The sequence below is a fragment of the Calypte anna genome, chromosome 2 (assembly GCF_003957555.1).
Source record: "Calypte anna isolate BGI_N300 chromosome 2, bCalAnn1_v1.p, whole genome shotgun sequence".
In the NCBI taxonomy this organism is placed as follows: Eukaryota; Metazoa; Chordata; class Aves; order Apodiformes; family Trochilidae; genus Calypte; species Calypte anna.
This window is the reverse complement of record NC_044245.1, coordinates 127,405,080-127,541,435: the sequence shown is the minus strand read 5'-3', so window position 1 is coordinate 127,541,435 and position 136,356 is coordinate 127,405,080. Positions and strand designations below refer to the sequence as shown.

General features: G+C 39.7%; 3 protein-coding genes across 3 annotated transcripts; 1 reads left to right on the top strand and 2 right to left on the bottom strand.

The window, feature by feature from the left end:
* Positions 1-23,354: 23,354 nt before the first annotated feature.
* On the bottom strand, positions 23,355-51,635 carry TMEM67 (transmembrane protein 67). The gene is made up of 28 exons (XM_030444708.1): positions 51,488-51,635; positions 49,658-49,746; positions 48,271-48,364; positions 46,740-46,839; positions 46,235-46,304; positions 46,052-46,126; positions 44,739-44,801; positions 42,204-42,358; positions 41,975-42,083; positions 40,349-40,435; positions 38,701-38,766; positions 37,767-37,923; positions 37,259-37,382; positions 37,044-37,149; positions 36,280-36,336; positions 36,092-36,190; positions 35,501-35,599; positions 35,064-35,150; positions 34,219-34,318; positions 33,978-34,117; positions 29,714-29,854; positions 29,166-29,246; positions 28,065-28,181; positions 27,317-27,433; positions 27,130-27,234; positions 26,672-26,774; positions 24,006-24,148; positions 23,355-23,568 (listed from the first exon to the last, which is right to left on the bottom strand). Exons 1-28 carry the CDS (start codon positions 51,633-51,635, stop codon positions 23,488-23,490), a joined length of 2,913 nt encoding a protein of 970 aa, XP_030300568.1. The 3' UTR covers positions 23,355-23,487.
* Positions 51,636-52,525: 890 nt separating this feature from the next.
* RBM12B (RNA binding motif protein 12B) lies at positions 52,526-58,937 on the top strand. The gene is made up of 3 exons (XM_008502436.2): positions 52,526-52,628; positions 55,540-55,585; positions 56,255-58,937. Exon 3 carries the CDS (start codon positions 56,283-56,285, stop codon positions 58,356-58,358), a length of 2,076 nt encoding a protein of 691 aa, XP_008500658.1. The 5' UTR covers positions 52,526-52,628; positions 55,540-55,585; positions 56,255-56,282; the 3' UTR covers positions 58,359-58,937.
* Positions 58,938-62,849: 3,912 nt separating this feature from the next.
* On the bottom strand, positions 62,850-85,709 carry FAM92A (family with sequence similarity 92 member A). The gene is made up of 9 exons (XM_030444707.1): positions 85,637-85,709; positions 83,179-83,413; positions 80,188-80,256; positions 74,470-74,571; positions 72,650-72,655; positions 70,880-70,984; positions 69,608-69,721; positions 67,843-67,962; positions 62,850-63,633 (listed from the first exon to the last, which is right to left on the bottom strand). Exons 1-9 carry the CDS (start codon positions 85,666-85,668, stop codon positions 63,526-63,528), a joined length of 891 nt encoding a protein of 296 aa, XP_030300567.1. The 5' UTR covers positions 85,669-85,709; the 3' UTR covers positions 62,850-63,525.
* Between the last annotated feature and the right edge of the window lie 50,647 nt (positions 85,710-136,356).

Sequence of the window (136,356 nt, the reverse complement as noted above, 5' to 3'; positions counted from 1 at the left end):
CTGCAATGAGGAAGAGCAACCAGTGCCAACAACAGGAAGTACTGGTATTGTCCTTAGCATGAGGGTGTACTTTGGAGTGGAAAGTAGTTATGGAAGATAACATTAGAAACTTAGATTTAGAATCAAGAGTAGACTCTGAACCAGTTTTTTTTATTTCTCAGGGCCCGGGGTTAGATCAGGTCCCATTTGTACTTTTAAAAAGGGAGTTTAGAAAGAATACCAGACAAAAGGGATCTCTCACCACTCCTATTTACTTTCCTACAGTTTACTATTGCCTAAATGCTGGGAAAATAAAACACAGCTTTGGGGTTTGAAAATTGTATTTGATGAATAAATATAAGCATTTGGCGGGGGGAGGTTCTGTAGAAGAAAGGTGAGTTAGGTTACTGTTTTCCTTGGGTAATAAATAGAGTTATTATCTGAAGTGAACTTACCTACATAAATATTAACTGTTTACTGTATACTCTATGTTTAGTTTATTTTTTAAACAACAAACTTCTTCTATCCTCCTACCTTTGTTCTGGTTTGCCTGCCTGTCACTTGACAGTACACTTCTCAAAACAAGGAAAATACTTTTTTAGTGGCTTGGAAAAGAGTTAACTTTGGTCTAGCCACAGGCAAATAACTGAAAATGTTATAGTCTAACAAATATATAACTAATTTAATAATTTTAAATGATCTTAAGTGTTGGGGCTAGAGCCGGTGAACTGCTCTGTTCTTCCAGGTAGGTGCCCTAAGCAGAAGGTTGCACAGTCCCAGCTGCTGCCTCTGAGCCAAGGAGTGATGGATTCCTACGTGAGTTGAGGAGCAGTCTTCACTGCAGGGTGAAGGATTGCAGGATTGCCCTCACTTTGGCTGACCTACAGCTGGACAGTAACTACTCGCCTGGAAATCCAGGCAATGTGGACTGAAGGTGAAAATGATACCAGTGCTTTCTAGTTACAGGGAATAAGCTTTAGCCACTAGGCTATTACAGGGCATGGCAAAAACAGCAGAAGCAGCAATGCTATGTCTTGCAAGAGAGGTTGGAGTTTTGTTTGTGATGTTCAGGAACTGGGGGTAGACACCTTGCTCTGAGAGATGCTGTCCATCTCAGCAGAACAAAGCCGTGCTCCTGAGCGTGGCTTTTGATTAAAAAGGGAAAGCTGACTGACCATTTCCAGCAGGCCTGCTTTCTTGTCCTGGGGAGATTTTTAGAAGGTCATTTAGGAATCCCAAGCTCTAGTTTTACCCTGGTTTGGCACCTGAATGCTCACCTTGGCTCTGGATTACAGCCCAGGGCAGGATCTAGTTTGCAAGTTCCAATAACCTGCATATTCAGTTACACAGATCAATGCCCTGGTGGCACAGGGCAGTGAGGTAGTAAAAGATTACAGATTTCCCAACAGATGGGCTGTGCCTCTGAGGAACCTTCAGAAAGATTTGGGAGGATCATGAAGACACTCAGGAAGTGAAAGGGGATTGCTGCTCTTCTTGTCAGGAGTTCACAGTGGATGTTTCTGGTGGATGATCTTGGGCTTGCAAGTTAGCAGTCCAGGCACCTACCTTACTCTTTCCTCAGGGTCACATTACTCAGCGTGCTTCAAATGTCTTGGATCACATCCATATTACAAGGTAAGTGTTTTAGAGTAGCATTTTGAGAGGAAGGAGTAGGATTTTATTTCTTCTACCAATGCTGATACTAAACATAGGGGCTGAACACCTGCCACATCAGACTTTCTTTAGAACTTTGAACTTTGGATGTATCTCTGCAGCCAACAGCCTTGTATAACTGCCGAGTTTTGTTCAATTTGGCTGGATATTATATAATCAGTCATTTATTTTCCTTTTGCTTGTGCTTATGTTATGTAGGCTGCCTTCTTAAATTTCAGCAACCCTAAGGCAGCCTGAGTCATGTGTATGGAGCTCTTTTTTGCACTGTTGTGTAAGGTAGTGAGTTTCAAAGGTCATGGGAATGAGTTATTTTAAAACTGAAACATGCTGGGCTCTATCCAGCTAGAATAGATGATCTCAGAAAGTCATTTACGTTTTAAATTACAGCTTTGGTTATCAAGGACTGGTTGACTTCAAGTCAGTATTTCTGTTTCCTTAGCAAACTGCAGTAGCTCACAATACTCCTGTTTCTGTTATATGTGTTGCTGATGTAACCATGCATTCACAGACCAGACAATGGGAAAAATATTTACTTTCAGTCCTTAGAAAACAAATGCACTCACAAATATTGTCATCATGGCCACAGTGTTCATGCACATCCGTTTTCAGTGCTCACAGCAGTTTATCTCCCTTAAGGTTTGTTCTCAATGAGAAACATCAGATTCTCAGTTGGAGTGCATACTCGAGTGCTTTGTCTCACCCAGTGGACAACTGGGTTGTGATGTGTCACTATGCTCTTGTCAAACCAACGCCATTCAGGTAAAAGGCACAAGAACAGATGCCTGTGGAAGTCCCAAGGAGAGGTTTGAATCTTTCTGATCACTCCATTGCCTGTCTGGCTTAAGCTGTTCAGCTGTATCCTCCTTTATAGGAAGCTCTTTCTTGCTTCCTCCTTCATGTCCCCTCCCAAGCCCTCTAAGTCACCACCCATGCAAGAGTGTGTCCAGCCAATCTTTAAAGTGGAAGTGCTCTGAACTACCCCAAAAGCACTTCTGAGGTTGGATGGTGTCCTGCAGCAGTTCAGGGCACAGCTCAGCAGGCAGAGCAGGGCAGGCAGCTGTCACTGGCAAAAGGGAAGGACATTGCAGCAGGGCTGGGGGGCCAGGAGGGAATAAAGAGCCACATGCCAGGGATGCTGCTTCTTCACTCCGTCAGCCTGTGCAGCTATCCTAACATCATTTTGTCTGTTTGCAAAATTCCACATGTGCAGCTGTAATTTGCAAATTGCAATCAGCCTGTGATCGCATCAACTCTTGTTGAAAATAAGGAAGAGAAAGTTTTGGGGTAAGAAAGAATACATTAAGTTGGTTTGTCATGATGAAGCAGTTAAATTACTCTGTTTACCAAAAGACAAAACGGTATCTCCCAAAATATGACACAAAATTAATTTTTGAATCACTAAATTAAGTAGTAGCATGTCCCATAAAGGCTGGTAATAAAGTGTGCAGGTAAGTGATACAGTCAGAAAGCAAAGCCATGTGTTGTGGAGTCACACACATGCATGTAAGAAATAAAGTATGAAGGCTAGAAATGCAAAGGGCACACTAAAATGAGTTCAGGGACATGACATGGAAAGGAAAGAGAACACTGGGGCAAAAGGCTTCTTGGAGAAGGCTTGAATGTAAGCACAGGTGGGCCCTAGCTGTTTGCCTGCCTCCTTTTTGCTGAATTCAGAATAACAAGAACTTGGTACATGTCTTTTTAAATAAAGAAATTGTATGAAGAATAACACTTGAGTCTATTGCCGTATACCCAGTACCAGCATCATGATTCACGGTGATTGCTAGGATCAAACAGGAACAGCTATAAAATGAGGGCTGGAATAAGGGAGAGCAGGGGCTATGAAGTTATAAACAGTTAATGATGTTAGCAAAAAAAAAAAACCAAAAACACAACAACTTCCTGTAATTTTCCCAGATTCAAATCTTTCCAGTTTGTATCTACCTGTATCACTGGGTAAAATATGTAAGATTTAAAGATTTGTTTCTTTCTTGCACATTAATACTGAAGGGATGCCTTACTGGAGTCAAAAAGCAAAAACTTATGTTAATCTGGAAACCACTGCTTGAATCTGCCATCACCAACAAACTGGCAACAAGCTTCATTCCCTCCAGAAGAGAGCTATAAAAACTAGCAAGAGAAATCTGCAGAGAGAAAGTCTTTTTGCATCTTTGACACTGCTTTTATCCTCTTCAGCTACCTCAGGTTGAGCAACTGGAAGATGGCAGGATCTGTGGGCAGACTGCTCCTGCCAGGCAGGCAGTACAGCTGCAAGTGTGACACTTTGGTGCCAAGCATGAATCTGTAGTGTCTACTACTCTCCAATTGTCTGCTTTTTGAGGATACCATTTATTCATTTCCTGGGAAGAGAAAGGGTGCCCATTAGAGCTGATGATACTTCCCTTGCACGTGTGTTGCCATGTGGGAGGTTGTTATAACACGCACTTGCACCAATGATGCAAAAGGATAGCAATGATGATGCAGGAATGTGCTGCCAGGCAATTCTCAGTCCCTGCACCCTTTTTCAAACAAGGAGGGGTTTTCTTCTGACTTGCTTTTCTCAGCCATCTAAATAGGAGACCAAATGCGCCTCAGGAGAAATGAGTAGTGTATTAGTTTTCATTAATTTTTAATTTGAAGCCTGCATAGCTGAATGAAACCACTGTAGCAATGTGGAAAGAGTATCTGAAAGCACTTCTCAATCAGAGATAATTCCTCCCCTCTTGAAAAGTACATATAAAAAAGGTGCTTTGTTCATAGTGCTGGCAAAGAGTCTTCAACTTGAGCAGTGGGAACAGATCTAGAAAGTCATTTCAAGCTGCTTGAACACTCCCAGGGCTGTAGTAAAGGTCAGTGTGTTGTGTCCTTCAGCCATGTGGAGTTTTGATTCGCAAATCTGCATCGTCGTCAACTCTGAACCACTTCCAGACAGAGATATATGAGGGCTCCCAAGTGCAGAAGAAATACTCTCCCTCTGCCCAGCTTGTGCTCAAAGGCACAGGTCTTGCTGCACAGCATTTAGGCTGTAGTGCTTACTGCAGCAGGGCTCACACCCTAACATTCCATTCGTGTCAGGAAAGTTTTAAAATGTTGTTTTGCTGCCAGGTCTTCCTCAAAAAAAAAAAAAAAAAAAAAAAAAGAGTTTCAAACACTTAAGGTTGACCTATGAGAACAGACAAACCTCTAGGTCTCAAATGCCTCCCTGGCGCTTGTAACCAGTAATGCCAACCCTCCTGTGAACAGAAGTTTTGTATATGAAACAAGGAAAAATTCTCCAAAGGAAAAATGTGCATAGCATGACTGAGTGTCTCCCCACACTGTACCTTTTTCCAGGGCCATTCCTTAAGGTTATCTTTAGCGAACTCACAGTGCAGACCCTTGTGCTTTCAGCATACCTGCAACAATTGTAATTCTGCCAGCACCTTGCCACCTCTACCTTGGGTTTTCTGACCATGTCCAAGCCTGCTTGACTTTGCTCCCAAGGCCAAATCATCAGGTATAGTTTGGTGTTGGGAAGCCACATATCCCCAACCCCGTTAGAGCTTCAGCTATAGGAGTCCTGACAGAAATCTCCCCATCCCTATGAACTACAAAATTCTTTCTCACATCCAATTGTCAGTCATTGATTTTGTGTGGCTAAAGGTTAGGTACAGGGCTTGTCAAGCATAGCTACACTGCCATTGCTTCCATCCTCGGTATTGTGGATGTAGAAGTAAACACAGGATTTGGAGCATTCTTCTTTTTTTTCAACAAATAGCAAGCGAAAGCAAGTGAAATGCCCCTATATTGGTCTATTATGTTTTGGTTTGTTTTCTCATAATACCACACCAGTCCTTTATTTGACCCCACCTATGGGGAGCACTGTGACAATATATAAAGCCAAGACTGCTGTTGCCACTGAAGGCAGAAGGGAAAAACATCCATTTATGAGACAGAAGAATTTGGCCCAGTATCACCCTTCACTTTTGTACAATCAAGAAAACCCCAATTACTGTTGCTAACAGTGCCAGCTTTTAACACTAACTACACAATTATATGATATTGCATTAGAATTTACATTAATTTTGGAGTTCACCTCCTTTTTTTGCTTTTGCCTCAATGCCTGGCCATTCTGGAAAGATGTGTCCCTGCAGTCAACATGAGCAGGGAATGAAGAGGTAATGTCAAATTATTTCTGCAAATGGGAACTTCTTAGAGAGTTTAATTTTTTAAAAAAATTCATAGCTTTAAAACATATGCCAGTCAATGACATAGATAATTTATTCAGGTTTCTTTGATGCACTATTTTTTCTATACTCTCACTTAAATACTGTGAATGAAGGTTGCCATAGTTACAGCTGAGTTCAGAAATGAACTGTTTTGCACTGCAATTCAAGTTTCTTATCTCGCTTCTCTTGCTCTGATACAATGAAAGAAAAGTTTCCATCTCTAATTATCCGTGATGGGGAAGATCTTGCTCATCCACCTAAAAGTGCTTCAGCAAATGTGTTTTCATCAAAACCAGTGTGTGACATGGTACTTCCTGCACCCAGGATGCATACCTTCAGCTTGAAATTTAGTTTGACATTGTAATTCATTGCAATAATATACACCAGAAAGTAAACAGACACACCCATTCCTTCCTTTTATAAAGGATATTATTGCATGTAAAGACATGCATTTATTTCTACAAAAAAAAAATATTCTGAAAGTGACTGGAGTCAGCAGGTCTTAACATTAACTTCTGTGTGGTTTGGATCAGGTCTTGAGATGGTGTCTGGTAAGCAGAAATAGTCAAGGAGTTCATGTAATGTCTGCTTAAAGATGAATGCCTTCTCCTGTAGATGAGGCACAACAAGGTGTCTGTATTACTGTCAGAACAACTTGTCCCCACAAGCTGTTTTGCTAAGACATCAGAATGACAGATGAATAATTGGAAATGGTTCAGGAGTTTTACTCATGCTGCTGGGTCATTACAAGACAGGTTGTGAGCTGGGTCGAACCACCCTGCAGGAGAGGACCTGGCACACCTGGGTCTGCTCTATGCTCTCTGGTGGGAGGAAAACCTCCTCCAGGCTGTCACATCAGGGAATGGGGCAGTAGCTCAGCAACCTGGCTGCAAAAATAAATCCTCACCACCCTCCTCCCTTTGGCTGCCTGCACCTCTCACCTGCAGCATTCATCCCTGTGCTGGCCAACATGTTCTGTGGGCTGTTTCTGGGGCAGTGCATCTCCCAGAGCTGGGAATAGAGAACTATTAATTTTTTTTTTCTCACTGCTTTAGGTACTGCTTGTTCAGTGAGTTGAATCCTCCAGAGTGGAGCAGAGGGCTCCAGGGCCAGAACAAGGAGAGCCATTGAGCCTTTCAGAGAGGCAAGGGGGAGTGAAGGAAGCAGGTCTGCCTCTCTTCTTGGCTCCATTCTATCACCAAGCTGTGCCTTTTGACCTTAAAGGTCTGTGCTACCATGTGATCTATTAAAAAAATCAATCTCTCTTCCTTAATTCGGTAGTGAGAATTATGCTTCTGAGATAGTGGGTGGGAGGGCATATCTGCAGTGCCAAAGGGGAGCAGGGCCAACTTTCATCCTGTGAATATTTTCCTGTGATTTTTTTTTCCCCAGACAGGAATAAGGCATTTATGTACCTTACAGAAGGGACACATCGGCCATTTGGAACATAAACTGACAAGAACAGGGCTTTGTTTTGAACATGATATTTGATGCAACATTGGTAGAACACTGAGGAAAACCAGCATTTAATATTAAAATGTTAAAATCAAGCCCTTGGAGAGCATATGCACATCACATTTACATAGTGGACTTAATGAAAAATGCGTTTCATACCCATAGTGAAATAAATCTTTAGTTTACCTGCAGTCTGTGAACTGGATGGCATATGCTTGACTGAACATTCCTGCTGATGGATGGACATGCAAGGATGCCTTACGCTGAGGGCTGAGCTGCTTGGTGAGTCACTGGAGTAGAATGCATGGTAGAAAAGCTCATTTCCTCAGTTACTCAGAGGTAAAATATTTTTGGATCCATGCCTGGTTTGTGCTAGGGATATTAAGGATGTTTCTGTTTTTCTGATAAGGTTCTCTTAGGAGACAGAGAGATCATTGCTGCAGTTTGCAGTGAATCCTCTCAGCCTACAGCTGAGTTTTCCTTTCCATACCAGTTTGCACAGCTCTGTCTGAAACACGCCTTGAAACAGTGCATTCAGCTTCTGCATCAAATGCTGAGGGGCTTCTTCATTGCTTTATACTTAATCCCCCACAGCAAACTAGCATTGAGCCTTTAGCTGAAACATGAACTGTAGGAAATCTGTAATTTTTCAAGCCTTGATGGAATCATTAGAAGATGAAAAGCCACGTCATAAAAAAAGCATTTCAAGGAAACAAATGCTTATTTAGCTCAGTTAAGCTATCCAAGTTCCAAAATAATGAATGGAATTGAAACCATATTTTTATTAAAAACTAAGCACTGGAAGGAGTGCCCAAATTGTTCTGTAGTGAAACTCTGACGAGGCTAAGACTGAATTAAATGGAGACCAGCCCATAAAGTGGGGCATGTTGTGTGCTCAGGTCTCTGTGCATGGAGCAGATCGGCTCTCCTGACATCTGGATGGGAGCAGATGAGCACAGAACTTGCTCTGCCAGCAGCAAACATGGAAAATAAGCAGACAACCAAAGAGAAAGGGGTGAAATACTCACCAATTTTGTGTTTCCAAGTTCAGTAAACCCAGTCCATCAGAGTCCAAGAAGGATGACCCGTTTTCTGAATCAAAGTGTTCGTCTCTCCCATCACTGAATGCTGATCTTATCTAAACATTTTCTTTTTTGCATCAATTCTGTTTCTGAGGGGATGACTGCCTGGTTACGGAATGCAGCAGGATTGTCTCAGCTGCACACAGTTCTGATGGGCTAAAAAAGGCATCATGCTAAACACAGGGAAGATTTTTGGCTGTTCCTGCTGGAGACACAATGCTACAGCTGTGTTGGCAGATGCTTTTAATGCACTAGAGAAACAAGGCCTGGTAATCAAGTAGTGGTAAGGAAAACAAGGTGATACATTCAACCAGGATGTATCTGGTGTCTGAAGGCACCTCATAACGCCTGCTCTAAGCACCAAACCTCAGTGGTGACAGCAGGAAACCTCCCTGTAAGCCTCTCATTTTCCTCACGTTTTCTTTCATGTCTGATGTTCCCCATGTAACTCACTCCTTTTACTTTCCTCAGATGAAAGAAATGAGATGCATTTACCTCAAATTCTCTGGGGCTTTGGGGTAGCTTCTCTGCTTTCATTTCTGAGTCTGCCACCCTTTGCATCTGGTGCTCCTCTGCTCACACCTGGACCCCAGCTGATGCTAAACCAGAGCTCTGGAGGAAGGTGTGGGTGACTGATATGGTTATTAATGAGGAATTCAAGCTTATAAGCAATCATACTCATAACCACAGGTAATCAACTAGAAACAGCAATAGAAGCACTTCAGAGGGAGGTTATAAGTGTGTGCCTTTTTCCATTGAGGGCTGTGTGTCAGAGTTAGGTATCTGCAGCTCTGCAAAATGCCCCTGAATGTCACCTGTAACCTGAGCCTCGGGGGGAGGGTTTCTCCAAGCTGTGGGTGCTCAGTGCTATTAAGGCAAGCAAACAACATGGGTAAGGAAATGAGGGCTGTGGGGTTGTCATCTTATGGTAAATGCCCTTGGACTGTGCAGAGAAGCCTTCGCTCCCTCCAGCAGTTTTAGGAGACTTGCCCAATTGTACATCTACTCTTGCCCTAAGTGGTGGAAGGAAACATCTACCCAGAAGAAGAGATTATTTTAGCTGCAGCCAAAGCTGGATGCATGCTGTTCTGCCCTATCTTTGAATCTAATACAGACAATTTCACTCTGGCATACATCTGTTATTATGACACCTTGGAAATCATCAGCAAACAGCTCTTACAAACATCAAACACATGAGAGATAAGAACCTGGATAAAAGGATGAATTGTGTGCCCACAATACAGTGAAGCCACTGCCAAGAGAAATGCATTTTCCCATAAGAAATCTGCAGGTAAACCTTCATTTCCTGCAACAAATGAGAGGAAGGATGAAGAGTTACAAGCCCCAAGTACTCACCCAGTGGTGGGAGGATGGATGGTGGGTTTGTTCCCTGCAGACCACAAAGCAAATATCCAATTTAAAAAATGAATTTTGGATAAGTGTGTTGATATGCATGAGACCTGAATGGAAATCCTGGGGTTTAGATCGTTTGCTTAGGGTTTGGTACTCCTGTAAACCTCCTTCTTTTTTCCATGAATTTTCTTTTGTGTTTTCCAACTCCTTTTCAATGCACCCAGGCTCTTTTTTCTCTGGGCACGGCATGGTAACCCTAATATCCTTGGTGTCAGATGGTATCCTCCAGGATGCCAGGCTCTGCCCTGCTCTATAGGGAGTTAAGCCCTGTCCCTGCTGTCTGGTCCCAGGCTTCCCAGCCCTGGAAAATAGAAAGTCTGAAAGATTAAGAGCCACCCAGAGCCATGGATATAGGAGTCCTGGGAAACTGTACAGATCAAGAAACCAGCAATAAAGAAGGGCCTGAAAAAATGCTTTGCTGCTTTTTTTTTTTTTTTTCTTCACAAGAAACTACTCTGATTCAGAGCCTGCTGGTTTTGATGAGCTGGCATTTTCTTATAAAAACCCATTGTTTTGATGGAAAAAATTCCTGCCAGCTGTAGGATGTACGCAGATGTAGCAGAGCTGCAATGACCAATGTCCACCAGAGCATCAATCTCAGAGCTCCCATGCCTTGGTCCACACCCAGCCAGGTGACCTGGGAGCAGACCAGGCCAGGAGAGGCGCAGGGCTACAGGCAGAAGCTCCGTAGCAACTCCTGGAGCAGGCTGCTTGAAGAGCCTGGCCCTCCCCTTCTTTGCTGAAACAGGGCTTGTGGGGATTGTGTGTCTTCAGAGCAGCTTCTCATTTGTTTACCGGCAATGCCAAAAGCCCATTTTCACTTCTGTCAGCAGAGGGAATGTGTCTGTGAGCAAGCAGGCTGCTCTGCAATGCCTCCTGCACTATCAGCAAAATTGCCATCTAAGCACCAACTCTCAGGGCCTTTTGCAGCTGATGCTCAGCAATGATGTTTGGAGCAGAGCAGCAAAACAAGTTACCTGTTTACATTTTGCTATGCTGGGGGTGAGGAAAACATGATTTTTAACCTCTGAATTGACAGAGTATATAAACAGGGAATGCACATGTAAGCAGGTGGGTATATGGCCCCAGCACATGATTTCATGGAAGCATATTTCTGGTCATAATTAATCTAAAATAACAGGGGGTTTGATAGTGTCTAGTTATTTTGCCTCAGTTCATACATTCTGGGTAACTCTCATAAGATGTTGATGGCAGTAATAGGATGATGATGGCTCTCGAGTGATTTGCATGTTGTTCCATACAACAATACCTACATATAACATATAAAAATACAATATAGCAACATATACAAAATACAATATAGCAGCTTTAAGTCAGATCATTGCAGGCATAAAATTACAAAACCATCATTTACCTGAGATAATTGCAGGGAGATGGGGCTTAATTAGGACCATACTTTCTCCATCAGAAACACCATTTCTGCTCTATTGTCCCTTTAGCCTCCTCACTTGGCATGGAGAGCAGGGACAGTGAGGGGTGGAGTTACAGATGGCATACAGCAACAGAAAAATAAGACAGATCAAATGTCAGACATGCCACAGACACAGCACGGAGCTGGATGAAGCAAATAAACATAAATGACAACAAATAAAATAGTGACTTTTCCAGGTCACTCCCTGGCAAGGGAAAATTTTATAACCTGATATTTTGCAATGTTTAATATATCTTTTTAATCTGTTGTTCTCTGGCCACACAGATATATATTGATGTAGTCTTTCATGTTTACCACTGTCCTTTTAATATCAGATCCTGTTCCATGCATTTTTTTTTAAGTTCTTTTAAGACACAGTTCATGCTTTTGTAGGACACTTAAAAACACGACTGAAATTCAGTACAGGTGTCACAAGCAGAAGTGGAAGGCTCTTCTTTTGGGTTCTGCCTCAAAATCATCCTCTGGGCAGGGTAGTCAGAAGAGTTTGCAGTTTTATTTGCTTTGAAGAAGCCTCAGCATTGACACGAAGCTGGCAGTGCTGGGGTCACTGCAGAGAAGGCAGCCTCTGGGCCAGAGCTTGTCTCTGTGCATGAGCAGGCTGCATGGAGCAGGCTTGGACCAGGGGTTTCCAAGTGCTCAGCAGAGATTTGATGGCCAAGGGGTGATACAACATTTTGGAAAGTATTTTGGGAGCTTGGAGTGTTTCAACAGCCATTCTTAGCAGGCATACCCAACTCTCTGTACTGCCGTGGCATCATGTGAGTTAAATTGCCACACATATGCTTTCAGCTCAGGTATTTTTTGAAAGCAACAGCAAACTTCATCAAGTTTGCACTTCCAGATGTTTCTACCTTCCTTATTCCAGCTCTTCCTATCCCAGAAATCAAAATGGAAACCTGTTTCGGTCCTGGATGCAGAATTTCTCTGGGACAGACGTGGTCCTGTAGCTCCTTTCTGTTAAAGAAAAAAAAAAAATCTGGATTTTTTTGACCTGAATTCTGTCAGGAGCTGAGCACAGGGGTAGCCACATAGGATGGCTGTACCTTGCAGAACCTGTTCCTTGTGCCAGCCCTGTCCCTGTGGAGAGGGCAGGGGGACACCTGGTGTCTTGCAGTATGGTTGTAGGTAAGAATGTAATGTTTGGGGTAGGGTGAGGGAATGTCCTTAGAGAGGATGAAGGAGTGTACTTGTGGTCTTAGGAGGGAAGAGGGGTTTGGGGCAACAGCCAGGCAACTCCCAGAAACATGTCCAAGAGTGGTGTGAGACCTCCTTGTCCCTCTGGTGCTAGGCTGGCATGGCAGAGCCTCTCCAGGTCCTCCTCCTGCAGCAGTGTGGAGGAGTTTTCTGCTGAGCAGAGTCTGGCCTGACAGCAGAGCTGCTGCAGTGCTACAGGCTTGATCCCAGCGTGCTGCCTCCATGCCAGAAGGGATGTTTTGGAGGTGGGTAGGTGGTGCAGGGGTGTGGGAGACCTGCTGAGGCTGCGCTGGGAGCAGCAGCTGGAGAGAGGATGGACAGGCTGCAGGAAACACCCTTCCTCCCTCAGCCTTCGTAGCTCACAGAGCTGTGTCTTTTGTTCTGCTTTTTTACACTCTCCCACAGTGAAGTCACCCCTGCCAGTTCTCTGCTGCATTTTGTACAGCCCCCTCACCCAGGAGCCAGCCCAAGCCCAGCAGGGCTCCGAGTGCTGGCTCAGCCCTGGCAAGAGCTTTCCAGAATCACTTCTCTGGAGCTGTAACTCATTTAAAATTGCCTGCTCAGGCGCAAGCAAAAGAGGAATTACCAGCTGTGTTGCTTCGTGCTTTTCCAGAGCCCTCCCCTTTTGCTTGTGACAGGACAGAGCAGCAGCATGAATGCTCACAGCTGGCTGCCAGGGGAGTGAGTGGGGCTGCCACCAGCCAGGCACAAACTCCTGACACTGCCAGGAAAGGGCTTCATGGAGAGGCCATCGTTTCTCTTCAGGCTGTGAAAGAAATTTAAAGTTTTCAAACACGTCACCAGCAAGACAATGTTCTTAAGTCTCTTGTTCTTGAGCCTTGCATCTGTGTAGGAACAGCTCCAAGCACCAGTAGAGGTTGGGGACTGAGGTGTTGGAGAGCAGCATAGGTGAAAGGGACCTGAAGGTGCTGGTGGATGGAAGGATGACCATGAACCAACAATGTGTCCCTGTGGCCAAGAAGGCAAATGGCATCCTGAGGTACATTAGAAGGGGGTGGTCAGTAGGTCAAGAAAGGTTCCTCCTCCCCTCTAATCTGCCTTGGTGAGGCCTCATCTGGAATATTGTGTCCAGTTCTGGGCCCCTCAGTTCCAGTAGGACTGGGAACTGCTTGGAAGAGTCCAGCACAGAGTGACCAAGATGATGAAGGGAGTGGAACATCTCCGTTATGAGGAAAGGCTGAGGGAGCTGGGGCTCTTCAGCTTGGAGGAGAGAGGCGACCTCATTAATGTCTATAAATGCATAAAGGAAAAGAGCCAGGAGGATGGTGCCAGCCTCTTCTCAGTTATGCCCAGTGACAGGGCAAGAGGCAATGGTAAGCTTGAGCATAGGAGGTTCCATATAAACACGAGGAGAAATTTTTTTACTGTGATGGTGACAGAGCACTGGAACAGGCTGCCAAGGGCCTCTTTCTTTGGAGATATTCAAAGCCCACCTGGACATGTTCCTATGTGGCCTCCTGTAGGTGACTGCTCTGGCAGAGGGGTTGGATTTGATGATCTTTTAAGGTCCCTTCTAATCCCCAACTTTCTGTGATTAAGTCAATACTGACTGAGCAAACTAGGGGGAGGTTGCATAAAACATTTCTGTTCCAGCTTTGGCTGGAGTACAGACTTCAAAAATCACATGTTAACCGAGAGAAAAATTATATTAGATTATCAGCATTGTTCATTGGGAGAATGTGTGCCTTCCCCCACTCTGACATTAACCTAAAAATAAGTATTTTGGGAGCAAACCATGCAAGAGCCTGTGCTATGGGGTAGCAGGGGGAAACAGGCCACCAGTGGGGTTTCTGCAAGTGCTTGGTTGTTTTATTTGAGAAAAGCATTTGCAGGCACCAGCATCACCAGTCAAAGCAAACAGTTTCCTCTTTCTTTTAGCTAAAATCAGTCCTTGGCAGCAGGGGGGAGAGAGCTGCAGCACCATCAGACTTTGGAAGGGATGTGAGCTTTGGGGCAGTTTTATGATAGCTTACAACCTTCCTTTAGACTCTTCAGCAATTCCTTGGGGCCAGGAGACTAACTGGACCCTGATGGCTCTTGGGCTAATGGTTACAACCACAAAGGGAAGGGAGGACTTCACTTTGTAAGCTGCCAACATGGCCACTCTGCTGGGAACAATCAGATTTGTGTTTAGAAGTGGTTTTGGGGAGGAAAGTGCACTTTGGGAATACTGGTCCCACTGTTGGGAGTCCTGCAGAAAGGTGATCTCTACTTCCCCTCTGCCCCTGAGAGAGCTTTATTTGCACCTACCAGTGGCTCCCAGTGCCCTTTCTGGTTCTGGCTTCCTCCCAGCAGGACCTGGCAGAGAAACAGAGGAGGCGGCAGCTCCCAGGAAATCACAGACAGAGAAAATAATATTTCTTCTCCCAGCAGGAAGCTGTCTTGAGGGATTAGGCTTTGTCCACAGCTATCCCCAGGCTGTCTAACACTTCTCCTTGGAAAGTTGTGCAGCAGCCAGACAGGCTGAGCAAGGGCCTGGCTTGACCAGAGGCTGCAGAGGCATCTTCTGGGGGGCTGCCTCCAGTCCTGAGGGGAGACCTGGGCCGAAACCATGAGCCTGGGATGGAAGAGACAAGTATCTGGGACTTGTCTCTGACCCATCAGAGGTGGGTTTTAGTCTTTGTGTTGACAAACCTACCCAGCAGTTGGGTAATGTTGTGCTCTTTAGAGATATATACCCTCTACTGGCTTCTGTTCTTAAATTGACATCTCCTAATAAATATGCGTTTAACTCTGCACATTAGAGTGATGGTAAAATTTGGTCTGTTATGATGTCCTGTGGAGAGGTGGCTGAATTTCCCTGTTTCTTAGCAGGAGCTCCAGATGTTTTCACTGTTTATCAGGAAGGATCATGGATACAGCATCTTCCCTTCAACCTGACACACACACACACACACACACACACACACACTCTTTCTTTTGCTATTTACTGCATCACAGGAGGCTTTTCACTCTGTGTGTGTGCAATTGCTGCTGCTTTCAATCTGAGTGAAGAATTCAGCCTAAATTGCTGTTGAAGCAGATGCTCTCTAATGTAACTGGCATCCATCAGAAGAGCAGCTTGGCAGGAGCAACTTGTTCAGAAAAGTTTTTTTGCTCTTGCAGGAGTAAAACCAGGTGTAGGCTCACAAGTCAGAGTCCAGAGTGTGAGACACTGAACAGGTTTCCCAGAGAAGCCCCATCACTGGAACTCTTCATGGTCAGGTTGGATGGGGCTTTGAGAAACCCAGTCTAGTGGAAGGTATCCCTGGCTGTGCAGGTGGGTTGCACATGACAATCTTTGAAGGTCCTTCCAGCTCAAACCATTCCATGTTTCTATGATTGCTTGTGAAATGGGGGGGTTGGTGGATCACCATAGGCCCCTCATTCACTCTAGGGATGACTGCAGAGCACATCAAGCTGCCTTGGCAGGGTACACACAGGTACCCCATGCAGCCAGGAGGAAGACCAGGAATCAAACAGGAGTAGCAGTGGGTCTGGTCTCCAGAAACCAGACCTGCAGGTCCCAGTCACATATGCACAGTGGGCCTCCTGAGTCTTTGTCTCACAGGGAAAAACTTGGGGTAAGGGCTGAACACAAAACAATGTGAGAAGCTGTCCTCAGAGGGTGAGTGTCCTTGCTGCACTGGCTGTGGGTCCCTCACTCTTGTGCTGGGTCAGTGCACATCAGGCAGGCAGATAGCAGACATCCAGGGCTTGCAGTGGCACTGGGCATTCAGCATTCACATCACTCTTATCATAGCAAAGGGGCTGCCCATGAGAAAAGGAGCACAGGAGAAAAGTCTGCCTTGTATTTCCTGTGAGATACAAAAAAACAGACAAAAGAGATGGTGCTTTGCTCCTGTGGCCCCAGGCTAGGCTGGGCCCCACTGCCTCTGGTGCCTCTTCCCAGGCCTGGGCTTCCCTACCTGCTCCTCTCTCCACCTGGTGCCACCAGCATCATCCTGGCCCTGTGGACAGTGAACCCTGCCCAGAGCTCCTTGGTAACCAGCATTCCACAGAGCCTCTTCCCCATTTAGATTCATCCCAGTGCCAATTTACAGATGGCATTAGGGGCCAGGGCTCAGTCCCCAGGGCTCAATCCCAGCCATGAGCTGAGTTCTGGGGGTGTCTGTCACACAGCACCTGCACAGCCCTGGCTCACTCTCCTCGCACACTCCTGTTGTGCTGTCCCTGAGCTGACAGTCAGTCAGGGGGTGTGACAAGCAGCTAGGATTTTGCACTCCAGCGTATGCTACACATGCACAGAATGTGAAAACATCCACCTCCACTAATTATACACTGTTGTTTCCAGTACAGCTTTTATAACTACCAGTGGCATGGCAATGATGGGGGGGGAGAAGAGGGGACTAAGCTTCTCTAACTGCTGCTTTCATCTCCTGCACCCATTTCAAGCTCTCCCAGTTAGAGCAGCTGCAACCCAGAAAGTGCTGGAGGGAAAGGGGAAGTTGAAAAAATGAAAAGCTTCAGGAAACAAAAGCCCTTCCCCAGAGGGGATCAGTTCCTTTCTGTTCCTCCATCTAGATGCATTTTAATACATCTGATACTTAAGAGCATCTTTAAGAGTCCCAGCTCTTCCCTGGTAATGACTGCTGAGGCTGCAGCACTGCCCTAGATGACGTATTATTGGAACTGGGAGGGCTGGGGTGGAGGAGCCAAGAGCACCAGGTGGCATCACCAATAGAGGCTCCATTACATCATGGTCTCATCTGGCTTGACATCTAGTGCATATAGGCAATGAATATTGATATTTCCAAGAAGTGTGTCATGGAAGCATTGCTCTGCATTTATTCATGCTGCCAGCAATAAGGCACTGGAGGGCAGTGAGAGCACTGAGCAGCAAAAGAGGCTCAGGAAATTGTGGTTTGCTCATGGTATTTGGGATGAGGGAGCAAAACATCTTCAATGCCAGCAGCCAACCCTTTGTTACACCAACCTGCCTAAGGGAGAGGGTGTGTGTGTGTGTGTGTGTGTCACAGGTGCACACCTGAGGCTGCAATCCAGACAGCAGTGCTGTGGGGTACAGCTCTTTCTGTTGCCAGACCAGTCCTGATCCACAGGCCTCAGATCCAGCTCTTCCCCACCACCATGTTCACAAATCCCTGGGACTCACCACATCATCTACAGCCTTCCTAAGAATTCAGTTGTGCCTTCCTAACAGCATAATGCTAGGGGCTCTGAAAATGCAAAGGAAAGAGACAACATGCAATCAGCAGTTGTCAGGAATGAGAGCTGCAGCTGCCTCTGCAAACCAAACAGACATATTTTATTATTTGTGAGAGTTATAATCATGTCCACATGGAGGAATTTTCCAGGCTTTGTCTCTATCCCTATCCCTATGGAGAGGGATATCTCCCTGTCCCTGTGCATTTGGGAACCTGGAGTCTCAGCAAGTTCTGCGTAGAATCATAGAATCATAGAATTGGCTGGGTTGGAAGGGACCTCAGAGATCATCGATGTCCCATGACACAGCTCACCCCTGGGCAAGTCGACAGAAAACACTGACTGCTTCTCCTGTCATCTCTCTGGCCATGTGGTCATATTTTCCAGTGCTTGCAGAGAGAAATCCTGCATACCAGGTACAGATGAGCAACTTTGGTGTTTTCAACAGTGATGCTCAGATCTTTACATCCACATACACACAAAAAAGGAAAATGTTGAAAATGGGAAATGCAATCTTTTTCTTCCAAGGAAAATGTACACTCTTTTTCTCAAAATGTGAAACAAAAAGAAACTAATGACTTCTAGGGGAAATGGACACCAGGCAGGTGTCTCTGCCCCAACCATCCAGGATAATGTAACAAATACTGAGCTTTCAGCACAGCTGTTATTAAACATGAAGATATGAACATAACTCCTGCATCTCCTTGACATGTTTTGTGGGGTTTGGCTCGCTGCATGCCCAAGTGAACTTGCAAGCAAAGAGGTGAAAAAAAGGGCCAGGGCAGGTGTGGTGGCAGCCTGGGGCTGTGCCCCAGAGCCAGCACCTGGATTCATCCTCTCAGGGGTTGCAGAGGGAGAAGCTGGCCCGTGGTGGAGGCAGGGATGGGAAGGGGGATGAGGCCAGGCTCTGGGATATACCAAGCTGTCTACCTGGAAGGGAAGTCAGTGCAACACTTCTTGTCTCAGGGATCAGGCAAAGCCAAAAGCAAATATCTTTGTTCTGCATTTGCAGGAAATACTGGAGACTCTTTTTTTTTTTTTCATTATTTGAAGGGGATTATTTTCCTTCAGTTGTAAACCTTGGTAAAAAGGTCATGGGGTTATAGGTTGTTTTTTTAATTCCAGTTTTTTTCCATACTCCCTAAGCCTTTCTGCCAGGGTGCACAGAGCTGTAAAACTGACATGTGAGAACTGCTGTAATAGCAGACATTTATGAAAAAAAAAAAACCAAAACACCTAAAAACCCCAACAAAAACCCCAAGAACCTCTGCTTTACATACCAAAAATACCTCAGGTTGTGAGGAGATTGTCTGGTGTTTATCTCTGTGAGGAGATTGCTTTCACAGATCAAAAAAGAACAATCCTGAACATTTAAAGGCAAATTCTCAATGTCAGTTGATGCTGTGTTGCCTCCTGGTGTTTGCAGCCTCCAAGCCTCAGCTGTTCCACAGGTGAGCTTCATAGATCATTTCCTAATTAACCCCAAAGGCTGCCTCACCTCTCCTCAGCTGCCAGGCTTGCAGCTGCTCCTGATGTGATGGAGGTCACCTTGGAAAACTGAGGGGGTAACAAGTCTCCAGTGGCATCACCTGGTAAAGGTGTTTGGATGAGAGAGGGATACAGATGGTCAGGGCTCTGGACAGTCATGGCTTACTGGCACTGCCAGAGCCAGATAGCCAGGGTTGTCTCACAGAAGCAAATGCAGCTCCATGTGGTTTCCAGCTGAGTGTCCTTCGGGCTCCGTGATCCCCAGCCCTAGGTGTGGGTCCAGGTCCTGCACCACCAGTGCTCTCCTGCCCTTGCTGGCTGGCAGCAGCTCGGCTGTCCTGCCTGCAGGGTGACATCCACAGCTCTGCTCCCTCTGGCAGCCGGGGTGGGGCAGGTGGCAGCCCTGCTGTGGCACGGCAAGAGTCACAGGAGGAAGCCGGGAGTGCTGGGGTGGAGATGGCATGGAGACAACAAAGGAGGCAAAGCTGGAGGAAGCCAGGGCTCTCTGTATGGGAGGTGCCTTGGTTTCACTCCTCCTCCCTTTTTGATAGAGATGGAAGTCAGGACTTGGTGCTTTTAAGCTGATTTCTAATGCTATGTTTGGAATTTCATTCTTCTCACCAGAGAACCTGTGTTGGTGGCCCGAGGCACACCTGGCATTGCCACATTCCTCTCAGCCCCAGCCCAGCAAACAGCAGCTCCCGAGGCTGGGCGGGTTCTGCAGTCACCACCTGGAGGCACTGGTTTGGCCACAGGGGATTAAGTACCTTTAACTGGTGAAAAGGTGCAGAAGAAAAGGCGATACTGGGATCTGGACTAGAGGGGTAGGAGGAAGTAGGTGTCATTGAAGGAGACTGGGTTTGAGAGGTTTGATAGTTACCTCCTGACACCAGCCCAGCTTACCTGTGATTTTCACTGGAGCAGATTGCAGTGTCACCCTTCCCACGTCACCTATGGCTCACACACCCTTTCAGACTCACAACAAACACAAAACCCCAGGAGTTTGGCTTGGGTGGCATCGATCTGATGAGTGGCAGGAAATTTGGAGCCTTGTGCCAGCTGGACCTCTCACCTCTGGCATGATTCATCTGTCACATGCCCACCCACACCATTAAAGTGACTGCAGTAGTAACATAAAAATCAATCAACTCCTCACAAGTAAATGAAACTTCACGATTTTAAACATATTCTTGACATGACTATACTTTCTGTTTATAAATAACTCTTAAATATTTGAGTATCTAACCCCTAAGATGCTGAATAATAAAAAAACATCTAATTCCATCAACTGTGGTTATCCAAAACCATATCCCTCCATTGCCACACTGGCTGAAAAAGTCCTTTTTTATACACTTGTCCTGATAGAGCTTCCCTGGACTGCAGAGCCAGCAGCAGCCTCCTGCCCTGTGCTGAAACTTCTCATGCTCATGGAACGAAAAGCATGTTGTGGGCTTGGGTCAGCTGATTTAGGAAGTGAAAAAAAACTTCTCCAGTCCTTGAAAACTTTTAAATTATTTATTTATAAATGTGAAAGACACTCATCAGATGAACAATGCATTGTAGCTGCATAATAATTTTTTTAAAAAAAACATTAAGTTGGAAATGCAAACACAAGAGCTATTGAACAAATATCAAGCAACAGGAGAACCAAACACAGTCAATCTGTTTCAAGTGATCATGGGACAGCAAGAATGAAGAAAAGTTTATATGGTTTAGGGTTAGCTGGAGCTTTTGGTTCCTGTAATTATTCCCTAAATCATGTAAAGCACCTATATTGACATTTTAGATAAATGACCTGGAAAAATAAACCACAACAGACTAGTGTGTGCACTTAGGAGAAAGATGGGGGGGAAGCAACAGAACTGCTTTGACAGAACATTTCTAGATTAATTTATCATTTATCTGTAACAAGAGTTGCCCTTTAGCAGTAGTTCTTGTGAATTGCAAGGTCACTAAGCTTCCATATGGCCTTCTGGGTGGCAGATAACTAAAGGCCTATCTAAAGCAAACTCAGAGCACCATTTTTGCATGGTAAATTGTAGATGATTAGCAAGAAGAATTGAGAACAGGGTACAGAGTGAGACAACATGGTGAAACATCTCCATTTGTGCTGGTACCAGACTAGGTAAATTAAAACCACATGGCTGTGTCTACAAATGGCACAACAGGCACCTTCATTTTGCTTGCAGACATTCTGCAACATGCTTAGTTTATTCAGGTCTGGTTACTATTTTTTACTTATTCTGACAGGCAGTCATAAATCAGCCCGTTCTGGAGGAGGTATGTTTGAAGTGTGGTTTTGTTTCCTACAATAACTTCATGACTACAGACACATCATCAGAATCTGCACAGAGAAAAACCCTGTGCCTGTTACCACTGACAATGATGCAGTTATAATGCTGGAGAAGATGTGCATTAGGGTCATTTTATGCCTACTTGCTCACTTATGGATCACAGCAACTTTCTACACCCCTTTAGTCACATCAATCACCTTGAATAAATATGGTCACATGGGAAAGACTGTATTCTTCTTGTACACTGGCATTTCAGACTGCTAAATCCTACTGCAGACCATTTTTTGGATTTCTCCTTAGCTTGGTTTACAGGTTTGGCATTCAGTAGGTCATTGACAGAGTACTCACAACTAATGAGGTCATACAGTCATGACAGACAGTGGAAACATGATTTTTGGCTGTTTAAACAGATCTAGAACCTAACAGACATGTTAATTACTACATTCACTACTGAGCTAAACCCCCTCATTTTATTTATAGTGGACATTTCACTCTGTTGGAAGTTTTGTAAACACCTTTTTTTTTGGAGGCATAGTGTGCATCAACAAACTAAGAACTGTGCACATAAACAGGCAAAAGTAAGGAAAGCATGACATAGAAATGCACATGCAAATATGCATATTCATAAATGGATGTCCCACAGAAAGTCAACCCTTCAGTTATCTACCTTGTCACAGCCTTACTGGCAGACACATTCGATGAAGTAATAGCAGTTATACTGGATTAGAAAGCTACACAGGTTTTTACAACACCAAAAGTAAATGCATTAAAAGCAATAGTGACCCTGAGATTTTTGTCCCTGTTACAGAATTATTGAGGCTGGAAAAGACCTCTGAGATCATCAAGTCCAATGTTACTGTAAGTTTAATACTGCGATGATATGATATGATACAGTATCAATATAAGAACAAGTTCTTTATGAGGCTAAGAAACATGAAATACAGTGCTGCTTCTACTCAGACAAGCATGTCTGCATTGAAAATCAGCTAGGTCCAACTAATCATGGCCTCAGTCTCTGTTTTGGAATAAGCACGTTAACCTTGACATATTATTAAGGTGTTTTTGCTGGTGAAAGTCGCTTGTTGAATTATCTAAAACCAAGTAACAGCTACATAACCAGCAAACTCTTTTCCCATTGAACCATTTGCTGAAAAACATAATTTTAAAAAGGTAGGAGACTTTTCAGGAATACAAATGGGAGGTAGACACCTTAATTTAAGGTGTTTTGAAGGCCATTCATAATTCCTCTTAATACTTAATAAGTGGCACTTGAATAATTATCAATTTGTCTAAATTCCAAAAATATTGATGGTGATGGTAAATGGTGATGGTAAAATGATCATGGTTTCTGTGTTATAGCTCAAGATAAAAAAGCCAGAAAGCTTGAGAGACAGAGGTACACGAGTATATATATAGGCATCTGTGAAAACACTTGTAAAAAAGGTAAGAACAATTGTTTCTATTTCACTTGTGCAGAAACAGCATGGAAGAATGACTGTATTTCCCTGGAGATTTCACATCAGAGGATCAGGAACAAGGTCCAAGTACTTATAACCACCTCCTCTGCTCTAACATAACTGGACTATTTTTTTGCATCACTGTAACAATACTGCATCTCAAACACAAGAAAACTTTGTCATCTGCAGTCCACACCCAAGAAAAACAATTATAAACTCCAAGAGAAATTTTCAGAAAACTCGACAACTTCTCCTGCCAACCAAAATGCTCAGATTATTATATCAAAGTGAGCAGACCATCTTACCAAAAGCCATTAAACAATTTTATCTCATTCTAATAACAGCGGTTATCAAGTTTACCTCTGTATTATTTTCATGTACATTTCCTTTTAAAGGCCTATGGCTTAGTGTTCACAAATCTAAAAAATATTTGTAAATACACAAAAATAAAGCTTAATAGTACACAATATAAAAATGATAACTTTCAAAACCATTATATCATTATTATTATTGAAAAGCCCACTACCATCAATCTGCAGGTCAGAGATGCTTTGACCAGGGACATAATTTCCACAATTAACTCCTCAAAGTTATTAATCTTCTTAATTAGATGAGAAACCTTTCATCCACCAAGGTTTTGGATGCCAAATTCTTCTGCCCCAGTGCATTACGAAAAAACCTAAATATCTAAGAACATTTTAGAAAAAAAGGTATTAACAAAGAAATACTTAAAACAGTGTCTTTCAGAACATAACATAAAATAATAACTTCACATTATCTTTAAATCACAAATAACCTGAGTGAATCAGGAGCTTCATCCCCTTTAGTATTTTTGAAACATTTTCTAACATCTTTCCACCCCAAATCTGATACAATTATGTGTGATTAAATTTCAACAGATATTTTTGTTTTCTATTGAAAGTCATTTGGTCTCTTCATTCACGACAGGCATGAGAATAAAATTAACTTCTCAAAAGCCTATTTGACAAAAAAAAAGTAAAAAGCTTTTATAAGCTCTCAGTATAATCTGTCACCACATACTGCTAACTTACTGCTTTAATTATCTCCTTAACTATATAAACGTCTGTACCAAAATACTGCTTTATTCTTAAATTGAAAATTACCTCTTGCTGCAAATATGTTAGAATAGCTGCTAAAACAAAACTTTGGGAAGCCAGATCCACGACAGAGAAAAACAGGATATCAAAAATAAGCAGTGTTGTCTCATTACCATAATAGAGAATGTCACTGAAAGAGTGTCCTTCATCTACAGAAAGAAAATAATTTTTGAAAAAATATTATTTATGTGAAATGGAAGTTTGTGGAGTTCATCAGTCCACACTGAGATAGCTGTTAAGAAAAAGGAAGTCAGAGTAAGAGCTAGTTATGGTATTTTAGTTAGGCATTTTATGGCACCATGACAGTTAGGTATGACATTCTATTTAAGCAAAATAATGCAAGCCTTTTCATTTATAAAATGGCTTAATACTGATGGAACACAATAGGAAAAAAAAATATGCCACAAGCAACTTAATCCACTCCTAAGACTCATATTGTTTAAAACAGGCTGCTTTGAACAAGAACCAGGTGTAACTTCCTTGTCACTGAAATTTTTAACATGTGTTAACTCTGGCCCCAACTCAACAAAATAATAAAAACATATGCTTAATGCCTTACTTACATCAACCACTGGTTGATGGTTTCTCAGAAAATGGGTCTGTTAAGCTTAAAATCACTTTTTCATAGCCAAAGAAATCTACACCATTTATCCACTTCTCTGTCAGCAAGCACCACTTAAGAACACTTAAAATTGCAGATTATAGCTTCTTTTCCCTCTTTAAACTTTTTCATAAGAATGAAAAAAACTCCAAACTTCTAATGCAAGTCCTATTTGAAAGAACATATTTTCATTACAAATTGTTTATGTTCTACTGTAATCTTGATTTGTATCTAAGCTTCTGGGAACCATGGCAGCCTAAGCCATTGAGCAATGTATTTATATCAATAGTTATGAACTCTAAAATAATGGCAGCCAAACCACCAAATCTTCACTGAGTACTGCACAATCTGGAGACACTACATTTTGCTTACACACTTAATTTTAACCCAGACATTGCATACTTTACAATACTTATGGCTGAACAGACCATAGAATAGGGGTTTAGAATAGGGCTTTGGAATGAGAGATGCTGCAAGCTGTGCAATCACAGACCAAGACTGAAGAAAATCCTAGTTATAGTTTTAAGGCAGATACCTGTTATCTGGCAACATATATTACAAAAGATAGTGCTTCACCATGATAAGGGAGGAGAGCCCAAACCTGTATTGAATGACATGTAGCTCAGACATCCAGACTGAGCAAAAATATCAGACTACAACCATACCTAGCTTGAAAGCATGCACTGCGTTCCTGATTATACAGCAAGGTTTGCAATTCTAATTAGGGTTCACCTTTTGCAGCTCTGGTGTCAGAAAGCAGGAAAAGTTCTGCAAAGCACAGTGGTGTAGTCTGCGGACTGAATAATGATACAAGAATAATGATATGTTTATGACGTGGTCATAATGGTCATCTGGCAATATCTATGGACTGCATTACAGTTCTGATGAAGTTCAGAGTTTCTGAGCAGTGAGGCTGGAAAGCCAGGTACTTGAGGGACTCATAATGAGGCCTTGGATCTGTAGTAAGTGTTTACATTTTATGCAGGTGATGGCCAAATTTATGATTAGAGGTAGAATCTGGATCTGAACTGAAGTTTTCAAATATGAGTTTTGAAGGATTCTGTAGAGTTCAGGAAACTGAGGAAACAGACTGGTATCAGGCCTAAGCTCACATCTTATTTTTAATTGCAGTGAAATGTATCCGGTACACATTTGTAAACAGCAGACCAGGAGCCAGGGTTTCAGAATCTTGGAAGGGGAGGGCCTAACACTGCATGAGGATTCCAGTGATGCAGATATTAGCCACCTGGCAGTAATTATAAATAGGTCAAGGGTTTTAGAGACTTGGTGTTTCACAGCATCAGTCTTCCAGGGATTCAGATTTAGTAAGGTTGAGATATGCTTGAGCACTTTCACTAAATCTATTTTTTCCACATGTACCAGTCACTTGAAAATACTTAAGGCTAGGTTCAGCATGAGCTTGGAGTTCAGGATGGTGCACTGGAGAATCCAATTTTATTTGGCATAGCTCTGGGGACCAGAAACAGAACTCATGTCATCCCTGTTTCTGCTGGAATACTTGGTTTTGCTGCAGGTATTGGCAACGCTTAAAAAGCTTCAAAATAATATATTCAAGAATGAAAATTATGGAGTGGAGAAAAGATAAACATCAAGTATTCCATTAAAATGTCCTTACTGTGATCAATATCCTCTTTAAAAAAATTGTCTTTCTGTACCTTTAGTTGTTCTGTAAGTACGTTGTTTCTACACTAAAAAAAAAGCATGGACCTATCTAAATATTGTGGGTCTGTTTTCTATTTACAAAGTTGATATTGGATCTAGATAACAAGCCAAAGAAGCACTTCATAAACACATGCACGTCTCTACACAGTATACTTTCAGTTGCCTAAAAGAAAAAAACATTGCAGTCAAGCGCCAAATTATAAATAGGATTTCTGTAACCTGAATAACATCTCTCAAATACTTCCATTACAAGAGGTCTTTTAATGACCTCTCCTGCTGTAAAGTCCAATTTAGAATGTAAGTTTAGAATGCAAATTCTGGGAAAGAAATCGACACAGAAACCTACATGTTTATGATTGTACAAATACCAATTCACAAATCTTCTTACCGTTGTAAAAAATACTTTTCTCTAAGGGTTCCATGAACTCCATGCCAAGAATCCGTTCAAGCAGCAACTTATCTTTAACAATATAATCAATTTCTTTATGAACCTATAAGAAAAGGAAAACAGTTTTCTTGTTTTATGATTTCAAAGAAAAAGTACTTGTTTTGAAGAGAAGTACAGCTATTTAGGCCTTTATGAAGGAAAATAAAAGCACTCGTCTATTCCAAGACAAAAATAAGTCCAAACAAAAGAGGATTTGTCATTTTTAAGAGCATGCTGTGCTGTTGGACAGTACTCTTTTTTTGTTTTTTAAATGAAGTGCTGTTCCAGTTGTTATAAGCCTTTAACAATGTCTTTAAGCACATATGCTTAAAGAGAAATGACAGTCCCTCAGCTACAATTTTTAGTCTCTACTTACTATAATTATATTTTCCTTAATGTAGTAATGTCAATATACATACGTGATCAATAAAAGAACTGAGGAATTTGTTCATGGTGTTGTATGCCCTTGTGCTCTGTTCAAAAGTATTTACAGATGAGTCCAAAAGCCTAGTAGGACCACGTTTCTGGAATAAAACAGGACCATCACTTCAGCAGAAAAGCTGCATATTTTAAATAACATCTAGAGAATACAAGTATCTCACTTACTCTTGTTAGGGTTTCATGAATCCTGTCATAGTTCTGTCGCATATTCCTTGAAATGGAAATCTGAAATGTCTGGCCATCTGTGTTTGGTAACAATCCTCTCTGACTACACAGATTTTCCTGTATAGTTATAGCAATTGTTAATTAACATTATTAATGTCATTCATAGACCCAAAAAAGTCAAAAGCTTTTCCTTTCCTCCCTTTCATGTACACATAGTATTTAATATCTCCAAATACTTGAACTCACTACAATCTTGGTTCTATCATAGCAAGATTTTCTTAGGATACGAAATCCTGACCCCTGCTGTCAAAAAGTCTTATTCCTCTTTTCACCCGTGTTCAGTTCATTACCTTTTAATACATCTTTTGAAATTCACTCTGAAGCCCTTTCTTTTATGATTTAGATTTATATTCCTGCTTTTTTTGTGCTTTGGGTTCCATTTTACCATATGTTTTTAGGTGGAATTTAATGAATCTCAAAACCCCAAGAAAACAGAAAATTTAACATCTCGATAGAACTGCTTTTGTCCCAATTATATTAAGCAATTAGGAAAAAATTATGGGAACAGGCAAGTTACAAATCTTAAAAGGATTCCCCACCATTTCAATGTTCAAGATTTAAAATTGTCATGGTTATGTTGTTTTCTGTCCACTTGTTATATTCTATTCTTCCTAGGCAAAGGTGTGGGATTTTTTAAAAAAAGAAATCAATAATTAGAGCAGGTGTAAACCTTCCTGATTTTACTTACTGCTTCTCTCTTTAGGTTCATATTCATTTCTTCCATATTGGTATCTGCATGTCCATGCACAGAGCGACCATGGATATAATAACCAAAGCAGCTGTGTGATAAGAGAAACACTGAAATCTAAAGAGATAGAGGGAAGAGAAGAATACTTTAATTAAACCTTTTGGGTTTGATCTTTTGAATTCACAGTGGTGATGAGAAAGACCAGCTCTTCTGCAAATGCAAATGACACACATACCAAAATAAATATGACAGAAAAATATTTAGTAACTCTTTTAGTGATTAGTTTTATCTATATTTAACTAGAAACATACGCCAGTGCCAAGTTTAATTTATCAACAGCAAGGATCACTACTTAATTCCACAAAGTCAAAAAATTAAAGCAAAGTTACTAGCTTTTGTTTTGATTCAATACTTATTTCTGTGATACAATATATATATGTCTGATTTCAGCTGAGCTCCTAGGAGACTATATTTAATAGAACTTCATTTAATATGATACAATGCTTACATACACATAAAAACTAAAATCAGCTCTCTCTACAGCCATGCACTACCATGGCTTTTCACAGAAGATGAATAACCAAGGCTGAAACAGCTGACAAAAGGGGTTAATTTCTATATTTTTAAAACATTCTGGCCAAATGAGCTAATTCAACCAGTTGTGACTGCACTCTTCTGTGTCTAAAAGGGATTTCCTTTTCACAGTAGAGGATTTGCAATACAAATCTTCAAGACCCATATTTAAACTGAAAGGAAGTAGTTTAGATATGAATAAATGAAAAGGAATGAAAAGAGTGACAACTGTCCGAGAGCGACAACCACAAGATAAGAGTAAAAACTGAATGTAAATATATTAAATAAAGCTGAGACACCTGTGTCTGTAACATGAAAGTAGTAAAATGCAAACCAGGACAAAAAGAACAGCAGCAAATCCATCTTCTAGATAGCACCAATGAAGTGAGCTAACATAAACATCAACGTTGGCTAGTAATAATTTCTGATTAAATGAAGTGAATAAATATTTTTTAACATTCCTAGAACTATCCTAGGTACCATGTTATTAAACATGTTATTGTACAAATGAGATAATGAAATACTTACATTGCTCATGCAACACAAATCAACAAATTGTCTTATCTTGTCTTCAACGTATCTTTCATAAATCACAGAAAAAAATATGACCTGAAATAAATCAGCCAAATTTTCTTTTATTAGTTAATCAGATTTGACTTAAGCAATTAACATCACAGTTTCAAATACAGAAAGACTTCTGTAGTGGCCATCATTGCATTGGACTCTATGAAATTGGACTGACATTCTTCTCAGAAGTAAAGCTGTAGCAATAACCTGTTCTTCATTCTGAACTACGAGATGCTTCTAAGTTGTTTAAACAAAACAATGTAGTTACATAAATGCACATCTCAAGGGAATTAATATTCTGACTACAAAGTAAGAAGTCTCATAGCATGGAAGATTCATTTTGAGTTCTAAAAGTGTGCCATGCTAAAGCTGCTGAAAGTCTAGATCAAGCAAAACAGTCACGAATATACCCAGAACTATGATACATAATATTGATGGCCTAGAGATACATTTCAGCTTTCAGAAACCAGCCTGAAATGCTAACTCAGTAAGTCCAGTGTTACACATACCTGTAAGAAAGCAATGGCCAGCCAGAGTGCAGCAGACACCCCGAATCTTAAAATACGGCTTGAAGGAGCTATGTAACTCTCAGTGCTTCTTGTAAGACTGGACGAAGAATCCATTAAAGCCAGGTTTGAAAATCCTACCACCTGAAGAGATAAGAAGGTCAATAAGACATGAGGCAATGAATAGTATTAATTTTTATTCTGTTGTTTCCATCATAACGGGAAGTAAGAATAAAAAAATTAGGAAAAATGGACCTGAGTAGTAGAAAAATAGACCTGAGAGGCATGTTCACTATGATAGAATCTGATTTTGTGATCCTGTGCTATGGAGAAAGAGAATGAAAAACATAAAACATATGTTTTGATACATAAGTTCAAAACCAACTGCAGCTAAATCTTATGATAATCTCAGTGTTAAAACATATTTTTATTTGTTTTGTAGCTGTAAGAAACTGGGACTTTTTTGTTTTTACTGAACAGAAATATATTTCCCCCTACTGTCTTTATGGCTGAATCTATTTTAAACAAACAATCTAGAAGAGGTTCCCAAATAAAAAAGATGAGAGAAATACTCTTTGTAGGAGCACCAAGGAGGTGAAAATTTTATGAAAATCATTTAGAACTGAAGCTGCACCAAAAATGTATTGCACAACAAGTGATGCAATCACTGACCACTTCCCACAAGCAAACCGATGCTCATCCAGTCCTCAGAAAATCACTGCCCTCGAATTAAGCATCATGATACATGGTATGGAATACCCCTTTGGTCAGCTGGGGTCAGCTGCCCTGGTTGTGTTCTCCTTCCAGCTTCTTGCACAGCCCCAGTCAACTTGCTGGAGACCTTGATGCTCTGCAAGCACAGTTCAGCAAAAGCCAAAACACTGGTGTAATATCAGCCCTGTTTTAGCCACAAATCCAAACCCTTTGGGTTGCTGTGAAGAAAATTAACTCCATCCCAGACAGACCCAGTACCACATTGAAAAGCTCATTTTTGCTGCCAGAGTACTATCTCACAGAATCACAGAATGGTAAGGAAAGAGACCTCTCTCTGAGGATCATCTAGTCCAACCCCCCCTGTCAGAGCAGGATCCCCTAGAGCTGTGTTGAGAGGAATACATCCAAGCAGGTCTTGAATGTCTCCAGGAATGGAGACTCCACAACCTCTCAGAGCAATCTATTCCAGTGATGAGGTACCCTCAAAGTGAAGAAGTACTTTTTCATACTTAATTTAAATCTCTTGTGTGCCAGCTTGTGTCCATTACCCCCTGTTCTGTCACTGGATACCACTGGACACCATCCTCCTGACCGCCACCCTTTAGATATTTATAAACATTGATAAGATACCCCCTCAGCTTCCTTTTCTCTAAGCTAAACAACCCAAGCTCTCTCAGCCTTTCCTCATAGGGCAGGTGCTCCAATCCCTTAATCATCTTAGTGGCTCTGTGCTGGACTCTCTCCAGTAGTTCCTTGTCCTTGAACTGGGAAGCCAAGAGCTGTGCACAATACTCCAGGTGAGGCCTCACCAGGGTAGAGTAGAGGGGGAGCTTAAACTCCTTCAACCTGTTGGCCCTGCTCTTTTTAATGCAGCCCAGGATGGCACCGGCCCTCTTGGCTGCCAGGACACATTGTTGGCTCATGGTGAGCCTGTTGTCCACCATGACTCCCAGGTCCTTTTCTCCAGAGCTGCTTTCCAGGAGGTCAACATTTAACCTGTACCGGTGCATGGGGTTGCTCCTCCCCAGATGGAGTATTTTACACTTGCCCTTATTCAGCTTAATTTTGTTTCTCTCCACCCATCTGTCCAGGTCATGGTGGATAGCAGCACAGTCCTCTGGCATACCACCCACCCTTCCCAGTTTTGTATCATCAGTGAACTTGCTGATGATAGACTCTATCCCATCATCCAGGACATTAAGGAATATATTGAGTAAGACTGGACTCAGCACTGACCCCTGTGGGACACCACTGGTCACTGATCTGACTCAGCCCCACTGACAGTGACTCTCTAAGGCAGTTATTAGGCACTTATTATCTATCACCAGATGACCTTTACCATCCAAGAAGGGGAACTGGGAAAATAAAAGAGACCCAGGGGTTGAAATGAAAACAGATGTAATAAACTAATAAGATATAACTAATATTAATCCAGACACTAATATGAAATACAAAGCCCATATAGTAGTCATGAGCTGGGCACTCCCAGCAGTGAATGCCAGATGTCAAACACTGTGACAATACAGTTCCAGGTAGAGTGTGATGGTCACAGCGAGCAGGAAAGGCCTTGGGGACAAAACAATGGACAGAGACCCCCCAGGGACAGCGGCCACTGAGGAAAAGCCCTGTCCCTAGCAAACTTCCCAATTTATAGTGAGAGTGGCAATTATGGTATGGTAGGGTATGGTATGGTATGGTACTTCTGTTGGCCAGCTTGGGTTATCTGCCCTGGGTTTTGCTCCTCCTAGCCCTAGTACCTGGTTAGCTCAAAACTGCTAAAGACACTGATCACTATGAAAACTGTCATACCACGGCTGGCCACAAACTAAAACAAAGTGTCTTATCAACTTATCAATCTCCTTCTTCTATGTGTTGCAACTTCCTCCAGCTATGACTTTTCCTGGCTTGTTTTCTACTACTGTACAGCCTGTCACCATGATTAACGAGAACTGAGCAGACACTTTATCAAAATTGGGAACCCAAGAAGATTGGTTTGGAGTTCAGAACAGAAGCTCTTCCTTGTAGTGAGCACCTGATTGCCATGTCTACTGTGCATTATGGTTCTAGGGAAACTACATTCCTGTCTCCAGCATGACAGCTTAAAAAGATTACCTGAGGTTTCCACCAACACCAGTTTTAGCCTATTCAGGTATCTTTCTTGACTTCATCCACTAGTGGCAATAAAGGGATTCTCCAGAGGGAAATTCATGAACAGCAAGCTGTTTATCAACCTCTACTATGAGTTACTAAACCCTATGAAGCCAGGCTGAGGAAGTTGGGGTTGTTCAACCTGGAGAAGATGAGGCGCTGAGGTGACTTTATAGCAGCTTTCTAATACCTGAAGGGGACTTACAAGAAAGCTGGGGTAGGACTTTTTTCATGGGTGTGTAGTGAAAGGATAAGAGGCAATGGTTTAAAAGTTGAAGAGGAAAGATTTAGAGTAGATATTAGGAGGAAATTCTTTGTTATGATGGCAGTAGGGCACTGGCACAGGTTGCCATGGGAATTAGTGAAAGCTCCATTCCTGGCGGTATATGGTCAGATGGGGCTGATCTAGTGATAGGTGTCCCTACCAGAATCTAGATAATCTTTAAGGTCCCTTCCAACCCTAGCCATTCCATTATTATAACCTAACCTCTCCCTTCTATGATACCAGGAGACTGGGGAAAGTAACCTGAGGATACTGGTTAGTTTTGAGACTGTGCTCTTTCCTCCTGTCCCCATTTTGCAACATGGCACAGAAGTTGTTCCTGGCCTGTTTTTACCAGCAGTAAATATACCAATGTAGTGAACATAGAAAGGTTTTTGTTTTTACTCTATTTAGGTTAAAATAAAAACAAGAACCTTAAAACCAGAAACATACAAATGAATAAAAGTATTAAAAATATGTAAACAAATCTCACAAAGCCTGTAGCATATAGCTGCTTATAAGAAAACCTCCCAAAATAAAAGCACATACCAAACCTCAGGAGAGGCAAAGAAAAGTGTTTTTTGAAAATTTAAAGCCCTACTTCTCAAGTATCCTTAAGCTGTAACTGAAGGCATAATGCCCTGTTTTATGCCATCAGGAACAGAACTGGCACATTTCATTTCCTGCTTTATAAAATATGACTACAGCAAATTAGCAGGAAGGAAGCTCAGTCCAGATAAATAGGAAACCAGAAATAAAGCTGTACACTGTGGCAGGTGGGAGGCAGTAGGCAAATAAAGAATTAAGTGTGTACACAGATTTATCAATCTCTTAAGCCATTTAGGGTAACATTACCTCAAAGAAACTCAAACAAAACTAACAAAGATCTCTAAGGTAATTAAAGGTTGGTTTGTTTTTTTCAAGTCTTCCTTAATGAAATGTTGCAATGAGTTATACATACCTACATATAAATTAAAAAAATTATTAAAATAATTATTTTACTAAGTTACATGTTTTCAAGTGAACGTGAAGGTCACCCACTATTACCACAGACAATGCAGGAACTAAAAAACAGACTTTTATATTGTACTCTGGTTGTGAACCATAAACAATTAATAACAGTAACAGCTGTAGTAATATTACCTCCAGAAAAAAAAGAACTGCAAGCACTTGAAAGAGGGGATTTATCTTCCTCACTGTCTGAATTTCATTCCATTCATTTGCTATGAAATATGTCCTCCATATGCTCACAGGTGCAGCAGCACTTTTAACAACACCTTCACCTAAGAAGAATACATAAAATAAAGCTCAGAAATTTAATACTTGAAGGTATATCTGGAATTTAACCAAAGCTGTTTATACAAACAAGCATAGTTTGAACTACCTTCAACTGCCTTAAGAACTTTTCCCTTAGGTCTTTCCCAGTCAATGAAGAAAATATCTACAGTAAGCTGTGAAACCAGCAAATGTAAGAACTGCAGAGCCTGAGAAAGAAGAAAGAGAAATTTAACAAGTAAGGACAGCAACAGCATATGGTCAAAGATGAAGAAACAGTCATTGCACACGTCATTCGTTATTCATAATAAGAAATATATTTGCCTATACTTGAAAATGCAACTTCGCTACCAACTTTTGATACAACTTTCTAAAAAAAATTTAAAAGTGTAGCACAATGGTCAGTCATGGGATGATGTCCAAAGTAATGAAGAAAATACAGCATAGTACCAAATTAAAAAAAAAAAAGATTTTTTTTCTCATAACATATTAACCTCTATAATGGATTCATATTCAATACCAATAAATAATAAAATACTTGTATGTCCCATGAAGATAGAAGAGTGATCACTGAATAATGCAAGTATGCTTGAACATAATTACTGCCATCTATCCTCTTTTTAATCACAAACTGACAGCACTTATATACTGCTTTAAACAAAAGTACTTACTTTTGTGATATAGTATTATTTTCTTTGGGTTATTTTACACATTTATTCTTGAAAGAATAATTTTCCATAGATCACCTTCTTTAGATATTTGTTTCCCTATATAGACACCACAAAATAAATGTCTGTGGAAAAATGACTCAATCCTTAAAATAATTGTTTACATATATGCGTGAATAAGCTGAACTGTCTAAAGATGTCTAAAGATGTCTAAAAACAAGCACAGTGAAAATATACAGAGGCATATGTTGCAATGTCTGTAATGTCAGTAGAAGAAAACATTTACCTTTAAACAAAATGCACAGGCCAGATATGTAACAAAATCTTCTTCTTGAGAGGGAAGTGGTAAAAAGACAGAGACAAACTGCTGTGCCTATAACCGAAAAGTTACAATGAAACAGTGTGGACAGCACATGAAACAGCATACTAAAAGTTTAACAGGGAATAATGTTTTGCAGAAAAAGATCAGTATTTAATGTGCAATACTGAATTTGCAAAGTATTTTAAGTGACTATTAAGCAGATGGCAAGTACAGTGAATCCCAAGGAAAAGAAACAGGTAAACATAAAAATGAAAAACACAAAAGAGAATATGATATAGAACTTGCCTCGATAGTCTGACCAGAAAGGAAAAAAAAAAAAAAAAAGAAATTAATTTTTTGGTGGAAATATGTATGCAATTTTAATAGGTTCTCATAGGGCTCAAATCTGGAAAAACACTTACTTTGAAGAACACAAGCCAATAAATCCCTGTGCCCACTGTGATGACAAAGAAAACGTTGGCAAGGTCTCCAGCATAAAACAGTATGAACATGAAAACTGTCTGCAATTATAAAAACAGGCTGTAGAGATCTGTAAAACTAATTAATTAATGTAAAACTAATTAAGTACATTTGTATGAAATGTTATGCTATTCACACTGGAAGAAATTTGACTACTGAAAAGTAGCCTTGAGAAAAATTTTCTATTGTGGTCATATATTTTTGATATATTCACTACCTGAAAATCCTACATGCTGGCCTTTGTTCAAAGAATAATTAATCTGAAAACTAAGGCCACTTAACTGATCAGAATAGCTCTGTAAATAGCTTTATTTTTAGCAAAAGCATTTCCTAAATGATAACATCAGAAACCAAAATGCAAAAAACCTACTTCCTTAAATGATCCTAACTCCAGCTCAGAGTTCTATGCAGCTATGCTAGAAATTATTTGCATTTCCTTAAGAAACAGAATAGTTGTATCACAGGGAATGATAGCAAAGGTCTCTATTTAAAGAGGAAAGTGTGTCTCTTTTAAGGTTACCAGCTGTTTATACCTGCAAGTCAATTACAGAGCTTCCTGTACGCCTCTTCCAGCCCGCAGTCCTGAGGAGGCACCATAACACTGCGAGCCCACCCAACACACCCAATGCAACCTGAGGAGAATGAAAAATTATTTGCAGCATTTTAAAACCCCACAAAATGCAAGTATATCACTAGAGAAGCAAAGGGTAATTCAACTTACATCAGTCTGAATCTGAGCCTCTGACTGATTCATCTCATAATTGACTGAGAAGGAAACCTGAATATAAAGATACAGAAAGTAAATATACGTAGAAATTCTGCAATGCTACAACCACTACAGACAGTTGTAGTTTTCACACTTGTAGTTGGTGCAGTTTGCTACTACACAAGTACAACATATATCTTCTTTTACTGCATACATCTGCTCTGGTATGCTACATGTGCTCTGCTACCCTTGCTGTAGCTTTCACAACGGTAATGCTACGGATGGATGCCTGCTAAGTGCAAGATACAGCTTGTACAGCTGTACATAATTACAGTCCTTTCAAATGTGCATAATTTTTTGTTTCCTGAGATACCAAAAGTCTGATGGTTTCTCTTTTATAAGTGTTGATTAAAAGTAACTTCAGTGTAATTACACCAATATGCAAAATCATATAGTGAGCTTTTATATAGCTCAGACACCTTTTTTTCTCCCAGTATGAATTAAATAAAAATTGTCATGCAGCATTAAAATTACTCCCTCCACCTTAAATATCTATCTAACCTAAGACCTATTTTGGCTTCGGTTTAAAAGATTTGTACAAGGAAGAGAAATGTTTATCTTGGTTTGATAACATCCTGGCCTAAATGTTTTTCATTTCAAGGCTAAAGTTAACACAAGCATTACAATGAACTGTATTTTTAATTCAGTTTAAAAAAAAACCTTCCAATTAAAAGTATGATTAACAAATCAGTTCAATTAAGATAGCACAAAGATCTCACCGTCACACTCTGGGTTTCAGGCTTTTGGACAAGCACATCTGTGTAAGCAATAGTGAGGAGAGGAGGGTAGATAGCTCCTGTCTGAGTACGGGACACCAGACGAATGCTGCACAAATACAAAGTATTATTTTTAATACAGAAAATATATAAGTTGCTTGGAAAATATTGATTTAAATTCATACCGAAAATACTAAATGAACAGAACTGCTGATCACCTTATTGTTATTTTGCTAGCAATTCGAATAACTCTTGGCATTTCTTCCAAGTCATTCTCTTTTCCACTTAGAGTATCCACCAAAAAAAATCGTCGGGTCAAAAGCCAGTTGTTCATATTACTGCCTTTGAAAAAAATGCATTACATAATATTAAAAACCTAATTCAACATACAAAAAGAATTAAATCTACTATAACCAATACATACAGCTGTATGACATATTTAACTGTACTAAGGACATGAAATTATTTGTTTTCAACTTAAATTTCTTAATGAAATTGCATTACTTTATTAGTGCACATTACTGATTAGGTTGGTGTATGCAACCAGTTTGCATTTAACACTATCAGAACTTGCCCATAAAATGTTAAGTTCTTAAACCAGAAACAAGCTATGTGAGTTTTAGCATCTTTGAAAACAGTTCAGCAACAGCAATTAATACAAATTCTTTCTATTTAAAATTATTCAGATTATTTAAATTCACATAAATGTTACTGTGATAATCTTACCTTGATTAACAAACATTTCATTGGATTGAAGATTCAAATTTAAAACTGGCACAGCCCAAAGATATTGCTGTCCATTGTCACCATTATATTCAAGGAATAAGTCATAGAAGATTGGATTAGCAAAATCCAGTAAAATCTTGGAAATTGAAACTTGGCACTACAAGAAAGAAATGTTAAAATACAAGATCACTTTAGCCATTTAATGATTTTTTCAAATTGTAGGGGATTCTTCCCCTACAAAACTATTGTGGAATCTGTCCTAGTCCTTTGAAAAAGACAAGGCATTCCAGATACTAAGTATATATGTAGCATGTATAAATATGCACAAGCTCAAGTGTTTTATCCCCTTTCCTGGTGTTTAGTATGGTGTAAAAACTCTAGTAGTTTTTCCCATAGTGAACACAGCTAAATGTAATCTCTTTCCTCTGGTAAGTCATCTGTTCCATTAAAACTTGCCTTCAATCTCTTTATTGAAAGGACTGAAATCAGGGAATACATTAAAGAGTTAACAGGTACAACATAAAGGCACGGTATGATTGGATATAAATTCTTTCCATATGAAACTTGGGCAAAGATGGTGACAGGAAAATCAGAAGTTACAATGCAAAGCATGTGACTGCTGGAATAGAGGCACTATGCTTTTCCACTGGTAAGTTAGCAGCTTTATAAATACAAATGCCAGCCCAATTTATTTTTATTGTCCTATGTAGTTTCATGATGTACATGTAAATAATTTTTTAAAAATACATTTTTATCAGTCAATAATAAAGAAATTAAATTAAGCAACTTCCACAAGTTGTTTCTTTCATAAGAAAGAGGTTCATGTTGCACCTTATGGCAAATTTCCAGAGGTCCTTTAATATACACTGAATTACTGATGACATATAAAACAACTTAATTAAAAATTCGGTATAGTATTTTATCTCTTACTTACACTTTGTTGATAAGTTGTTCCAAATGTGTAAGCTGCATTCAGTTTAGCCTGTGTATCAGGACAAAGCTGAACAAAACGTAATTATAATTAGGTTAATTGATAGGTATCTCACATGAAACATTCACAGGTATGGCAAACAATTTACGCATTCACAGTTCTAACAGAAGATATTTTGTTCTATTTTTTAAGAAAACAGGGCTTGACTTTGAAGATCAAACATGACTATTTATTGTACTAATACTGGTGGTTTTAAAATGCTGTTTTAGTTTACCTATGCTTATTTTTCAGTTTCACCACTGAAGTCAAAACTTGTGGACAGCAGCATCCAACCAGGCAAGAAGAGCCTGGGGATTAAATGTTCAACACCCTGTGCTGCCTCAAGCTTTATTAGGACCCCTTTCTCTTAAGTAAGCATTCTACTAAAAGCTCTGCACTTAGGAAATGAATGTGTTCCAATAAACCCTAAAATCAGAATGTCAGAATGTCTCATTTTCTATGCACAGTAATTAGCTTGGTGACCTGTTTTCTCATTGACATTAGTTTTTTCTCATTTGACATTAGTTTTCCTTAGTATTTGAGAGGCAGTTGCAAGACAGTTTATCCTGAGACAATAACAAAAGAAACAGCAGTTACTTTCTAAATCCTGAAAGTCAGCTGCTCTTCTGTAGATATTACAGGATTTGAAGTGATGTGCTCTAAGACTGACATGAAGAGCCTGGAAAAGGACACAGAAAATTCCTAGTTGTTCCTGCTATTGTTGCCTGTCCAGGGAATTGCTCAAAGTGTCTAGCTCATGACTGGACTACTAAACAAATTCTAGTCTGTAGTATGTTTCAGAGCTGCCAGTTTCTGCTGTTAGGCTAATTACTGTTGTGTTTTCCACTTGCTTCTTCTCTGACTTTTTCCCATCCTCTAGAGCATGGCACTGCTGAAGAAGAATGTGCAAGTGCTGCTGAAATCTGAGTGCAGAGTGTCCAAGGGTATTAGGAATCCTCTAGCCCGCACTCCCAAATTCTGTGTAAAGTCTGCCAGCAAGTTTTTAAATCTTTCTGTTATGTAAAAGCCAGGGAGATGCTGACCAAAGTATGTTATATTAAAACCAAAAGAAGTAAACAAACAAAAAAATCTCATGAGGACTGAAAGATGAAGGGGTGATAGATCAGCTTTCCCACCTCTCTTGGTAGTGACATAATACTGATTGTATTCACACAATAATGTGTGAAAACAGGTGACAACATCCAACAGGGAAATACACCCTGAATTTTTTATAGAAGTGTGTAGACTGATAGAGAATGTATTTTTCTCACAAAGAAAATACATTTTCTAATAATAAATTACATACATGGGTAACTGTATGCTGAATGGAAGAAGGAGAGAGTTGATTCTAAACAACTTCTGCTTTTCTTCAGAGCTTTCCAATATTCCAGATTCATATTGGTGAGGGCAATTTTGCTGGATTTATACTTTTTATTCTGTTTAAATCATTGTGAGCAGAAATTAAGAGCTATTTTCCTTAATCTAGCTCTATGCTTGTTTTATAAAAGGTCACTAAGGTTGTAACCAGACTCCTGGCTTTTGTCATAAATTTGGCTAATGGCCATCAGAATATTATGGTATCAAAAAAAAAGGTAATTAAAATCAAACATACCTGTAAGATGCCTCCTTCCAAATTTTGCCACTTAAGAAACTTCCCAGTTGCATCAAAAGATGCTGCAATAAATTGCAGCTTTACATCCTAATGATGAGAAAAGATAAAGAAACAGTGAACATAAGTGGACATATACATTTTAGGGACTGCTGTCTCATTGCTTGATGTTTCCCTAAACTTCCAGCATAATGCTTCCGTTTTTCCCTTGGTTTTAGGTTTTTATATTGGTTTTGGTAGTTTATTTTTTAAAAAATCGTACTATTCTACAGCTTCATTGGTAACATGAAGAAAAGTTCCAAAGGAACTTCTATATAAGTAGACATGCCCTAAATTAATAAGAAAACTGAAAGATTCCAGGCTGGGATCTTGAGGTCTTCCAGGACCTCCAGTGTTCAGAATAATGAGTATTCCAGTTGCTAAAACAGAAGCTGCATTGTATCGTTTTTAAATAATTAAAAAAAAAATGGCTGAAAAAACCCTATTGTTTTATTATAAAACCATTATTTTACTTCTGAGCCAGTAAAAACACTCCAGATAGATCTGACAGCATAACTGACAAACAGGTTATCTCACTAGGTGTACATACTTTCTGTGATTACCTTACCTTGAATAAACTGTTCCAGTTTTTCTTATTCATTATTTTAATTTTACAATGAATTGCTAAAATAAAACGGTTGATTCCTTCCTAGAACTGTGGCAGTTAACAAGATACTTAAGGAGTACATCCCTTGCAGGGATGGATACCTGGCTTTTCTTTTTATCCAGTTCTCTGTAGAACAGGAAAAGGCTGGAATAATAGACTGAATGCATCGATGATATAACTCCACTTATAGAGATTTGCAACAGAGATACTAAGATAAATGAAATATGGATAGAAATGCATGTGCAAGCACCAGAAGGAAAGGGTAAACACTGCACAGCAATAATGTAGAATGCTGTTCCCAGCAATACAATTAAGAAACAGGTTCTGATAAAACCATGGCATGGGCAACATATCAGCAAAAGAGTGTGTACCTTGGCACCTTCTCCAGGCACGCTGGAGAAGGACAAGAAAGTTTCAGCACATCACATATACCTCTTTTTTTCCAGTTAGCTCACTAGGAAAACTTACAAGAGGATGTATATATCTCAAATGAGGAAAAAAGTCCATCTTTCCCTCAGTTTTATGGAGACCGTAAGACACAACACTCTGAAGCAAAGGACAGTGCCAAAACTATTTATACCTAAGGAGTATAAAGGATTTGCCTAATTACTAGCTCATCACTGCCAATCCAGAGAAATCCTGAGGACATAATAGCTGGCATGCCTTGTTTCTTTTATCACACACAATTGATCCTGGTCAGACATTCAGGCAAGCACATTTTAGCCTAATGAGAATGCAGGTTTGAGAGTGTCAGCAAAATAAATGTGTGAGCAAGTGAATAAGTCAGTAAGATAATCTTACCTCAAGGCTTTCTGCATGTATATCCACTCCCTCTTCCAAAAGATCTCACATAAAGTTTTGTTACAGTAACTTCCTAAAAACTGTCTTTAGTGCAGCCACATCTGCAATGAATCTATACCTCTTTATGCAATTATGTCCTCTTCCTAGTGTCTGTTTCCCCATGTCTACTACCTAACACCTACCTTATCTGTTCCTTTAAAGCTGAAGACTGTAGGGAAATTATTTGCCTCAAGCACTTGGGATGCTAGTCCTGGTTGATCACCGTAATATAGCCATGGAAGATTATGCCTCCTGAAAACAATTACAATGTTTTTTTCTAAAGAAACACAGAGTTTTTCATCAAAGAACATTTAGAATAATAATTCCCATAACACATTACTGAAGACCAAGGTTATGGAAAAGGAAACTTACCAGAAGGCTATTGAATGAACATTGCCTAACCTTGCTGTGTTGACATAAATATCATGAAATAAACCACAGGCATCCATCCTTGAAGAACTCAAGGAGTTCATATTCATTACACACATATTTCCAAGAGCTTGGCATGCTGTTAGATTGGAGTACAACTGCAGTGGAGAAACACAAGAACATGGAAGAGTATTTCTTTACCCCTCCTTTTGGTGAGGAAGTCATAAAATTATCTTTCGTATGCCAGTCATTTTCACTTGAAAGTGAGATCTTGTTTTATCAACATCTAATATGTTCTTTCAGCCACTCAGATTCTGTATTTTTATAGGTTTGCAGATAGCAGCATGAACTCAATGCTCTCACTTTTCCTGTTTATTTTAGTTATGTCAGCATGGTAGTATGATATAAGAGAAATGTCAAAATCTCCATTTAGACACAAAGTAGGAATCAAAATGTTCAATATCCCTTAGGCTGTGTGACGAAGATGATTCCATCAAAGACTGAAGGCTAACAATTATAGTTCCATATATCACAAATATCTTCTTTTCAGTTTTAGTACTTTTCCTGTTCTGCTGTTCCTAAACTGTGTTGTATTTATACCACTGTTCAGTTTTGGAAAACAAACCACTGCCATGTGATAGAGAGAAGTCTGGCATCTGCGTGCTGTGATCAATGCACTGGTATTCATTTTCCACCATCTCCTGCTTTTGTGTGGATGAGATCAGTCACATTAAGGCAGCACCTCTGAAGGGCTGAGCAGGCTGAGGAAGACAAGCAGGATAAACTTATCTAAGTGACAAGAATAGTATCACTTTGTGAAAAAAAAGAATGGGATAAATAGGAGAATACATCTCAGAGATGTGTGTATGAGATGGCAATGAAATGAGCCACAAAGGTTATGTGGGGAAATTACTGAACAGAAAGAACTGTGCTGCAACACTGACAGAGAGAAAGCCTGCCAGTCTGGGAATTAGTCCTAGGAATTAAAAACATCCTTGAGAAGTGCAGCTGTCTACCTAAACACCAGAGACATTCTGATATACCACTGATAATGACTAAACCAAGGAGCTGTAACACCAACTTACCATCTGGAAAGGTGAAAAATATTCAGGAAAAGAGGAAATACATTCTAAGAAAGCAGGAACTGGCCAATGCTATTGGCTGTTCTAGCTGAAAGAGAAGAAAAAGTCTGGAAAAATAAAAACTGGTCTGAGAGAATATAAAACATCATCACCTATTGGCTGCTCCAGGTGGTGCAGTTCTACGCCCCTTATGTCTCTACAGTATAAAAATTACCTATTTTTCACCCGAAATGGAGAGTGAATCTGTCTGTCTGGATCTCTCTCTCACACATACACAAGCATACAGAGAACTCCCTCTGCAGAAACTTTTATATGAGCTCTTCTAGGCAGGTTACCAGAGCATTGCTGGGGATGCCTCCCTGACTCCAGACTCTGCAATGCAGATCATATTCAAAGTGAAGCTTTGTCCATAGTTTATTTCAAGTCCCTGCTCCTGGGAGCAGTTTGAGAAGCACTGTACTGGTATTGTTTTGAATAATATATCCACACAGACAGTCATATAGGTAATTGACCATAAGTATATTTGCTACTTTACTAGTCATAATTTTGTAGTTATATGTAATATTGAACTATATGTTTGCTATAATATTGAAATATATACTGGAATACGTATATATTTACTTTATTAGTCATTAGTATACTCACTTTAACAGTGGTAATTTGTACTAAACCATAATAAAGAAATGTAGGAAACAAAGACTCAGTGTGCTTGTGTGATAGTTTCCCATGAGCCCAGTGCTGTGATCTCTCTTCACCAGCAGGCCAGGTAATCCTTTGGGTTGTGACAGACTGGGAGAAAAGGTGGGGCCTGAGAAGTTACAAGCTGATGATGTGAGGAATGTGAAAGGGAAATCAGGATGTGTGATAATAGATTTGGTAAAAAGGAGGCAGAGGCACATCCCCTACACAAACTTGCATGGTTCTGTTGCTTCAGCTACTCTTCCACCCATGGTTGCTGCCACCCAGATCAATGTAGAGGTAAGTAACACTTGCATATACAAATGAAATTAAAGCTAAACATGATGTTGTTATGGTTATCCTTCACCACAAAAAGGAATTATTAACTGAAAGGCAAATGAAAGAGCTAAAGACCAGCTGCCAATGAAAACTGATCATGTAAAAAGTTAATTTTCTGAGTGATCCCTTCCTGGATATACTTAGTAACAGTTCACATGCCTACTAACTATTGCAGAAGTTTTTGTTTACAACCATTCCCCTTGTGAAGATTTCAACCCTGAAAACTTGCATAAATATTGACTGAAGACCAATAACCTTTCTAATAATTCTGTGTATATCGTTCTTTTTTATCTACTCTCATCTCTAAATAAGATTATTTAAAAATAAATATCAGACTTAAAAATAAGCAGTCTGACTTTCAAAAAAATAAAGTGCATGCTTTTACAGAAAGTTTTGCTTCTATATAAAAGAACAAACTGCAAACATTAATGAAACTCACCAAACAGGCAGAGGCTGAGGACTGCAAGTTTTTCAGAAACCATGCTGATGTCAATGTTAAACCCTGCAAACAAGGAACTACTTCACTGTCATTGGTCAGAACAATTTATCTGTAACATAACAGTCTGGAAAACTGTTTCAGCTAGAAGATGCTATTTATTATTTTCTGAAAGCTTTTTGTTCTTTGTAAATATCTAAACAGTTTAGTTCAAAACACAACCGGAATAAAACTAACTTTCTTCACATCCCTAAATTATACAAAATATACATAACAAGAGCAGAAATATTTACATTTTTAATATGGATACTGTGACAAAAGAGTTTTCTTTATTGGACAAGGTAAGTACTAAGAGTTTCAAGAGTAAAGTGCTGACTTTGTGTTAAATTTAAACTCAGCACCAAATTTGCCAAATTAAATATTTCACAACCTACTAATATATACTTATATATACTACTCATATCTGAAATAAGAATAGCGTTCATATATACTGTTAGCAACTGAAAAGGCATGATTCCAATAAAATATTATTTAGAGGAAAATAATAGCAGGACCAATATTTACTGGCAGGAAAATTGAAAACTGCTTTTTGCTTTCTTTAAAGCAGTAGCATTTTATTAATTTAAGAATCATTTACTGCCCACAGAGCATTTCCTGGATTCAGAATTACATAGAAACCAGTCCTAACTTTGAGCAGATTTCACAACTAATACAAAATCATTATGTAAAGCAATTAAAACATCTTCATTCTTCTCAATGGAACATATTTTCAATTATTAGCCTGAATTGGCTATAGGAGTGCAGCTGTTTCACACACAATCTCAAATTGTGTAGGTGTCCCTTTCCTTCTATCATCTTAAATCATTTAACAACTAAAAACATAATTTCAGGCTTTATATATATATATATATATATGTATATATCAGATATTTTACACAATCCCATTTTTACATATTAATGAGAAAATACATTAAAAAGGGACAGAGGCCCTAATGGACTCTTCTGCATATTTTTCTGATGAAAGTGTGTCTTAAATCCACACAATGGACCACTAACTACTTGTTTTGGTACTACATTTAAGTATATCACTATCCTTTTTCTGTTTCCAAGAGGGCATGAACTTTCTTAAATGTAGTCCATTAGAACAATACTTCCCTGGTCTACATGTCTGCACTTTATTTTGATGCAAATTACCTTGCAAACACCGTGCTCAGACAGCAAATGACCACCTTTGTTTTTCAGGAATGGAATTTAAAAGACTTAGTGAAAGTAAATAATCAGATAGCTTCAAAATGTTTTAGAATAAAGGCACTTACTAGCTGTCCAAAACGAACAGTTGCAACGCCCTTTGGGGGTAAGCTTTCTCTAGCACTGAAACACAATCCTCCAGTCTGAAGGAAAAAAAAACAAGAAACCAAAACAGAGCATGAATAAAAAACGTTTTTCAACATAGCTTTTCTTTCTCTCAGCTCCATTACAACAGGCATTCTTCTACTTACTAAAATGTTTGGGCTACTGCAGTCACAGGACTTGCTCACATTGATGAAGGTTTGTTCACATCGTACACACCTGTGGATCACAAACATGAAAAAAGCTCTTAAAATGGTAATTAACTGAGATTAAGTACTCAGTGAAAGCTGATTGTACAGTATGCCTGGCAACACTGTCAGCGTCTTCACTTGTTCTAACTTAAATCCTTAAGCCCTTCCCAATTTGTTTCTACTGCCAGTAGAGTAGAAATGAAGCTATATAAAATAAGCCAAAATAAGAATTCTGTTTCTCCTTGCAATCCAAAGCCTGCTTAAAGACACTAAAGAAAACCAAACAAACCAACAGAGCTACTTATCATATAAGGACTTCAGTGAACACAAAACATTTTGTGAGTATGATGCAGGATTGAGGATTTCCAATTCACTGTTAAAAATCTGTCTCCTCAAGAATATTCCATTTAAACAAAACATGACATGTTTGAATTAATCACCCCAAAATGAAAAGAATACTCACCTATTTCCTGACTCATCTGAAGCCGAGAACGACTGCTCACTTCCATTACAGTGTATGCATAGTGCTTCATTAAGTAAAACGCCATCAATACTTCTTTCCACTAACAGGAAAAGAAAAGCAACTGTGATAAAATTGCAGGATGCACAGTATGTCATGAAGGTTAGGGAAAGTGTGAAAAAAAAGTGTCTACACAGACCTAAAATCAATGCAAAGATTTTATTCAGAAAAAAAATTAGAGCACAACTTGCAAGTTACGTCCACTTCAAATGCACATTCATGGGCATTCCTTATAGCCGTGAACATGCATTTTTAGTTTTAATGAGAAATGCAGTATTTCATGTCCAGTTTTGTTGTTCACTTAGTTATTTATTCAGGAATTCAAACCAAGACTGTAAAGCTGAAACTCAAAACACTGATTTTCCAAAATACTGCAAAAAACCCCACCAAATTTTAATTTTAGTCTGAAATGATTCATGCAAATTTCACAAATTCAAAATGTCAAAATTCTACCATTCAGCAGCTACATAATTTGGCAGAAGATTTCAAGCCTAATTATTAAAACAAACAAACAAACAAAACAGAAAACAAACAAACAAAAAACCAACAAAAAACCCAAAGTGAATCAAAAGAATTGCAATACTAATATTCTTTCTGCATGTCAAATTACAGAATCAGCTTTGATCCAAATATTTTACCATAAAGGCTCAGGATGTATTTTGTAACTCACATTAAGTTTAAGGCAGATGATTTGGTATTCACTCTTTTACAGATTGCTACAAAAATATTAAATTAATGATGTGGAAAACAGTGATTCTCCAGTAGAAAATGCAACCAAAGTGGACATTAGTAATACATACTCAAATAATTACTGGAAAGAAAGTCTTTTCTGTCCTATGTCTTTAAAAATAAGAAAAACTGGTGTTGCCAAGAGCTTTTTTGTTTTCTGCCCTTGATGAAATTCATCATTTGCTCTTACTTTTTCACTGTGCAAGATCAGCAAGAATAAAGTTAACACAGACATTGAATTCAACATCAAAATTAATTTTCTTTGTTGACTGAAACTCATCTGCAACAATCAAAGAAATGAATTACATTGATATTAATGCAAAGCAGTTTGCTTGACTCGCTCATGCTATTCTGTTCCACCTACCCATATGTATAATTCCTGTACTGTGAAGTACCTATGGACTATATCCTTCAAAACATTTTAATGTTTTTTCTTAGCCTATATGGAGATTAATTTTACCCAAGTTTTAACGCCCTTACTTAGTGCCAACCAGCTTAAAAGAAGTGGTAGCAATATTTTTTTGGAACTTTTGCATAACAGTTTGGATTGCAACAAGTAATGGCACAGATTTATCTGCTGTCTTTCAGAAATGAGGCTTAAGATCAAAGGGAATGTTTCATTTTTAGGTTAGATATATATATATAACATTAAATTTCTTTCCATATTTAATAGAATAATATGCCTTAATAAACTCAAATATCTTAAATAGGCATAAATATCTCATAACTTGCATATATTTCTTACCTAATATTTCATTATTGAGGCATTTACATTTTCCTTCTGAAGTCAGACCTTTAGGGCAAGCAATACAATTCCACCCATCTCGAGTAACTCCGCTCTAAAATAAAATGTAAAACTTCTATAATTTAGAAAAACATAGACATCACCAAGTATCTGTGAAGAATGCCTGATCCAGATGCTGTTTAATAGAAAATCTGTTCAGATCCAGTAGCATCCATACATTCATAGGTTTTTAAAGATAAAAAAAGCTAGATGATAAAGCACAATAATTCCTATGCAGATATAGACTACGAAAAGCATTCTGAAGTTTTTCTGAGCCTATTAGCTACATTCTTTAATGAAGATAACAGCTGATTAAAAGTGTAAGGTTTAAAAAAATAGAGAGTCTACACTGGAAAAAAAATCAGTAAGCATAAGGCATAAATAGACATGAGTGTATATAAATATACAGAGGTAACTGTAAAAGAAGGAGTATGAAGTAATCAGCTTACATAACTGCATGGAACTTGGCATGTACCCAAACAGTTCACATCCACACTAATTTTATGCTAGGAGCAAGGTACACTACAGATCAAAACCACTGAGGAAATGAAGATAAATGCTTGTCCTCAGGTAATGCAGATGTTATTCCCTTCTCCACTAGCATAATTTTATCTGTGCATAAGCTCTGTCACAGGATCAAAGACAAGTGTCACCATTACAGGAAGGAGAAAGAAAGAGCAGAATGTTCAAAACACCAACAAGTATTTGACAGTGTCTTTGTCCTACACTGCAAGAAGCTGGAGAGAGGAGGAAGGCTGCTTACATTCCTCATTATTTCTTTATTTACTGTAGTGGGAAAAAGCTGGTTAAGCCTGGTGCTTCTGACTCAGTGCTGTGAAAATGACTCAAAAATTAAACTTTAATTTTCAACAAAGGTAGAAAGAGTTGACCAAACAACAAAGATATACAGAATTCAAGTAACATAATAGCAGAAGTGTATTTTGAAGTAAAGAGATAAAGTATCAGGAGCTATACAATAATAGGATTTATATAAATAATCAAAATCTATGAGCTCAAAAGCATCTTTGATATTGTATGAAACAGTGGTCTCCAGGCAAGAATAACATCAGATGAAGTAGAGAAGAAAAGCAATAGAAGAAAATGAAACATTTAAAATAGTCTTTATGGGGTCAAATTTATAATGAAAAAGTGCCTGCAAAAATAGAAACAAGAGATTCTAAAGAGAAAAAAATTACTAATTATAAGCATGGTCTGAAAAAATTCCAAGCAAAGACTGTCATATATAATAATAATTATAAATTAATGAAAAGTAACTTGCATTCAGAAGGCAATCTAAAGCTAAAAAAGTAGCAGTATTATGGCAAAGTATGAAAAGTTCAATAATTACCATGTTTTCTGGGCATTTTTCACAAATAATGGCGGACCCACCATTACTAGAAACCATTCTGTACCCTGGTTGACATACACATGAACTACCTGGAAAAAAATGTAAAATGCACTTTTATTCTATATAAAACTGATTTTTTTTCATAGAATAATGTAAATACTGAGATGATTAGTTCCTCCTTGCCACATTGCCATTTTTATCCATCCTCTCTATACCACCAGCACTGTATATTTGTATACAGTTTTGAACAGGAAATCAGTACTAAAAGCAGGATATATTTTATGCAAAGTTTTTTTCAAAACATAACTGTCATTTTTAAAGCTATTTTAAAGTCAAAGCATTAAAAACTGTGCACAAGGGTGATGCTTTATACTGAACAGCTTTCAGTGAACACCAAAACATACTTAACATTGGGTATGAAATGAAAGCAAACATGACTTCCATGGCACTTCATAGTGGACACCTGATAGTGCTTGTCATGGTTTAACACTGGCCCACATGTTTTTCAGAAATGTTTTCAGTCTCACTATCATGGACCTCTATCTGTATTTTTAAACACACGCTACAAACTAAAATTGATTCTACGTACTAATAAATTGCATTTATTTCAATTTAAGCTTAATGAATATGCATGTAAAATTATGTAAAATTCTCTGAAAAATGTTGTAACTGTAAAGTACCTCATAATGAGACCAGTTTACGTAAGCATCAGTCAAATGACAAATGATTCGTTCTTAACTATAAAGAAGAAAAAGCCCAATAGGATTAGATCAAATAAGAGAACTGAGTTGTGCCATTCACTGATGGCTGCATTTTTAGACCTGTTGCTTGAAAGCAGAATCCAGTGACAAGCCAGTGGCACAGGCAGACTGGCCCAGTCCTAAGTGGAATTCAGACAAGATACAAACAGGAGACTGAGTGACAGCGACTGACATCAACAAATAAATCCTTGGCCCCTGATGGAATTTCTCTCTCCTTGAAGCCCTTGCATTACAGAGTTGAGCCTGAAAGGGGGGGGGGGGTTTACAGTGCCAGACATCCACATTGTCAGGGGTCTGAAGGCTATTACAGTGCATTTTTTCTGCAAATAAAGTATGGGGCTACTCTTTTCAGATGCCATTATGGTGGAAGAGGTGACCAGCTTTTTCACAGTTGTGAACAGAGCCACCCAAATCACTGCACCCGAGTGAGGTACCAGTTCTAAAGCAAATTGGGTCCTCGTCTCAAATGTCTTTCTGTACACACAACGCTGAACTCCCACTTCTTTGGACTGTCTGTTTATAAAAGATGGATGCTACCATACCATTTATCTCCTAAAGTGGGTGAACTACCATCTGTATTTTTCATTTAGGACTGCCAAGGGGTGTTGTGCACACTCCCCATTCCCACGTGTGACTCGGGATTTGGACGTGTACAGCCTGACGATCCGAGGCATCTCACAGCTCAGACACTTCCCATCCCAGACATTCCAGGTTTGCAAGGAGTTTCAAGTTATGGAAGTGTTCAAGAACAGAAATTCGGGACCTTACAAAATTATACTGTGAACACCTATAATTATACAAATGCCTGAGGGAAGATTTATAAAAAAAAAAAAAAAGGTCCACGGACTTTTCTCAGGGATGTATCTCGGACACAGTTGTGCTGTGGCCACTGATGTCTTTATGGGAACCTGGGCCTCTCCCCTGCCTCTTCAGACATGCCCCCGAGGACTGGTGTTTGACCATCAAACCCCGAGCCCAAGCTTGGCATCCGCCGCTGCCGGCGTCGGATTTCAGCGCTGAACTGCCTGAGCCCCGCCTCCCCCCCGTACGGCTGGGCCGGCTCGCTCACCGCCGGCGCTCTGTCGCTGGTGATCCCCGCAGGGCCCGCAGGCCAGGCGGGAGATATCGAAGTATCGGTCGTGGCCGCAGTCGGCGGGTCGCTGCAGGGGGAGGGAGAAGCCGCCGCGGGCGGGGGGCAGCGGCGCCATCGCCGCCATGGCCAGGAGCAGCGCGGCGGCCGCCTCGCGCCCCGACGTCGCCATGGCTACCCGCGGCTCCTACGGCGCGCCCTGATTGGCCACCTGCAGCCCCTACGGCAAGCGCGAGGAGCCCGGCGCAGCAGGCGAAGCGTTCGGGGGTCGGCAGCGTCCCCGTCTAGGGAAGGGTTTGGGGTACCGAGTGCGGAAGCGCGGGGAACGGGGGGAACCCAGCCGGACGGGGGAGCAGCCGGAGACAAAATTCAAGTTTTGAGGTTTTCTCTTGGCTTGTTTCGGAAGATGGAGGCGGATGAGATTAGCGGGAAGAAACAACGAAGAGAACCCGAGGTGTGGTTCGCACTTTTTGGTACCATCATCTTTAAAAGTTACACAGCGTATAATGGAAACGCAGTCTGCGTGCCGTTTCCGTCGAGAGAAAACCAGCAACAACGGCAAAGGAACGGGTGCAGTTACCTGCTCCTTCACCCGCCACAACGCTCTCAAACATCAGCAACATTTGGCAGGGCGCTTTGTGACCCGGACTCTCATGATTCCTCCCGCCCTTTTCCTGGGTGCGAACTGCCTGTCATGACTCTCTGTATTAGCACTGCTCGGAAGCTTGGATGCTTATCCCAGGAAATGCTTTGTACCGTGCCAGGGCACCGCCAAACGCCACAGGGCAGCGCTTCCCTTCCCAGCCGAACCAGACCCGGGACCGCGCATGCGCAGCGGCGGGAGCGCGGGTTGCGAAGCGGCCTTCTGCGGCGCGGAGCGCTCGGAGCATGCGCACAGGGAGGTACCAGGCGCCGTGCGACGGGGCGAGAGGGGGCCGGAAGGATTCGTGCGGGTCCGACCGTAGGGGTGGAGGGGAGAGGGTCGCGCAGGCGCAGTGCGGGCTCTCCGCGGGCTGCCGCGGGGTTGGGGGGCAGCGGAGGAGGACGCCATCTTGGTGGTGCTGTGCGGGAGCTTCGGGGAGCGGGGCTCGGCGCCGAGCCGGTCCTAGTGCCGTGTCCGGTGGGTGGATAACGTGAGGGAGAGCGCGGCGCTTCCCGGGGCGCTGCGTGTAACCAGGTGCGCGGGGGCTCAATCCGTGAGCCGCTTCTCAGCAGCTCAACCTTCGCGGAACCGCTGCGCGGCTGTTCCCCAGGGCTGCGGCCTCCCCGTGCCGTCTCGCTGCCCGTCACCCTTCCCTCTCCGGTGCCTACCTTCAGGCCTGTCCCGGTGCCGTGGGGAGCCTGGCCTTCTCCGCGGGGTCGGATAACAAACAAGCGGCTTCGGGCGGGCCGGGGCGCTTGCGGAGCGGCCTCTCCCTCACCCCGTCCCCCTCCCTCACCGTTCCCCATCCCGCTACCCGCGGCCCTGGGCTTCGGCCCCTTCAGGGCTTATGCCGCGTCGTCTGTGGTCGGAGCGGTGTAAGAGCCGATGCGGGCCCGCCCTCGAGCGGGGCTGCGGGCCCCTCGCTGGCTTTCTCCATCCGGCTGCGCTCGGAGCGGCCCCGTGCTCCGGCCGGCCGAGCGGCGAGCCCGGCTGCGGAGCTTAAACGCGACTTCCTTCAGCAATGTAGTAATTGTCATTGCCAAAAGCTCCCTTCGATTTTTAAAAAGGTTGGGCTGAGAAACCGGCCTCTCATGCACCAGTTATCTTCAGAGCGGCTGAGTTTCATCCTTGGGGCATTTCTGTTTGTTTTCTTTCAAAGTTGCATGCGCGCTGCATGCAGGCTGGAAATCTCAACGTTGTGGTAAAAAATATTTGTGTAGTGCAGGCTTAGTTGCCTACAACGTTGGCAAAAGTTGTTTGGTTTTGGGATTTTTGTTAGTGAAGTTTTAGTGGTATTTGGAATTTTCTGAGGTCGTGGAAGTATAGGTAAAACACTTCTTAAATCAGTGTGCATGCTTCTGTGGTTTTAAATTAGTGGCATGAAGTTGCAGTCTGTTATCTTTATCGTTGTGCTATGAAGTCTGCTCAGTTAATTGGTCTTGGGTTTGTGTGACATTTTCATACCAAAGTCAGTCGTCTTAGCCATTCACTTTAAATTCTCTGATGGCTCGTTTACACTTTCTGCCAATGCTCGATTGTCAGTAAAAGTTTATTATTTGAACTGGCATTACTATTGGTGGACTTCTTAAATGCCACACTATGATCTGGAGTCACAGTGTTTGGTTTTCAGCACTGAAAGCTGTATGTTGTATCCGTGGTACATCGTGGAGAACTTGCAGTTTATCACTGAAGAAATAACGAGGAGATACGTTCTGAAAGCTCTTTAAAAATTGGGATAAAAATACAGAGTTGTGAAATTCAGAACTCTTACAGATAATAAATACATCATGAAGTAGCAGGGCAGCAGATTTGATTTTTCAAGACATGAAGGTTCTATGAGAAAATTCTGCCCGTGAATTCTCCTTGTTTTTTGGCATTGCCATCACATCTGTTGAGAAGATAAAGTGTACTGGGTCTGGCTGGGATGGAGATAATGTTCTTCACAGTAGCTGGTAAGGTTCTGTGTTTCGGATTTGTGGTTGAAAGAGTTTTGAGGACACATCGGTGTTTTGACTATGGCTGAACAACGCTTGCACGGTGCCAAGGCTTTATCCTTTTTTCTCCCATTCTGCCACCCCGGTGAGCGTGCTGGGAGTAGGAAAGAAGCTGGGAAGGGAACACAGCCAGGACAGCTGACCTAAACTGACCAAAGGGATGTTTCATGCAATGTAACGTCATCATGCTCTGCAACAAAAACTGAGGCTGAGGAAGAAGGAGGCTTTTGTTTTACTGTTTGGTCTGGGGGCACATTTCTAATTGGTTTCTACAGTGGTTGATATTTGGAGGCAGGGTGGACATTGGTCAGCCTATGGGAGGTGTCTGTCTTCACAAGTGTTCTTGCCTGTATTTTTTCTCCATCCTGTGTGTGGAAAAGAGGAGTGAACAATCAGCTATGTGGGTATTAGGCTGCTGGCAGGGGTCAGTCCAACACAGAAATCAGAGAACTGATGATCTTTAGTGAAGTTACCGAAACAGGCAGTTGTTTTCAGTTTGTTGTGCTGATTGAAGAAGTAATGTAGAATCCACTGGTTACAGAATTTGGGCTTTGCTCTTGTTTTGTGAAGCTCAGGTGGAGTGATAGTTGCTCTTATCAGTAGAAAACTTGGTGTCAGGATTGTGGTTCTTGTCGTTTTTTATTGAGCAAAGGGTTTGTACAAGGGATATTCTCAAGCACTTGTCACTGGAGCATTGGGCTCTTGGTTTTTTGAAGGGATGTAGTAATTTGCTGCAGGAGCTGGTGTTGTGATAGTACTGTGCTGTGTACTGTGTGATGTTAGATAATGTTGAAAGTCAGGATAAGTTTAAGTCAGTGTGTGTTTGAGAGGCAGGAAACATAAAGGGAATATACTGAGGTTTGCTTTGTAAATTAAGTACATTCTCAAGTTTCCTTGTTAGATATTTTTGCTGTATCATTTGTCTTCACTGTGTATGTTAAGTGCAGTGCTTGACTGGTGAGTAGCACACTCTTGTGAACTTTGAAAGTGGGTGGATTTCAGAAGAATGGACACATCCTGTCATCTTGAGATGGAGTTACGCATCTTTCAAGGACTCAAAAAGAACTGAATTGAGAATTTTTCCCCCTAATACACTGTCAGTCTGTTTCATTTCAACGGTACACTGTGGCACAGTTGGTGACTGAGTAATCTCATCGTGTTTTCATCATTCCCAGAAGTCTTAAATTTTGAATTTCTTATGCATCTAAAATGGAAACATCAGGATGCAGTGTGTAGCATCTTGGAACGTGGAAGGAAGTCTTCAGAGTATTCCAGATTGTGGGTTCATTACATGCTTGGCTTTAACATTAGCCTCTGCTATGGATGAGCTGCAGCAGTATGTAAAGCCAAGTACAGATATCAGCCATTAATTATGTTTCGTTTTCTTTCCACAGTTAATTTGATTTTACAGACTTTATCAGGTCTTCAAAGCAGAAACAGGTAAGCTGCCAAAAGCTTAACACTTCTGAGTATTGTGACGAGATCATACACGGCCTTTTTTTCTCACAGACAGCTGGGAACTAGGATTTGCTCTCTTGAGTGCATGTGGCTGCTGCAGTTAGTAGTATTCTGAGTACATGAGAAACTGATCACTAGGTAGAACAACTCGTTGGCATCACTGTTGGTGAATTACTTCATTTTCCAGTGACGTAGTTACCTTTTTTCCTTCCTCCTTTTATCATCTAGTATTTTCTGAGTTACTGTTACAAGGGTCCTGCTGAAAAGTACACAGGGTTATGGTTTTTTTTGTTGTTCCTTAGAACTGGGTAGAGGTCTTGGCATAGAGTAACAATGCTGTGAAATACTTGAGGTGTTCTTTAGGTATCATGGATGGTGAGAAGTGACCTAGGTGGATTTTGTTGCCCTTAGGATAGGGAGGATTGATAGACTTGTGCATGTGTGCTGGTGGAGTAGCTAACTGTTCTGACCAATTAACTTTCAGTGAATCTTGTTTTAATCTTGTTCTAGTGAACTTGTGGGTTTTTTGATACTTTCCCTCTTGATTGAGACAAGGACAGTCATTAAAAAGGTTCTAGCTTCTTAAGTGTTAAGTCACTGTAATAGCTGAGTACTAAAGACGTGCTATCATGTGTACCTTTTTGTCTGCAGGTGATTTTTGCTGTGGGTTGAGCTCAGCATGGCTGTAGTCATCCGTTTACAGGGGCTTCCTGTTGTTGCGGGTCCTGCAGATATTCGTCGTTTCTTCTTGGGATTGAATATTCCTGATGGAGGTGTGCATATTATTGGAGGAGAGATGGGGGAGGCTTTTATTATATTTGCAACAGATGAAGATGCACGGCGTGCCATGAGCTGTTCAGGAGGGTTTATCAAGGACTCGCGCATAGATCTCTTTCTCAGCAGCAAGGCTGAAATGCAGAGTACCATAGAAATGAGCCGTAAACGGTTTGATCGCTCTAGAAGAACAGGTACTAATGGTTCTGGTGCCTCGGGTGTTGGAGACATTCCACATTTAGTCACACCTTTTCCAAAAGGAATGAGCAAAGCTGGTTACAGTCCACCAAGTCACCCGGAGGCTGCTTTCCATACCAATGGCACAAGACACGGTGATTTAGGTATGCCCAAGTCAAGCTATCAGTCAAGGAAGGATTGTGTTCCCTTTAACCCAGATGATCTTTACTTATTTCTCCGGGGTATACCTTACTCTGCAACAGAAGATGAAGTACGTGCTTTCCTTGCTGGGATAGACGTGGATGGAGTGATTCTGATAAAGCATCGCAATGGTTTGAACAATGGGAATTGCTTGGTAAAATTTGCTACGCCTGCTGATGCCTTAGAGGGACTTAAACGTCATAGGCAGTACATGGGTCAGAGATTTATAGAAATAAGCCCATCTACAGAGGAACGGTGGATTGAGTATGGTGGGAGAGTAGACATGCCAGATGAAATGGATCACTTTTTGTGTGAAGATCACTCTCCCAGAAGCCCAGGCTACATGCACTTAAGGAAGCATTCTCATTCAAGATCACCAAGGAGACAAAGAACACGTTCTCGCTCACCTCCCAGCCAGGAATATTACATACACTTAAGGAATTTATCTATTAATTTGGAGAAGAGAGATTTGAAAGCTTTTTTTCCTGGTCTGGATATATGCAGCAAACAAATCAAGCTTCTAACAGATAAGCATCAGAGGAGGACTAGAGATGCTTTTGTGATGTTAAGGAGTGAGAGAGATTATCAGGCTGCTTTGGAATGTCATAGAAAGGTTCTTCTCAATCGTTCTGTTTACATTTTTCCAATTTCAAAAAAGTCAATGTTGAAAATAATTGATTCTTGTGAGAGGAAGAGATCACAGGACAGAGAACATCTGGGACAGGCCTTATCAGAAAAAAGTTATCGGGAAGGTCATTCTGGCCCTAAGACGTGTGCTTATGTAAGGAATTTGCCATTTGATGTGTCAAAACTTGAAGTGCAAAAGTTCTTTGCAAGATTTGATGTTGATGAAGATGATATTTACTTGCTCTATGATGACAAAGGAGTTGGGCTGGGAGAAGCACTAGTGAAGTTTAAGTCTGAAGAACAAGCCATGAAAGCAGAAAATTTGAATCGTCGAAGGTTCTTGGGGACGGAGGTGTTAGTAAGACTTATATCAGAAGAGCAGATGGAGAAGTTTGGTGTAACTGTGCCATTGTCTGCACCAAGAGAAATGCAGGGTCATTCACATCCATATGATAGAGGTGAGCTTTCCCGCCCAGTTGGTTCACCATCTGGGCCACCACAAGGGCCACCCATGCATTCCTTTGGTCCCCCTGGGAACTTCAGGCATCCTTCTGAATTTAGGCACCCCCCTGAGGACTTCATGTGCCCTCCTAAGGATTTTAGAGGTCCTCCACCCCTCATGGATTTTGGTGGTGAGAGTGAACATTTTGGCAGAATGGAATTCGGGAATAATAAAATGGGGAATTTTCCTGAAGGAAGATTTATGCCGGATCCAAATTTCAGTGGTGGTTCTGATCATGTGGTTCCTATTCGATTGAAAAATTTACCTTTTAAAGCTACTCCTAATGAGATTCTGGATTTTTTCTATGGCTACAGAGTCATACCAGAGTCAGTTTCTGTACAGTATAATGAGCATGGATTACCTTCGGGTGATGCCATTGTTGCTATGACAAACTATGAGGAAGCTATGGCTGCTATTAATGAACTGAATGATAGGCCAATTGGTTCACGGAAAGTTAAGTTGAGCTTGCTGTAAAGGAGGAAAAGATGCTCTAGAATGAAACACTCTAGATTGGACAGTATTGACAGTAATTCTCACTTTTTTAATTACTGGAAGATGCAGAAGAAACTGTTCCTATCACCGGTTGTAAATAATAACTAGTTCAGTTGTTTAGCTCTTGGTTGAAATACCTGTATGGTTAAGAGAACTGTATTGTGCCTACTTCTTGTGGCAAACGAGCCCAGAAGTTCTGGAGGACACTGAATGTCTAACATCAAGGTATAATGACATGGAGTTCTAATGCTTTGGGTTTCTTTTTTAGTTTGCTGTAATTCCGTGTCCCGTGAGTTTGCATCAAATAAAAATATAAGTGTTGGTTGATTTACCACACGAACGGTTCAAACAACAATTTCAGTGCTACCTGCATTAGTAAATAGCACTTCTTACTGAGGTTAGCTTAATAAAATTTAATTTTTTAAAATTTTTTATTTGTGTGAACTGTTCAGGTTTTCCTTGGTTTCATATGGTTGCAGACATTCCTGTTTAAAGATAGAAGAGCTTTCTGTTCACATTAGCTAGCTTTGCAATTTTTTAAAAATAAAAACTAAATTGACATTAAATGTGTGTGTTACATTTAAAAGTTACCTAGTTAAATATTGAGCAAACATGGGTCTTAGTTAGAAGGCTGTAATTAGAGAATGGTTTGGAGTGGGACCATCTAGTTCCAACCCCACCTCCCACTAGACCAGGTTGCTCAAAGCCCCATCCAGCCTTGCCTTCAGCACTTCAGGGATGGGGCATCCCTAACTTCTTTGGGCAACCTGTTCCAGTGTCTTTCCACCCTCACAGTAAAGACTATTTTCCTAATACCCAATCCTGACTGCTTCCTCCAGAAATGGCAGACTGTTACAGTTAAGTTTTAACACTGCAAAATCACTTGGCTAGACTTTGTTTTATCACTGCAGTACCTTGAGGCAGAAAGTGACCCTTCAAATTAGATCAAGAATTCTGACCAGCCTGAACTTTCAGAGTGGTCTTAATCTCCATGTGCTTGTAATATGAATATTAACTACCTAATGACATCTGGATGCATTCCAGGTAAATCTAATTAGTTGCAACTAACATCTGTTGCTGCCAACCAACTGTTACTTTCTTATGTAGGAAAAGAAATGCTTATGTCAGTATTTAGAATGCTTTGGTTGGTTTGATAGTAGCATATTTAAACTCTAGGAAGAAATTAAAACTATCCTGTTTGAAGAAAAACTGCATCTTCAACGTTCAGGTTTAGTAGGAAATTTTGGTTATGTGGATAAGGACTTGGTACTGTTGTTGATACTGCATATCTACAAGATAATACTTTAAGTACTCATAAATTTTATGAAGTTTTAGTCCCCCTCTGAAGACAACAAAGTTGCAATTTGGTGATGAAAACTGGTTTTAACCTTTACTAAGGCAATTCAAAACATCCTAGATTCATCGAGTTGAGGTTGGAAGGGATCTGGAGGTCTGTACTCCAACCTCTTTATCAAGACAGCATCAACTAGAACAAGTTATTCTGGGCCTTGTCCCTTGTATTTTGAATAGCTTTATGGATAGAAAACACAGCTGCCTCACTGGTGATCAAACCTTAATTACTTTTTTTTTAGATAAAGTCATCAATATTACTAAACTACCGTGTAAATTTTGAGTAAAACCAAACAAAATCAAGATTGTTTGTTCTACAATTTTTAAAATGCCAGTGTAGCTTTATTTCTTCTGCGTATTACCTCTGTTTCAAGTGCTAGGGAAAAAAGATTTTTAATGAGAATCATTATGTCTGTATATGTACATTCCTCTGACCAAAGAAAGTTAAATGTGGACAAATTTTCAAATTCCAACATAATTTCTTTTGCTGTCTGGTAGGAATTACCTTCAGAAGCATACAGTTCTGAATCCTCCCCTGAATTTAAATGCAATTAAAAATAAAACCTCACAATTCAGTGCTTTTATTTCATAGCTGCTTTAAAAGATCAAGGAGCCAGAAGACTGCAGGGAAAAAAAAAGATTTGTTATGAGAATCTTCATAATAAAATTGTCTGACCTAACCATGTTGTTTAAAAATTTGTGATTATTTTTGTAAGCTAAACTCCATACAACCAATTCTTGCCTCTTATCAGCTGTGTTGTAAATGCAAATGCAACCAACTTCCTCAGACCATCTGAGGCAATTTCTTGGTTTTAAAGTTCTATCACGCAGCAGGATTTCAGACATTGAAAAGAAATTGAGAACCTTTTTTCCATGATTCTAGAGCAGTGCTGGTACACACACACAAATTCTTGCAGTGAAAAAGATGTTTTGGAAACTGGAAAGATAGGGGAGTTTTGTAGGGGTTTTTGGCAGTTAAGTGTGAGATTATATTTTAGAAAAAACATGAGCTGTTCTTAATAAAGTCTGAGTAATTGCTGATAAAATACCATTTATTTTTAGCATGGTAAACTCTTTCCCCCCCCTTAAGAAATTGTAAAGCTTAAAATGGTAGAGGTGATAATTAAGTAATTGCAAATATATTTTGTTTGCCCTATAGCTAATTAGCCTTTAATTTGAAATCAGATTAGCATTTATGACTAGTGTAGTTTAATTAGAAATGTGTGATCTACAGGCTGTAAAAGGTTTTTTTTTAAAGCTCTGTAAAGACACAAGCTGTACTTCAAAGTATGCAGAGGTGATCTGAAGCAGAGGGAGGTTGGGAAGGGTTGCCATTACATCTGTAAATAACGCTAAAAAGACAGTTAATTGAGTCTCAGTTGGTAGCTGTACCTTGCTAATATGTTTTGGTTGGTGGTTTACCCTTCCCCCCCCAAACAGGGAATGTGTTTGTGTACACACAGGCATTATATTCTGATTTTGCCTGAACAGATGGTACAAGGTGCATGGTATGGTGACAGCACTTTTTGATAATAAGGGTCTTATAACTTCATCTGTTTAATGCTTTGGAGGAACTATACTTTCAGCAGAAAGGACACATCACTTAGAGTCTCTGATTAATTACATGACAGATTTATGCTCTTCCTTTCTAGTACCATCCATATAGCAGAATAACAAAGGAAATGCTGCAGTTTGTGGTGTTGATGCAGAATATAGTTTCCTTAGTTATATTTACTTTAAGGTCTCTTTTCCTATCATTGCCCCAAAAGTTGTGCTTGAAGACCAATCTCTATCATCAAAATTCTGTTAATAGTGGGAATTTACAGAAGCAGCTTGAGGAAAGCCATAACATGACAATCTGATGAGTACAACGCAATCCTTGGTCCCAAAGGGATGGGCCATCATGTTCAATGGAGTGGGAAAATACTCAGCAAGAATGGATACAAGCCTGCATCATCTGCACATCAGTGGTCAAAAATGTGTCTGAACAAATGGAGTTCTGTCAGTCTTGCAGTCAGCACTGAATGCCATGAGAAAAACGTTCCAAGAAGTATCTTTAGGTAATTTTTGATTCTGTTGTAAGTTCTAGATTCTAAATTCTTCTGGCTTTAAAATCCTGTATTGACTTAAGTCATCTATAGTTTTGAGGTCTCACAATTTCTGTGCAACATACAAACTGAAGACATGACATACACAGAACAAAGTTGGCCAACACTGTTTCTCCCTTTCTGAAAGTTTTCTGTAACTCCTGAAATTGATTTCTGTGAGGTAGGGGAGGAGAAGGAATTCCAGTATGCTGAGGATAAAAATATTCTCTCTCTATACCCTAGTTACAAGTCTCTCAGTGGGCCTTAGTCTAAGCACTGCTTCCTTTTTTATTCAGAAGTCCTTTTTCAAAGCATACTACACAAATAATTGCTATTTGCATATATCTATTATAGAAAAAAATGGTCTAGACATGAATCCATCTGTTCTGGATTGCATGACTTCACCAAATATGAAAAGGTAAAGTGCTTACCATAATTCTGATGTTGTGATACAGATATTTATTGAAGAGCCCTACTTGATGAAATAGGTAGAAATTAGTTACCTAGATACTTAAATTTTGATAGTATTCTGCTCCTTGTCAACAATAGTTCAGTGTCAATACTATGTAATTCTAGTGTATAACTATTTTCAGGGTTTAAAACAGAACCCTACATTGTCACATTTTCACTCAAATAATGTTCAATAGCAATTTTTGGCAAAACCTGTTTTTTTCATCTGTCAAAACAAGTATGCATTGCAAACTTTGCCTCAGTGGTCAAAGGCAGCATCAGAAACACTAACTGGTGTACTTTCTGTAACTGGAAGAATAATTGTAACTTAAGATGGTTTTCTCAGTTTCAAGTTCAAATTCTAGGTGTATACATGTGTTCTTTCTACAATTAGCAGATCCTGAAGCTGGGAGATTTATGGTAGCAGATTTTTGGCTACTTTGTTATTCAAAACCAAAGATGCATAACCACCATCTCCAAACAGGATTTTTGTTTTATGGACTTGGCAACTGAATCAACCAGCTAAACACATGAAACCTGAACCATATATAGCATATTAACTAATATAATAAATGTCAACTACATGAAATACCAACTAGTTTTATTATGAAGGCACTTTTATTTAAAAGCAAAGCAGCATTAAAAGTAGATACCTGGCTAGGTTTTACTTGTTAATGTTCATTCTGTATGTGTAAAGAATAAAAAAATCATTTTAGTCAAGCTGGGGGAAAATGAGAATGAGAAAACAACATGCCTCATTCTGCCTTCTGCCATCAAAGGTGGGTAATGAAAGGTAACAGGTTTGTTGCTGTGATCAGTTTCAGTTCTACAGCTACTGGAGGATGCACAAACCCAATTACAGGGGGTATAGCTAGAGGACTTGGTAAATCCAAGAGGTATGCATCAAGAGAATAAGGTAATAATATATTGGCAAAGTAACAAGCAAACCCTTATGTTCATTACTGCACTTCAGCTTAGTGCAGTGTTGGACACTGTTCTACAAGCAAGTTTAAGCAAATGTGACTGCAATATAACATCTATGCAAATATAATACAGGATTCTATTTATATCTTTCATTTTCTAGATACTCAAATTGTCTGTTTTCAGCAGTTCATATACCATTCTATGAAACATTTGTTTTTGGCACTCTAGTGTTAGTGCAGATTCTTGCTCCTATTACAGCCTCAGTGAAGTTTTGGTTAACACACATAAGGCTTTAAAGGGAACTTTTTTTCCAGTTAAAGATATCCAGAACAGTTTTGTTATCTCACTTCCTTACTAGCTACTAATTCCTCCTCCTCTTCCTCATCTTCATCTTCCTCTTCTTCTTCCTCTTCTTCTTCATCTTTTCCTAGCATACTGCTGGATATCTGTTAAAATAAAAATCCAAGAAATATAAAGCAAGTGTTTGTTCTCCTGAAAGGAACAATTCTCAGCTGGCATTTCCAATCTAAGTACTGGCAGGCTTTTACTGTGGTGGAGAAGAATGAGTTGTTTATCCCTTAACCCTTCAGCTTCTACTAACATGCACAGTGTCAACAGAAAGATTTGTGGCACAGAATACAGTAATGATTTGAAATTCTAAAAAAAAAAAATACTTTTTTTTTATCAGAACTGCTACAGGATAAGCCAAACTATGCACTGCTGCATAACTGCAACGTTAAAAATCACCAGGATCTAAGTTTGTTTTCTTCTGGGCTGGCTGTTGTAACATCAGGCTGAAGATGAGTATTAATACATAATCTTACCTTGAAGATGTCAAACCTCTCCAGTTAAATGAAGAACTCAACAGTATGCTGCTCTAAACTGTTTTTTGAGAATTAGACTAATTTTCTAGTAAAGTCTTGATCTATACATGAATCAGTGCCCATCAGTGCCTGCCCTGCAGATGATACTGTAGTTGTTAAACAAGTGCCAGGCTTTCATCTCTGATAGGTTCTGACATCACCTTTGTTTTCTAATCAGTGCTCAATCTAATTCCTATTGAAAACACAGAAGACACAACATTTACAATTTAAAATAGATGTGTTTTTTATTTCTTCGTGAGAAAAGCATCATTAAACTCAAAGGTAGCTATCCAAGGAATTTGGAAAATCCAGGTTTCAGGTTCATCAGCTCTGTAAGGGCATCAGCAACTAATTTTGGTTACATTTTCTGAATTTTCTCTCATACAATGGTCTAATAAAACTCCATTATTGACAGAAACCTGCCTTTTTTCCTTTTAAGCAACCCCCTATTCTGAAAGTTCTTAAATTGTCTGGTAATCAAATTGACTTCTGAAATTTTCATGATTCATACACCTATGTAAGGAAAGCTTTTTGTGTGTGCATGAAACAAACTGCAATCATTAAGTAATGAAAGCAGAAAAATCCTTAGTCTTGTTGATGCTCACAAAGCACATAATTTAAAGAAAATTCTTGCTTTCAGATCTGTGAACATAACTGAAACATGAGTTAATGATTGCATGAAGATGAGTTAAGTGAGTCTTAAATGCCTAGAACTGCAATCTTTCATTCTGTGAAAGAAGAAAAAGACAATGATTTGGAATTGGAGATTAGGGAGCACTGCAGATTGAGCCTGTTAAGGTACCTCCGTTTCAATGGACAGACTGATTTTCCATTTCCCTAGTTAAGAGCTTCTGAAATTCTTAAGCAGAACTTCAGTCATATTTCTGAATAAAAGCTCCTCCTTATAATTTCCTAAAATAAGAGATGCCACTTTTGCTTTAAGGCTTTTTTTCCCTTCTAACTGTGCTATAATTAACTATTTGGTACATTAAATACTATCACAGGTGGTGGTGAGGTGGTGGTAAAATCACAGAATTTTGGGTTTTGGTTTGGAAAGGACCTTAACGATCTAGTTCCAACCCCCTGCCTAGGCAGGGACACCTCCCTTTAGACCAGGTTGCTCAAAGCCCCATCTAACCTGGCCTTGAAGACTTCATGGCACCAGAACTTCCCTGGGCAACCTGTTCAGTGTCTCACCACCCTCAGTAAACAATATTTTCATATATCTAATACTGGCTACTTCCTCCAGAAATTAGGTAAACTGTTACCTCCTGATCAATCCTCCTGATCATCTTCACTGCATAGAAATTAAGAAATGCAACTCTTGAACTGCCTGTACAGCTTGAGACATTAATTCTTTCTAGCAGGACTGCCCATTGCTCTTTTCCTTGTGGTTTTAGTGTTTGCCAAATGAAGTCTGGCAGGGAGGATGGAGAAAATAGCATCTCAATAGCTCCAGCTAGTCCCAGTGAGTTGAAAACAACTGTGAAAGGCAGGGGGGAAAAGGGTTGCAGGACAAAAGCATTAAGATGGCCAAAAAAATACTGGCAGTGGTCACAAATTCTTGGCTTTGATAATTTAGCATGTAGTACTTCTTCCAGAGTACTCATTGCAAAAGTAAGTGATAAGTTGACAAAGAAACATGACATCATGTTAAAGCACCACAACTGTAAAAGGAGGTAGCTCTTTGTGAAAAAAATAATCAAGCTCAAAGAGTGCTTTAGATTTTTAATATGGGAATAACAAAGAAGGTTATTCATAGAACCAGAAATAAATTCAAAGATGGTATGTACTAATTCCTCTGAAAGACAAGTATAGTGTTACCAGTACAGTTTACCTCACCTGCTATGCAGTGAAATCCAGCCCCACACGCAGGTCAGTGTTTATGTGGGTGTTGTGTCCCATTTCTCCACCTCTCCCAGCCCATAGTCTAAGTCTGTGTGATTCTGTGAACTGCTTACCATATTATTTATATGACTTTAAATTGAAAATTCTGTAGTACTACATTATGGTTAGGAAATGATTATTATGTAGAATGAAACCAGACTTGATAGAAATTCAGGAGTGAAAGATCTACAGAAAAGTAAAACAAGTCACCTGAAGGTTTTTCTGAAAGCATCATTTTTTGCTGGGAAAATGTTTGGTGGATTCCAGAGATCAGAGCCCTTACTGTAATTCAAGAGACTGCTCATAGACAAATTAGACTAGTTTCGGTTGGAAAGTACTTTTAAAGGTCATGTATTCCAACCCCTTTGCAGTGAGCAAGGACACCTGCAATTAGATCAGGTTGCTCAGAGCCCCATCCAACACTGGCTTTTAATCCTTCCAAAGATGGGGTATCTACCACCTCTCTGGGTAACTTGTTTCAGTGATGCAACACAACTATTCACAGAATCAGAAAGGGCACTGTAGGGGGTGAGTGTTTGCCTCTTCTTTACTGCCATATAGGGGCTGCATTAGTAGGACCTTCCACCTTTTTTTTTCTGCTAGGTAAACCTGTTCTGCAGATAGACTGCAGAGCCCAGTAAGATGCAGTTATTTTGAAATGTCCTGCAGCTTCTCACTAGGTCTACATGACTTCCCATCCTTCTCAGATATTCCACTGAGAGGTTATGACAACATTAACATCAAAAGGTACAACTAGAAGAAAGGTCTAGGAGGAAAGTATGATTAACTTGTAGATGAGTCAAAATGGAGTTCTACTCCATCTCTGAGAGAAACACAGTGTATATACATTCAGTTTTCTGTTGAGTTTTTTTGGTTTTGTTTTTAACACAAGTCCAAAACACCTCAACAATCCGTGGCACCTCAGTCTCAGTGTGATTACAGATGCTTCTATACCCTTTTTTTTAAAATAAGTTTTACAGCAGTGCATGAAGTTCTCTTAGAAGATAGCAACAGTTTTCCTCTGGTCTTCAAAAAAATGAACGTGTAAACATTTTCTAAGTATCCCGAATGTGGAATCTGCTTGTTTGATAGAGAGGAACTTATTCAAAGTCCAGGCTGGTCTTCATGCACTGAATCATTGGGTTCTTTTATCTTTTCAGATGGCATGACTCATAGTTTTCAAAAACAGAATATTTCAACTGTAATAATTGATCTTTTCTGTGTTGAGAGCAGAGAAGGGGTAATGGTGTGTATGAAGTCAAGAAAACTTTTTAGTATCACAATACCAATGCATGATTCTATGCATAGAAAAGTTGGATAAATATACTTTAAATTTGGCTTTGACTTTAACTGAAACACTGGTAAGAATCTTAGTTACAGGATTAAGACTGCAAAAAAGAAAAAGTAATTTAGCCATTTTGCAATGTCTGCAAGTTTACTGCTGCAAACAAATGCTGAATATTTTTGAAAGGTAGCCAGTTCAAAAGCAGCAGCAGCACTGTTTCCTTCTCCTCACCTGCTCTGAATTTTCTAAGTATAAAAGGAAAGATATGCTGGTCATGGTTTTGCTCTGCTGCTGGAAGGAATCGCTCAGCTGAGGAGCTTGTAGAGAATCCACACTCTAGGCTGTGGACACCAAAGGCTAAGAACATGTAAGTGTTATTTAAATAATGCCACCTCTCCTTTCAGTAAGCTCCTAGATTTTTTCTCAGGGAAGATGCCATAGTTTGCTGATGAAAGAAATAATATTGCTGGAAATTTGCAAAAACCCCACAGCTTTAAAACGTTTAATGATGGTCCTGAACTGAGTAAGGATAGTGGATCTATGTACATGTACATTAGGTAAGGCTCTAGTTAAGACATTCTTTTAACACAATGATCTAGCATTTAATTTTTCTTTCTTACCTGTACTGTCCTCAATGAAGATTTTAAGGAGCCAGATCTTTGCAGAGGGGACTTTGAATTGGCACGAACTATGTCTAAGCGAGACTGATAATCTGGTGGATAAAGTGAGCTTCGAAAAACCTGTTCAAAGGAAGGAAGCTGTGACTTGGGTGCCAGGATACAGCTTGCAAGCTAACAATCACCAAGCAAAAAAAATCACTTAGCAAAAATGCAGCAGTTGACAATTAAATCTGTTCTAGAGATATGCATCATCTGGACTTTGGGGTGATCACTTTTAGCTGAAACAATATCCTTGCTCAACTTGAGACATATTTAAAACACTTTTGTAGTAAAAATAAACATTCTTCAGAGATCTGAGGGGTTTCCCAGCAACATATGTAGCAGAGTTTCAGAGTAACCTCAGGGTGTGAACCCCCAGCAACTCCCTTCAAGCTCTCCATTTCTTGGAGAGATGAACTCTTAGTCCCTTCACAAGCAAATCTTTGCTGCCAGTCACAGCTACAATGGAGAAATTTTATCAGAAATATTCATGAGAGTGAGCTCAGGAAAAATTTGGGATAACCCTTGGAATACAGAGAAAACTGTAATATCCATTATATTTAAAAGTTCTTTCCAATAGTCAAAACCAGTAAATTATAAGACTAACAGCTGATACTAAAAAATAATAAAGCTATTCATGCAAGACTATTAATTAAGTCAAGAAGCTGGTAGAATTCTGGTCAGTCAATATTTTTATGGGAAGTAAAAATTGTCTAATTAACAAGAAATTTAAAATTAGAATGGAAATTTGGTTGTGAAAGATAAAATATTAAAGGATATTTTTGAACTGGTGTCACATGACATTTTAATTATGACACTAGAATAGTACAAAAGTGGCAAACAGTTTAAATAAAAGTGGCATATTTTTTTAACAAATAGTTTAAGTAAAATAAAATATCCAGCATTCTCAAATGTGACTCTCACTGAAGAATCATGATTTTCTATGTCTTGTGCTGAATATTGCCATCTTTGGTCCTGAGCTGTATCAGGGAATAAACAAAATTAGATCTGGTAAGACAAAAAAAGATCAAAAATAATGCAGCTTTCTTGAGAATCTGAACACATGTACACAACATACATTTCAATGATGGTAAGTTTAAGGGCCCAACATCCAGAGTAACTTCAAGAATGAGTAACGGACTAAAAAACATGTCTTGGGAAAGAGACTATAATACAAAGAGAACAGAAGGGGAGACTTGAAAGGCAACTATAACTGTCACAAAGTAAAAAAACTAATTCAGTAGCATATATTCTTAATTCTAGAACAGCCTAATAAAAAACAATGAATGAAAGATGAAAACATGCAAACAAAACAGAATAGAGAGATTTTTAATGAAGTAATTAGTCTTCAGAACATCTTATTAGGACAGTGTTAAGATTTACTGTGCATCTTCAGATTGAGATTCACTGCAGAAGTGTTCTTTAAGAACTATGATTAGCTGAGCTTTGAGTTGCAGTTAAATTAGGAAAAGTGTCCTACCTGTATTTTATAGAAAAGATTAGACTGGCAAATTCTTACCTTGTTTTTAAAACTCTGAGTTTATAAACCTGCACACTCTTGCTGGAGATATGCAGAAAGAGACTTGGTATACACAATTTGTTGTACAAACCTGAAACATGTTGCATTTTACACCTGGGACATGTATAGCCCCAAAGCATGAGAAATGTTTTTATGTGAGTAATTTGAAAAGTAAAAATTTGAAAAGCAAATCCTAATCACTCATACCTCTAAATCTTCATTTTCATCAATATTTTGGATATTTTGGTAGGCAGCAGTGTATATCTCTAAAGCTTTCCCATGGAATAACATTTCAATGGTTATAAATTCAGAAAATATGTTCTAAAAGCAAATGAAAAGAAAGGTTTTCTTAATGCAGTAAAGTACATTTCCACTTCAAATACAAGAAATCACTGCACTTGGTATTTGTAGGATACAAGTAACTGCACAGTACCTAGTGCTTTTATGTAGTCAGACATAAATTTTACAAATTAAAGGTAAATGCTGGCTGGGCTGTCACATATGCAGTTGTCACTTCACATTACATTCTAAGTAAATACATGAAAAGTGAGAAGACTCATTAGGAATAAAGAAAATGTCATACTTAAAACTAACTTGATATTACTTCATACATATTTGCAAGATGCAATGAATAGTGGAAGTCAGTGGATTTTTGCTCTATTGATGGCAATCTTTTTTAAAAGGTTAGGATAATTTCTCTAAATTCTATAAATATTGATAATTTACAGATTATTACATAGTTTATATAATAAAATATTGTTCACATATAAAACCAATTATAACATCCTCAGTACTCACAACTTTTTTCCTATAATTTAAACATCAAGTGCTGGTTGGGTTGGTTGGGGTTTTCAACCATCCTTGAGTCTTTTCTTTTTAGTCTTGTGTTTGGTTTGGGCTTTTTTTTTACCAATAAAAAAACTTCACACTTCAGCAATTTTATAATTACATTTGAGATCACATAGTGCAAGTGTTTTCCAGTCACAATAGTCCTTGAGACTTAAACCACTTAGTGCTTGACACTGAGAAAAATGAAAACTTTGATTGCTTGCAGTCACTGACCATTTCATGCTTTCTGCATCAATAAACCAAACTGCAGTAACCTACACAAATTTCAGCATGGGTAAATATATTATTCACTTATAATGATGTCTGTTAATATTGCTGATATTAATCCACATATCTGATTCCACTAAAAAGTACATCTACAAGGGATGCAGAACACAGCAACTGATGGAAGGTGCACACACTAAACAAAAGGAATTCAGGAAAATTCTGAATTCCATAAACTGGAAGAACAACAGACTGATTCTTTTACTTGCAAAGTTCAGTGACATTTGAATGATGAAATATTCACTAATACCCCAACATTTACATTTATGTAAATTTAAGTTAATACTAAATGTTGCTAATCTTGCCACAGTTTTAGTAACTTTATTATGCAAGATGAAATGTGATGTCAACTGTGAGAACACTTACTTTTATGTCCTTTATTTTCTGTTTCTCAAAATTATCAATGGTTTCCTCTAATTGCCGAGTTGTTCGAGTTGCATCCAGTGAAGCTCTCTGCAATTCACTTTCAGCCTGGTAGAGCAGCACAAAGGTGAAATTAGTCCTGTATTTGATACAAAGATATTTGCTCTAATTGCCAAGAAAACACTGAAGTCTCTGCTTTCAAAATACAACACACCTGTTACTGTGTTTGTAAATGTGTTTGTAGCTTAATAAACAAATAAAGATGAATTGTACATTGCTGTGACTTTGATCTGAAACATGAAAAATTTCCAGCTGCAGCCAGTCAGGTTAAGTCCCACTGCCTTAATCTACAATCATCTGCTGACTCCACTGACCAGCCCTGACACTCCACTGATGACACAGTGACTGGGTTCAGGGAATTAACCCAGCACAAGGCTTTATCCTTCAGAAAAGGGAGGGGTGTTTTGAACTGCTGTAAAGGAGAGGGCAGGAGGGCACAGGCCAGCCTGGCAGATACTGGGAAAAGATCACCCTTTATTTTCAACCTGCTGGGCCTAGAATGAATCTTTTTCCATTGTCCTGTGCTGAACCTCATTTTACTAAGCTTTTATAAATTAATTAAATAGACAACAGAACTGGACCTAATGGACTTCTTCCATTTGTACCCAAACCAGCAGACTAGAGTTAATATAATTTTTAGATCCAAAAGCGTTTCAGGTTATCTTACATTTTTAGTATTTTTTATTAAAATATTTATAAAAACCATTTTTCAATAGGTTTCCCTTAGTGGGAAGGGGACGCACCAATCAATCCCTAAGGCATAGATACAGTTTTTCTTGTTACTCTAAAAATTATTTTAGAAATATATTTTAATTAACTATGACTATGCATTGTATAAAAATGCACACTACCATTTAAATAAAGATATTGGAGCTGTTCTGGTTAAGTAAAGTCAGAGAACTGTGTACTACTACAAAATAATTATGTACAGATGTAAGAGCTTGCACTTGAAGACTGCATAATTTGAATTTGAACTTATTTTTCATACATTACTGGCCAAACATCATAAACTAGTTAAAACAGTATTTACTTACAGTGTGCATCATCAGGAATCTATTGTCCTGGGATTTGGAAACAGTGGATCAAGTAATTATGTCCTACAATGAAGACGTAGGATTTTTACCATTTCTACAATGCTGCAACTTGAGAGGATTTTTTTTATGGAAGTAGCCACCATAGGACCAGTTCCCATAATCTATTTTTTACTGTTAAGTGTATATGAAAACCTAAGGCACAAGGAATTCTCTGTCACTTCTTTTTTCTTTGATTAAAATTTCTTAATCTTATATTAAAGGCTTATAATTTTTAAACAATCTCCTTGCAAAACTCATAGACACAATTCTGCAGTTACTGTGCAAACAAAATTGGTAATGATCTTCAGTAGTACATGAGGTCAGATGTTCATCTCCCTTTCCTGATTTTGGCCAAAACACAGGAGGGAAACAAAGTAATAAAAACCCTTTTGTGCATTCTCAATTATTACAGTGGATCACTTTCTGTAAATGAAGGCAGCTATTACACATACAAATACAGTATGTTATTGTGATGATATTCAAATGTATATTCTCTATCCCTCTTAAACAGACTGGCCAGGTTTTGTGTGCAGATCCTTTGAGAAAGGAGTTCTGTTTGCTGCAGAACTGCACATCCAATCTTGAAGAATTTGTATAGTTTGCACAGCAGCAGTTTCGTATTTTCTCTTCTGAAACTCACCTGTGACTGGAAACAGCAGTAAAGGAAAAAATGGCAAAATAACAATCATATTCATAAATGTATCTGGTTTTAATTCCAATTTAATATATTGTGATCCATTTAGATCAGATATTTCAAAACTTCTGTAGAGTGGAGGGTGCTATTATTACACTGTCTGAAGCTTTCTGCTGTAAGACATTACTTACAGTAATGTTACAGTTTTGCTAGAATTCAAGTATCAAGGCCAAAATATTTCAGGAAAACAGTGTCTGGGACTCAGGGTTTGGCTATTTATTAAAAAAACAAACGAAGAAGTAAATCAGGCAACCTGGGTAAGTTATTTCAGAAAACAAAAATCCACTTGGATTTAAAACAATGCATTTTAATATTTTAAAAAATCTGCCAATCTGATTTTATTTTCAAAACTGTACTTTTTATAAGATGGACTTGAAATCTGTGAGCAAGTACAGACTGCTATCTGTGGCCAAAGCTGCCAGCTGCTGAAACATCACTGTTGCTCAGAAATAAGAATGCTTTCATTTTATGCATTTTGTGTTGATTACTTTAAAATGCAAATACACAGTGTTTTGTGCCTTTGGCCATATGCAAAACCAGACTGTAGTGAGATTTAATAACTCTTCAGGCAAAGTCTTCAGTACAGAAAACACAGGTGCTACCAGAAGCTAAGCCACAGAAGGATATTTGCTTAGCAGAGACAAGCTAAGTGCCATCTACCCCTGAAGTCAACTGGGAATTAGTGCAAGGAGAAATAAAATGGGATCACTCTTCGTGTGGGAAGAAGAACTTACTGTTATGATTTACTCCCTTAACACTTAATGGAAGAGAACACTGCATCACAGCTTGAATTCTATCCCTATGGCTGCCATCAGTATGTCTTTATTACATCAAGACTTGTAATTAGTCATCACTTGATTTAACTGATTTGATTAGTATTAAATGGGAATTTTTTGTCAGAGACAAAAATAAAATTTAATTCTCATGGGTGGCATTTGACCATCACAATAATCTTCACCCTTTCTGCAGTCCCATTCCTCAGTCACTAGAGATATCTTACATTCTGAAATGAAGTTGTTTAATTCCTACAAAGAATAGGACTGCTTCACTCCTAAATCCAGTGGTAGAGTTTATGAAGAAATAAGCAGGACATCAACAAGAACTTAAACTTTGTATCATAATACACAGGCATAAAGGGACTGAAATAGGATGTGCTTGATCCCCTTATTTTGGCATTTCCCTAGATTCTGATTGCTTCAGACTTTGAAACGAAGGAGATTTGAATACAAAATTCTGTGGAGGCTTAATTTTTTCCTTTGTGATACAGATTAGTGTATTGGGAAGGGTGACTGGTCTTTTGAAAGGAACTGTAGTCTGCTTGAGTATTCTACTAACAGAATAAATACTTTTCCTTTCACATTTCATCTCACAGCTGGGAGAAATTTGTATGCCATCCAGGCACAAGGACCACCAAAATGATAGGGAGAAAAACAATAAAACAACATTCACAGAAGGAAAAAAGGAGTTGCCTGGTAACACTTATTTTGAAAACCTCTACATTCCTAAATCCTATCTATGCCTACCTGTCTTGCACAGACATATGAAATACTTCATAGTTTCTTTTCAAAATCAAAAAGGGAGTTACAAAGCAGCTATTGTATAATCTGTAAAGTTTAAGTTTTATAAAATTTAAGAAAGGATTCAACATCAGCAGAGGAAAAAGTCCCTCTAAAGGAGTATTTTTCTCTTATTACTTTTTGAATACAGTAGTTTAAGCCTAAGGAATTTTAAAAATATTTCTTATAGATACGAGAAATACAGGATACAATAATGTGTCGATCTGATGGATTCCGCTGGCGTGTCTTTTCCAGCTGGGTTAGTTGCTTGGCTTCTCGATTCTTTGCTGTTAAAGTTGCTTTAAGATCATCCTGCAAATAAAATGTTTTAGACATGTTTGAAATGGATCTAGGTAATACAAAATGCATTTTTCTTCAAATGTAAAGAAAACCCCAAAACAAACCAAAAAGAAAACAAAACTTCACTTTAAACAAAAAAAGGTTTTACTTATCCTGTTAAATGAAAGAGAAGTCTATGAGGGACAAGAGAGTTTAGCACTCTCTGTAGCACACAATAAATGAAGAAAAAAGTATTTACAGCTTTTAATGGAAAGTGCAGTGGATGGTAAAAAGCTGACATCCCCAAAGCAGTAAGAAGCAGGGCCATTCTGTCTTAGCAATGGAATACAGGTGTAATTTAGAAAGAAAAAGTGACATAAAAAATCAGTAAGAACAAGCCAAAACAGGCAGCAGTCAGTACCAACCAGAAGTTATGAAGAACACAAAACTGCTACATAGAGCTTAAGGTGCCACAGAAAACAAATGTCTGAAAGGGTTAAGTTGCATATTTGGATATAGTTAGTAAGGTGGTTAAATACATTTGGAATAAAATACATCCTAGTAAAATAATGTAGCTGGAGAAGATGGAACTTACTGATTTAGAAAAGGCAGAAAGTGCAATAAATACTTTTGCTCCTCATTTCCAAAGGAGAAATAGGATGTATTTCTAGGAAGATCTGCGACAATTTAAGGATGTTTACATTCCATTCTCAAATTCTTGTTCATGCTATAAAATAATTTTGCAAACCTGGAATCTAAAACTGTCAGTCAGGTATTTATCAACCTGTTTACCATGATATGGGAAATGATGTTAATTTTGATGGCTGTCAACGTCCAGTACCTTGGAATAAATAGAAACACAGCCCAAAGGAATCTAGCAACATGTGAGGCAGGAGATGGGCAGGCATTTCAAACCATCATTTTATCAAAAAGAGCAGTTCCCATTTAGCTACTCCATTCTGGAGTAGATTTGAGCTATTAAAAACCATCATCTCAGGAAGCTGTCTGTGTTCTTTTCCTCAATTTCAGAATTTTAACACAGTTGTTCACCCAGACAGACATGCAGCCAAGAATGTGCCTCTCAAAGTTCTGTAATCCTGTGACCAGAGTGCTGGTCGATGACAAGCACACGTGTGCCAGGTTCACAGTGCTGTGTCTTCAGTAACAGGTCTCTACATGAGGCCAGAATCAAACCACTCAGGTTTCTTCCATGTTTCTATCCCTACTGTTTGATGTCCCTGTGTACATGACTGTCATTTTGCTTTGTCTTTAGGGACACAGAGCTGGGTTCTGACAGTAAAATGTGTATTTTTAGCCCATTAAAAACTAATTTTGTTGCTGTTCTTTCAAAAGGGAAACTGTAATGCCTTTAAGGCCATCTAAAAGACTGTTGGAAAGGGCTTTCTCTTTTATGAAAACCACGCAGCTGCAAGAAAAGTGGTAACAGAAAATACTTTTTCAATGCTTTACATTTTACATTTTAAATTGAAGGCAGAGAAAGAAAAGAGAAAAGCAGATTTATTTGTACTACAGAACAAAGCAGTTTGTTTATCTATATTAATAACAGCACTGACTTTCTAGGCCCATTTAAAAAAACAATCAGATTTAATGTTGTGCTGAAAGTGTTCTGATTTCTATGCAACGTAATGCTAAGGAATGCTAAGGAAACCATTAGAGTTACCATTACAGAATTCAGGAATTTTTTCTTCTAGAACATAATGACTTTGGAAATAACTACAGGGACTGCACTGTCCCCTTCTCTACCTCTGTTCTCTGGGGCAACAGAAGCCATTAAACATATTTCTCTTTGCTAGCCGAAGTCTGGTACTACTGCAGCTACATTTACAATCCAAGTTTTGGATGTAAAAATATATGGTACAGTTACATACATTTTCTGTCTAGGATGTTGAAAAACTGAGGAGAGTGCAGAAAAAAAACATTCAAAAGCAGAGAAAATGCCATTACGGTGAAAGAACTGAGGTCTACATTTTTAACTAACTGAAAAGAATGAAAAAACAGCATCTAAATACCTCCCTTCCAGGAAAAGGAAGAGGGCATCTCATAGCTCTTTAACGTCAGTGGAACATGTAACAGGAACCAAAGTTTTCATTTAGAACAAAACACAATTATCAACTAACCACTAACTACTATTGACTGTCCTACATTCATCCCTCCAGGGTCTTCAGACCAAGATTTGATGTGTTTTTGGAAAACATGTTTTAATTACACTCAAGGAGAAATGGAATGGAATGTAATAGCCAGTGAGATAAAGGATATATAGAGAGAATATAAAATTATTCATAGTCCCCCTGGTTTCAAACTATGAATTCAAGCCACACATAAAACTCTGGCCAGCCATCTAATTTCAAACCATACAGAAGTACAGCTACAATCCATCCACCAGACAATGCGCTGGCAGATCCCCATCACTGTACTGTTACCTGCTTTAGTCACTGAAGTTATTAAAGCAAATCAGTCCTTTCTTCTGCAGGTGGATCACTTTGTTATTATCATGTCCTGTTATATACGAAGAAAAGGAACCAGGAACAGAGTTGCCAAAAAGCAGAAAAGTGAAGATTGATACACAGAACAATGAAACAGAAAGAAATCCTCAAATCCTACACTGCATTAAGGGACAAGAATATTACACCTTCCACTGAGGCTGCCAAATCCCCAGAGAGCTACTTGGTGTAGTAAACTCCGTCATATAAATGAAACAATTTTATTGCATTAACTGCTAAATGACAACTTTATTCTGGTTGATTTGGGCCTCTTCAAAGCATTTAGTATCACAGGACATTGATATTTTACCCAGCAGGAACAGAAACAGATCTTTTCAGATACAGTACAAAAATAGTTTGCGCACACCCTGGAGCAGATCTAATAATCAGCAGCAAGAACATTCTCTTTGTAACAAGTGTGATAATGACATATTCTTCTTTTTACTTAATCAGCTCTGCTCTTGTAGTTACAGGTAAAAAAAGTCTTAAAACTAGCACCTAGTTCTAGCTTTACATGAGTGATAAAATTTCCTTTTTCACTGAAAATGTTGCAGAGTCTAAAGACTGTAACTGAAGACCAGACAGTTGAAAGCTTAAGTTTTAAACAAGGTTTATAGTAAGAGGGGGAAAATTAAATCATTTAAGCCTACATCTTTAGTGAAGTCTCTCCTAGTCAAAAGGTAGTCAGGGGAGTTAAATCCAGTTGGTGGCTGGTCACCAGTGGTGTTCCCCAGGGCTCAGTGTTGGAGCCTGTCTTGTTCAGTATCTTCATCAACGATCCAGATGAGGGTATTAAGTTCTTCCTCAGTAAGCTGCAGACAATACCAAGATGGGTAGGAGTGTTGATCTGCTTCAGAGTAGGAAGGCTCTGCTAAGGGACCTGGACAGGCTGGCTCAGTGGACCAAAGCCAATAATGTGAGGTTTAACAAGGCCAAGTAGCAGTTCCTGCACTTTGATCACAACAACCCTAAGCAAAGCTACAGGCTTGGGGAGAAGAGGCTGGAAAGCTGCCAGGCAGAAAAAGACCTGAGGATGCTGCCCAACAGCTGGCTGAATATGAGCCAGCAGTGTGCCCAGGGGGCCAAGAAGGCCAACAGCATCCTGGGCTGCATCAGGAATAGTGTGGGCAGCAGGAGCAGGGAAGTGATGGTGCCCCTGTACTTGGCACTGGTGAGGCTGCACCTCAAGTACTGTGTTCAGTTCTGGGCCCCTTGCTACAAGGACACTGAGGTGCTGCTGTGAGTTCAGAGAAGGGCAAGAAGACTGGATCTCCAGACAAGAAGTCTGGAGATCAGGTCCTGCAGGAGAAGCTGAGGGAATTGGGAATGCTTAGTTTGGAGAAGAGGATGCTGAGGGGGGACATTATTGCTCTCTACCACTACCTGAAAGATGGTTGTACTGAGGTGGGTGCTGGCCTCTTCTCTCAAGTGAATAATAACAGGACTAGAGGAAATGGCCTGAAGTTGCACCAGGGAAGTTTAAGACTTGGTATTAGAAAGAGTTTCTCTACCAAGAGAATAGCTAGGCACTGGGAAGGGCTGCCCAGGGAGGTGGTAGAATCACCATCCCTGGAAATATTCAAAAAACATGTAGATGAGGCACTTCAGGACATGCTCTAGTGGGTGATATAAATACTGATAAATATATTTTACTTTTTACTGGGGGGATGGATGTTGAGAGTTGGACATGGTGATCTTAAAGGTCTTTTCCAACTGTGACAACTCTGTGTGATTCTGTATGTTGATAAAATATTTAATCCCATTTAGAGTTTAAGAATGACCTTCTACTCCTCACCATAGGAAGATAAGCATTTTGTAGAGCTTTCTGTCATTCTGAAAGGCAAAGACAACAGAAAAATGCCATTCACTGTTGCAAGGGATGACCTGGCTTCAGTTGTTTTTGTCCTCAGCATTTACTGAGGACATTTACATATCTTCAATACTTAGGAAGCCCCAAGCACTTCTGCAGTGTTGTGTCTTCTCAGAAACACTATTTCCACACCATGAAAGTTGTCTTCCATCCTCAACCTGTATTTCCTCAAACTGCATTTCTGAGAATCTAACTTAGAATGTTAGAGTATCCTAAATTCTAGGATACAGGCTCTGTAGTCTCCAACTCAGCTGAAGACTACCACACATAGTACCACTCAAGTGCAGGGAGCTTTTACTTCATGATTGTTTCTCTAACAACCAAGTGAGATAGCTGTGCAATAAGTCCTGAACACTGTACTTGCTTCTTCATGGTATTGGCAAGATACAAGAACAAAAACTTCAGAAAAATGCTTCAGTTTGAGATACGATGGCATAATGTGCTCAGGTTACTCATGATGAACACACTGTATGATTTTTGTATGTAAAATACCATCAAATACTGATCAATTTACTATCTGATTTATCTAGATTATGATACAGATTTATACATAACTTACAGATTTGACTTTACAGGATGAAGGTATACTCTATATAATAAGAACTGCTTCCATCCTATGAACTAGTATCTGCTTATTAACTTCCTCAAGCTACTCCTCCTGGAGAAAAGAAATTTACAGATATTTTGTGGGAGTATTTCAAACCCCTGTATGCACTGTTTCTAGACCACAGTGTAAGAAGAGACCTCACTTTTTTGGTGTATCTACAGGTCATCTTGATGACTTTGCAGGACAGAGGGAAGCAGGCCACCACCTATTTATCAGCTTCAAGAACTGTCTTCTACATTGTGAACTTCAGTGTAGGACACAAGTCTAAGTTATAAAAGCTGTTAAAGGCAGCATATACCTGACTAAAAGCCAAATGCATTACATGTAATTTGCCTTTTGGAAGTCTGAATCATAATAATGCTAGTAATAATAAAATAATGACATTTATATATCAAAATATCCTGAATTTGCACTACCAAGGAAGTTTCACACCATCCACATGCCTTTTCTAGCATTTGCTCATGCTCCAAGAGTCTGAATATCCTTGTCTTCACATCAAAGCTTTTTCCTCAAACATATATAGCTTTGATTCAGATATATTACTGTCCCAGTTTAGGTAGACTGATTACTGCAGTAAGAAAAATCAGAACCACTCTCCCCTGAGAAGTAACTTTTTGACTGAGTAGACAGAACACCAAAATGTACCTTGTGAGAAAACACATTTAACCTACCCTTTTAAGTTTCACGATGGTCCCATAACTTTTCAGTGGTTCAATAACCTTGGCCTCAAGCCTGTCAACCTACAAAGGAAATAAGGAGGTCACTAAAATCATCTGCATCTATGGTGTGCAAAAGGGAAATAATTAATTTACTTGTGATTCATTTTATTAGGAATATAGTCCATATTTGCTGAAAATATAGTAAGATAGAGTTTTGAAAAATATTGCAAAAGCTAGAGTAAATTAAATTAACCAGTAAATAACTTGTATTTCAAGGAGCTCAAGCTGATTTCTAGTGGAATCCCTTTATCTTCTTTGGCAAGACATAAGGATAAATAAAACATGGAGATTTTAACTGAGTACTAGCTACATCAACTGCATCAAGGACATCTGTAAGCCTTGTATTTGAAATTAAAGATCGATGTACTTGCTTTGCACCTGTGGACAGATTATCAGAGAATCATTCTGGTTGGAAAACACTTCAAGATCATCAAGTCCAACCATAACCTAACTACCAACCATTAACCTAATGTTAATGTGGTTAAACTGTGCTTAAACTATGTTCCTAAGCACCACATCTACTCTTTTAAAAACCTCCAGGGATGGTGATTCAACCACCTCCCTGGAGAGCCTATTCCAGTCAAAAGTTTCTTCTAATATCTAACCTAAGCCTTCCCTTTCACAACTTGAGACCACATCCTCTTGTCCTGTTGCTCATCACTAGGGAGAAGAGACCAACCCCCACCTCACTCTAACCTCCTTTCAAGTAGCTGAAGAGATTAAATGTGGACTAAGCCCTAAACTTTATGGGCTAAAGCCTCTTTGCTATCAAACATACTGTAAGAAATGCAACACTTTTGTTTTTAAAAATAATGGGAACAGCATCATAGCTACTGAAATAATGAAAATACAAACAACAGGCTGTGTAAAATGCATAAATGCTCTCCCAGATAAGCACATCTGAATTTTTGTTTCAGTTCTGTTAGAAAAACAGCTACATATGGTCAGACAGGCAATAGGATAAGACCTGCTTGCTTGTCAAAATTGACAACACTGCCCTCATGGCCCCAGCATAAGCTGCTGCTGACTTTGGACCAGAGAGCCATCTGGCCCATCACTGCTATGGCCAAATTAAGACTAGGTGCATACCTCTGCTGGAAGAGACAGACAGTACACTCCCCCCTAAACTGGCAGTGAGTGACTAGTCTGCCAAAATCAATGCTAACTGAGCAACTATTTCTCTTCTACTACTTCTCTTCTACTACACTCCGCTGTCAAACAATTTACCTTAAACTACCAACAAAATATAATGGAATAGGGCAATAGGCTCAAAATGGAGCAAAAGATGTAGACATATCAAATAATCTGCTAGTCTTGCTGACTGGCCCTTTCATACCTCAGCATTTACATATTTAGAACTGCAGCTGAACACCAGAAATCTGTAACCCTTAAAAGCTAATTTTCTCTTGCCTGCATTGCCAATATAGATATGAAAGCTGTTAATTAACCTGATGCCCAAAAGAGATGATGCTGGTATATGTTAGGTTTTCATTAGCAAAGAAGAATTTGATTTAAAGGCTAAGAGTTTCTCCTTTCCTTTTTTTCTTCTGTCTCTTCTCTTTCAAAAGGTGGTCTGGGGACTGCATTGTAGGAGGATGTAGGCCAAATACCACTTTTTGGACACACTTTAAAATCAAAAGAAGCAAAACTCAAATTGTTACACAGGAACCTCAAAATTATGCAGTCACAGTTTAAAGATAAAAACAGACAGAAAGATCATGCAGTCTGCCTTCACATACACTTTTGGCCATAATATAAATTTGCCCTGTTAACAGAGGGATAAATTGTTACTACATCAGTTGAAGCATAAGGGCCTACATGTGGCTCAGCTGAAGCCAGATGCATGCAAGCTTATGGAAAACAAGAAAAATTAAACTATCCACATGGATCCCCCATGGATCTCTACCCACACTACCCCTTGGATCTCTTGTTACTTCTTAAAAATCTGTCCCTGAATACACTGTTAAAGATCCATTCATATTTTTTGTTTTTCAAACCCTCTACTTAGTAGACTAGATACCTCACACAATCATGGAAAGACTTTAGTAATTCATTAATATAAGAAGATGACTTGAAATGCTTTTTGTTCTTAAAGAAAAAAAAAATCCTGACTGAAAGCACAAAGAACGTCAACCTCAGTATCTTTTAAAAATTATAATGGTTCTCAGTTTTTCAAAGCTATAACTGGAAATATTTTATGCCATACTGAAAGAAGAGATATGTGTTCCAAAACCTAGCTTGAATATAGATAAATGAACTTAATTTTTTTTAAATCTCATCATTTACAATTCTGAATCATAGGTTAGATATAGATCTAACTTATAGATCACATAGATGTGTAAGTGGAATCAACACCTTCCTTTACACTGGCACTTACCTAGCAGAAATGGGACTATATTGTCACACGTGATCCTTATCAAGCTTCTACTTTTAGTGTTGAACTCCAGACTTACACAAAATCTACAGTGGAACCTGACAGCACCTCACAGGGGCAGGCAGCAACCAGTAAAGGATTCCAGTCAGTACTGTCTTCCATACTGCTTCTGGGAGCACACTCAGCATAAAGAAAGTGACTGATTTTACCCCAGCTGCTGCTAGACAACTCAAGTCAGAAAACTAAAACAACACTTGATTAACCATAAACCATAATCTGTAGTCTAAGACAAATAAAAGACTTACTTGGTCTCAAATTCTGTGTGTGCTCATATGGACAGTATCACTGACTTCAACAGGACTGATCACAGGCAGTTTTCACTAAAGTTATTAGCAGAGTAAACGACAAATGCTTTGGCAGCCTATCCTGCTCTGCTACTGACATATTTAAAAGTGTTTTCTCCTATGTTTCTCGTGTGATTGGAGAGTATATTTTTCCCCTTTTAATCACAGATAAGAAACTGAAAAGTTCAGATGGCAAACACAACATGTACAGCTTTAATTTTGTACCTCTGCTTGGCGATAATCCTGAAGTCTGGAAAATTCATCTGCAAAGTTTTTCAGTCCAACTTTTAAGTTTGGTGTCTCTGTGGCTGCATATGCATATATTTCATTTACAAGAAGATCTGCTTTGTCACGTAGTCTGGCAGTTTTACGTACATATCCAGCAAATATCTGGCACAATTCACCAAAATGTTTTTCCACATTTGAAACAGCATCTTGGATTTGTCTAGTCTGATTGTCCCTGGATACCAAAGAAAAGGAAGTAGAAAATAAGAAGGGGACAAATGTTTACAACACACACAGAAGAAAAACTATATAAATGTACTATCAATGATTTATACATAATTTGAACATCTCATTTCAGTGCAAAACAGAAATTTACTCCTCAAAAGATAATGTAAAATTCTGATAAATGAATGACAATCAAACAAAAAAGCAGGGTTTATACTTAGAAGTAATGATCACACAGCAGAAAACTCCATACCACAAAAATCAGCTTGGAAACTTTCCTTCTGTGGTTAAGCATAAGTTCATTACTATTGGTATTGATCACTAACAGTGACAAAATGTGCAGATCTCAAACAAAAAGACTGGGTCATACTTTCAGTGGAAGATCAATCAATGGAGAAATCAGGCAAGATACTAGTACAGAGGAAATGTGTAAAGCTATTGAATGTTCTTTAATGTGAAAGGTACTAAACTGCTCCTGGTCAGCACTACAGAGGATAAATATCCCAGAGAATTAGAGAAGAAAAGTGAATGGACACAAAGAAAAATCTAAAACCCAACAAATTGTTTTATTTTAAATTAAATTAATTTAACTAATTTTATTTGAACCAAATACCTGTATTATTAATATTTATTATTAATCGTACAGTTAAGATGCTCTGAATTTCTAACTTCTTTTGATATTTTAATTTTTTATTCCTACACCATTTGATGGCCTCACTTTTTAGTTATGCTTCAGTGACACTATTAAAACAAATCAGTGTCAGTGAAGTCATGCCAGTTCTTGATACACCTGAATCAACTACAGGACAATTTAGCTGACAGTAACTGCCAGGTACAGAGTCCTAAGAAGCCTCCATACAGTGATTCATGTGAAGTACTGACACAAGTCACTCCTGCCACTGTCTTGGTGGGGGACAGCAAGGAAAACTTGATGTCCTTAAACTATCTCAACTCCAAATACTAACCTATATTTAAGTGTTGACTGAACATCACACACATGAAAATATATCACATAACACATGAAAATGTGTTCAACAAGACAAGAGGGCATGGTCTTAAGTTGTGCCAGGGGAAGTTTAGGTTAGATATTAGAAAGAATTTATTTACGGAAAGAGTGATCAGGCATTGGAATGGGCTGCCCAGGGAAGTAGTGGATTCTCCATCCCTGGAGATATTTAAAAAGAGACTGGATGTGGCACTCAGTGCCATGGTCTGGTAACTGCAACGATGGTTCAAGGGTTGGACTTGATGATCTCTGAGGTCCCTTCCAACCCAGCCAATTCTATGATTCTATGAAAATTGGAAGAAATGTAATAGTTTTAGACTAATGAACAGTGAAGTCAATTCAAATGAACAATACCTTTCTTCAGGAACTCTTCAGGAAAAATATTTCAGGCCAAAGTTCTGCTACAGGAAAAAACCCAGTTGTGCTGCTTCATGGCAAGCAGTTAAGACATTCAAAAATATTTCATTCAAAGAGAAGAAAGCCAATCTAAGGAAGTTGTTCAGACCTCCACAACATGCTTGAGCATAGAACCATTTGAATAGGAAAGACTTAGCCCAGTATGTGGGAAAGTAAGAGTCTCATTAGGCACTGATAATGTTGTTTTTCAAAATCAGGACTGATAAAATCTGCAGTAAATGATACATCTTTCCTATTTTATAGGAAGGCCTTCATGTCACAAAGTGTTAACTCTCCCAAGGGAAGCGTTAAGCACTTTTCCTCACCTACTTTACAGTTTTGATCTCACAGTACTCCCACGATAGTAATTGTTAATTCTGGGACACGAAACACTACGTTTCCTTAGATGAAACTGTGGAAAGCTTGGGTTCCGTTGTTTTTTTCCGTCCCAACTATTTGTGATCGCCCAGATTTGGCCACAAAATTATCAGCGAGAGGCCCGATTAAATCGGGCAGTCTTTACTTCGTCTCTGCCCAGCACTGGAAGGCTAGAAAAGTTCCGCGGCCCTTCCTTGAGAAAAACGGAGGTAGATCCCCCACTCCCAGGAAGGTTATCTGCCCTAAGGGGGGCTATCCGCCCCGAAACCTGGGTTCCTGGGTCTCCTGACTGCAACACGGCCTCCTCCCGTGCCCGGCCCGGCCAGGCGAGGCAGCCAGCCCCCGCCACGCAGCCCCCCAGGAGCAGCCCTCCGGGGGGCGGGCAGAGACCCATGGCAGGGACCCACGGCGGCGGCACCCCGGGGCCTCCTCCACCCCTCACCGCCCCGTTACCTGGCGTCCAGCCCGCGGCCCAGCAGCATCATGGCGTCGGCGGTAGAGGAGGGAAGGGGGGCGGTGCTCCGCGTTCGCTCGGTTTCCATGGACACCCCCCGCCCGCCGCCCGCCTGGGCCCCGCCCCGGCCCGGCCCGGCCCGTGGGGATTCGTGTGGGGAAGCGGTCTCGTAGGGTCCGTAGGGATCCATGGTGGGAAGCGGTCCCGTACGGCCCGTGGGGAGCCGTGAGGTGAAACGGTTCTGTACGGCCCGTGGGGAGCCGTGAGGTGAAACGGTTCTGTACGGCCCGTGGGGAACCGTGAGGTGAAACGGTTCCGTACGGCCCGTGCCTCTTGGGGCGCGGGGGGCCCTCGGGGAGAGGGTCGCTCGCCCCTCCCGCCCTTGGAACACCCTCGCCCTCTCGCTGGCCCACGGGCGGTTTGGCTCCGAGCCCGCCGAGGGGCAGAAGCTGAGGTCTCGCCTTTCCCAGGTGGCTGTCCTAGAAGTGCAGTGCTGGGGCCATGCCCGGCCCGCGGGCAGAAAGCAGTCTCATAAAAACCAAACCTGTCTCATAAAAAAACAACCAACCAACCAACCAACCAACCAGCCATAAAAGCTGAGAAAACTTGCGGTTACTTCCTTCCCCATTCCCTTCCCCTTCCCCTTCCTTTCCGCTCTCTTCTCTTGTCTTTTCCCTTCCTCTCCCTCTCCCTCTCCCTCTCCCTCTCCCTCTCCCTCTCCCTCTCCCTCTCCCTCTCCCTCTCCCTCTCCCTCTCCCTCTCCCTCTCCCTCTCCCTCTCCCTCTCCCTCTCCCTCTCCCTCTTCTTTTTCATGGTTTCATTTTTCATTTTGGTTTTTTTTTTGGCCAAGTTTGGCACATGGAAAGCAATACCAAGGGAAGCAGCTCACTGGTCTGCTACCTGTGTGGGAAAGCTGGTGGGGTTGTGCAGCTATTGGGAGAAAACCTGTGAAGCAGCCAGAAAGTGCTTTTTAAAAAGGGGAAACACAAAACACTCCCCTCACACAAAACACCCCCTCACAAAACACTCTAAAAAACCACCTCAAAAAGCCCTCTCTGTGAAGATAATGTTTTGGGAATGTGTTTTAGGGACTGTGAGGGCATCACCCTCCCTCAGCACTGAAGAATGCTGCAGCTGGCAAAGTCCCAGCAGGTGCTGGGCAGCACAAATGCAGAAGCAACTTTTCAAGGAGGGAAGGTAGGAACTGTGCTGTGTTTTGTGCAAACCCACTGGAAAACACAGCAGTTCATGAGAGCTAACTGCTTAGTCAAGTGTTAGCATGCACAAGAAAATTTTATAGGCTTGCCCAAGCATGTGAATATAATCTGATTTGGTAAAGATTTCGCTTTTAACTTGTCATGATTTTTTTTTCTGTTAAAAATACATTATTTTAATCCCTTAAAATGAAGCTTTAATTAATCTAAGGCAAGACACTCTCCAAATATTGAGGACTTCTTTAGATCTGTTTAGTGGTTTGCACCAGCTAAGGTAAAATGAAATTTTTCCTTAAGGAAAATTTACCGAATCAGTGGTAAAACTCACCCTAAAGTTTTGCAGCCCTCAAGGACTTCACAGACTAATACATCTAATCCCAAAATGCCCTTCAGAGGATGCAAGGGTGAGGGATCAATGCTTTACCTAAGGTTTTCTTTTGACTGCAGGCTTGAGATGAGAGGCTAGAGTGTTTATTGTTAAATCAACCCACCATTAATAATCTAAAAAATCAGATGACCTAGCTAATAATGACATCTCTATTTAAATGTGCAATTTTGTAATTCCTTACCCCATAGCAAGACACGGGTTTATCACTCTTAAGTCTTATTCATTACACACAATTAACACTGAATTACAGCTCTATCATCTGTCTCTCTACCACGCCACACTGCTTGTTATTCAGGTGCAATATGATCCATCTCTGGGTGGATTTTTTGGGGGGCAATTTTTTCCCTAAATCTTTCCCCAAACGTTTCACCAAAATTCCCTTTCAATTATGTAGGTCATACTGTTTGCACATTGTTTACCTTACAGACTTTCAAAGACTAAAATTCCATTTTAGTCTTGATTTCTCTACGCAGCTCAGATTAAGTCTAAGCACATTATCCTAGATGCAAACAACTGACATACCAGAGCCAGGCTTATGCTTCTATATGTTTTTTTTTCACTGCTTTTGTGTTCACATAGTATCCTGCTCTTAAGTGCTCAATTAAAAATCATTGTCCTTGATGTGTTCTTTGGACAATCTCCTGGTCCTCTGCAGTGCTCTTGTTTCATCACAGGTCAAGTGCTCCAGCAGGATCTCTAGCTCACAAGATGAAACACATTTCTGTAGTGTTAAGAACTCTGAAAGCTGAAAACATCTATTGTGCTACTCAAAGCGTTTTTAGATGTGGTCACCCAAGAAAGTTAAAGCAAAACAAATACCATAATACTAAATAATTCCTAATAAACAGCAGAATGGTGTTGTATGAGGTGGTATATAAACATTGTAAGAAGTACAAAGTTATTTGCTTCAAATTATGGGCCAATGAAAATCAGAGACTGACAATTAAGAGGGTGAAAGACTTTGAAAATAAGGAAAAGTTACTTGTGATTAAAATCAAAGAAGTAGTTGTTACTGAAATAAGATACAAAAGAGGAATGACAGCTCATCTTCAGCTATTGCAAAATAAATATACTTCAGTCCTGAAGTACTGAGCTTGGCATCAACATTAAAAAACTTAATATGTACATGCTGATTTTGCACATGACTTGACTTAATGTGATGCCACAGATAGTCCTGGAATGTATGGCCCACCAGCTCCAGCTGCACATAGAAAATGGAAAGTAATGTTATGAGGGCCTGTTGAAATTTTGAGTCATCAGAGAGTGTACAAGAGCACAAGCTGCATAAATCATGGAGTGGAAAAATATTTTTGTACTATGATTTAGAAATAATTATAGAGAATGATGTTGAAAGTAATGCCAAATTTCCTGCTCATTACCTCTAAGTAAGTTTCCAGAATAACATACTAAAGATGATGACATCTTATAAATGACGAATTCTGAAGATAAGAAATCTCTGAAATATCCAATTGTCAGTGTTTTCCAATATTCCTCCAGACTATAAGCAACAGAGTCCTCTTGACTCAGCTGAACTTGAGTACATTCTCTGTGCTGCTGTATTGAACAACAGAATAAAACCATAAAAGTTTTCAGCAGTGGTGAATAATTGGCTGTCATTGCTGTATAGAAAAACCAAGGTATGGATGAGTCTGTGGCAACTTCAAGAATATGGACTGGGATAGAATTTCTTTGATAACATTTAGGGAACACTTTGGCCACTGGTAGAGTTTTTTTCTGTGTTGGAATTTCATATTTTCTCAGTGTGTTTGTCCTAGATATATGTGTAAAATACCAACAGAATATTCAGTCACTTTCATTTCAGTTAAATGATGTTAATTTATAGTACTTATGTTTTAAATATTTATGTATTTATTAGTAAATACAAACTGATGCATACAGGTCCACAGGTTCATCCATATACTACAGTTTTCATGATTAAATCTCTGAATGTAATTGATGAGCTACCTACAAGCTGGACTACTTCTTGTCTCTTAGTGTGTTTTGTAACTACAGAATATTTTTCACAAACTTTAAACTTTTTAAAAATACTTTTGCATTTTCACATCCTCCCATGCTATCAGATCCTATTGTATATAGATAAAGGCAGTCGCTGTAGATCTTGGATGTCAATCAATATTAATTTTAGCATATGAGTTTAGCTCACAGTGGATTGGGGATCATTCTTTGAGATTTAATAATTTCAAACATGTTGCTGCAATGGTTTCACTCTTCCTGTTTTTTTATTTCTTGAAGTTTGCAGTTCCCTTACTTAACGCAGGGATTAAACCACCTCTTCTTCCTAGCTCTGTGGTTTCTTAAGAAGCTGCTTGTGAGAACTCTCCTTTCCTGATGCACAAGTTCCAGATACCTTAATTAAAAATCAGGTAGTTTGCTAGAGACAAAATCGACAACATAATTGGAAAAACAGTAAAACACTATTTCCTCGGGCTAATCCCCGATGGCTGGTATAACCTTCTGCCATCCATTTTGTCAGTATTAGTTGGTGTGCAGAAGCCTCCTGATGATTTATGCATTTGCATGTTGTGTTCTTAGTTCTTTAAAAGAGCTTTGGCCACTGTCAGAGGTAGGATGCTGGGCTAGTGGGACCTTTGATCTTGTCTGGGACAGAGACTCATGCTTTTATGGGTCTTATGTATTTTATAAACTAACAGGAGTTCTTTTGTTTGCTTCCTTGCTTAACTTTGTAAGTATTTCCGCTTCTGTGTTCATGCACCCTGAATTCAAGGGTGAAAAGCATGATATGTCCGGAACATGCTGCTATACAAGTCTTTTTGAGATCTCTTGTTTTCAGTGATCTGTCAGAAAATGTGGTTTTGTCTCAGTCTTACTGCAACTTTTTTTATACCCTGTATACTTTCAAACTTGTTTCTTGCAAACTCTCATTTTTTAATAGGACCCTGTTGCTCTGAGTTGTTTCCCCAGTGTAGCTAATCCGCATTGTGTCTGGGTTATGTCTAAGACCTGCTGCTTAGAAATAAAGAGATGTTCTCAGATGACATTGTTTTATCATGGCTGATACTCACATTTGTTGTGATGCAGACCATAATCTCAGTTATACAAAGTGAGTACTAATTCATATGCTAGGGAAGGTATTGGAAAACATCTGATCCCTGGATCCACTGTCGTGATGATTCTGACTGTTCTTATTCATTAGTATCTGGCAGTCATACTCCAGCTGTTGTTAGTAGAACTGTAGGAATCCCAGATTGTAAAAATACTTTACTGGAGTCTGCTTAAGGTTCCTAAACTGTGTAGGCACACTGTGAACACAGAGGAGACTTTTTGAAGGAGACTAATTTTGCACCTCTACATGGCAATCTTTAGTAAGAAGGGAAAAAATTACTCAGAATTAGTGTATGGGTGATGAGGAAAGGAAGATTTGGAGAATGGACCTACTACTCCTACTGCTGCACCATCCCTTATTCCTTTAGTGGTTCTAGCACTGAAGCAACCCACTTGCCAGGGCTCTGACTGATGAAGGTAGGCAATTAAGCCAGGCTGTTTTGCCATTTCCCTAAGGATGGGGCCAGAAGCAATCTAATCTGCCTTTTACTCTGAGATACCTGTGATAATACACTCATTAATTAAGTAGATATTTTTATTATCAGCACATTACAGAACTTTAATTAGTAAATAATTATTTTTCCAGACATATTTTATTAACAAAATGACTATGAGTCAACAAGAACAAGCAAGTCAGAATTGTTCTTTTTTAAATTTCATAGTTATTAAAATATAAAATTGGTGGCAAGTCACTTTGCTGCCCGGGAGGCAGATCAGAGATTACAGATTTCTTTGTTGTCCCATTCAGCCAGCAGAGAATTTCTCCCTGATCCTGCATGACTGAAGTGGGTGAGGTTGGAAGAGTGGTGAGATGGATGGATCTCATGTGTTTGGCATAGGCATCTGCAACACATACCATGTGCAATACATTTGATGGAAGCTTCTTCACGTCATCCAGGCCAGATTCATACAGGTAGTTGTGACAGGATTCCTGAAGAATGGTTATCCTGCTCTTCAAGAATGAGACTGCAGACTGAGCATGTTTCTAAATTGCTTCTCCTGTAAGCAATGGCTTCCCAGAGATCCCAACACCAAATGGCAGGACTTTTCCTATGTATTCACTGTAAATACTAACTCAGCACTGGCAGTAGAGCAGTTTGGCTGCATCCCCACTGCCTGCCTCCATGTGTCATCTCCTGCAGTGCTGCTGCAGCTGCAATAATGCAAAGGCATGGAATAGCCCTCCTGGGTGTTTTTCTAGCATGGAACTGAGGCTATATACGTCCTGGGATGCAGTTTATGAGATATTTGAGGGGCAAAATTTGATGTAATTATGTTGAAGGATGGTGGAGAACAGAGGGAGTCAATTGGAGAGTGCACGCAGCAGACCTAGTGCAGGTTCAAGCAATTGCTTTTTGTGATCATTCCCTGGAGTAAATTGTTCCCAGCACTGTGCCTGTACTTACTCTGAGAGAGACCAATTCGTATGTAGGGGAGTGATAACCCAGTTAAGGGTTACTTGGTTTTGTCTCATGTCCTTACAACATTTAGCAGTGTAGGTGTACAGAAATAGTCACTTATGCTCAGAAGGTCTCTTCCAGGCGCACCCAGGAGCTCTCTTGCAGGTTTGCTGTCTACAGGAACTGCAGATCTTGTCTTGCAGATCTTGTCTTGGATTTTCTCAGAAGATTTGAAATATATTATAAATGTTCAGAAGGAAGCTGATATTAGTTTAATATAAATCCATGACAGTTCTGTCATTAGCAGTAGGAACCAAATTTTATCCTTAGCAAATTGTTTCCCTCATTTCACAATAGCAGTTCTCAACAAACTGCTGTACCAAGAATATTTTCTGCAGCTGAAGTGGCAGCCTGAAGTGAGATCATGCTGAAGATACTGGTATATGATAGCAGCTACCACTTGGTGGCATCCATTTCATGCTTTATTTAACTGAAAACTCTGCAGTCTGCAAGCTGAGAAAACTTTTGGAGTTCCTGGCTTGACATTCTTTGTGGGTATTTAACATACTTAACCTTACACTGGTGTTTATTGGTATGCTCAGGGCCTGACATGTGCATGACCCACCTTCTGCTTGTGTTTCAGTGTGGGAGTATATATACATTTACTGACCTTGCAGTTGACTCAAATAATCAGTGATTAAACTCTCTCTTTGTCCTGTCCTTTGGAAGACTTTACAACTATTTTTTTATTCACAGAAGGGCTGTTTAAATTCTTGGACACGTGGTCTTGACCTTGCTGTCTACCTCAGTTTAAAACAAGCTTTGATTTTGGATAATTCAATTAAAAGCAAAAATAGCATAGATTTGATTAGGAGGAGAGCATATTTAATATGAATTATTGAATCCTTGATTTGCACTTTTCAAAGATTCAGTCTCATCCTGGGAAGTGTGTAACATTAGCATTACTAATAAATTAAGGATTGACATTTAAGTGAAACATCAGAAATACATTTCACAGGCCAATATCTTATTTTGGAGGTTGTATCTGTCCATAAAATGGTATATGGCACAATGAGCTCATTCAGTTTGATTCTCCTGAGTACAGAGTTGCAAGCCCATTTGTTGCCAAAGTATTGTGAGAAGAAGTAAGATGATACTTTAAAATGTCTGGCAAATATGAATAAATACATCAGATTTTTGGTAGCTTAGCACAAATGTTCTTAGGTGGGCTGTTTTCCTGATATTTTTAGTCTGGTGTAAGGGGAATCAAGAACCTTTCAGCTGTTTAAGATTTGTTATGCAAGTCCTTGGTCACTTTGGGGACCATAATGTAGTAATAAGCACAGTGTGAGATTGAAATAAATGCCATTTGGCACTTTGTAGAATAGGGCTAGAACAATATTTTTGCTTCTGAATATTTCATCCATAAAATCCACTTGTGATGGGAGTATAATTAAAAGAAAAAAGATTGCCTAAGAAAACTGTATACTTGTCATCTAATTGCAATATGTGATGATAACTGAATTGTAAATGATATTTGAATCTTACTCATTGCTTTCTTACCTAGATTCTTTGCTGTAGGCTTGGAGCTGATGTCAGAAGGTTTGAGGATTGTCTTTTTTAAAAAAATGAAAGGAAATTTCATTAGCCATTGCTAGATCATTGGAGAGCTGTGGAAACCCTACACTTCCCAGCATTTTTTTGACCTTTTTTTTCACTAATAAAATTGAAGTAAAATTGAACAAAAATGTCTAAAAACTTGATAAGCAAATAGTCACTATTAATAAATGAGATTGCAACAACTTTTGGAGGAAGAAAAAAATATAACTGTAAAACATTGCATATAATTGAAACTTAGTCATTAATTTTGTTATTTTTTTCAGTGTAACTTGATAAATCTCCCTTCCTCTCTGTGGCCTGTATCAGTATGGTGAGGGCTGAGCTTTAAAAGAAGCAGTCATAATCCTCTTTTTCTAATTTTCAGTTTTATTGAACAGGGAAGAGAAATAATATGAGTTAATTTCCCCTTAGAAGGTAACTCTGATAAACTCAATAGCAATACATGACACCATTCCACATTTCCTACAGATGTATCATTCTTGTTACAAAATGACTGTGAATTTATAGAACACTTCAAAGTGCTTGGTATCTTATAGTTCATCACATCTCTCTGGTCCTTTGGCTTTGTTCTGCATTGTTGTTAAATACATTTTAAAAATTACATCTGGGAACAGGTCTGTCTTGAATAAAACCAAGTATATGCATCAGTCTGCTTCTAGAGGGCAGCAAATGACTGTGTTTCAGCCAGAAATGAAAATACAAAAATTTACATACTGTTCTGCCAGCAAACCAAAGTCATAACCCGGTGCTTTATAGCTAAGGTCAAACTTCCCATTTTCTCTGGTGAGAACAGGATCAGGCCCCTGTTGCTTTCCTTGCTGTCTTTCTGCCCCAGCTTTTAAAGTGGGTAAGTAGTGTGCATGAAATACATTGGACTCCTGCTATCCATCATCTTTGTTTTAAACAGAGTGAACTAGGGATGCAAATATTATGGTTTTTATTAACATTCTGAGGCTACAATTCATTTGATATGAAGAAGTACATGACATAATTGTAATAGTATTTATCTAAATATTAGCTCATTGGGTTTTCTTATCTGTTTTGTTTTGTGGTATTTAAAGGAATGTGAATGATCTTTTTCATGGCCCACACACAGTGGAGAATAGTGGATGCTGTCCCCTCTCTTGAAAAGAAAAAAACCTAGTGAGAAGTTCACAAATGTTGCTTAACGGAATCAAACAGAAGAAAGATGCTAGGTAAAAATTTTCTTTTAAATGCTATTCAGTTTTATTTATGCACAGGTTTTTCTGTAGCCCTCCTTACCATAGCAACAATATATTCATGGTAAGTTTATACCAGTAGTGTAATATAAATGGTGATAAATTGCCTGAACATCTCATAACCTTTATATTTTTTTCTCAGTCAGTGGTTGATCTCTGTAGAAGCTGGTCTTTGTAACCCCTATGATACCTTTCAGCTAGATTTCCTCTTCCCTTTCTCTCAGAGAATTGGTGAAATTTTGTGGAGGAATGGGAACTGGTCAGGTAACAGCTTCTTTAGAGAGTGTGTTTCTTGACTATTTATGGGGATGCATTCTGTGGATGGTGGCTCTTCTGGAGTCTAATGAAGCCTAAAGGTATTCTTTTTGTCTCAGAGATAGCCCATACCTCTTTCATGAGTGAATTATTCTTGTGGCAACCCTGGTACAAATCAGATCTCATTTTGGTTGTATTTTTTAAAATTGTGCTGGAACTAGCTTTTCCAGGTCTTCATTAGTTCTTGTTCTGTTCCAGTGCTGGCCCTGGGTGTCTGCATTTAAAACCGTTTACACTTCTGATTCAATTTTCTAATAGAGACAAGTCTACAGAGTGACTCTCACCATAGTTTCAATTTTTCTTTTCAGTGGTTATGAATAAAACATAATGCAAGGGAAAAAAAAAACCCTTTTGTTGTCTCCTTCTGAAGTGTACAAAGGGAACATAGAATATTCCGTGTGACTTAGTGCCTGAAAAAATCACAGCAAGGCTTCTAGAAGAGTCAAGAGGTGAATACTTTAGCTAGAGATGTTATCTTTGAGATGCCTCAAACAGGAAGATACTGTAAAATTTTGCACCCATAAAAAGAGAGGTTTTGTTCTCCTCCAAAGTTTGTGTTTAGTTTTTGGCAGTCTTCGTGTATGAAAATGATGATGTTTGCAGTGGCTTAGCTGCTTCTCAGAATAATTATTCATTACTCATTTCTGAAATATTTGCACAGATACTGGCCCAGAGCATGCTGTAGTTTAGGCTACTAACTGCATTATTTCTTGGCTGCTGATGTCTTCAGCATATGGTACTTTATTGTGTTGGCCACAGAAATGTTCTGTAGTCTTGCAGTAGCATTGAGTGTGGTTCCGCGGCTTTCAGCTTTAATTATGCTTAATAACATTACACATATACAGCAAATAGCATTTCTGTGGTTCTACCCAGAAATGTGATGATTTTAAGATGATAGTAACTAATTCAACAAATAAGTTCCTTTTGTTGATTGAATCCTAACTGGATATTAACAAAAATAAATTTCTCTGTCTGACCATCTCTGAGTAGGAAAGAACCGGAAGAGTCAGGGTCTGTGCTGGGAAGCCTTTTCTTTGGCTGGGGCATAAAAAGTTCCATAAAGAGGGTCAATTGGTGCTTTCCCTTAACCTAGCATAATCCTTGGTGTTGCAAGTAAAACACTGAACCTAAACTTACAGAATTTAGACACAAAATTAATTAAGACTTTTGACAGTGAGAAAATGTGACATCAATGTCACTTTTCAGCCAGAGTGCTGGATATACATTTGATCTGTTCAGGGTGGATTATACTGCCCTGTGGCAGCTCTTCCCTTATTAAGAAGCTGCCTCTCAGGCTCTCTGCCTCTACTCATCTGAGTTTTTTAATACAGTTATTAGGTATTAGGCTAGCAGTAAAGTTTTGAATAGACCTTAGTAAACAAACTCCATCTTTTATTCACATTTCAGCAATGGCAGCAACATGAATCAATAAGGAAGTGCTGTCACTTTTCTCTTTCTCATGATATAGAGCTCATTCTTTATATGAATATATTGAGGTAGGTTTTTGTTTTTTTTTTTAGTTTATCTTTCCTTCAGTTTATCGGATTTTTTGTCAACTCTTTTAAACAAGCCATTCTCTCATTTTAGTACAGAAGAAGAAAAGTGAGTAAACCAGCTTGACAGGGCATAACCTCAAGTGCAAAGCAACTGGGAAGTTAAGGACCAAGATAACAAAAGAAATTTTGAGACAGCTCAGAGCTGTGAATACTTTCCCAGTTTATAGCTATATCAGCAGATAACTATGCTGTGGGCACAAGAGACAATTTTGGAGCCTTTGGAGCTGGAAGGGCAGCGAGTGGTGGAATGGATGGGGCATCCACACATCCACACATCCTGGTGTATTGTGTGCTGGAGTGGTGGCTTATGGCTTTGAGTTGGTGGCTCTGCACAGCAGCCCATGCTGCATGGGGCTGCTCTCCTGAAGGACTCTTCTGCAGGCATATTTTTGGGGATCAGAGATAACTTCATTTTTCTACAGTGAAATGGTTATGATCAGTGCCTGGTTTATTACACAAAACTGAAAACAAGCAGGAAGTTTGTCTACTTTAATATAACTGGTCATCTTTACAAGCCAGTATTTCAATCTTGTCAGATTGACAAGGGTGAAATAAGTGGAATTACTCCATGTTGCTGCTTTGAATTCCGTAAGAAATCCATCCACTGTCTCACTGGGAGCACATACAGTGGCAGTGTTGGTGTACTATAACATGAACTGTGATAAATTCACCCCAGGTTATTCATGATGGTGAACTATCCATGTGTATATGCTGGAGTTTCCTGCACACACAGAGACACAAACCTTAAAAAAAATCACTTCCAATTTAAGATCATATTGAAAACTTATTAAAAGTAGGGATTTTTGCTTAATTACATTGAAAATAACTTTGTTTTATACAGTCTACAATGGAGAAGTCATGCAGTGGAGCATGTCACTTCATACTTGCTGTAGTTTATGCAGAAGTTTGCCAGATGTGAGGCAAAAACAGGTCCTAAAACTTTGAGTATGGCTCCAAATAACATGCACAGAAATTTTCCTTATCAAGGGCTATAAAATTAAAATCACAGTGTTACTGCTTAGAGGTTAAAGATGCACAATAGTACTAATAGTCACCATCAGAGCTTGTGTGGTAATGATAACAAATTACTGTTGTTCTCTAAGATTATTTTAGCTAAAATGCTACTAACCTTGGTAGACCAGGTACCCAGTATATTTGCAATACATTAAAGCCTTTTTTTCAGTTGAGAAACCACACATTTGAACTGGGAATGCTTTTTATTTGGGGCACAAATCATGGAAATATCAAAATATTTCCCATAATTGCTTTTAACCACACAGTTTAATGCAGAATCGTCCACCATATGCATGATTGTTTTCAAGACATTAATAATACCTGATTAGTAGTGTCTCCAAGTCTAAGAGCTATACTCCAGCTTTTAACTTTGCTAATGCATCATCATGATAGTGTATCATTTGTAACTGATAATGCTGATGTAAAGGGTATATAGATTAATGGAAAGTGGAAAGTTATTTGTTTTCAACTAATTGTTTAGTTCATGTACTACATAATACATTAATATATGTGCTAGTTGCATTATTATTTATTCTTGAGGTTGTGTGAGGTAAGTTTTCATATAGTGCACTACATCTGCCAAAGAATACAAGAGTTACAAGGGAGATGTAATTTGTCAGCCTTGAAGAGGAGGAAATAATGAAACATGTCCCCACAAGGTGGTTAATTCTATATGGTGCAGTTGAAAGATATTTAAAGCATTTTTTTTATTTCATATACATTTCTGCATTTTTTTTCTGCAGTTTGATTTTGTGTGTGCTGAAGCTTAAGATATAATTTTTTAATGAAATGGTGAATTACAACAAAAATCTTGTGACAATTTTTGGCCCATAGGCATTTGTACATCAAGCACACTAAAAAAAAAAAAAAGGAATGTGATGATGTGATGATGAAAAATATGCTGATGTTTTAGTAAATTATAAGCATGATTGGAAAACTAGTGGATTCTGAGAGATTCAGATGAATGTTTGTCCTTGTTTGGGAAGCAAAAAAAAATCTCTTCTTATCTCTAGTACAACAGCAGGAGGATATGTTGCTAGTGCAAACCTTCTTGGGCAATTTACAGAAATCTGCTAAAGACTGGTTCCAGTAAAGCTTCTCTTTAATTAAGTTGATTTTAGTTGTATACGTAAAGAGTTATAAGAATTGATTTGAAAAGTGACCTTCCCAGAGAAGTTGTGGCTGCCCCCTCCCTCCCTGGAAGTGTTCAAGGCCAGGCTGGATGGGCCTTGAGCAACCTGGTCTGGTGGGAGGTGTCCCTGCCCATGCAGGGGAATCAGAATTTTAGGTGATCTTTAAGGTCTCTTCCAACCCAAAGCTTTCCATGATTCAGTTATACTACAACTCTTAAGTGTCATTTAAATAATAAACTGATGCTTCTGGTAATTTAACCTTATATTTGATAGTAACAGGAATACAAACAGGAACCTCAAGTCCCATTGATACCAGGTTTTGAAGTACACAGGCTGAGGGTGGTATTTTATTTTCAAGTGTTAGCTGTATGACCACTTACTGCTGTGGTTTCTCTCTGTGGATGGAAACAAACTTCCACGGCCTCAATGACAGTGCAATGAGATGCTGGTGAGTTTGGCTGTAAAAGAGCAAAGGGCTTGGATGTAGAAGAAAGGTTTAAAAGTCTTGGTTGGGTGTAGTGGTCTGGGGGTATCAGAGAGATCCAGGTGGCAGCTTGCTCCTTGGTAAGCTATGTTCTGAGGCTCTTCTGCCAATCAATCACCTAATATTCTTTTTTCTCTGGACCCAATTAGGCATCAAATTTCTGAGGAGGATTCTAGAGAAACCTCCTGTGAACTTTGCCTTTAAGGCTTATTGATAGGCACAAGGATGCAGCCCTGGCCAGGGAGTGCATCAGGAGAGCTGCCTCCAGCAGCTCTTCTTGGGGCTCTGCTTGATACCTTTGATGTCTATGGGAGTTTTATACCTGCTGAGCATTGGTTCTGTGGATATATATATACTTTCAGAGGAGAGGCATACCTGTGAATATTAAGCTTGCTACTTATAAGTTGTCTGGGCTGGCACAAGTTGAAGGCAAGATCTGGCAGGCAGCTGATAGGCTCTGCATCAGCTGAATGTGGGACAGGGAGGGCACACTGGAGAGTAGAAGAGGCCTGATGGTCAAAACTGCAGCTGAAAGCACTTGGGAAAATACACTCAGCTCCTGAGAATTCTTTTGAAAGCAACAGGGCAAAGGATAACTTTGAAATAGAAAACTGACATTTTGCTTTTTTTTTTTTGAGTTTCTGATGGATGTCTAGTGTCAGTCACAGTTTTGCAGCACTGGGGAGGCATCAGACACACCATCCCTGAGAGACCAGGGATCCTGCTGAGACACCCAGATCCTGTGAGATGCAGTCCCTTTAGAAGACTTCTAAGTTTGCAGGAAACCCTCATGGCATGAGATGCAGGCAGAGCAGCAAACCTGGTGGCTAGTAGTGACAGAATCGGGCCCTTATGTGGTTAATAATATGCTATCAACATATAACTGAAGCATATCTTTAAAGCAACTATGCAACTAAAGCATATTAACAATATGCTTTAGAAATCACTAGCAACAAATTTTGGCTTCTTTTGAAAAATCACAGTGATCATTAGCTTACCCTGAGCTGACACCAGAGATGAGTCAGAAGGGATCTTAAGCTTCCCTGTAGGGCATGTACATGCATCCTCAAGCCCTTCTCTTCTTTCCTCAGGAAGCTTTGCCCTCATCCAGTTCATAACACTTTGACTTTCTGCCCCATGTTGGTAACTTCTGAAAAGTTGCCAAGAGGCAGAATCATCTGATTCACTGGAACCTCTGTACATTCTTAAAAGAATGAGTTATATTTCCCAATAAAAAAAAAGAAAAATTGTGAATTTTTTTAGTAAGCTGATCATCCTTTCCTGTTCAGGCTATAAGGAAAGAGACAATTCAACTATTATAATGATTAATTGTCTTACTGAATCTTTTATTGAAGGGAACAAATGGAGCAATGCTGAATAAACAAAAATTTGAAGATGGGTTTTCCAGTGTGGATTCATCCTATGTATGTTCCCACTTCATAAGCCTTCACTGATATGCTACCCAAACATTTGCCTCACTGTGTTTTCCTTAGGACTTCTGTGTGAACTGAAAAACCCAGGAAGAGTGCAGAAAAAATTATGAAGCAATGTTGCAGTGGAAATAACTTTGCTGTCATGAGTTCTAACAAGAAGGAGAGGCACTGAAATAGGAGAGCAAAATGAATCAAGTAAACTACTGCTTTCTCCCATAATCTTCAATGTTGCTTCTTGTAACTTTATCAGGAGCTGCAAGGAACAAAATCTACATTTAAAGGCTGTCAGTGGTTTCCAGAATAAATACTGTAGCATGAGAAAAGGGATGGTGCAAACTTTACCCTCCTCTCCATACCTGACCTGAAAAAGATCTGAGTGAAAAATGAACTTTGCAGGCAGGACTTCACTTTTATTTTTGGTCCATAGATCGAGTCTCAACCAGATCTGGCCTCTCATCTTCCTGAGAAATCACATTCTGCAATGCACCATCTCCTTTTCCATTTAGAGGGGAGAACCTAAGTCACTGTACTAGCCCAGAGCCTTTTTATTCATGATGTCCTGCTCATCAGTACCTGTGAGCAGATGTCAGCCTCTCTCCCCAGGGTGGGCAGTTTTACTGCTCCTGTCCTTTCACAAGAGGATACTTTCCAAAACTGCTTTTCTGCAAGTGTATGTGCATGCCTTCTCTCTGAACTCTCTCAACAGCTATTTGAAAGCAGTTAAACAAATTTCTCCAGCTGAGACCAAACAGGTCTGTTGCTGAACAGAATTCCTTTGCCACAGCATCACTTTTAGAGAGAGAGAGACTTGAGAGGAGCAAGTTCAGGGCAGATACAGACAGCAGCAACCTGGCAGTGTGACAAAATCCATAGTCCCTAAGCTAAAAAAATCACTCTCTTTTGAATCTTTTGTACCTTCTTGTAACCTCTGACAGGAGATTCCCCTCCCCCACCCCTTGCTGTCTAGTTTCTGGATTTTAGAGGTTTGTGTATGGTTGCTGTACAGAGAAATGGGTCAAGGTGTTAGTCTGTCCCTGGTTAAGGAACATGGGTGGTCTCAGGAACTGTCCAAGTAAATCTGTACAATCTTGAAAACAAAGCCCAATTTTTCATGTCATTACACATTAAATCCTCCTATAGCAACCCACTACCCTCTTCCTTCTAGTTAGAAACCTTCTATTTCTGATGCATGTTTATTCATGACCGTATGTATTGATGTTTTGTTTTGATTTATGTAGCTCTTTCCAGCCCTGATGTTACCCCACTTTTATATCCCCAGAGAGTTATCATATATCATCTGAGACTTTTTTTTTTCTGGGTTAATGATTGGAGCTTTTTGACTCTTTATTTTCTTTTCCAATTATTCTTTTAGGCCATCCCATCATATTTCAAATTTTCATGAAGATGGCTACCAAGATGATGTATAGCATTCCAAATCAGGAATTGGCATTATCTGATGAATCCTGAATTGCATGATTTGTCATACCAAAATTACCCCCAGGGTTGACACCTTTGATTAGGACCAGTCACATAATCAGTTAAAAAAAACCTTGGTTTTTCTTTCTCCTTGCTTTACTAACTGGTAACAAAATTGCTTGGGATTAACCTCAAAGTGCAGTAATTCACAATTCATACTATATCTATTATTCTAATTTCTATCCTAATGGGCCTGAAGGATGCTCAAGATTGTCATGGTCACTTCACAATAAAAAAGAAGACATGTTCATTGTCATGAGGAACTTGTAAACTTATTCAAAACATGACACTATTTGATGGTATTGAGACTGAAGCTGAGGTAAATCAATAAGATCACAGTATATCTGAGAAAGACTAATACATAACACAATGAGATTAATATTTTTTTTGTTTAATGACTAAACCAAATAATTTTATTTATTTATTGGACTGATTTGCAGCAGCAAAGATAACTAATAAAATGTTGGAAATCATCAGAAAAAGTATTCAGAATAAGGCAGGTGATGGTATTTCATCACTGTATATAATGCCTTGTAGCATCCACGTATTGGGTTCTGAATGCAGTTCTGGTCTCTGCATGTCAAGGACAGAGTGGAGATAGAGAAGGTACAAAGATGACAGCTAAGATGACTAAGAGGATGGAGTAGTTGTCTTAGGAGGAGAAATTAAAGGCTGAAGCTCTTCTTCATATAGGAGGCAAGAAAGCTGTGTGGGTGTGATTAAGCTTTAGAAAACTGTGGAGATGTTTGATAAGCTGAATGCAGAACAGCTTTTTAGCACATCCCTCAGTACTAGAAATACAGGGAGCTTGGTGAAACTGGTAAGAAGTTAGTTTAAAACAAATCAAACAGTACCCTTTTTTTTACTTTGAAGGTACAGAACTGATGAATTTGTTTGCTACAGAAGTATGAGGAAACAGTACCAGCAGGTTCAAAACATTAGACTCTTTTTTGGTCATCAGATCCATTTAGATCAAGTTACTCAGGACCAGATCCAGTTAAATTCTGAACATCTCCAAGGATGGAGGATACACAGTCTCTCAGGGCAACCTGGCATAGTGTTTTGCCACCCCTGTAGTGTTTTTCTGATCTTTAATGGAAATTTCACACATTCAAGCTTGTGCCTGTTACCTCTGGTCACACCACCTTTCACCTCTGAGAAGGGAATAGCTCCATCTTCTCTGTACCCTCCCACCAGGTAGCTGAAGACAGCAGTAAGATGCTCCCTGAACCTTCTTTTCTCCAGGGAGAACAAAGCCAGGCTGCTCATCCTTTCCTCATACATCTTGTACTTGCAGACCCAACCATATTAATGGCCCTTCACTGGCTTTGCTACAGTATGTCCATATTTTTCAATTGTTTATTGAAACAAAATATGCTAATTTAAAGCCATAGTATTTTCGGGTGATGTCATCTTTTTCATATTTGTCATCTCAATGAGTTTTTGCATCTGGAAAGACAATAATATCATACTTATTCCTAGCACTGAAGTATATATGACATCTGGTCATTGATATTGCTGATTCTACAGTTTGGGTTTTCAGCTTGAGAGCGCTATAACTCCCCAAATATTCAAAGTGACAATTGCAAAAATATTCTTCTTCCACCTTCTAGGAACATTGTCAAAATTCATTAAATTTAAAGGGCAGCAAGGTCTAATCTCTGCATATGGGAAAGGATGAAAGCCACATGCTCCAGAATTTTAATGAGAATTCCACAGTTGACTTAAGCTGGATGTTCCAGTGATGGAAAAGTTCCAGGAATTATCTGCATCAGCTGATCAGACTTTCCTCTTTTTATGTCTCAGGCAGAAATCCATTGTGTAGCTTGAACAATGAAGCGCTGATCCTTCTGGCATTAAGGCTGTTGTAAGATAGTCTGGTCAGTCTGCTGAAGCCAGCAGAGAAAACACGTGTAATTGTGCCAAGAAATTTAAGAGCAAAATGCAGTTCTTAAGGTGTGTATCTGTATTGTGCATACCTAAAATATTGTAGCAGCTTTCAAGTTTTCCTCACCCCGAAAACCATCAAAAAAGTCAGATATCTGCTATGTATTGATTTAGTCCACTACTCCTAGACTGAACTGAGTAATAGGCTGCCATTTGGTCTCAGTTCATCATCTGGCAGCATCTAATCAATAGATCAAGTGGTGGTTGCAGTTAATCTTATTTCTACATATCAATGTACAGATAAACACTGAGTTTTGTTTGTTTCTCTTCAGCCTCTCCAAGACTGATTCACGAATTCCCATTCTTATTGACAGGCTGGATCAAGAAACCTCCTGCATACCCTCCCTCCCCTTCTGCAATTTCCCCGTAACCAAATCCAGATGGGAGCAATTCACCTTACATTCCCAGTTCAAATTTAATCTTAACCCAAACTCAATCTTCTCTTTCTTCCATCCCTTCCTCCTTTTCACATTTCAGCCATACCACCAGGTCTTTCTGTACCTGGTTGGCACATTAGGAAATTTCTGCACTTGTTTCTCTGGGTTCCTTTGCCCATCTCTTCTGTTGAGCTCCCTTTCCAGTCCTTTCTCTCTCATGGTTTACAACAAACCTCTGATTGAATGGTTTCCTGCCCTTCCTTTCACGAAAACAGCAAGCTACCTCTTAAAAACGTTTTTGTCCTGTACTGCTATTTGGTAACTTACTGAGCTGCCTAAGACTTAGTCCATCCCAACCAATTCAATAACTGAGTTTGGTTTTCTAATGCTATGTAGAAACTAATTGGTGCATGTGGTGCAGCAGCACCCCTGCAGCCAGAGTCCCCTGAAGGTTCAGGTCACTGGTAGGTCTGACTTCTGTCTTCTGGATGTCATTTCAGGGAAAATAGGGGATGTCAGGGTGAAGGAACTGATGTATTTGCTTGCTTTTTGCCCAAGTCCAGATTTCTGGAGTTCATATTCCAGCCCAAGGAGACTGGAAGTGCTCCAAGGTGCCCTGGCTTGGCCAGAGCTTAAAACTCTAGAACCCCCAGGGATTTTGTTGTTGTGTTTTTGTTACTTGTCTATGTTTGGACCCAAGTCAGACAAAAGAGAAGGAAAACACATGGCTGCATTTGTGTTACCTGCTTTGCAAGTCACTGCTTTTAGTAAGGATGCATTGAGATGTATTATAGAAAGGAAAGAAATAATGTTGCAGAAATAACTCTATGGACTTTCATTAAGAATACCAGTAAAAATAGAAATGAATGAAAATTAAAGACATATCTGATCTAATTTTGAAATCTGCTGATCATTAACTGAAGATTTATGTTTGACAGGTCCATATTGATCCAGCAGAAAGTAAAAAGTCTTTCACTGTGGATCAACCATGATAAAACATGGTAGAAGAAAACATGTGAGTCATAGAAAATGACATTTGGACCCACAAATGAGTAGTGTGGGCAAATTAACTGAGGACATGCAGCACAAGTTTTGAAATGACAGCAACAACAAAAAAAAAAGAAAGATGAGATGAGAGTGATGCAGGAAAAGAAGGAACTGAACAGCAATGATTGTGCTTGCTTTGGAATAGGCTTCTGGCTAATGTGAAAAATAATGGGTGCAGCTGGATAAATTACTGAGTTTCAGATGAATTTTGCAGCTGCGACAGTCACATAAACCACTTGTCACCAGGAATCTTTTCCTTGATTTGTAACCTGGACACCCATCCATCTTCTAACATCACTTTCTCTATAGCATACAGTTCTGAAATTGTGCCCCTCAAAACTGGGGAAGTCATTGGAACAATAAAGAAAAATAAAGAGTTCTTTCAAGAACTAATAGTTTTGTTATCTTCTGTGAGTCAGCTTGTGTGGGAGTTGAAGAACTTTGTAGCTCATTTGTTAACTCTGTGCAGTTAGTGAAGTTCAATGTTTAAATGGATGCCTGTGAAAGTTGTCTCATCCAAATAAATCAATTTATTTTAAGTCTTTGCAAAAAGTCTGTTCTTTGGTATTGGGTTAAATTCTTCAGTGTGAAATGAATTGCTTATCAGATTTTGCACATTATGAAAGCTGTACCCACAATGTATCCAGGCTTGAGTCTATTAATTGGTAGAATTTAAAGATGAATACAGATGGTAAGCCTATTAATAAATTATGAGTAGGGAAGTACACACCGATTCTTAAAAAAAAATATATGTGGTGTGTACTGTGTAGTTTAAGATAACACTGATTTTCATCTCCAAGGAATTTTTATATATACTTGCAAATTAGACCTAATATATGTATGTAAAAGAAAAGGACAACTCTGCAGCAGGATGAAATTGCTCACTTGTAGTGAAAAATAGAAATAGTCTCATTAAGACAGAATATTCATCAAAAGAGAGAGCGAGCATCTCTTGGCTGAGAATAAGGAAAAATATATTTAAAACACAAACAGCATCTCTCTATCCACCCTGTGAAGAGTCAGTCCTGTGACATCCAAATGCATATTTTCAGAGGCTGGTGCAGATGTGCTTTGTGGGGGTTTACAGGCAGAGAGAGTTCAACTGTTCATGAGAATGCTGTGAGTGCTGGGACCACTGAGCACCAGTGTGATGCTGCTGCAACCCTACCTGTTCATGACTCTGGCCACAGCCCGGGTGCATGAGGCTGTCAGAAGCTCATGGCAAAATGGCACTTGAAGAAGTGCCATATCCTATGGAGTAGGATGTGTATATGTAGCTCCGGGAAAGTAAAAAACACCTCAGTGTTGCTGAGGTGGTGGTGCAGAGAAATGATATCACATGCTGAACACTGAACATCTTTTTGAAGTCTGTGTTACAAAGAAGGGATGTTAAGTTCAGATCAGTTCCTTTTTAGCTGATGGGGATTGTAGAGATGTTGCAGGACAGTCCTGTAGAAGAGATTAAACAGAAAGTTTAATCACCCAGTTCTCACCTTCTTATTTCAGCAAGCTGGATTCAAATATGTCCAGAGCCTCTGAGCTCCTGGCATCTACACCACAACCACAAGGGATAAGTACCTTGTGGATAACTTGGAGTAGGATCTGACCCATATTTCTTTACTTTCAGTTCTGGGGACTCAACAGATATACAGTGACTTAATTCTGCTATGCAGACAACAAGGGCTTGAGTTTAGCTGCTTAAAAAGAAACTTTTCTGTACTGAAAGGTCCTGCAGAAGTTAATCTGGGAGATGAAATTAATGAATTCTAACCAGTCAAACAGAAGTTTTATAAAAGTGATTATAAAACCCACACAATATAATAGGCAGTCAAAAACTCTGCAGGATTTGCTACATTTCTGTAGACCATGCTCTGTTTAACTGCACCACTGTTATTCTAGTAGGGAAAAACTGCAGAGGGAAACAAATCCTAATCTATTATGAGTAATAAATGGTTGTATCCTAGCCTGTCCTAAGTATTTTTCTAGTATTTAATTTAGCCTGGGAAATGATATCTGCTCCTTTAATTGCAGATTCTCTTCTGGAACTGCTGTTGTTTGAACAAACTTTAGCAGGCTTTGTCTTAGCCTGATGGTCCAAGATGTTTTCAGCTGAGCATGAAGTGAAGTTAAAGCTTTGTAAACAGCTTAACTAATGACTGTATTTGCTTTAATTAGCCACCATACAAAGTGTTATGCTGTGTGCCAGTCTAATGCATTTCTGAGAAACTGATGGAAACTGCTATTTTAATTATCAATCCTTTTACTCACTGATCTGCCTGCTAACTTCCCAGACTAACACTGTTGCCCATTGGTGACAAAGATTTAAAATAAAGTACAACATTATAATTCAATGGCTATATAATATTATGATGCATGCTTTAATGGTATTTATAGTATGGTAGGCACCTTAAAACCAAGAATGTGTCCTTGTCCTAAAAGCTACATTTATGATGACACAGTTGTCCATCATATGCTAGAAAGTCAGGTAACAGGGAGTGCATGAGAAGAAAGGGAAGGAAAGGAACATGGCAACATGGGTATTCGCTGAGGTACAATTACAGCACTGCAGCTTCTATTCATTGTCTTCTCAAAGGAAAAATAATAGTATTGAATTTTTGGTGTTGACTTCAGGAGGAGGGAGCTGATGGGTTGAAGGAAGATTGGAGGAAGGACACTGTTTATGGTATGAAATTACAGCAAAACTGATAAATATGCTAAAGGTGCATATGTTTTCATCCTGAATGCCAATGTGCAAATTTGTTTTGTAGAACAAAGTTCTTACAACACTTAAGTTACCAAACTCCCACCGGCATAACTGCAGCCTAAATTTTATTCATTTTCATTTACTCTGGCTTAAAATCTCTTGGTGAAATCCAAATCATCTTTTTAAGACTCTGGGATAATCCTTCAGGAATACCTTTAGTAGTTCAGGGCTTTAGTTTGTGCTGTTTTATGATCAGTCTTTTGTGTTTCCTGTACCTAATTATGCATTTTAATGAAGGTTGCCTCTATAACTTTCATATCCCAAAGAGATGATAATTTTCACTTAGAATAATTTTAGAATTCTTTTAGATGATTAGTATTCTTTAGAATATATAATTTTTCTTCTCTGGCAGTTAGAAAGTTCATACTAGCAATTTTTGTGTCTTGCAGCCTTAAAACCTACATGAGTTTAACTAATCCAGTTTTAAGGCACACTGTTAGATAATCTGTGGAAATCTATTTGCAAATAACCTTTTATACTGACTAAATTTTGGTTGGGATTGATAGATATTGGTACAAAGAAAGAAGATGCAATCTTGGTTTAAGTGGATATGACAGCTTTGACAATATACATTTGCAGTGATTACCCTCCATCAGTTTTTACATCAGTTTAAGTTTTACTGCTGAAATGTGCTTTAAGACCTTTACTTTTTTTATTTTATACAGAGAAGCTTAGCTTTCAGCCCCATGCCAGCAGCAGGTCTGGGTCATGTGAATTTCACCACCCAGAGTCTCTGTTGACTGAGGTGGATGGTCCCAAGGTACCAGCAGCAAAAAGGTCAGGGCAGTGAGCAGGCAGTGGGGAGGATGTGGTGATGCCTGGGCGTGATGGGCTGCTTATTTGCACAGGCACAGAAAATATTGGAAATTGCTGAGTGCAAACACAGCCGAGCAAGCTTAAAGATCCTCCCCTGAATTTTTGACTTAGAGCTGTCAATGTTGCCAACTATTTTTAATGCTTGCCATGCAGGCACAACTAGAAGTGTGAGTTTGATAGCAGGCACAGGTGGTGCTGTGGCCTATCCCATATTGTCCTAGGTCATGGGGGCAGAGGAAGATATTCCTGCCTGGAGTCCTCTCTGGCTAAGTGGGGAGCTGGAAGTGGGGGTGATTGTGATGAACATTGAGTAACTGAGAGCAGCGACTCTTTGTGTTTGCTGGGGAGGGCTGGAACAGCTGGAAGTGCTGACACAGACCCTTTGTAATCCTGCTGGGATTGTCATCCCTTGAATGGTTTTTCACAATTGGAGAGTATGAATAACGTAAATAAAAGGTGGTGATTTACCTTGCTTTTCTTCTTGTTGTTTCCTGGAGTTTTATAGCATTTATGTAGTTTCTGTTAGTAGGTGGTGGGTAGTCTGCTCATATGAAACGTTAATAATTGCTCCTGAATTATTATTTCGTTGTGATGAATCTTTTCTTATGAAAGTTCAGAGGATGATTGTTATTCACTGTACTTTTTTTGGTGTGTGTTTCTCTGAAGGTATTTTAATTTTGCTTGCTTAAGGAAATGAGACTTATGTAGTAACAGACATACATGTGTGCATGTGTCTGTGTGTGTGTTATGTTTGAGAAGACATATGAATACATGTGCCTTTATGCCTAATGCCTATCAAATTAATTTTTCAATCTTGTGACTGATTTCTACCAAATTTAATAAAGGAATAAAAGTCTTACAGTCACTATGTTCTTTTGCCTTCTGTTAAAATGTAGAAATCTTTTTGGAGGAAAGAAACCATTTTAGGGACCTCACCAAAGGGGAGGCTACTGTCTTGAAAAGACATGCAAGAATCAACATAGAGGGTTTCCCCCTTGTGATATATAAATCAGAAGGGGGCTACTAGCTTCACTGCAAAGAAAAATACTTCTTTACTCTATTTGGATAACTTCTGTCCTTTCTCCATGTCTGGAGACAATTGATTTGCTAGTCGTGATACCAACTTTAAAGGGACTATTGGGGGAAGTGGAGAGTTTTTTGTTTCTCATTAATAAGTATGAACATAAATGGGAAATCTGCTTCTTTCCCTTTAGAATTGTAGATGAATTAACAGGATTTGTACGAATATAATTTATTCTGTGGGACAAAAAAGCAACTTCTGTAAATATTAATAGCTTCTTGATGTCTCTGTCTTCTCTTGAAAAGAACCACAAAAACATGGGGTGAATGGTTGGAACACAAGAGTCGGTGTGCAAATGCCAAAATGGAATATTAGAGTAATTTAGGAATCATGCTGGAGTGCCTGATAGAAAAAATTCAAAAGACCAGAGGAGATCTGAACTAGATCTGAACTGTGAGAAGGAGAACTCCTAGAACTGTTGCGATCTTACTACCCTCCTGCTACTGATCTTTGGCAATTGGAGAGGATGCAGGCAAAGCATAAATATCATCTAGGAAATATGTTTGCTTTGGAGAAGACATACCTGAGCCATCTTTATTTTAGGTACAATATGTATAATGTCAGTATATAATGAACAGCTGCTGAGAAGCACCCTGCTTCTGGCTCAGAGAAGTCATCAGCTTCTTGGAAGCTATTGAATCTTATTAATGGGGTGCAACATGTCAGCCCTTCCAGATCTTTTCTAGTACAGCTGCAATTGCAATGGATTTTATGTTACAGGAATGGAGTAATTTGAAAGCTTTGGACTGCAAAGTAAGATCTCAGAGAAAGTGGAAAGAGTCTAGGATTTACAAGGGTGGATTAATAAGATTTACAGATGGAGGAGGGCATGAAGGCTTGAAGGAGATCCAATTAGCTCAACTTATTTAGGACCACTAACTCCAAAGATGGGGGATCCACAACCTCTTGGGACACCCTGACCCAGCATGTAACTGCCTTTGTCGTGGACAACGTTTTTCTGATCTGTGATAGGGATTTTTCTTGTTCCAGCTTGTGTCTGTTGCCTTTGGTTGCATCACTGTTCACCTCTGTACCCTCCCATCAGGTAGCTGAAGATAGCAGTTAGATGCCCACTGGACCTTCTTTTCTCCAGGGAGAACAAAGCCAGTTTTCTTATCCTCTTTCCATATGACTTGTGCTCCAATCATGACTGTATTGATGGCCCTCCACTGGCCTTGCCCCAGTAGGTCCATGTTTTTATGTTCCTGGGAACCTCTACTTGGACTCAGTCCTTCAGATGTGATCTCACTAGTGCCAAACAGAGGAAGAATCACTGGATTCAACCACCTGGCTACACTCCTGCTAGAACAGACTGGAATATTTTTGCCTTCTATACTGCAAAGCCATGCTCAGTGTGTTCAATGTACTGCTCACCAGGACACTTAGGTCCTTTTTGGCAAAGCTGCCATATTTTTCCTCCTCTTGTACTGTTGCATGGGATTGTTTCATCTCAGTTGGAAAATCTGGCGTTTGGCTTCTTTGAACTTCATAGGATTCCTGCCAGCCTTTCTCTCAAACTTGCCAAAGCATTTCTGCATAGCAGCTCTACTTCCAACACATCAACTGTTACACTCAGTTTGATCTTACCTGTGAATTCTAGTTCTTTAATAAATATATCAAAGAGCATTGGCCCCAGTATTGATCTCTGAGGAATGCCACCAGTAACCAGCTGCAACTGAGCTTTGTGCTGGTGATCAATACCCCTTGAGCCTGGCAGTCAGGACAATTTTTTGTCCATCATTCCCTTATCCAGCCAAAATCTTGGCCAAGCTGACTGAGAAGACCATGACAAAGGCCTTGCTAAAGTCAATGTATAAATTATCACACTGCTTTCTCCTTGTTCAGTGTGTCAATCATTTCATCATACAAAGCTATCACATTAGTCAGGCAGAATTCGCCTGTGGTAAATTCATGCTGGCTGTTCCTAGAAGTGTTCTTGTTCTCCATGTTTTTGAACATGTGTTTATATATTTGAATTGTTTCCTTGTGTTGTCTGGAATACATACTAATTAAAAACTTACTGTTTCCCCTAATTAAATGGGATATGGTGGATCAGTCTACAGAGGCATTGGGACAAACAGTGAGAAACCTTTAAGTATATCAGGAACAGCAGACCTGTAAAGGAAGTGATGGTTTTTACCAGCTTTTAAAGAAATAATAAATGATTATGACAGATGAACAGGCTGCCAAAATCCTGAATAATTTCTTTGAATGGGTCCTCCCTTCAGGAGATAACAGATACTTAGTTCACTACATTGATCTTACTTGTGTTAAATAAAGGTGGAATACTGTCAGGGAACAATTTTTCAAAGGAACAGGTAAAAAAGACTCCGAGACTATGTGAGAGAACACCCAGGAACTGCAAAGGCACCCAGTAATGAGGATAGTGGTTAAAACTTCCAGCACTGACACATCACATGGGTTGAAACTTCTTCTGATTAAAACCACCACACGAAGAAAGAGTAGCAAATTTGGGGATGATCTTAAGAAAGTCAATAAAACTTACATTAGATGAACTGGGTGAAATACTAACTAGAAATAGATATAAAAGCATCCAGATGACATGTTATGACACAACACAAATGATGCTTATGTAAAGGAAAATCTTGCATGTATAGAGCAGGAATCCTTCAAATACTCCAACAGAAAAATAGATAAACAGGATTCTTAGTCACAGTTGCTTGGAATTTAAAAGCTATTGATATCTATTGAAGTACTGATAAGAATTACTAGAGATGAATTAGTCTGATTAGAATGAACCAGTTAGAAGCTAAATTTAAATTAGTGTATAGGTTATTTTAAGTCAGTAGCCAGTAGGCCAAATAACCTGTAACCATAAGCAAGAGTTAACATAATTTATGGTTGAATGTTCCTCCCCATCTCCTAAGGAAGAAGAGTAGCTGTTGCAATTGTGTTATCTAAGACTCCCTAAGCAAAACAGAAGGAGATAAGGAAAGCCAAAAAAAGCCTCCTTGGAAAGATAAAGAAAGGAATGCAACAGCTGAGGGAGGAAAAGTGACTGCTGAGGTAAGCGGAGGCATTACCAACTTTAAACAAAGAACTGGAAAAAGATTATAAAAGGTGACCAGAACAGAGAACTTGTGAATGCTTTGAACTTGTGAATGCTTTGAACTTAAAGGAGTAGAGTCCGCATGATCTCTGCTGTAGACCGTCTCCAGATTCTCAAGACTCAGAGGACATCTGGCGAACAGACTGGTGAGATTTTATTAAAAGAGACTACATTTCACTGCTTAGCTCTGCCTTGCATAGTTGTGTATGTTCCAGTAATGCTTGTCTGTTAGAGGGTGGACTTTTTAATCTCAGTTGTTGACTGCCCACTACCCACATTTATCACTTTGGCAACAGATATGGCGTTTCAGGGTGGGCTTGAATCTTAAGTGAACTGAGAGAGATAACCTTTCAGGACTAGAGGTTTGAAGGATCACATCTTCCTTCCCTAAATGTAAGGAAGGTGCAACTGTTAAGACAACTATGTTTTGAAGTAGCAGCAGTTATCTCCTCATGTATTTTTAATAAAGAGACTGGAAATAACTGAAAATTAGCAATTCATGCTTCAGATCTACTCCCCCTCCCCCATCTGGTTGCATATCAAGAGGCATAGCTGTAGCATACCTGGTGATGCAGCTGTTGTTAAGAAAGGCTAATAAGGGTCATGCATCAAACCCTGGGCTAACAAGTGGTCACTGGTTCTGCAGAACAAAGGGGTCACAAAAATAGGTCAGGAACTCTCTTTGTCTCTGTCACTGTGTCTCTGTCTCTGTCTTCATCTCTGTGTCTGACATGGCATGATCCATCATCTCAAGTTAGAAGGACAGAGAGCTTAGAGAATATATTATAGCAAACACAAGATCTAACTCTCTCTGATTTAGTGGAAAAAAAAGGGAAAGTTTGAGATGAAAAGTGGTAGGATGTTGCAAGTCTGTACATTTATATAGAAGCCGGACAGTGCCTGAACATGCACAGATCGGGTTGACAGCAGGAGCTCATCCTCAGGGAAATTTAGAAATAATCAAAGCCTTGACAAGATTACAGAGTGGTGCATGATGGTCTTACATAAGAAGTAGAGATATGTATTAGGAACAATGTAACATGGGACCAACATTCCACGTACAAAAGCAAAAAAGTCACTAGAGGATTTCTGGATCATGAAGCAGGTTGTGAAATGGACCCTTCTTATCTCAAATTTACAATAGTTCCACAATTTGACAGAAGTATTTCCAGCTTACAGCAAGAGAGCCAGCACAGCTGCTCGAGGGCTGATAGGACAGATGTTTTTCTGACAGAAACTGGCTATGACTTGGGCCTGTATGTCACAGGAAAAAATGTAAATGGTTGCACCTGGCATTAGGGTTTGTACAAAGGCTTTGCATTACTCAACATCCCCAGAGAAGACTGCCAAACACCGAAGATGGCTCTAGGAGAAGCTGTAAAGCAGCAAGGAATATCCTGAGATATGAATCTCCCAATAATCCTAATGAGGAACTTCTGCATTTTCAGGAATAGAAGAGACTTGAGAATGCTCCATTTGCGATTAAGAGGGTGGCTGCCAAATAAATTACAACCATATGGTCCAACAGACAGATGGATTCAAGGCGTGTTAAAGACAGTGTCAGCTACACACCACCAGGTAGCCAGGCATGTATTAAAAGCAAATGTTCAAAAGATGGATAAAGTAGCATGTTTGTTGCACCTGGTAGAATGAAATATTTGAGACTGAATAACAGAGCCAAAGGGAAAAAAAATATACCCAGACCCCAGATAATGGGGCCTCCTATCAAATAGGCCAACTTCACCAGCTAAGAGTGAGAAGAGGAAGAAATACCATTAAAAATGTTCAATTTTCTGCGTGGAAAAGATACTAATGAAGCTAAGCCTTACAGTATCTCCAGCATTGTTTGAGTACAAATACTTCCAAATCTGTAGTTTCAGGGTTTCCTTTGGTTGCCAGTAGATGTATAGCACTGACTGCAGGATGCACCTGACTAAGAATACACACCTGTGAGACATTTGAAGGTAAAATGAAAGATGATAGTTCCCAGCTGAAAAGACAATGACAAAGGAATCAGAGTCCTGCTCATATTCAAATAGAAGACAGATAAAAGACTGGCACAGATTGGCCAAGGTAGGAAACTCACATGAAAAAGTATTGGAAATATGAAAATCAAATTGAAAAAAAAAGCTTCAAACTTGTTCAATGTTCAACCCTCAGTCTACATGGCATATCTTTTCTATCTACCCTAGAAATAGGATGGTTGATTTGGCTTTGCAACTACTTCTCATATGAAATCTGGATGTTCCTATTTGCTTGCCATGGCACTGAGAGAAGCAGGAACTGAGGTACTCAGGCAAGTCAGCAGCATGGATGCTGTAGCCCTTGCCAGTTAGCTGGAGACTGTAGGGTTGTGCAAGATCTCAAAATCCTCCTAACAGAACAATATCCAAGCTATAGTACTGGAATAGTGGTGGTAAGAGATGCATTGCCTGTCTGGAGAAAGAAAAAAATACATAAAAAAACAATTAAAAGATCAGGTGCTACTGGTACTATTAGAAATAATAATAATAAAAATAAATGAATAAAATAAAATAAAATAAAAGCTCCCTTGTTTGTGTATGGCACTTGCAGCAGATGCACTGTGATGCAGAGAGAGTTCTCCCCACTGAGATCTGAAGGACTGTGTTGGATTCAGGCATGGGTTAAGAGTGTTGAGTGCAGACCTGATGGAAACTGTTCATTTGCATCCAGGATCCACTCCTCAGTTAAGTGACTGCCTGATGTGGCATTTTAAGATCACTCTGCAGAAGTGTAAGAAAACAGCATTAGCTTATGTATGAAAAGGATGTGTATGTTTCAGAACAATGTGTGAATGTGATTTAGTTAATGACATTTCCAATCGAACTGTGTTTGCTAACTCCAATGTAGCTGTGACTGGATGCTATCTTTTTTTCTGTATAAACCACCTGTGTTTTCTAGTTGATTACTCATTAAATACTGCAGCCAGTATAAAAATATAACCCCAAATGCAACTGATATGAATTTGCCTCATGTAAGAGACATATTGGAACTTACAAAGTTTTGTTAACTGAGAAATGCTGTGGAAGGAGTGAGAATAGTCTTGATAATTTTGAATCACAGGGGCAGGTGTGGGATGAATTGAAAGAAAGAAGAATATCACTGGTGGAGTTTTCTTTGGGTGGTCACCCACAGCTGTTGGAATTTTAAATCCACCATTGCAGGGTCTCTAAGAGTGCTAATAGTGTTAATAATGTTAATAGTATCTCTACTGATGTAAAAATGGCTCATTACAGCCTTTGTTGTATTGATCAAGACTGGGTAGCTTCCTCCTGTCTTAGTGAAAGACAGGACCTCTGTCTGGGCCAACAAGACGTGTTTGCTCCTCTACTGACTACCACCCAGTAAGCCTTAAATGGCACAGACATCTGCCATGCCATGCCTTGATGCTGATAATGGCAAAATTTATTACAAGAGGGTCTTTCAAGGAAGGTGAGCCAAACAGGTGGTAGCTGGCATGGGCTGTGGTCAGCATAATAACTTTTGCTTGAGCATTTTTCTCTTATGAAGTCAAGCATAGATGCTAACGTGCTGTTGTGGGACAGGGAAAAGAACAGAAAATCTAGGAAAAATTTCCTTGGAAAGATAAAATAATGTAACAAGTGAGAGGGGAAAAGCAACACAGGAGGGAGCTTTAAAGAAAGATCTGGGAAGAAATTTAAAAGATGCCCAGAAGAATGAAGCACTGTACACTTTGAACCTAGAGGAACTGAATCCATGTGGATCTCTGTAGGTGACCACTGCCAGGCCTCCAACATTTCCAGGATATTTGAGTAGGAGATTAATGAGATCTACCACAGAACAGTGCTTGGCTTAGTATAGCTGTGGATGCATCTCATGAAATTAATCTGTTACTATCTCATGTATGAAGTGCCTCCTATACAGATTCACCACTTTATTAACAAGGGCTGATTCTGCTCGCAAAACCACACGAGCCTGTGGAAAAATTCAATCAACAAAGAGTGTGTCATATCAGAACCTGTGCTGCAGCAGATCTACTAAATTTTGTGAAATAAAGAAGATATTGAAAGTAGTGTGAGTTTTCATCACAGAATGTGTTTGTTTCAATTTATGTACTGAGAATGGACAGTTTATACCAATAAAGTACTTTAACTTACTGGATGCATAAATTAATTATTGCACTCTCTAGTATTTAATTATTTTCTGTCTGCAATCAGTTATACAGTCTCTGATTTACTCCTGGGGAGTATGTCCCTTCTGGAATTTGATATTATATCCACTACTATGTATTTTTCTCTAACTCATTAACTTTCTGTTTTACCTTTTAGACCATTTTCTTCCTAGGATTGTTCTAGCATGGGTTTTCTGCAAGTTTTTTCTTTGAAAGGTAATTTAGGGCTTTCATAGTGAAAGTTCAGTTTCATCGCCTAAAAAGGGCCTTGTTATGTAAGAACAAAAAAATACTGATATGCTAACCTTTTTTTTTCCCACTTTAGTTATTAAACAAGTCTTCTGGGTTTTATATAATTTCAGAGATTCTTGAGCTCCTGCCAAAGCCATGGTACACTTCCAGAGGGCATATATAACTCTTTAATGCCTAGAGTGCAGCTGGATATGTGGGGTTTACACATTCCCAGAGTCCAATATATGTTGTCTGCTCCAAAACTGATTTGCTCTTTTGCCCTAACTCTTACTAGATGGTTGTATAATAAAAAGCCAGGTGCCAACAATCTTGGCAATGATGCCCCAGCTAAATCTGCTTTAGATGATACTGCACCTGCCAGAAGTATTTCCCAGGACATGCAACTAATTAGTCTAGAAATTCAAATAAGGCTTATTCTCTTGGTTACATTACAACTAGAAGTCTAATCAGATACATAAAGAAAACCTGATAGATAATGCCAAAAACTGAATAAATTGGGAGTCTCTGATCACTGATATGGATTTTACAGCCCTAGAGTTTCATGAATTCCACTGGAGTTATTTCAAATTTATGCCATTTAAGCATGAAAAGACTTGGAATGGCTTGTAAGAATTTTCTACTGTTCTTTGGAGAAATATTTACAAAGGTGCCTTCTCCTGCAATTTTATTGAATCCAGGGCACTAGCAATAAGCACGTGGCTTCTGTGCCTGTCCTGAACCCTAGTTTTCAGGTTTTAGGGCTGTATAACTTTTTAACCATGGGCTGTTTCATACCTTACCAAGTACAGGGCTGTCTGCACTGCAGGGAATTTATTGCCTTTAACAGATGCAGTATTTCCCCACTGCTTTAACTGTGCAACAGCTCCAGGCATGGAGTCACCAAAGGTGGTCCACCTTTAGTAAGAGCTTTTGTTGAATACTTACACCTTGGTTCTGGAATGTAACATTCAAAGCCTAAATGCTTCTTTCTGAAAAGTGGTATAAATCAAACACTATTCCTCAGAAATCACCCTCCTGAAGAGCCTGTTTACTTTCACTGAATATATTAGGAGTTAGCCTAAATTTAGGTGGTGAAAGTATACACCGTGTTAAAATAGGCTGGGGAGTAGGTACTTTAGGGAATTAAGGAGTACAAAGGACTTGGTTTGCAGATCTGTTCAAATCCTGATTCTGGATGACTGAAAGTTATTATTGTCACATAGCCATGAACCATTAGATCATTTTATATCATTTCCTGTGCAGGCTTTTATGCTAGCCAGAGTTGTCTAATTAGGATTCCTGCTGGGATGTCCAGGAGAAAGAGAAGACTGACTGACAGGGAGACTGGTTTAACTTCTCAAGCCTTATTGCCATCATGATGTCTGTGATTAAAAGCATATTTATAGACTACTATGGGGAACACTTGTTTGCTTTTGCCCAGACTGTAGAGGAAGTCAGTGCCCCTCTCACAGGGTAGTGCTTTTCTATCTGAATTTGATAGTTTTGCTTTTCAGCAGAAAGCCAGTTTTGTGCTGTGTGAACAGTAGGTGATAATAGTTCTTCTTGGATGGTTTTAGGTTATCTAATGACATAATTAGCAATTTTATATTCAGAGGTTATCCCAGTTCAAACTTCAGTTTCATTTATAATTTCATTTTTCAAACCATTACAGAGCCTTCAAAAGTGTCTTCTTGCTTTATACAAGTAAAGCTTCGTTGTGAGGATGAAGTAATGACATCTTTTCACAAGTTGTGAACACAGCTAATGAATAAGCAAGAATGTAGGTATAAATGTTTCCATGAACATAGAGAACTAATTAAAACAAGTAAAAAAATGGGTTTACTCAGGCAATCTTAAGAAAGTGTGGTGCTGCTTGCTGTGATAGCTGCCAGTGGCTGCGCTCTAGATACATGCAGATTCTTCAGTCAGACCAGTCCAGCTTCTAATTAGTCTTATTCCAGGTTCTTCTTTGTTTTCAACATCTGCTTGAGTGAAACACAACTGCTGATTTTAATTTGCAGACATAAGAATGAAAATCAGTCCAGTGATCCCTACCCCATTGCTCCGGGGCCATGTTTATTATCTCTGCAACATGGAAATGGATTTGAATGGTGAAAACTGTGGGCATCCTTGTGATCTGTGGAAAGCTTTGACTTTGTGCTTTGGGGTTCTCAAAATGTGGAAGGTACTGAGCCATCTCGTGTATGTACAACATTGCTGAGAGACTTCTCCTTTCAGTTTTCTCTCTGACTCTCTTATGGACTGACTTTATGGCCAGGGGAAGAGCTTCAGGGGATGAATTCCTTCATCAGGGGCCTGGGCACCTTGCCCCACCAATCCAGAAAGCCTGACCCCCACCTGAGGTGGCACTACTCTTAGAGATATAGGTGTAGGTACTTTCTACAATGACCCGAAAGGAGGTAGTAGTGAGGTGGGGGTTGGTCTCTTCTCCCAAGTAACTGGTGATAGGAAAAGAGAAAATGGACCCAAATGGTGCTAAGGGAGGATTAGATTGGATATTAGGAAAAATTTCTTCACTGAAAGAGTGGTCAAGTATTGGAACAGGCTTTCTAGGGAAGTGGTAGAGTCACCATTTCTGGAGGTGTTCAAAACATGGAGACATTGCACTTTGGAACATGATTGGGTTGGCACTGTGGTATCGGGTTGATGTTTGGGCTTCACAATTTAATGTTTCTATGACTCTGTGATCAGCAGACCCCATTTCAGGCCAACCTCCATCCTGTCCTAGAGACAGGATTATGGGGAGCTTTCATAGTAAGAATATTCAGCTATGCTGGGCTGTCTGTTGACCAGCAGATGTTCCCTTAGGTCTTAGGCCAGCACATAAAAAATCTGAGTGGCCCTAATTGTTGTTTAACAGAGCTGGAACTGAGAGTAGGGTAGAAATAGATCCAGAGTCAGGGAGTCAAAAGTTATTTATGTGCAGCAGCTTTTCCTTAGCTGTACCCAGCAGATCCTGGGCACAGCTGAGAGTATAAAAAGCTGTAAACATGTTAATGCTGGTAATATTGCCTGTTCTTTTGGCACTCAGCTTCCCTCTTGGAGGAAAGCCAGCTCATCTTTTGGCTTTATTTGTGTTATAGATTCTCCTGAGATGTTACATGCTTCAGATCAGGCTTTGTGATTTGCATGAAAGTGGTGTAACTGAGATGAAATCTATTAATTTATTTCAAGGTAACAAGTAGGAATTGGAACCATTACTGCTGTTGCTGAATCAGTTAATAGTAGTTAATAAATTATGCCACCCTGTGGACTTTTTTCTGCAGATGGTAACCCCTAAAATGCTAAAGGTACTTGTATGATGCTAAGCATGAGTGAATTCAAAGTAATTTAAATTTTACAGTCTTTCTGGTAGCAGCATGGAAGAAAACAAATAGAGGGTTTTTTTAATGTCATTCTTAAGCTGAGGACTTGAGGGACTAAGTTTTGCTGTGAAAACCAACATATATCAATTGCAGGTCGAGGTGATTTGGAAGAGCAAGCTTAGCAACAGCACAAAGGGTATAATCTGCAAGAGTTATTACAAAATACATCAGCTGTAGGAGACCAGAAGTGAAGCATTACAAAGGTGAGAAAGAAAATAATCAAGCCAGGAGTGAAAAAGCATACAGTTTTACTGGAAATTGAGTGCTAGATAGCAGATCTTGCCTTCCACTAATGGGAAAAATGTAGAATTTACCTATTTCTTGTTGCCCAAGCCCAAAAACCAAACAAGTGACTGCAGTGATTTTTGTTATTAGCTGTAACACTTGGCACAGGATTTAGATGCACACGGTGAGTCCTGATAAAGGTCACAGATAATGACAGGTGATGAAGGCAAGGAGTTAGGTACAAACAACCATTTTCTTTAATAAAATAAAGCTGGTATGAGTTGATTGATGTGATTGATGACATCATCAGAGTCTTGTACAGTTTGGCTTAGGAAGCAGGAAGCATAATTAAACTGAAAAAGTGAAGGCCCAAGTAGCATGAATAATTCAAGGTAGGTACAGGTCTAGCATTTTTGCTGTAAAATGAAGCAAATTAAATGTCTGCCTGACTTTTTGAGGGGTTTCAGGGACTTCCAAATGTAACAGAAAGGCAGGGTTTTGATTAAGGTAATGGGATTCTTCTGGTTTTTTTCATTCACACTTGCTCTTGTTGTAATACATTAAATTTATTCCTGCCCAACTCTCAAGTCTGTCCAGGTCCCTCTGAATGGCAGCACAGCCTTCTGGGGTTTCAGCAACTCCTCCCAGCTTTGTGTCATCAGCAAACTTGCTGATAGTACCCTCTATTCCCTTATCCAGGTCATCAATAAATATATCAAATAATATTGGTCCCAGTACTGCCCCCTGAGGGACTCCACTAGAAACAGACTTCCAACTGACTCCATCCCATTGACTACAACTTTCTGTCTTCTATCCTTCAACCAGCTTCAGATCCACCTCACTACTCAGTCATCCAGGCCACACGTCTTCAGCTTAGCTTCAAGGATGCTGTGGGAGATGGTATCAAATGCCTTACTGAAATCAACAGAAACTCTGTCTACTGCTCTGCCATCATCCATCCACCTAGTTACATTCTCATAGAAGGCTATCAGGTTGGTCAGACATGAATTTCCCTTAGTGAATCCATGTTGACTGCTCCTGATAAGCCTCTTATTCTTGATGTGCCTGAAGACAGCACCAAGAATGAGTTGTTTCATTACCTTTCCAGGGACTGACCAGTCTGTAGTTACCTGGGTCCTCTTTCTTGCCTTTCTTGAAGACTGGAGTGACATTTGCTTTCCTTCAGTCTTCAGGAACCTCTCCAGTTCCCAGTGTTTTACCAAAGAGGATGGAGAGTGGCCTAGCAATGACATCTCCAGTTCCCTCAGCACCCATGGGTGCATCCCATCAGGACCCATGGATTTATGGATGTGCAGCCTCATTAACTGATCTTTAACCCAGTCCTCATCAACCAAGGCAAACTCATCCTTTATCCTGACTTCCTCAGCAGCCTCCTTGGGGCTCCCGAGGACATCCCCCAGCTGTATACACAAAGGCAAAGGAAGCATTCAGCAATTCTGCCTTCTTTGTATCCTCTGCCACCAGGGCACCCACCTCATTCAGCACTGGGCCTACATTGCCTCTAGTGTTAGTTTTATCCATCATGTATTTGAAGAAGCCCTTCCTGTTGTCCTTAACCATTCTTGCAAGGCTTAATTCAGAGGAGGCTTTAGCTTTCCTAGTTCCCTCTCTGCATTCTCAGACAACAGCCTTATATTCCTCCCAAGTGGCCAGCCCTTCCTTCAACATTCTATAGGTTTTCTTCTTCCACTCGAGTTTCCATAGCAGTTCCCTGTTAAACCATACTCATCTCCTAGATCCCTTTCTTGATTTCCTTCCCATTGGGATGCGTTGGTCTTGAGCTTGGAAGAACTTGAATCCTTGAAGAAGGAAAGTGCTGAATAGATAGGATGTGTATAAGAGCTAAAGCAGATCAATATTCAAGCAAGGAAGTAAAGGGTTATTTGCTAGGATTGTCTAGCTTTTCCAAATGCTGTCTGTGACAAAAAAGAAAACAAGGTAGAGAAATGTTTTACAGCCAGTTTTATACATATACCAGACTGCTTGGAGAAAAGTGGCTGGAAAGGTGCCCAGAAGAAAAGGACCTGGAGGTGTTAGTCAACACCTGGCTGAACATGAGCAGTGTGCCCAGGTGGCCAAGAAGGCCAGCAGCATCCTGGGCTGCATCATGGACAGTGTGGGCAGCAGGAGAAGGGAAATGATGGTCCCTGTACTCAGCACTGGTGAGGCTGCGTTCAGTGCTGTGTTCAGTTCTGGGCCCCTGGCTACAAGAAGGACATGGAGGTGCTGGAGTAAGTCCAGAGAAGAGTAATGAAGCTCGTGAAGGGTCTGGAGAACAAGTCTTAGGAGGAGCGTCTGAGGGAAGTGGGGATATTTAATCTGGAGAAAAGGAGTCTGAGGAGAGACCTTACTGCTCTCTATAATTACTTGAAGAGATTGGGGGTTGTCTCAACTAATCAGCAGTAGGATGAGAGAAAATGGCCTCAGGTTATACCTGGGGAGGTTTAGATTGGATATTAGGCAAAATTTCTTCACTGAAATAGTGGTCAAGCATTGGAACAGGCTGACTAGGGAAGTGGTGTAGTCATCATCCCTGGAGATGGTAAAAAAATGTAGATGTAGACATTGCATTTAGTGATATGGTTTGGTGGGCATGGTGGTATTGGGTTGAAGGTGGGATCTGATGATCTTGAAGGTCTTTTCCAACCCTAATGATTCTATGATTCTCTTATTAGTAGGATAACTGGAACTAGAAGCACCTGAAGTGGGAAATATATTAAGAATAAAAGAGTTGTATTTTACCAGTGCAAGAAAGAACAAAATCTAGCACATTTTTAAAATTACTTGCTTGCTTTTTGAGATAAAAATTTGAAGAGAGAAAGGCTTTCTTGTCAGGTCCTAGAAAATCCTGAACATGCAGAACTCTTCAAATAGAGCTGGAGCTCAGAGCATGACAGGTGCATGTAGTAATATTGAGATCTTAGATTTAGTTTTTCCTGTTGATGAAACTGAATATTAAAAGATTGTATCCTTATGTTCATTACAAATTTTCTTTAAATTATTTTAAACTATTATTTTAAACCAAAACGAGATGTTTCTAGAATTTCAAAGCAACAGTATTATATATTTTAAGAACCTGTTTAAATAAAACCAGGGTATGGATAGAAAATAAACCATGTATTTTTATTGAGAGCTCTGCATTTTGTAGGCTCAGATCTGTAATTTTCCTAAAAAGACATTTCCAAAACCCATGGTAGATCGAGGATGCTCCATCTTAGAAGAGGTCAGTTCTTTCGGTTGCATGACTCTTCCTCCACAAACTTTTCAAAGTTTCACAATAAACTCAATCAAGAGGCTTTTCTATTGAAATCTAATGCTTTCTGTCACATATTTGCCTGAAGACTGAGGACTTGGCCAGCCATACCTGGAGGCAGGGCAGCAGAAGACATACACAGTGACTGTAAGTGGAAGTGAATGACCAGCGACTGCCCTGGTGTGGAATGGGAGGGAGGGCTCAGCTCAGTCTGAGGCATGCTTGTGGGGTTGTCTTGTTGTTCCCTGAAGATGTCCTTTGTGACCCCTCTCCTCCCTCTTTTCCCAGGGTGAGAGGCCCTAGCAGGCAGGAGAAAGGGCAGGGGAAGATGGCAGAACCAGAGGCAAGGGTTGAAGTGGGCTGTGCTCTCCCAGAGGTGATTTGGGATGGAGCGAGATGCTTGTCATGCATCTGCCCTTGAAGGGGGAACTTCCAGGCACCCCTTGTGCATGCTGAAGTGGAAAAAAATGCCCTGGCCTGCAGACAAGGATGGCAGAGAGCACTTTTGCCATGGTCCCTGCATCCTCTGGCAGTCTGCACAAACAACAGCAATCTGTCTCCTCTCCAGACATTTATTTATTGAGTGGAGAGGAGGGCTAAGCACTTGCAGGACAGCGAAGTAGAGAAATTAATAGGATACTCAGAGAATTAATAGTGTCATGTGGAACTATTCTTTATTCAGTTACTAGATGAAAAGTGGCTGAATCAATTAAACAGCCATCAAACCATCTAGTGCCTGTCTCGCCTCAGTGAAAGTAGTCTGTGAGAAATTCAGTTTTGAGAGGACAGACATCACTTCTGTTAAGATAATTTACCCAGTTAGTGCAAACTGGGGCTCCTGTTGTCCCTCTCAAGCATCAGACTAATAGTGAAATAGCATCAAAGATTTTTCTACCCAGGCATCATCTCATTAGCTCATTTTTTGGACTTGAGGTCTTCTTGAAAATTATGGGAGATGTCTATAACTTATTGTTATACATTTATTCCAGAAAGGAGAGATGGGGGTTTGCAGATGAACATCATCATTCCTATGTGTTAGCGAGAGAGAGATGACTGCCTCTCTGCATAGATGTCTGTGCAATGCAGCAAATCTCTCAAGTTGGTGGAATCAAATGACATCTAGTGTTGTGCAGTGCAAATGAGCTTTTTTTTTTTTTTTTGTACATGTAGTTATTTAAGTGGGATTTTTCTGGAAATGAAACCAATGAGCTGCCTGACTGCAAGCTGAACAGAGGATGTGAGGCACAGGCAGCAGCTGCAGCTGTTCTGTTGTCATTGCTCAGCCTTTCACCTTGCACGTGCTTACCCTATTGTAAAGGAAATTGTAAAATAATAACAATTTCTTCCTTCTTTCTTTCTTCTCCTGTGAAATACTGAGTGACGAAGTAACATCTGTAAAACAGGCCTTTTTGTGGTTGAGCAGTAAGAAAGGAAGGTAAGACTGGCTGGGGAAAATGCTGCTGGAAGGGCATTATCCTTATTTCACCTCAGTGTTAATGAAAGCTTTAACAAGCCTGGAGTCTGCATACAAAGAATGTGCCAGCAAGTGTGTGGCTGCCCGGTGCACACCTGCTGCTGCAGCTGGGTGGGAAGGCAGGAGGCAGGGAGGTGGTGATGTACCCCCTGCTTTGGTTGCCATCACTCACTCCCCTACCCAGGGGGATGTGGGGGAGAGTGAGAAGGGTAAAAGTGCACAGGCTCATGAGTAGAGATAAGTACAGTTTAATGACTAAAAATAAAATTAAGGAAAAAAACCAACAGAAAATGTGAGGGAAAAAACACGCTAAATAAGGCAAACAAGTGATGCAAAAGAAAATAGCTGCACATCACCAACTTACCAGTGCTGAGCCAGTCCCTGAGCAACAGCAATCCCCACCAACTCCCCCCCTCACAGTTTTACTGATAAGCACAACATCATCATCACAGGTCAAAATTCCTCATCCCCCATTTGTCCCCATCATATTTTTTCTGATAGTGTTTGTAATTAGAGATCATCTTTCTCCTCTTGTTTGAGAGTGAATTCTATTCTTCCTAGCTATCAGGAGGGATTATCCAATGTGCAAATCAAAATTTAAATCCTATTTTCACATAGTCATCAAACGCATTGCCAGACTAGACCTTATTGATGGCTTTTCTGACATAACTCCTCTTTTTGATAATGCATGGTGATATCACTGCCATGTGAAATTCTTTTCTGGGTATATTTAGCTCTAATATGGCTCTACTTTGAATCTCTAAATGCTGTAAGTTTAAACATCTGATGCTGCAAGAAATAACCTGAAGGATCATTGAAGGAGGGGATTGGACTATATGACCTTTAAAGATCTCTCCCAAACTATTCTATGATTCTGTACTCTATGGGATATCCCTTTGGTCAGTTGGCCTCATCTTGTTCCTGATGTGTCTCTTCCCACCTTCCTGTTAGGCCCTCAGAAGTAACTAAATCATCCCTGTGTTATCAACACTGTTTTCAGCACAAATCCAAAACACAGCTCTATACCAGCTCCCTTGAAGAAAATGAACTCTATCCCAGCTAAATCCAGTGCAAATGGTTAGGGAAGCTGAACCACTGTGTAGGCTCCAGTCAGTGTTCCTGTATTCAAAGAACAGGCTTGAATCTCTGGTGCTGCTGTTGTACAGGAGAAAGAATGACTCAGTGCTTACTCCTACACTGGTCCTGAATCTTCATCTATGGTTTGCATAAATCTGCCCCTCAAGCTGGTGAAATTTTTTGATGTATACATGCAGTGGGGGGAATGAATGTAATTAGAAGGAAAAAAAAATAGCAAAAGCTGAAGGGAAACTAATTACTGCAGTCATTTTTTTCTGGCTTTGTTAATGAGGAAATGGAATTGGGAAATAGAGATACTGTATATGAAACACTTTGTCAGTTTAAAAACTGTTAGCCTCATCTACTGAGACTGCTTAATTTTTAGTACTAATAGCAGAGACATTCCCAGAACAACAGTTCTCTGAGCTACAGTGGTACTCTGGGGATGCTGCTGCTATTTGTAACAATATTACTCCTTTTCTATTTTTTTTAAAGCCACATCACTCCCTGCTTATTATGCTACTTGCTGCAAGTGATGAGAACAAGGGAGATTTGGACATTTGGAGCAGTTCCTGCATGTCTCAACACTTCTTACCCAGCTCTCTGAAGGAACAGAGAAACAGGCAGCTGCTTTCTTCATCTCCCCTCTTGAAAAGACTTCAGCAGTTGCCAGCTTCCACCCAGTTTTGCAGGCAGGTGAGGAGCAGATTGCTGATGCAATGAAAACCAAGGAAATGTGAACAAATGACTGTCTTTCCCCAGGCTTTTACACCAGGTTCAATACAAAAGTTGATAACATCATGTGAGAGTAAGGCATTTGTAAAGGGGAACACATCACTTTGGAGCACTGACCCTTGCTGTAATATAAGATTTCTTAGCAACTTAGACTTGGTAATTTGGTTAAAGAAAAAATATAGCTTCCTCTGACCCAGAAACAAAGAAAAATTAAGAGTCAGAGGAGCTGCTACATTATTTTTCCTGTATATACTTTGTTATCAAAATGTTATATTAAGGTATCCACTTATATATTTTAATGCAGGCATCTTGGTATGCATCTGTTTGTAAACAGTGCTTGGAATAGCCAAGCTGACATAGAAGGTAATTGAGGTTTGAGATGTATAAACTCAGCTGTTGTGTAGGTTTGCTGATTCACATGAAAACTCTTGCATTTGTTCATGGGTTTGGCCACCCCTTATTTTCTACAAAGATAAATAATTTCTTAAGCATGTATTTTATCTTCTCTCACAAACCTCCAGCTGTTCAAATCCAGGTTCTTACTGCCTCTGTTTCCTCTGGAATGAAGGCTGTGTTGTGTACATTAGTATGTGTGTAAGTATCCACAGCAGAAGAAAACACAGAATTTTTCATTCATTTTCTTGCTGCAATTGAGTATTTACCCAAAGGGGGCTGTACTGGACAGCTTCAATTGTAAATGAGAACATTTCAATCTGCTCCACAATGGACCAAGTTCAAAACTGGTATCATCTCCTATTTGCCTATTAGGGTGGGGAGGAGTAAGGTTGCTTTACCAGACATAAGTGGATTTGCTTTCAGTGTAAAAATATGCAGTGGCACAAACACCCACTAACAGGTTCTTTCTGAAACAGATCTGAATTTAACCTAATGCGCAAACACAATTTACACCATTTACAAATTTGGGATTGAAAGGGAAATCCTGAATTATTGTGTGCAGTCCCACCCTTTCAGCTGAAAACAGTTATAGAGTTTCTTCATCAGGCTCCAGTTTACCCCAGTGATGTATTTTTTTCCCCACTGTAGTATTTTAGGACTGTTCAAGAACGCCCTCTTCCAAAGGCTCAAAGCCTTCTTCTAAATCCAGCCTTACATATTCACAAATAATTTGCTCTCATTTGTTCTCATGCCAGGATTTTCCTTTAGCTTAAATAGCTCTTTCTTCTCCGTGTGTTTACCTCCCCCCAACGTATTTATAGGCAGCAATCATAACCCCCATTGTTTATCACATCTCTATTTACTATTTTAATTATAAATAGCAGCTCTGATTTATTCCTTTTCCTTTCCTTTATAAAATAAAAGATTGATTATCAGATATTTGATGCTGCCAATTTTCTTTCTTCTTTTTGTGTATGTTAATTTTAAATGGCATCAATTTATTTAACTTGCTGCTCATACAGAAAAAGAATGTTATGCCTAATTGGCTGCATTCTCCTAGCTACACAAGGGGACATTGCATAAATGCAAAGCAAATGGATTCTCTGTCAAAACAAATTAGGAAGTATATTTTTGGTTCTTATTAGGGTAACAAAAATACTTGGTTCCCCTGCAAGCTCTACAATCATCTGACCTATTTATGACCTCAGGTGCACTTGGTTCACCTCCAAAGACCAAATGAAGTGATAACTGTGGCTACTCAATAATCCAGGACTTAGCTAGCCCAGGGGACATTAGTATTAGTGTCCTATGGGTGATGTCTAAATTAGATGGCAGTCAGGTATGTGTACACTAGAGCAGTCATTAGAGTGGGCAGATGTGCTCAACTAATGGCTTAGAGTGGGGATTGCTTCAGGGGGAATTCCTTGAGAAAAAAGTATGTTAATATGAGACAATAGGCTATACAAAAGGGTGCTTTTCTGTGAGCTGTGATGAATATTTTCAACAAACAGACTTGTTACAATTACATGATGGACACAATATGTGAATTATTAATTTAATGCGAAAGATGAAACTAAACTTGGCACATGCACTCTGCCCAGTAATACTCTTCAAAGTAAGTTTTTTTTTCTAAATACTTAAAACCACTGGACTAAACTGGGAATACAGCACAGACCACCATGCACAGCAGAAAAATGTCTTACATATGTAAGCAAAAAATGACTATGATCTCATTACAGCACTGAAAGCTAACCAGCATTGCTCCCAGATCACAAAGGAAACTAAGTGCACAAGTGACCTGTGTACCAGCATCTATGCAAATCTCAGACAGATGCAGAGATTTATACACACTTTATACACCCCTGAGGAAATACCAGTTTTATATCACTGATGGAGCAGATGTATATTCCTCTGTGAAATGTGCATAGAATCTAATCAGAAAAAGTGTTTAATGCATTCAGAACAAGCACACACCATCCCTTAACTTTCCTAGTAAACTGGAAATAGAGAGCAATGTCATATCTGAACTAATTAGAGGTTTTATTGTATACAATGACTATAGATTTGTGTGAGCACATTAGCAGAATCTTGTGCCATTTCAATGCTCTGTAAATTCATACCCAGGCAAAAATAACTTTTGTTCTGATCATAACCTGCAGCCAATGCAAGATATCATGATCCTTTAACATTTTGAGGTAGATTTCCTATGTTTTATCCCCACCTCACCCCCTGCCACTCTTTTAACTTTGTGGATACAGAAAAAAGAAAAGCTCTGGGCAAAAGTCAGCCCCAGAGCCTTCTAGAGTGCATTTTGCAAGAGTATTGTTGCAAAATTTGAACTTGTGGACTCTTAACTCTTTTGATGTCATGCCACCAGAATTAAAGAACATGATGCAGTTAATGTCTGTGTAATCCTTAACAATATAAAATTAGATGTATATTTGAAGATGCAGGGGTTTTGAATGTATCTTGTGCCATGGTCATGGACAATTACGTAAGGACCCATGAATAAAACATTTTAAATACATAAATACAGTAGAAACATAAGAATAAAGGAAAAAAAAATGCAATAATTAATCAATAAGGAAATTAATCCTTTAATCTTTTCCAGACTTTGGATCATAGAACTTCAAGTAAAGCAGAATTACTCATAGTAATGTCCAGAGAAATACATAATTTACAACATATTCACTGCAAAGGTTTTAATCCTCTTTTTTTTGTGTGTGTTTTTTTGGGTTTTTTTTTTTTTTTTGGTGAGCCCTACAGATGGAGAAATTATTGTTGACCTTTCTAAGCCTTTGGTACTTCAGTGAGGAGATCCAAAGAGGGGAGCATTAGTGTCAGTAGATTTAAATGCAGGATTATCAAGATGTTAGTGTTGAATTCAGGACAATGGAAGGCAGCCTTGCAAAGCAAACAAATCACTCACCCTGCTGCTGGCATCAGCTGGCAATAACATTGCAAGGAAGAGTGCTTTTTCCAAGGAACTTGTAGCTCATGGAGTGACACAGATATTTGTCAGTCTAATGAAAGCCTAGGAGAAGGGAAGATATAATTTAGAAATGACTTAGGTAGATGAGTTATTGAGGGGTTAAATATAATACAATTATTTCAACATGCCAGATGATACGGCAACCAATTTTGAGATGGGGCTTCTTAATGATAAATGAGTTCCTGAGATTATTCAGGATGTTATTGCTGGATGCTTGTGAGACAGGTTTTGGCATCCATTAGCTGAAAACCTAAGATCTGTCAGAAGTCAGGAACTAAAGATCATTTATACTGACTAATAAAAATGCAGTGTTCTGCTTCTAGAACTGATTCTTATTAATACAACTTTGCAACCAGCTAAGTGATGCAAGGGACATCTGAAATAAAGAATGTCTTTCAAGGCTCTTGCTCAGGAAAAAAACAGGCCCTTCTTAAAATGCAGACCTTTCAGTTAGTGAATTAAAAATTAAATTTGTTTTGCTGATTGGTCTTTATTTGGAGGTACATCTATAGGAACAGTAGATATGAGTTAGATTTTCTGCTGTTTCATAGCTTGGCATCTGTCCAGTGAATGAGCAGAGCTACAGTCAGCTCCGCAGCTGTACAGTCAGCTCATCCCAAGCTGTATCTGACTAAGTTTAAATGGTTTTAAACTTTTAAGAGCTTACGATTCTCCAAATCTTCATGAATTTAATGAAGCCCTGTGAAATGTAACTCTCTGGACAAAAGTGTGTGAGTTTAATGCTGTAGAATTGTGACTGATGGATGGTAAAGCAGGGAAGGGTTAATTAAATGATCGGATTTGTTGAGGTTATTTGCTATCATAGAATCATAGAATCATAGAATTGGCTGGCTTGGAAGGGACCTCAGAGATCATCGAGTCCAACCCTTGAACCACCGCTGTGGTTGCTAGACCATGGCACTGAGTGCCACATCCAGTCTCTTTTTAAATATCTCCAGGGATGGAGAATCCACTACTTCCCTGGGCAGCCCATTCCAATGCCTGATCACTCTCTCCGTAAAGAAATTCTTTCTAATATCTAACCTAAACTTACCCTGGCACAACTTAAGACCATGCCCTCTTGTCTTGTTGAAAGTCATTTGGCAAAAGAGACCAACCCCCACCTGGCTACACCCTCCTTTCAGGGAGTTGTAGAGAGCGATGAGGTCTCCCCTGAGCCGTCTCTTCTTTAGGCTGAACAACCCCAGCTCTCTCAGCCTCTCCTCACAGGGTCTGTGCTTGAGTCCCTTCACCAGCCTGGCTGCCCTCCTTTGGACCTGCTCCAGGACCTCGATATCCTTCCTAAACTGAGGGGCCCAGAACTGGACACAGTACTTGAGGTGTGGCCTCACCAGGGCTGAGTACAGGGGCAGAATCACTTCCTTGGACCTGCTGGCTACACTGTTCCTGATGCAGGCCAGGATGCCATTGGCCTTCTTGGCCACCTGGGCACACTGCTGGCTCATGTTCAGCTTCCTGTCAATCCAGACTCCCAGGTCCCTTTCTGCCTGGCTGCTCTCCAGCCACTCTGTCCCCAGCCTGTAGTGCTGCATGGGGTTTTTGTGGCCAAAGTGCAGGACCCGGCACTTGGCCATGTTGAACCTCATCCCGTTGGAATCAGCCCAACTCTCCAGTCTGTCCAGGTCCCTCTGCAGAGCCCTCCTGCCTTCCAGCTGATCAACACTCCCCCCCAGCTTAGTGTCGTCTGCGAATTTGCTGATGGTGGACTCAATCCCCTCATCTAAATCATCAATGAAGATATTGAACAGAACTGGGCCCAACACTGATCCCTGGGGGACACCACTAGTGACTGGCTGCCAACTGGATGCAGCCCTGAAACATCTTTGAGACATTCCAGGATCTTGAAAAATAACTGAGTACAAAGGGAATATAAAGAGGGAATCTGAGAGTTTCTCACTTAAGGGAAATTCTGAAGAGTTTTGCAGAGAAATATGTTATTTAAAAAAGTGGAAATCTTGGTATGACCATAACTAGGTGCAGTTCTGTTAAAACACTTTGTGACTTTATACAGGCAAGAAGCAACTTTTGAAAGGCTCTTGCAGTCTGCACGTTTATGTGGACTTTTTTTTCTACATTTCCTGGTGGCAAAACTTTCCATTGGAAAACTTCTAACTGGTCTCAAAATGGACATAGTACTAAGGAAAGTCAGAGAACCTGGACTGGTGGCACAGACTTCATGTGCAGAGTCCCTGTGGTGAAGAGGTGGAAGAGAAAACTGGTAACAAGTTGGAAGAAGGTAAAACTGGCAGATGGAGTTTTTAGATTTCTAATAGAGGAGAAAGTATAATGTAAGAGCTTGAGCATGGACAGAGAAACTTATTAATTTTTACCCTCTTCATTTAAAATAGCAATTTTTTTGCAGTTAAATTTTGCATGTTTCCAAAAGCCCACCAGTCTGTATTTTACTTGATCTATTATATGACTGGAGAAACTGAACATTTACCTTCTTTAGCCACAAGAAGAAAGTCAACCCTATGTCATGCTGTTTCTCCTGGAAATAATCTTATTTTAGCACCAACCATTTTGAAGTTGCAGCAACATCACTCTTCTGGAAAACCCTTCAGAATCCTTGCACCTGTGTGACAAACAGGAGAGAGATGGTGCTCAAGAGAGCTGGGGCAGGGTGGATGTGGGTGCTACTCAGCTCTTGGAGATGGAGATAACTGTGACAAAGGTGCAGGACATGAGGGGGATCCTTTCTACTGAAGGGATGGCCAGTGGTAGCCCAGAAGCAGTGGTGATGCTCATCCTTCTCATCCCCCTCTACATGTCAGATCTGATGGAAAAGGGCAAGAAGGAAAAGCACAGCCATGAAAAGAGCATGCTGGGAAGAAGATGCAAGCATGCCAAGAGGAAGGACCCTCTGGTGGGGCAAGAAGTGAGAGGGGAAGCCCATGTCTGTGAGCTCTTTGGTAGTCTTCCTTGGCCTGCAAGACCTCTGCAGATGAAAGAAGCCTGCTGTTCTGGGCTGGATGCAATAGAAAATTTTCAGGTTTTTTTTTTTTGTTTGTTTTTTTGTTTTGTTTTTTTTTTTTGTTTTTTTTTGTTTTTTTTGTTTTGTTTTGTTTTTTTGTTTGTTTTTGGTTGTTTTTTTTTCCTATGGGAAATTGAGAGACATATGTATTTGCCTGTGAAAGGTGTTTGGGGCACTGCTTGGCTGGGAGAACTCCACCTCTACCCATCTATGGTGTGAGGTTGCTGACCATAAGACTCAACTGTGGGGTGGTTTCTTCTGTGCCTCTATTTCACACTTCCACATATTCAGGTTTTTTTAAAAAGATTGAAATGTCTCCTGTGAGACAGGCAGAGACTCTCAATACCCAGGGAAACTCCTGGGGAATAAAAAGTTAAACTCTAAGGCTCTTTCAAGTGCTCATCTTTCTTCTGAGTCAGGCAGAGCAGGTCTGGAATCTGTGGGTTTGTGCAGTTCCAGGTGTTCTTGTTACAAGTGCAGAGACAGCATCCTTTTTCTCAGTTTGTCCAGAAATTATATCCTGCTGCTGAAAAGGATTTGCTGGCAGAAGTTTTGCTGAAACTCAAATAAACTTCATGAAAATTTTCTATGTAGATGAAGTAATATTTTCCAATTGCTATGCCAAAAAACTTCCAGATAAGCCTTATTTTGTAGCAATGCAACCTATACTGGAGCCTTACAGGGGACGTCTGCACACTTGCACATGTGAAGCAATAACAAAAGCTGGATTCACAGCCTATGAAAGCCAATGAAGATTTTCTCTTCAGCCCATCTTCCCCTTGGTGGGCCTTTCCATGTACCCATGCAGCACCTGCTTAGTGGGAACCCAGACATTCCCAGCTGCTCTTTAAAATCTCCTTGCAACACAGATACCTTCCTTGGAATGAGTCAATTAAATTAACAGTTTATCTTAGCTAACTCCCTTTTAAACTCTTTGGCTGTCTTTGCAGTCCCCAGGGAAGCATCATAGATGCTGATCGCACCGGACAGGACATGATAGCAACGTTGGGGTGATGGGCAGCCCATGCCAAAAGAGAGCACCTAGCTCAACTTGTCAGCATTTTCAGCCTCAAGGATAAATATTATTGCTGCAGGCACAGCAGCTCCTGTGGGAAGAGTTTTCTTCTCACATTATCCACCTGAGGCTCTTTTAAAATTAAAATTCATTCTCCAGGGGGGTTATAACAACCCACAAGGATACTGGGGAGGAGAAAGATTATAAAGAGGTGCAATTGCCCTGAGAGGAACTATTTTACTAATGCACACTCTTTTTTCCCTTCTGTGGCTGCAATCTGGACTCACTGTGCTGATACCAGAGGACACTGACCATGGGGCTTTCCATACAGCAGAAACTTGAGCATGTGGCCTCTACAGGCACTGCCATGGGCTTTGACACCTAAGGAGATGAAGCTGTGGAAGCACAAGGAAAGTGGGAAGGGACTTTCTACAGGGCATGTAGCAAAGGACAAGTGGTAATGGCTTTAAATGGAGGAAGGCCAATTTAGGTGAGATGTTAGGAAGAAATTCTTTACTGTGAGAGTGATAAGACACTGGAAAAGGTTGCCCAGCTGTAGATGCTCCAACCCTGGAAGTGTTTAAGGCCAGATTGGATGGAACTTTGAGCCACCTGGTCTAGTGAGAGGTGTCCCTGCTCATGGCAGAGGGGTTGGAAGTAGGTGATCTTTAATCTCCCTTCCAGTACAAACAATTCTGTGACTTCATGATTCTAAGAGATGCAAATGTAGTGTCTGGAGCACAAGCAGGGCTTTATCACCTGCTTTTTCCCATCTTTATTTTAGGAGTAGCAATGAAGGAATCAAGCTCTCTGGCTTAGGTTTGAGTTTCTGATCTAACACCAGCTCCTTCTCTTTTTCTCTTGCAATTAGTCTCACTGAGAGGTGTTGGAGTTGTTGAAAGGTCCTGGAGGAGATAAGAGTGTGCATATACCTTTTGGCCAAAACAGGAGGGGAAAAACCTCTCCTGCTTTAGCATCCCTGGAAATGTTATCCAAATAATTCTTTTGTTCATGCTTGGACACAAATGGTCTTTTGAAGCCTAAAATATACAAGAATATAAAAGTAGCTGTTGCTAATTATTTTCTCTGGGGGCTATGGACAAAGAATGACAAGGTAACTAAACAGAGGGCATGTGGAGCTGAATGCAGTCCTGGGACCTCCAGGAGCACATGGAATCAGGACCACGTCCCACAGTGGTTCTGCAGCTCATATCTGTTTTCAGCCCCACTACAGTAGCTTTGCAGGGACTTTGAGAATTCCCCTTTGCACTTGATTTGGGGAGCCCTCTGATTACTGAAATGATTTCTACCTTCCTAAAATTTCTTT

Bases quoted from the DNA above. Each gene is read 5' to 3' on its own strand.
- RBM12B (XM_008502436.2), top strand. From the start codon at position 56,283: ATGGCTGTAGTCATCCGTTTACAGGGGCTTCCTGTTGTTGCGGGTCCT.
- FAM92A (XM_030444707.1), bottom strand. From the start codon at position 85,668: ATGATGCTGCTGGGCCGCGGGCTGGACGCCAG. The intron at 74,572-80,187 runs GTAGGTTAAATG...TTTTATTTGCAG, and splicing joins CCATCGTGAAACTTAAAAGG to GATGATCTTAAAGCAACTTT. The intron at 67,963-69,607 runs GTATGAGTGATT...TCCTTTGAACAG, and splicing joins ATGAAAATGAAGATTTAGAG to GTTTTTCGAAGCTCACTTTA.
- TMEM67 (XM_030444708.1), bottom strand. From the start codon at position 51,635: ATGGCGGCGATGGCGCCGCTGCCCCCCGCCCGCGGCGGCTTCTCCCTC. The intron at 46,305-46,739 runs GTGAGTATTCTT...TGTGATCCACAG, and splicing joins TCAGATGAGTCAGGAAATAG to GTGTGTACGATGTGAACAAA. The intron at 46,127-46,234 runs GTAAGTAGAAGA...TTTTTCCTTCAG, and splicing joins GCAGTAGCCCAAACATTTTA to ACTGGAGGATTGTGTTTCAG.